Source organism: Pyrus communis, chromosome 9 (assembly GCF_963583255.1).
Source record: "Pyrus communis chromosome 9, drPyrComm1.1, whole genome shotgun sequence".
Classification (NCBI taxonomy): Eukaryota; Viridiplantae; Streptophyta; class Magnoliopsida; order Rosales; family Rosaceae; genus Pyrus; species Pyrus communis.
In genome coordinates this window covers 25,601,265-25,719,951 of record NC_084811.1, presented here as the reverse complement: position 1 = coordinate 25,719,951, position 118,687 = coordinate 25,601,265, and the positions used below count along the sequence as shown (strand labels likewise).

Below are 118,687 nucleotides of genomic sequence, written 5' to 3'. Positions count from 1 at the left end.
ATATATTTGTAGGGTTTGATGAAGGGGATTTGGATCTAGTGACTATTTCTCGATTTGGCCTTTTTGGTGACGAAATCTGGTTGTGGTGTGCTTTTGGTTGCAGGTTTGTAAGTTTTATGTTTCAATATCTTGGTCGAATTGACCACTCTAGTGTTGCTACTTTGGTGGTTACTAGCAAGACGTTTATGACACCGACGATGGCTGCTCCTTATGTTCTGAAGATTGGAATTAGGGCTTTATTTTTTGTTTGAGTGCTTATTGGGCTAAGCTTTTATGTATTTGAATTCCCCCAATATGTTTTGGGTTATTTTGCTTTCTTGTGGATTAGCCTGTAACGTTTTTCTATTTAATGAATGTTACTTTTCGACAAAAAAAAAGAAAGTTCAATTTCTTAGACAAAAATCATACTTTGTAGCTTATAGATTCTTTTTGCTCAATCAAAGAGCGTGCTCAATTCTTACTAAAAATAGACCAAATTGCAGATGCCAAACCATTAAGGTACAAAGTATGAGGTACCCTAATATTATCATTTGAGATTTTACATAGTACAGTTATAATGATATGAAAAATCGTTTCATTTCAGAAAACTAAGAAGCTTTATAAGGATTTACAAGAGTTTCGCCATTCCCTCAATTGCCAATTAATTTTCCAATTAAACCTTAATTATTATTATTATTATTATTATTTTATATAATGAGAGCATACTAGTTTATATGACAAAATCGCCAAACCTTTAAAAAAATAGAACTTTAACGAAAAGCTCACAATATTGTTCACTTTAATGAAAAACTACATTTTTACACTAAAAATCAATTATGGTACTATTCACTTTACCCTTTATTTTGTCATTATCGTTAAAATTCAAAATTTTCAAATAATTTTTATTAGTTTTTCTTTAAAAAAACACTTCTTGACCAAAAAACAAAAAATCATCCTAAAATAAGAAAAAAGAAAAACATGTGGTCCCACTTATGATGAGATCTGTGGTAGGTCCTGTAAAAATCAAACATATAGAATTAGTTTTCCTTTTGTCATTTCTTTGCCTCAAATTAAACAACTTTTCTTCAACAGTGGTTGTTAGTTTAGAGATTATTCTAAGCAAGGAGCAATTAAAACTATGATTCATAGAATCAATTTTGAATTTAAATAGTGAGTAGAGATTACAAAGAGAGATGAAACTATGTTCAATAACAATTTAACGACTTTGTTATTGCATGATTCAACGAGTTTTTTACTAAATCACATGGTAGAAGAGAAATGATCACTTTTAAAAAATAATTTCAGAACAATTTTTTGCACCCATCTTATTAATTGTGACAAATGTTTATTTTTATTTGCTCAATTATATGGTTGAAAAGAAATGAGAGTATGTCGAATGTGAAAAAATGTAACGAGTAACAAATAAATGAGAGTTTGTAAGATGTTGCTAGATAGGATTTTAGTTAATATGCATGTTTTGCAGTCATAGTAACGAATAACAAATTTATACTTTGAGACCTGAACAACGTGTTCAACTTAGGCTTCACGAGTCTATCAACCTCTGCAGCGTTAGAGCCTACAACTATATAACCATAGAAAGAAGAAGGAAAAATTTAGCAAAATTGGAAATATAAGAGGAAACCAAGGGATTTCTAAGTTGGAACTTGAAGGATTCCCTGCAGCTATAAGTTAAAAGAGCCAGTATGTGGGAAAAGAGGGAAAAAAACAAGGAGGATGAACTAGGGCACGAACGCACCATGCAGAGCAAGCTACCTCTAAGTTCTGGAAACTCCAGATCTTGAGCTTTAAACTTTGCCTTCATCCTGAGCTTTCCCATAAGTTTCCCTAGTCCCTTCAAGACTACTAAGGCATTAGAAACCTACATTAACCGGCTCCAAACCATGCAAGCAAGTATATACTCTCTTTCACACCAAACTAGCAGACTTCTAGCTTCCACGCCACTCTTCATTTTGACAAGTTACAATTTATTGTAATTACTCAATCATTGTTATATTGGAGTAATTGATTCATTTGGTATGTTTCATGAAACAAAACACGCTAATTATTTCGAAATATTTCAGGATTTGGTGTCGAAAACGAATCAAGTGACCAAAACTGAGTGCCGACGCTCAAATTCAACTCGATCAAACAGTCCCAACAACTGTCATATCAGCACTCTAACTAGTAACAATGCAGTTACATTATACGTTACGATTGCCTATATATGCTCCATAGAAGAGGATAAATTAGACGGTAATTTTCCAATGGCTGACTGTATATCAGATAGAGGTACGAGCACATACACTCAACACCTTTTACAAAACAAAAGGCCAAAAAAAAAAAAAAAACAAAGAAATGTAAAATGAACCTCGAGAATATAAGTCACGTGAGGCCTCGCGTGCCGGCGTGCCCTGCTTTATCCTACAGAAAATGTTGAAAAGCCTGGGACCCACGTGAGCAGCTGTCTCCGAAGCTTTTTCTTCTGACTTTTCGTGTCAGTGACGTATGCCTCCCCAGACATGTGAACACAAATATTGTTTTACATTTTTACATTAATTAATTCGGCTTTTTTAATAATATCCCGGATGAAGACGAAGTAGGTGACGTGGATAGCTCAGGTGGGCCCCCGCTAGATCCGTACGTGCAGTGGATCCAAGAGGTCTTTTGGCCAGTGGGGCAATGGGTGGTCTCGTGGAAAAGTGTGGTGTGGGTTGACAAATGTGCCCCTTGAAACCTTCAAAATTCCCAAACAAAACCGGTTTTTGGGTTTTTCGGGTCCAATACCCGATGCCCACATGAAAGCCAACGCTCCACCTCAATTTCCGTTATCCGTGTTTGCCCTACAATTTAAAGACTATTTTTTGTGTTTTTTTTTTAAAATTTTTTTAAAGGATATAGAATAAAAACGTTTTCATAACATGGTTGGTTAATCCTGATCATGTCCTAAATGAAACACAATTTTAGATAATGTGATTAGGTAAGGAGTTTCGAACCCGAGATTTATGGATAAAAACCCGACACTTTATTCCTAAGATATTGAATCACCTGCAAAAATCTTTACTGATTAACTTGTCTTACCACTTAACTTGTCACTAATGCATGTTTTGCTAGAAAAGTTTAAATGCATAATTTACTTAACCTTTGAGATAGTTAAGTTCTCTCTCTTTGTTGGGACAATATGCCTACAACATGTTGTGCACATAAAACATTATCCTATTCACACCTTTTACGTGGAAGTTACAAGAAAAAAAGATTGAACACAATTTTTTTCAACATGTTGTTGAAAAAGTTAATTGATTAGCAATTTTGTTTAGGGAAATGATTTCTACATATACATTGGCATTTTTTGAACACCTTATTCCTTATTTTATTTTGTCCAACGATTAAAAAATACAAATTATGTGTATAAAAATGGGGTATAAAAATCATTTTCATTTTGTTATATTGTTTATGGGTATCATTGTAATTATGTCTTAAGAGTTTTTATTGTAAGATGAAGATTCGGTTGCCTCGCCAAATAGAGGTAGGTTGGTTCTTTGTAAATATAATATTAGTACGGGTAAATTACACTTTACCATCTCAGGTTTGGGGTCGATTTCAATTCCTTATAACATCTTTAAAACATTTCATTTTTATACCTCAAGTACTATTTTATTTCAATATAATACATCCGTTACATTTTCCATGTGGTAAAAAAATAATTTTTTATTCATTCAAAATATGATAATAATTTACCCTTAAAAAAAAACAAATAAAAAAAAACACACACATACACACACACACAAACTAAAACCCACCTCCCCGCAACCCCCTACCTACACAAACAAACCCAGAAACCTCCCACACCCCCCCCCCCCACCCCGACCCACCTCCCTTTCTTCCACTTTCTTCACCTCCCCTCCCATCCAAAAACCCACCCCACCTCTTCGGAGAAGACGCATAACGACAGCGGCAGTGGGTCCATCTCCGCTCCCTGTCACATCCCGACCCGGGCCCCCCACCACATCCCGGGCCCGCTTCACTACCGTAGCACGATATTGTCCGCTTTGGGCCCCAACTACGCCATCACGGTTTTGTTTTTGTAAACCCAGACAAGAACTTCCCAGTGGGTCACCCATCATGGGATTGCTCTCGCGCGAACTCGCTTAACTTCGGAGTTCCTACGAAACCTGAAGTCAGTGAGCTCCCAAAAGACCTCGTGCTAGGTAGAGATGGGAATATACACATAAGGCTTACAAGATCCACTCCCTTGAGCGATGTAGGATGTCACACTCCCTTTCTGCCACGATCTCCTCTCTACCGGGTCCTCCCTCTTTGCCACAATATCCTCTCCACCGATCCCTCCAGCTCCCACCTCTTCCTCATCGTCGGTGAATGCTAAGGCCGCATCAGCCTCCTTGACCTCCGCCTGAAATCATGATCCTTTGGTTGCTGGGTTTTAAAGCTTGAAGCTTGCAGATGTGGTTTTTTTTTTTTTTTCTAATTTGTGCTCAAATTTTGGGGTTCTGGTTGTTAAATTTGTTCTTTCGATGGTTCTGTGAACTGGGTAGTAGGCATTGGATTTTGCTTGGAAATTTTGAATTAGGGTTTTCTAATATTTAATTTGGGATTGTATTTTTGTAATGTAGTGTTAGTGGGGGAGGTGGGGGTGGGGTGGGATGGGATGGGTTTTTGGATGGGAGGGGAGGTGAAGAGAGTGGAGGAGAGGGAGGTGGGTCGGGGGGGGGGCCAGAGGTTTCTGGGTTTGTTTGCGAGGGTGGGGGCTGCGGGAAGGTGGGTTTCAGTTTGTTTTTTTTTTTTTAAGGGTTAATTATTATAATATTTTAAATGAATAAAAAATTATTTTTTTTGCCACGTGGCACAATTTTGCTAGTCACGTGATACAAATGTGGCCGCCACGTCAGCACTTAATGGATCAATGAATAGAAAATGTAACGGATGTATTATATTGAAATAAAACAATACTATCGACCCAAAACCTGAGGTGGTAAAGTCTAGCAATGTGTAGTCTATTTGATTTAGAGAAATGCTAAGGAGACTCTTTTAAAAATGGAACTCTCTATAGAGTATATGTTACATCGTGTTTTTGATACAATCTTTTATAATGTGTGTTCGAAAATTGACGTTAAATTGTCAGGTAACAGAGAGTTTATAAATAATCGTACTTTGAGAAAGTCTTCTTAACGTGACGTACTCTAATTTTCAATTGTCGCAGAAGACTCATAATGTTCATCATCACCATTCATTCAACAATGGCTCCCATCGTTCTGACTGGCACAATATCAACCAAATTACCTAATAGAGAAATGGCATAGAGAGAGAATTTCCAAAAAAATGAGACTTTTTATGAACTTTTTAGCAGCTCATGATTTTAGCATAATATTTTATTATGCTGACATGAAATAGATGTTAAATTATGAAGTGACAAAAAGTTCACAAAAATTAAATTTTTTAAAACTCATTGTTAACCATGATTAATCTAGCTAAGTTTAAATTAGCAATGAACAAAAAGCATGCTTTGATTTGATAGCAAAGAATAGTAATCGACACTGAAAGACTGGAGAATTAGAAAACACATGCATTAAAGTAGTGAGCTCGATCGAAGTTGACCTTCGTTCGTCTGTACAAGAATACATATGTAACTGTATACACAAGTTTGGTTCAGTTGTACAGATACTGTAGATGCAGGCAATGCCTCTGACCTCTCTGAAAATTTGAATAATTGAAAACAGAAAAAAGACAGATGTTCATGATACTTTCTGCCAGTTCAAACGTCTGGAAAATTTCCTAATGTGACAAATGGACGATTTGGGAAGACAATAAGGTCATCTCCTGTAACGAAGGGCCGATGGTAAATTATTATTTAGTCTTTTGAAAATTAATAATATTGTAGGTTTAAAATTTTCATCTCCAATCATGCAGTGTTAAATTTATTTTATTTTGGTTTATGATGTACATGTTGGGGCTTGCCGAGGCGTATGAAGGATATGTACCTAACTTTTGACCAAATTTAATTATGATTCTTTTTAATAGATTCATTTTCGCCTTTGGCTAGAGATGGCCTAACAAAAATTATAAGTTTAGAGGATTTCAAGACGAGATAGAAAGTTCAGAGATCAAACTAGAACGTCAAAATTTTGGGGAGCATTGTTGTAGAAAGTATTCACGAAATAAAGGAATATGTAAAATTTGCTAGCGTAAGTGAAGCAAGGAAACTCTCTTGTGACGGAAGACATTATTTTAACAAGTATTTGACGAGTGATGTATCTTTAAACATGTAAAAAAAAAATCCATTAATTGGACAATGTACGTAAAATTAATCAAGGTCACAAAATTTAACAAGAACCATATATAAGTTTTTGGGGGTTGAAAACAAAATTGAAAGTTCATATATCAAAGTAAAATCCAAACTTCTAGGAGCGTTGATGTAAAAGTATTAACGAAATAATAGAATATATAGAATTTGGTTGCGAAAGTAAAAGAAAAAAACCCTCTTGTAACTAAACATATCGTATAGAACAAGTATATAATAAACGCATGATAAACATCTATTGGTAGAATATTATAACTAGAATTAGCATTAGTTGATAGTTGAAACGAAGACCGAAAGTAGGTAGGCTGGAATATAATGCAGGCATTGGGCAAGGTGGAAAATTTTGTCAAAGAACTAGGAGAGTAGGTGCCGATGGCGATGTGTTGGAATTGAGTTGTCATGTCGACATAGTTGTAAATAGTAAGTTGGTCAAATCAGTCCAACGCATTAAAAAGTAACACAGAAGAAAAAGAAGAAGAAAGAAAGAGGAGCAGGAAGACAGCTTGGAAAGAGAAGGCACCTCCCCACCCCCATCCCACCCCACAACCGACCACCTTCTAGTTATACCACTTTTGCTTGCTCCCCTCTTGTTTACTTGTTTCACTTTACGGATTAATTCTACGGAGTTAGTTTAGTGGAAAGCGATCAACAGTTTAGGATTCTCAATTTGACTTTGTTCCACAGATGGATTTTTTGAGGTCATCTGCTATTCTTTGGCATACCATTTGACACAGAAATTATAGATACGAAATTATCTCATATGGTATTGGAGCTGCAGAAATAAGAAGATAGTCTGCTTGTGCAGTGAGATACTTTTTTACTTCAATTGTTTTTGGGGCTTCAAGACATAAGCTTTATGTTTAAAAGCCCTTTTTACTCCAGTAAGATGATTTCCAGACTATAACCTGAAAAGTTTTCTACATCTAAAAAAGTTCATTTATTTTAATACATCATGACATGTCACTTAGACGTTAGAACAATACAATATATTATATTACTATTCACAAGAATGTCATCTTTATTGTGTCCAAAACGTAAGCTCCACCGTCAAAGTTTTAGAAACGGAATCATAGATTCATTATCACCCATAAATGTATCTTCCATCTTCATTGTCCACATGAATGCCATCATTATTCTCTATAACATACCTTTTTTTTTTCTGTTCTTGATATTTATTCAAATTTTGAACATTGTATAACCATAATGACATTGTGTGGGGAATGCACTAATTTACGTCTAAAAATTGTCTTAGCCAGACATGATTACTTTACCATGCATACCATGCGGTTGTTGAAAGACATAGTGGGGAATTTGCATTAACAAACGATATTAAAACCACGAAAAGGAGAACAAGTGTGTTTAGCCTCGTAATGAGTTAGCAATAATGTGGTTTAATGTTGCATTTGGCGAGAATCAAACTTAGGACATCTCATGACTAACTTGTAATACTAAGTGGTAGGATTGAATTTGCATTGTTTGGTTCTATATACAATTAGGTTCAGTTGATTCAATACATTGGGTAAGTTGTATAGTTTAGATCCGATAGATTTGGTATGATCAATTTGGTCTGGTTTTATTTTTTATGTTTTAGTTCGTTAGGATTTCAACACTTTTGATTCGTAGGTTCATACATTAGTTATGATTTGTAAAATCTAATGCTTTTCAATTTTTTTTCGTGTTTGATCCATATAACAATTTTACCTAAGAGTAATATAGGCAAACTATAAACAAAATAAATTTATAAAAAAATAATAAAATCTGACTTTAGATACAAGCGTGGACACTAGTCAAAGAACTATTTTTAACTTTTAATCTTGCATACAATATTATTAAAAAAATTATATTTTTTAGAGCTTAAAATAAGTTTTCCTATTTTTTTCTTCAGAAATTTGGACATGCATGCGTGCTATTAAATTTGTTCAAATGGTCTCAAACGAAAAGACAAAATTGTAGTTCTTCTTTTTGAACAATTGAGATCTCTTCATCTGTTAAAAGCAATAAAATCTATTTATTTTTTTTAGTAAAAAGAGCAATAGATATTAATTCACCACAAAAGTAATAGAATCTAATTATAGAAAAAGGACAAATGAGAGTATAGTATAAAATGAGTATTTGTGGGGTTTTCAATTTCTCTCCTCAATTAGTCTAAAGAAGTAAGAGGTTCAAAATTTAAACTAATCGATGCGTTGAATCGGTCATAACTAAATAATAATTATACAATTCTGAAAATATAACATAAAGTTTTATCTACAAATAAAATGAATGCTAATAAATCGCAATGTTACACATAAATTATATTTCCCAAATAAGATGTTCATACATTGTTCCCAACTGGAACTATGAAGAAAAAATATTAACTTTGAAAGCTGAGTGATAAAGGCTGAAGATGTAACTGCAATCTCTCTCTCTCTCTCTCTCTCTCTCTCTCTCTCTCTCTCTCTCTCATTATATCAGGCAGATGGATCTTTGGGTCTTGGGTTAGAAATCAAGCCTAATAAAAACACCCTTCTGCTATTTCCAAAGCAGTTGCAGTGAGGCAGAAATACTGCAGGTTCTTCCTCTCTCTCTCTCTCTCTCTCTCTCTCTCTCTCTCTCTCTCTCTCTACTCTCGAACTCTAGCTATCCATGTTCTTCCAAATTTTTAATTAATTTTAAAATTCTTTTCTGGGTTATACTTTACTAATATTTTATCTCTCATCTGTCTTGTCTGACTGTCTTTTCTCAAGTGCCTCAGGCTTCTGCACTACCTTTAAACAAAACTTTGCAGGCTTTTTCTGTCAGAACCTCTGCCAAAAGCCTTAAAAAAACAATCTCCACACCCAACAAACCCAACATATTAATCTCACCCAGTAAACCACTAAATCACCACAACAGAAAAACAGACCAAGCTTGAACCCCACCCCATCTCTCTCTCTCTCTCTCTCTCTCTCTGTCTTTCTCTCTCTAGATGGACTTCCACCTTGAGCAATGGAGAACCCAGCAGCATGAGTCCGAGGAACAACATTCTGCAAAGATACCAAAACTTGACCTTGATCCGCTTCAAAACGCAGAGCTTCCATCTGCTGCTGGGTATGCTCTCCCTCTGTTTGTTCCTGAACCCAACACCAAAATCCTGTCAGCAGCATTTTCTGAATCCTCACCTGCCACTTCCAGATTTCCCAGTAAGATTTTATCTTCTTCCTGAACCTTTCCCTTTTCTTTCTCCTGTCACACACACATACATCCAACCCACAAGAAAAAGTTTGATTCTTTGAATAGAAAAGTTGATGTTCTTGTTTGTTCTCCAAGTTTTATTTTTAAAAGCTCTAATCTTTTAATTTAATTATTGTTTTCTGTGGTAGAAATGGGAAGCTATTTCAGCTTGTCACAGTGGCAGGAGCTGGAGCTGCAGGCTTTGATATTCAGGTACATGGTGGCCGGTGCGGCTGTTCCTCCGGAGCTTCTTCAGCCAATCAAGAAAAGCCTCCTCCATTCTGCTCCTTATTTCCTCCACCACCCTCTCCAACAGTTCCCTCACTTTCAACCTGCTCGTAAGTCTACTTTTAACTCCAAACTTTAATTAAACCAAATATTATTATTCAGATTTGTTTCAAATAAGAATCAGTTTAAAATGCCAATTTGATTTGCAGACGCGGTTTATGTTAGTTAGTTAGAGTAGCGTCTCTTGCCCCTAAGCTCGAATCTCATTTCATAAATTAGAGTAGTTTAGAATATCGTTTTTCAAAGAAAACAATGCCCTTTTAGTGGATTAATATTCTAATCTAAGCTAAATTACGGGAAGGAAGATTTGAACTTGGGTCTATGACTTGCTCTAGTCAACTTGCTAAGCCCAGTTTTGCTGAGATTTGAGTGAGTTGAGCATGAAGATTAATGAAAAATCATTATGTGTATTGTCTATCAGTGTTGCAATCAGGTTATTGGGGAAGAGCTGCCATGGATCCGGAGCCAACGAGGTGCAGGAGGACAGATGGGAAGAAATGGCGGTGCTCGAGAGATGTGGTGGCGGGTCAGAAGTATTGTGAACGCCATGTGCACCGTGGCAGAAACCGTTCAAGAAAGCCTGTGGAAGTTGCCACCACAACCACCGCCGCCACCACCACCGCTGGTGGCGGAGGGAGTGGCACTAGTCTTAATAATGTTACCACCATCACCAATACATCAGCTAGCGGGACCCATTTTGCTCTTTCTGGGTCTTCATCGTCCCCATCGATTGATCTTCTTCATCTCAACCAAAGGTAGTAAACAACCACCACCAAAGCTATTATTTTTTGTTTAATTTAATTTGAACTAAATTAATGTCACTAACATTAACCGATGTCACTTGTCGAATTAAATTAATGTAGTCCTCGACAAGTGACAACGGCTAATGTTAGTATGAAACACTTCACGAATCAAACACACAAGAAAAATAAAACACACTAATCGTCATTGCACAATAGGTGGTGGCGGGTTTTGTTTCCTTTTGTGTGCTTCTTTTTAAGTGTTTCTCGCTAACATTGACGAGAGGGCACGCTAATAAAGTAGGTAGTTTAATTATAGAATCTCATGGGCCCCTAAAAGTACATGATGCTCTATTTATATGCTCTAAAACTCTTTTTTACTTTGATTTCTTGCCCTTAATTGCTAGTGTTTCATGTCAACTTTAGTTCTTCAGAGGCCAAACCTGAGAACAGGAGCCTCTTCGAGCCCCGCGGTGAGGTCTCCGCGAGTGCAAAATCTGACAGCCATGTGTTGAGGCCCTTTTTTGATGACTGGCCAGGGAAGCTTCAAGAACTCGACAATGCAAGGAGCAATGCTAGCTCAATGAACTCGGCCACCAGCCTCTCCATTTCGATACGTGGAACTACCTCATCGGATGTGTCGTTGAAATTGTCCACTGGCAATGGGGTCGAGCCAGGCCACCAGGACAACCATGCCGAGCGTGGGCAGCCACAGTTGAATTGGCCAGCCGGGTGGGCAACAAACCAAATGGCTTCCATGGGAGGACCACTTGCAGAGGCCCTGCGGTCCTCTTCCAACTCCAATTCGTCGCCAACCAGCGTCTTACATCGGTTGCCCCGCGGCCCTGCCTCCGAAGCTAGCTTCATCAGCACTTGAATTATCATCCGTATCGGACAGTTCCAGCAAGCTTCTTATAATTGCTTGTGTAAATCGCCCTCGTTATTTTACTTTTAACTGGACGAGTTCTGTGCATGTTTTAACCAAAACAAATTTATCACTCATATCTCGCAGAGGTGCAATTGCTATTCACTTTTCAAGTTAAGGTGGTTCTCCCTTGTGAGCTAGACCATTTGGTAAAGATATAGTTCCGCTCTCATGCACTCAAGTTTAAATTCTTTTCCCCGTTATGTAAGTACATCGTTTGAAAGAAAAAACAACCATCGAAGCACGTTCGATAACAAAACTTGGCGAGCCCAAATGTTTGCCAACTTATGTAACCACCACGATCAGCTACATGCTCCATCTGTACATTAGAAAATCTCTAGCTTGGAAAACAAACTGCCATGTTAGTCTACTTTCTCATAGGCCTATGAAAGACACTGGTCTCCTAAACTTCTGCTCAAATTCTCTCACCTTAGCAGTTTTAAGTTCTGGTTTTACTTTGTTATCCTCGTTCTTCCGACTTTGGCGTAGCATAACTGCCGAAGGTGGCAGCGGAATTCCACGTTGACGGCACTTTTATTAGCTAATGTACAGCGCGTCTGGTTTTAGGAGTGCGGGAGGATGTAGACATTTTGAGCACCGGAATTGAATTAGAGTTGGATATCAGCCTTTTTAGGTCCCTCTACGAAGGCGTAGACCACTGCTGTTCTACAAGGTGCATACAGTAGGAAAGAATGAGGCCGCTCATCGAACCACCCATCCTGCAGATCACAATGAGGGTTAGTAATATTTTACAGCCGGGAAGTACTCACCCGAAGTCTACACATGATAGCACTAGAGAAGATCCAAAGGAAAATTTTCTTACAGTAGTGAAGTATTCAGCACTGTGATCAATCCTATCGAAGCCTCCAAATAACTTTTCATCCGAATCCAAGACAATCTGGAAGAAGGAACACAGCGTTATCATATGAAAAGAATATGCGTAGAGGAGTTCTACGACATGCACTTAACCAATATAGATCAATTCTAGAAAGAAAATGCGAAAGCGCGGAACGATAGTATATTAGGCTATGAGGGCTTCATAGAAATTTTTTGAGGAAATACCTTATACTTTCCTGGCTTTAAGCAGCCAACTCGATAGTCTGAATAGCTGTTACTCCAATGAAAATTGAAGACAAAAACCAGGTCTCCCCTTTCAAAGACGATAATTTTGTCTCCTTCATCCTTGTGTGATATGTATTGATGCTCAGAAGTCATGAACTGCATCAGCAGTTGACCAATTTTTCATATTATAATCTAACAGATATGGCACACCTTTGCCCTAAATAATTAAGCACATGTACGCGTTTGACTGAACTTACACCATAGGTTTCTTCAAGATGTTGCATCGCTCGATCAAATTCTTGCATTCCATGATATCTTAGATACTCTGCATCCCCCTGGCCAAGCATAATCAACAATGCAGAAAACATACGATGTAATCAGAAGCGACAAAGGTTATGCACAATTTATTTTCTGTAAGGCCAATATACCCTTAAAAGAACCAGGAATATGGGAATGGATATGCAAAGTTCAACAAGGAGATAGTACTTCAAGAATTTCATGTGCAAACATAAAAGGGATTGCTCAACAGAGAGATTCTATAGTTTAGTAATTTGCTAGTAGCAGCACTGTCAATATCAATATATCTTGATGTTTATATCACGAGTACGCTATTAGGTTACCAATCAACTTGACCTCGGTTGGTAATTTTCTACTGCCTTTACAAGTAACATTTAGTTGTATTATGTCATCATGGTCTTCAGTTTTTCAGCACAACTGAAAAATCTCTTAGGAATCATGCATTGCTTCAATTAGCCACCATCCAAACTAAACACAAATTCTTGTTACATAATTACCAAACTGTTGATGCACAAAAGTGATATAAACTAATAGGCATGCTTCATGGATGGTAAGAACTTACAAGATCAAATCTACGTCGGCATTTGTCAAAACTGTTATTGTTCCCAGGGACTATTTTTCCGTTTGGAAGATGTTGAACGCCTCTTGGAAAATCAATCCACTCTGAAGAGAAAAATGAACGCAAATATGAAAATGAATGGCAGCTCGACAGAATGATGATGTACAATATCACATTTTGGCCTAATCTTACCAGGATGTCCAAATTCATTTCCCATGAAATTCAGATATCCTTCTCCGCCTAATCCCATGGTAATAAGCCTAATCATTTTATGTAATGCTATTCCACGATCTATAAGGGGAGTTGATGGTCTATCCACAGCCATGAAATCATACATATCCTGAAGGAATCATAGAATATTAGACAAATAATTCTAATACAAGAAACCAAAGTATACACATCCTTCAAGTTACAAGATATGCAAAATGCAACGAAAACTTGTATAACCTTGTCCATCAGCCAAAATGCAATTGTTTTGTCACCAACAAGAGCTTGGTCATGACTTTCGGCATAAGCAACACAATTCTCCCCCCACCTTCTGTTGTTGAGTGTGAAAACAATATCACCCATTTGCCACTCTTCATCCATTTTCCTACATCAAATTTCATGCGACAATGTCAACCAAAGCTGATTAGTTTTTTTTTTTCTTCCACAAATGCCTCCTACATCAGAGATAAAAGACTTTCTAACTTTAAAAATGGAGCAGATATGTTTTTGTATAGCAACTTACTGGAGGAGCTCAATCCATTTATCAGCAATAGCCATATGCAGGCGATAATCAAATCCAACACCACCATCTTTAACAGGAACACAGAATGTTGGCATTCCACTAACCTGTAATGGTAGACATATGCATAACCAGTATAACAGCCTATAAAAGTAACATTTTCATCATATTTTAAACCAATTGAACCGGAAAAAGAAGATTTGACTTGTTAAATCAGCTAATGAGTGATGAATCAATGCTCAAAATATTTATGGCTATTGTTTCTAAATATAACAATAAGCTCCTCTATAAAACCTTCCTCAAACTCGACAGGTCAATTTGATTGAAACTCAAACCTGGCTGTATTTTCATTTCTAATGAGAAACATTGAAATGTTATCAACTCCAAACAAGCTGAATTAAATACTCATCTGAATAGAAATAGTTGTAAAACTACATGAACTTCCACGTCTTAAGGATTGGGGGAAAGAGGATGAGATAAAAATTAAAATAGAAAAAAAAAAAAAAAAAAAACTAAAAAAAATGTAGAACTTATATAACAGAGGTAATATTTTATTTTTCTTATTTCAAGTTACCAAACCTTGTAAACAGTTTATTTCAGTTCAGTCCAGTATGAAATCTAAATTCATTACTTGGGAGATAACTGCAACAAAGGATGCTCAACTTAACTTATGAAAGGGAATAGAACATACATCTTCACCAATGGTAACAGCTTCAGGGTAGAGCCCATGAATCAAATCGTTAACCAGCATCAGGTAAGTAACAGCATCTACATCGGTTGCTAACCCAAAGTACTCACTGTAATTTCCAGTAAATGCTACCTAAAGCAAGCTCAACCAATAAACAAATATAAGAACCTGTCATTGGATATTTAAAAGTAAACTCGTATTGTGGTAGCATATGTAGCAACAGAGGTACCAATGGGAATACCGAAACTGATATTGGACATCAGAATCAACAAAAAATTATGCTGACAATTAGATTTTTTTGGGGTCAAATATGCTGTGAGGATAGATAAGCATGGAAGTTTTCCATCAAAAATTGTAGGACCTTAAAGGAGAATAAAATAAAACATAACCAAAACAAAACGTATGCATAACATTTACTATTTCAGTGAAACTTAAGATTGAATAGCATATGAGTCATTCAGATACCCTTATTAGAAGACAAAGTAAAATCTAAAAAGGTACCTCCAATCCATGGTGAGTGTACATCATTGAAGTCACACCATCAAATCTGAACCCATCGAACTTGTATTCTTCCAGCCACCACCTTGCATTCGAAAGAAGATACCTCAAAACCTACATGAAAAGTTAAAACCAGTACCTCATAAACATAGGATAAAGCAAAAGATTAAGGCGAAATTTCTCACAGTGCACTATTTAAAGAAAAGAATGCACAAAAGCACATACCTCCCAGCTTCCATAATTAAACAAGCGGGAATCCCACATCCAATGATATCCTCGAGACCCAGAGTGGAAGTAATGACTATCGGTTCCATCAAACATGTTCAAACCATCCAATGTGTTATTTGATGCATGGCTGTAGTGTTACATATTTAGCAGTTAGATATTTAGACAAATAAGTTCATAGTAATTAACAAATAATTATTAGGTCTAGAAGTATGATTCATGCAAACTATTTGAATAGGATACAGAGTGAAAAAAGAATTTGACATCGTCAATCCCAATACAAATAGGTCATACATCAAACAGACTAAAGTTAGTACAATAAGTATAAAAAGAAATTTATGGAAACTTAATCAGTATTTCCTCTAAGCATGTGAAAAATGTTGAATATGATTAACCTATAGATGTGTCCAGGAACCTAAGTCCTATCTGCTGCGAACAATTAGTTATTACCTGTGAACAATATCCATGAGTACAAGCAGACCAAGCTCATGAGCTTTATCTATTAGAGACTTTAGATCGTCAGGGGTTCCACAGCGGCTGCTAGGAGCAAAAAAATTGGTGACATGGTACCTGCACCACAAACAGAAAAAATTTCAATTTTATTTTTAGAGAACATCAACCGCTCACAAGCAAGTACCACATGTAGCACTGCCTACCAATCCATTTGTTTCAACAGAAATATATTTTCCCAAAAGATAAAACGGAGTACATACAATTGGAGCATATGTTAGAAGGACAATACCCAAAGCTAGCATAGTAGGAGTGCTCTTGAATAGCCATGAGTTGAACAGCATTGTAACCAAGCTTTTTAATGCGTGGAAGCACATCATCTCTGAATTCAGCATATGTGTTAATTTTGGGCTCCTGCAACTCAAAAGTTAATGGTACTGTGAGGAAATAAAATTTAGTAAGTGAAAAGAAACCAAAAGGAAGAAGAGATCTAAGACAGCTCTGTGGCATAGTAATCCCCTTGAACTTTGGATGATTTCATGTGGATAGATTTAAATACAAAAAAAATGCCATTGATGCTGTTAGAACTATAGATGACAGACATAAAAAGAAGATGTTTCAGGCATTTGTTAAATAGACCAGCCCCCTCCCTTTTCCTAACTTCTGTCCAGAAACAATGAAAAAGAAAAGTGCCGAATCATCTCTAACACATATAATATATTCCAATTTTATTCTTGTCTAACATGTTAAAACATGGGTCATAAAATTTCGGCCACAACTAGAGCATTCATTTGTGAGGCGCATGCCAAACTGAACTCCCAAGTCAAGGATCTTAAGTTATGACCACCTGCACTAAAATAAAGAACTTTAAAAGCTGATTCTAAAAATAAAATCGTACTGTTCTACAGCACACCTAAGGTGAGGCTTATCAAAAAGAAGAATTAAAAATTAATGTGCAAGAACATAATAATTAGCTGAATAAGCTAGAAGGTAACAATGCACACCGTGCTACTCATTCCAACATGTGCCTCATAAATGCGAAGTGATTTTGGTCTACTCGGCTGAGAATGTTGAAATACATACTTTTCCTGAAAAGAAGTGCATGCGAGTATCATTAACCCATTGAAGAGTTGAACAATAATAGGAAACGTGAACATGTAAATGAAGCAGATTAACCTATTTACTGCCTTAACTATTTCATAAAAATTAATGAAGTGATGTTGGAGAGGGAATGATTCCCAACTGCAACCTATGATAAATCAATGAACTGGTATAAGAATCCTAAGAATCATTAATGACTTGGGAATCATTCCCTCTCCAATATCACAAACATTTGCTCAATTTTGATTCAATCCTATGGTTTAATTTCTACCTTACTGCAGCCTTTCTTCTACCCAGAGGCCCGGCATCCCTACCACTATCTATCAAGCATAACTGAATTTTTTTTTTTTTTTTTTCCTAAGAACGTACCTCTTCTGGTGGATCATAGTATATGCTGTTGTATGGGATTTCACCTGGAGCCTGTATGGAAAACTTGATCCAAGCAGGAATCGAGTCTTTGATGCCTGAAGGAGTATCCATACGGATCTGCGATTTCACATAACATACTGAATTAACTACACAAATTTATCTTATGGCAATAACATGAGATGGGCAAAACTTGCAATTGTAGTATGCCTTGAAACTATTGTCTCATTCTCCACGTAAATTTTAGAAGAGAACAAATTAAAAAAAGTGTATAACCAAGCTCTTTTTTGAAATTATCACCACAGGCAAGTCAACAGATGAATTAGTTAAGCATTACTTAGATGAAAATAAGTCCTTTTTTATTCGCTGGATTATGAAGCATTACAGTAATAGAGAAGGAGCACCAGCATACAATTATCCACAGCAAGTATTACCTTCACTCGAGAACCATGTGGAATTGGAGGTGAGCCATCTGCATTGTTTGGCAAAAAGATCTCCCAGACTCCGAAGTCATTCTGTTCACATATGGTACATGAGCAATGTTGTTGTACAAAAAATATTAATCATGTGGCTTGATGTAATTCATTTGTTCACTATCTTGGAAATCCCACTGCTAAAGTTCCAAAAACATACCCGAGTCATCACATCTGCATTCGTGTTCCAATTGTTGAAATCTCCAATCAGCGATGCTGACTGAAAAGGACAACAAGAAATGGCAACCATGGGATTATTAAGGCACCTAAACTGGTCTAATAAAACCTTCCATCAAATGACAAGATAATCCTCACAACAAAATAAGGGGAAAGGATCTTAGTAAGCACATTGTGTCCATGTTTGTTGGTCTCAATAAGTCACCCTTATACAGAGAGTAACTAACAGCAAAAGGTAAAATCCTTAAAACACCAGTCAAGAAAAATGAACCTTTGCTCCAGGTGCCCACTCCCTATAAGTGATACCTTCGGCACTGAAAAACCAGTAGAGATAATAATCAGCATTAAAGATTTGACAAATTATAATTTAGTTTTAAACCAAAAACTATGAAAATTACTATGGGAAATTGAAAGGAACCCTAAAAGAAAAATAACAAAAGATATTACCCACAGAATAAATACAAAGATGTAAACAAGGACGATAATTAGCCAAGAAGGTGATAAGGGGCACTACCACAATAAGGTGGATGAGAGCATGAAATTGCTAATCGTAACACAATAATATAACACCAGTATGCAGTTCAAAACAGTCAAATTGCAGAACTTTTCTCTCGTCTGCTCTATGATCTATCTGACCTTGTACATCGACGCCCTATTAGCATATTTATTAATTTCTATTCCATATCAAAATAAAAAAACAACTAAAAATGTGGTATGCATTCAATGTTGTAAACTACTAAAAAACATGGAAAATACGTGGACTCCAGAAGATAAAGGCCAATTATAATACCTGCGTGTGAAGCCAAACTTCTCATAGCCACGAGAAAACACCTCTAAACCACCTTCGTACTTGTCAATCTCCTCACGCAGCCTTTTGTATTGTCCATAACTGACCATAGTTAAACCAAATTACTTAAAGCCTTATTAACCTAATTTGGACATAAAGCAAAGCATAAGGATTTGTAACTGGAAATAAGAAAAAGAAAGAAACATAGTTCAGTGCACTAAAGGAGCAAAAATAAACTTGCACTTGTTACACTAACCAGCTAGCCGCCATGTACCCTTTTGCTTGAAAGGGGTAGCGACATTGCCATTAATCAATTTATTTAATCTTTTTTTCAATTTTAGGCCATCATCCATTCACGTTGTATATGTATTATTATCATAAACTAAAATATGAAGGGGCATCCTACCGGTAATCAAGGTGATCGCGGTGACCCACCAAAAGTGAATCTATTTCATATATCTTTTGCCCATTGCCAGGCGGTGGAATTGTCTTTCCTGTAGCTTTGTTTGCAGCAGTACCTGCTTTCACTTCTAAGGGATGAGGTGTGTCCTCAACCTTGGCTTCAGCCTCATCAACATTGTCCACAACTATTGAAGGGGCATCCTCAAGCTTCTCTTCATCTTCCTTTGCTACATTATCTACATCCTGAATCACCTAAACAAAAATTATACATACACAGTTCAACGATATGTTATTCGGGATCCTCCAAGATGTCACACGGAAATTGACTATGCTATGGCATTCTGCACACCCAATAAAACCTTCGAATTGAAAGCATAATATTTTTATTGATACCACAGAACATAACTGGTATGCATATAGATGGGTATCATAAACCTGAGGATCCTCTGGAACTGTACTCGCAGCTCCTGACTGCTCCTTCTTCAAAGACGAAGAGCCATCACTCTGGCTGTCAGGAACAAGCATTTTCTTCGATGCAGCAACCGCTAAAGATGGCAAATTAGAGTCATACGAAGGCTTTGCAACAAAGATCTTCCCTACAAACACGCATAAATTTAGCTTAACACACACACACCACAAACATCGAACAAAAAGTATGAAATAATAATAAAAGAAATCATTTTTAAGCTAATAAATTCATCTCTTAAGCACAAAATCGACTTCAAACAATACCTTTTTTTCTAAAATTTTAATTCTTTTCAACAAAAATTAAATTCAAAATTGCTATCGGGCACAAAAAAAGCATAGGCATTGCGTCCATATAATCCGTAATCGAAATCCATATGCTTTTTTGTCCTCTTCAAAAGCATAAGTCTCCATTACTGTTCCAAGCTTCCAAAAAAGCTCACGGCATATCCAAGAAAGCTCCATCTCTAAGAGGGTGACCACTAACAATCAATCTACGCATAACTTCAAAAACTAAAATTAAAAACAATAATAATACTAATTATATAACATAAAAAAAAATTAATTACTGAAAAATAAACAGAAAATCCAAGCAGCCGATTGAAACAGAGAAATCGAACTCGAATATCAATTTTTTCGAAACGAAAAAAGAAACGGAGAGAGAGGGAATACGAGAGAAGGAGGTGTTGGAGAGGAAGAGAGAGAGGCCGGAGGTCCTCCGATCGCCATTGAAGCTGGAATGCGAGGTGTGGGCGGAAGGTAGGAGAGGGAAGCGAATCCCCGAGAGAGTCGAGACCATTTCTTCTTCCTCCTTTCGTTATCAGATCGACCGAAGCGCGCGAGAAGGATCGATCGATCTCGAAGCAGCAGCAGCAGCCGTTTCGTTTTGCGGAGTTTCGAAACTCGCCTCCCGGGAGAAACGTTGAGTGAGTGATCCAACAGAGAAATCGGGGGGAGAGAGAGAGAGAGAGAGAGAGAGAGAGAGAGAGGGAGGAGTGAGAGAGTAACTAAGTATTTTGTTGTAGACCGCTGGATGCCACGTGTACAGTTGAGAGTTGCATGGGATGTGTGGGTGGGACCCAGTCTGCTTCTCCACTAAATTTTCGGTCGTCCATGGAATTTAGATTTTTATTTATTTAGTATACATTTGGTAATTTAAAAATTAAACAATAAAATAATGGGGGGTATGTTGGAGGAGGATGAGGAACGAAAGGCTGTGGGGGGAGAGAAGGGATATTTTTGAGATTTTGTTGCCCGTTTGTTGCCATTTCTTGTTATTTTCACATAGGTTACATTCTTATTGGAATCAAATGAATTTTTGTATTTCCTTCTGGAATTTTAATAAAAATTTAACTAGTTTTGATTGAATTTTTTTTTATAAAAGTGATTAGTTGATAGTGTCGTCATGACAGTTTACCATTTCAAGAGCCGGAAAGACTTACATAAGCATTTTAATCTCACTGACCACTATTGTGTAATTCATCATGAATTGAATTCAGCACGTGCCGTATAAAATACAAACTTGAAATTCGTCTCCAATTACTAAGTCATCCCGTGATAAGTGAAAAGTTTTATTTTCAATTTTCATCAAAGATAAATTTGAACCAATTTATAATTATAAGATGATAAAATAATTTCACGGATTGAAAGTAAAAAATCACAGACGCAAAGTAACACGTACATCTTTTTCAGTCCAGTCATTTATAGCCTATCTGTGACTCTGTCTCTCTCTCTCTCCTATCTTTCTCTCTCTAACAAAATTCACTCTCATGAGTCATGACCTTTGTTTTCAGTTAACCTTAAAAAATGGACAGAAGTGAATGATCCTCACAAAATGAAATATACCTTCTTCATTCGTCGACCTGTCGAATAATTGAAGCGCCAAATTGACAATGAGTCATTCAATTGTAAATTCATGTATCATATGCGTTGTCATTGTCTTTTAATTGAATTATGTTCACCAGTTAAATTCATTAAATTCTTGAACATCATTCAACCGTTAAATAATATAAAATATATCTAATGCACTCTAAAATTTCCAATTGACAAGGCGATTGTCATGCCAAGCTTAAATGTTCGTTGCTTGCACAGGCGATTTCCAATCATTGACCAAATGTGGGTCCCACAGTGATCCGCAGTTAGAAATCACCCGCACACGCAATTGACAACTACAAGTGTATAACATTACTTTCTAAGAGTGCTATTTAAGCAACAAAGTTTCTAGTTTACAAACTTGACATGTGCAGACGCACAGATAGTAACGAAAACAGCTTTAAACCTATGCTTATGAATTGTAACACGGTTTCTAGTTTGTCAATGCGTCTGTATCGCGGACTATTTTCATGGAGGGGAGCACAACTGCAGCCACTGGTCTTTCCGCCATGCCACCGCCTTCATCGATGATCAGTCTGAGGCCTTCAATGTAAAGTTTCCCATGATGACCGCTTACGACAACAGTTGGTTTCTCTGTCAGTTCCTATCAGGACCAAAACACCGTTGATTTCAGTTGCATTTTATTGTATGAGGTTGTCTATCATATCTCAGTTGACCGACAAAAGAGAAAATCTTTATCAAGAACTAACGAACGTAAGAAATACAAAAATCATCGGACAATAAACAGCGAATGTTTCAGTAAAAAGATTGCTGATATTAAGAGGTAGAAAGCCATTACCTTTGGTATATCCCATACATTCTTCCTCCCACTCAGAGCCTCTATCTTAGGCACCCGGGTGTCTCTGGCTTTCAAAAACGCCAACTGCTGTTTGACATCTTTATCTTTCATTAAACCAGCATGGACAGCAATCAATCTACAATGTTTGATTCCATCCGCAGTCTCTACGCAAACATCATCCTGGAAAAAAATGCACATCATCAAGACCGACTAAGTTCAGCATCTGGTCCTACAGTTCTCGACTACTGCATTCTGCTCCACGACACACAAAAGGAATCGGAAAGTGAACCAATTGAAATTTTAAGGTTTTTTCTCACATTTTAGTATCTTACACAACGACTCTAGTGTTCATCGAAAAAAAAGATAGCAAATAGAACAGGCCTCACCTCTTCATGGACCCAAACCATATCAGCAAGAAACTTCTTGTGTTCATCGGGAACTGCCTTAACCAAATCTGCCCATAACAATCATTCTTTCAACACACAAAACTACAGAACAAAGCCACGGCATTGAATTTACAAATAAAGCACACAAACCAGTTCGATAGACACAGCTGGATTGTAAATATATGACACTAAGTCACCAAATCACCGAGTACTAACAAGTTCTTTATTGACAAGACCATATTCTAAACTATTCTAATCTACGGGAAGGAGGATTCACATTTGGATGCAAGGGGCGGGAACATTGCCCTAGCAAACTGCCCTAATCCACGTTTGCGAATACTAATAAGTCAATAACACAACAGTACATCCATAACTTAACAAACAAAGTTTAGCATTTGTCAATTGATAGTGAACAGAACTGGAATGCAAATGATTTTTAGGCCTGTTTTGGATTGCTTGTGGAAGGGTGCATTCCGACAACCAAAAGTTTTTCTGTCTACGTTTTGAGAGAAAAAAAATTTGAAGCGATTCTGAGATGGAAGAGCTTTCTGGAGAGGCAGCTGCTAGGCGCTGAAGCAATTTCAAGTCCTCACTGCTTTTCCATGAGGTTTTTTTTTTTAACAAAAGCTTTGATATGTTATCATAAAATCACTTCTATCAGAAGCTCTTTTGAGCAGGAGTCTTTCCAACATAAACAGTCCCAACCGACAAAACAACTTAACAATTAACAGAAACATCAATTGGCACCAAATGGATCAAATCAAGAAACAGAGAATCCAATCAAACAAAACAAAACAAAAGAAACCCAAATCACCAAACAAAAAAACCATGAATCTCACACAAATCCAGAAAAACTCGAAACACATACCAGCAGAACCATGTGGGACCCCATAGGATTCAAATGTAGGCCCGGCATCATAAATTGACCCTTTGTACTCTGTCCCCTTAGCCGCATTAAACTTAGCCTTGATCTTCCCACCCCATCTCCTCCCCTGCAAGTGCATCCTCTCGTACCCATCTCCCTTAAACCACCCTTCTCTATCCTCGCTATCCGCATACTCCTTCCACCCCTCGGAAAACTCCGAACCGTCGGGAGGCGGCGGCAGGACGCTCACGAAGGCGGCGAAGGCCAGGTCGTGGTTGCCGGTGAGGAAGATGTGCTTCTGATTCGGGTACCTGGAGGGCAGGGAGACGAGAAAGTCGATGACTTTTTTGGTGTCCGGGCCGCGGTCGCAGTAATCGCCAAGGAAAATGATGAGGGCGGTGGAGAAATCTGATGGGTCGATGGCGGATTGGAGATTGGACCAGAGGTTTTGGAGCTTGGTGTGGAAGCCATGGGTGTCGCCGATGCAGCACACTATTCTTGGCTTTGCTTTTGGGTCTGACATTGAGTTTGTGTACAGATTTGTGTGGTTAGGTTGAGTCTTTGAGGCTGATGGTGGTTGCGTTGGGCGATCTGGGGAGGTTGAAATTTGTGTTTAGTGGCTGTCATTTTACTGGCGGTTTTGAAACTTTTTGGTGCGACTATTACGGTGTGATAAAATCTATTCAATACGGTCGATATTTTTATTATAAATATCGATATTGATATTTAATATCTCTAGATTTGTATATTAATATTTTAAACATAGGTTAGACGTGAATTGATAATACTATTTTGACTTGTCACCGTGGGAGATTTATTTGTTCACGACCGCATTATTCACATATCAAGTTGTAAAGTCAATAAATATGATACAAGTAACGTTATTTGTTATTGGCACAAGTTGCAGGGTTGTTTACTTTGACAGTTGTACAAGTAAGCCATAAAATAATATAATCGGATGAGTAAAAAAGATACACGTGAAGTCTAGTTGCTTGCTACAAAGAGAGCTGTATATAACGTTTCATGTGACATAGTCGTAGCTTCGTAGGGTCATATACTTTGATAGTTATACAAGTAAGTCATAGAATAATATAATCGGAAGAGTCGAAAAGATACACATATAAGTCTAATCGCTTGCTACAAAGAAAACTATATATGTAATAGTAACTTCACATGACATGTTATACAAGTAAGCCATAAAATAATATCATCTTGTCATTCAAATACATTAGTCATGAATAGCGAATTGATAGTACTGTTTGACGTGATCGATGTATATCAAATAGCCGAGTGGATGGAGGAAGACAAAAGAACGCAACATGAATTTACAGATTTGGCGTCTGAGCTTTGCTTTAGACGCCCTCTTTGAAAAGAACGCGACGTCCCAGTTCAAACTTTCTGCTTTGCTATAATACATGATGAATTTTAACCATCTAAGTTCGTTTAGATTTCCAAAACCGCATTTTAATGTTTGTAATAAAAATCAAACTTTTCAAATTCCATCCAATTTATATCATTTTAATTCCCTAAGACACGTGAGCTTCGTAGGGATGGATTTAAGTCTATTTTAGCATTTTGGCTCCTATTACAATCATCATTCAAGAATTATTCAAATAAACGCAATAATATACCAAACGGACCTCAGTTTTCTAACAATTATAACACGTGAATTAGTTGTACGACATTATTTAATATCAGAAACTCAGCTTCAGCTATGTTTTTAGTACAAAAACAACACTCTTACAAAAGAATACAATAATACACGATAAATAGGGGAAAAAGGGAAAACAATTTTGGTTGGTTTTCCTCCATTACTTACAAAATGCTAATCTTAACACTCTCCAAGACTCTCTGAGTCGATTTGCAATAGTATGTAAACTTGGTTCATTCTTTATCTCCTTTGGAAGTTGAGGAACTTGATGCCATAGGCAAACACAAAGCAGAAAAGGAGAACCCAGCCGACGTGTGCGGCAGCCACGGCGGGAAGGAAATCATACTCAAAAGCGAAGGCGTCTTTGAGGAACATCTTCAATGGCATAGTGCCATATCCAGGGAGGACAATGTCAGCATTCTTGTCACCCAGTTGGGACATCACAAGGCCATAAAGTGTCCAGGCCACAGGGGAAGCCCAGTAGTACCACCTCCACCAGATTGGTATTTGCTGCAACACAGATAGACATTCAAACTTAATGTGGATTTTTGAAGCTATGAACTTTCATATAGTGTGGTTAAACAGAAGCAATGAGCATCGATTGCGTATTTAGGGATTGATTTCGCAAAAAGCAATTTTACTTAAAAAAGATTTTGTCATAAGTGCTTCTTAAAGAAGCATATGGCAGACGTTTCTCTACAAACCACTTCTATGGTAGGCGTTTTAGCCATCCTAGAAGTAATCCCGAATAGGCCTTTAATTTTGATATCACATACCGGTCTTGGAATGAGGAAGCCGGCAAACAAGTTCCAGAAAATGAGGAAGAAGGACATGACAATGGCAGCAATCTGATGGCCTGGAGTCAGTGCAACGACCATCATGCCGTACATGGTGAAGTAAATGAAGCACATTAGGATATAGTAGTAAAACCACAAAAATTTGCTGATTTTCCATTCGAATCCAATCATGGAGTATAGGAGAAGTGTATATATGAATGTTTGGATTGCAACATAGATTGTCTCTATAGCCACCTGCAAAAAAAGAAGATAACTTGTCAATCAAGTAATATGATGTGTGCAACAGGGTCTCTAAGCAATTTGTCAATTTTATATATTACCTGAGAAAATGCATAAGGCAGTTCAGAATACATCACGGCAGCTCTTTCGCGGTAGAAAACTGTTCTTTCAATGGCAACAACAGATTGGACCGTAGTAGCATTCGTGGCTCCAAGGAAAAGCACAGCAGAAAACAAGGCTCCCAAAAGGTTCATCAGATCTTGTTGTTGGGCTCTGTTACAAGAAAACTTTCATTTATATTAAATAAAGATGCTAATAACATGATTTCGTCAATTATGCAGTTAAAAAACTAGATCTTACGTCTGCTGTCCTTTCTGCCAGAAGATAATACCGAATAAGACACCGATGACAATGGTTATGAAGAATCGGATGGCATTGTACTGAGGGTTTCTCCAATAAGACCAATACATTTTCCAGAAACAAGCTTTGCACTGAATAGAGAAAGGTTGGGAGTATTTGGTTGGAAAGTAGAGATCTTTGGACCCGGGAGCCGGTGTACTAAGCTCTTTTATAAGCTCTTGGTTTCTCCTAAAAGAATATCAAGATGAAGAGTGAGAATCTTAAAACTAGAAATCATAGATTACCCGATCGAGAAAGATATTACGACACTTACTTGTAAAGCAAGGAGTTTACGTAAATGTCTGCAAAGTCCACATCAAGTTGAGCCTCAACGGCAGGAGCAGTGGCCTCCAGCATCCATGTAGCAGGATTACAACCATCCTTGATCTTGGTCACACCCGGAATGGCCTGTTGAAGGTTAAATATACTAGTCAAGACTGCATTAAAATCACAGGAAATGACTTCCCCACATGCACTGGTGTGCAAGAGAGACAATGCACGTGCGGAAACCACTTCTCTAAAATCACTAGTGAAGGACGTATAAGATATAAGAACCGAAAGGAAAACTCACTTCAAAATGCTCTACAAGCTTATGAGAATGGCGGCCGAGGGGTCCACCATAAATGACTTGCCCTCCAAGTTTCATCAAAAGTAACTCGTCGAAAGTTTCAAAAATATCAATGCTTGGCTGGTGAATTGTGCAGACAACAGTTCTGCCTGTGTCCACCGTGTTTCTCACAGTACGCATGACGATAGCAGCAGCCCTGGCATCGAGTCCAGATGTCGGTTCATCCATAAAAATGATAGAGGGGTTAACAACCAGCTCCACAGCTATGGTTAGTCTCTTCCTTTGTTCTGTTGAAAGACCATCTATTCCCGGGAGGCCAACAAGAGAATCCCGTAGTGGATTAAGCTCAACCAAAGCCATGACTTCTTCAACAAACATCTGTATCACCATTAAGGAAGAAACTTTTGGTACTCGAGAAGGTTGAAAATAGGATTTCATGAAGAAAGGAAATATTCCAGTGCAACATACCTTTCTTGTTTGTGTATTCACATCAGAAGTAAGACGGAGCCAGGCTGAATACAGGAGAGATTCATAGACAGTAACATGTGGAGAATGGATGTCATTCTGTTCACAATAACCGCTGACACGAGCAAATGTTTCTTGGTTCTTTGGATAACCAGATATGTTAATGGTCCCTTCGATATACCCACCAGTCTTTCTACCTGCCAAGACATCCATAAGAGTTGTCTTTCCAGCACCACTAACACCTACAAGGGCTGTCAATATTCCGGGTCTAAAAGCACCACAGACATCTCGTAGCAATTGAAGGCGATCTTCTTCAACTCCATGAGTCTTCATTTCCTGGAATCAGTAATCGATAAAAGTATATTTGTTGATCAAAATAAGTATGTAAAGCATCCGGAATAAAATGTTTAAAATGAATAACTTACAGATGGCATATCCACGAAGTAGTTCACATGGTTAAACACAAGTGAAAGGGGTTGAAAGGGCAAAGTCATTCCTTTCTTTGGTGCATGATCTGAATCACCAACAATTTTTGAAGAACTTTTCACTGTCATTTCTTCACTTAACGACTTCTTTCTCTTTCCTTCACTTTCTTCATCAGATACAATAGCTTTTGCATCCCCGAGAGCTAATTTTGGTTTTACAAAAAAAAGAACAGGAGGCTGTGTCAGCTCCGGAACTTCATTCCGTTAAGAAAAGAGAGTAAAGCTTCAAAATGAGATGAACTTACGGTTCAGAAAAGTCAATGCTGCAATAAATAAGATGTTGAAGAGGAGAGAAAAACCAAATAGTGCTCCGATACATATCCAAAACCAGTATTCATCTGTGAAGAATCCTCTAGACTTGAGGAGGACTTCCCCGACTGTAGTTGCATTAATTCTTGGATCTGTATTTGGCTGCAAAAGAAGATAAGAATTGATTAGATGAAGGTGTTTTTATGGAACGAAAAATCATGAACTGAAGACTATCAAACCACAGAGAGATCTAACTGCACTCCATCTTTTGTCAAGGAATTCATTCATGACGATCGCATTCTGTCCATACATCATAGGGAAAATGTAGTAGCCCCAGAGCACCCAAGGCTCAAGGTCGTCTACAAAGAAAAATAGCTTAGAAACTGAACAATCATAAAGAATTGGAAATTTTCAAGAAAATTGGAACAAATTAAAGCATGTTAACAACTTGCTTTAACTACATTAACACGGTAAAGGTAGATATAAGATTGATTACTTACTTTTGGAAACAATAAATCCTCCCAGAACGAATACCATTAGCAAGGTAAAAGCACCAAGCGTGCTAGCAACAACTTGTGTTCTTCCAAGTGCAGCAATGAACCTAAAGAGGGATAGAGCCATCTGATGTATGCCAAAGAATGCCAGGAACTGTTTGAAAAATCTGGAGTAGTGAAGAAAAAATCATGTGAATTGGTAATCCGGAAGGATATAAATTTATAAGATGGAAACTGAACACTGTGAACATTACTATTTACCTGCTAGCAGCTGGAGCAAATCCAATGGTGTAATAGGTAAGAATGATCCAAATCCCAGATTCCATGAATGAAAGCGGGATCCTGAGGACCCAAATTGGTAATCCAAAAGCCCACGCAGGATAAAACAAGAAATCCCTCTGCTTATAGAAAACAGGAAGTCTGAAAACAGTCATTGCTAGTTCTGCCATACCATTAAACATCACATTGATCAGACTGAAGAACAGTGCTCCAAAAAATTTCCCTCCATCTTGTACTGTCCTCACAGGCATTTCTGTTCTAAGGAACACAGTCAAGGCGATCAATGACACTATCGTTATCTGCGTGGTCTTAAATATGTACACGAATGAATTGCGCTTCATTAGCAGCCACTCCCTCGAAAAACATGCCTTGAACAATTCCCAGTTTGAAATGCCATATTTCTTTGTGACCAATGCAGCCGGATGAGCTCTGGACTTTTCGTAAGGAACTCCGAGATCAGCTGCAAGCTGTTGGCCAATCTGAAAAGAGTTGAAGGCCTTCACGAACTCAGGAACCGAAATATATCTGTAAGGTTGACTTTTTTTGAACCAATACTGCTCTTGGTCTTTCCTGGATGTCACTTCTTGCAAAAAATCAACAACTCCTTTCCTCTCTGGGCACTTGAATCCCATGTGTTCGAAGAACTCAAGGACACTCTCGCGCAGACCTTGGTACACGATCTGCCCTTCCGAAAGCAGGATTAGGTCATCAAAGAGCTCAAATGTCTCCGGCGCAGGTTGCAGAAGAGAGATGACCATGGTAACATCCATTATGTGAACCAATTGCCTCATGTATCTGCATATCTGAAAAGTTGTGGAACTATCTAACCCTGTTGATATTTCATCCATTAGAAGAACCTTTGCTGGTCCTACCAACATCTCCCCTACACATTGTTCAATCAATTAGTCCCCAAACCATAATTATAAGAAGATTTGATGAACAAAATTAATAACATGGTGCGAAAAAAATGTACCGGTGGTCACGCGTTTTTTCTGGCCACCGGAAATACCCCTCCTCATATCATCACCAACCAAGATATCAGCACAGGTATCCAATCCAAGTATCTGTAAAAACTTATAAACTAATTAGTCAGATTTTCCAAAAATCATAATCCAGTAGAGATATAAGGGACATAAATAAAAAGAGGTGTGCGGAAATCGTTTGTGTTAAAAAATGAAGTCAATCACAAACCTTGAGAACATAATCTGTGACCAAACTAGTCTTCTGGCCTGAGACTGAGGTGGCTTTCATGAATGCATCAATCTCGGGGTCCGGCTTGATTCCGGCTTCTTTCTCTCTTCTTGAGAGTTCAGCCAGCAGTTGGTATCGAGTTCCGACACCCAAACAACGTCCCGAGAAATCTAACGTCTCTCTCACTGTCATTTCTCCAGAGTGTAGATCATGCTGGCTAATGTAAGCACATGTTCTTCTAGGAACAAACTCATGCAGTTCATGGCCACAATATGTGACTCTCCCAGAAACCTGCTCACCATTTTCCGAGTAATATCAATAACAAAGCTTAATTATGCACACTAATTAAAAAATTTAGAGAGAAAAAAAATCTCACTCTTAGATCATCATCAAGCTTTCCTGCAAGTGCTAGTAACAAGGTTGTTTTGCCTGCACCTGGAGGACCCAAAAGTAGGGTCATCCTGGGAAATTATCAAATCAGTTAACTGTTGAGAGCATTAGCCTATGCACCCAATGTTCCGAGTTCGAACCCCATCCCCAACACAAAACTAAACAGCTGATGTAAATTCATACCTGGAAGGTCTGACTATTCCACTGACATCTTTAAGTATTTGGATCTTTCTCTTTTTTGATGGAGCAAGCTTAATTAATCCCAGGACACTCTGTAGCTCAAAAAACTAATAGCTTGAAAAAATAATAATTTAAAGAAATTTAAAAAGTTAAGCAAGAGAAATAAGTTTTTCATAAAATTAGTTAAACCAAGAGAAATCAAACCTCAATGGTGTTCAAGGTAGCATTAAGTAGAGTAGGCAGTGCTCTGCTCCCAACATATACATCCCCATCCATAGACAAGTTCTCATATCGGACTTCAATCTTCGGAATTTCGATCCCCACACTACAAAAAGAGTGGTGTTATACCCACCCAATGTTTTATTTCCCCACCCATCTTATGTTCACACTCATCATAAATAGACAAAACACACATAAACTCTTTCCCCACCCACCATTATTCCCAAAATAACCCTATATATCTCTTCTCCCAAGTTTCCTTGCTTTAAAAAATTTATTATAATTTAACAAAAAAGAAAATTATCATTAAACAAATATACCTAACGACTCCAACAACAAATATCACAGTAGTCCCCTCCCCAAGAAATTCCCAGAACCTTCTCTATCAACACACCCAAACCTCAGCCCAATCAACCCCCCCCCCCCCCCCAAAAAAAAAAAAAACCACCCAGCGCCCCTCCTTGCCCAAAATCCTCGGTCGGCCTCAACGATGTGTTTTTGGAATCGGGAGATGGTTCTCGAGTCCCCATTTGATCGAGTCGTTGAAGGATCGCAGAGGAGATCAATGGACGAGATAGGCTTGCCGTTTGAGCACAACCTCGACTAGTTTGGTGAAGGTCTTAGCCATGGCAAGCGAGACGATTGGTGAGAAAGTCAGTGCATAAGAGAGAGTGAGAGGAGAAAGAGAGGGAAAGAGGAAGAAGTAGTAGTGTTTGGGGTTGAAGCAGTGAGGTAGGAAATTAAAATGGGGTGAAGTTGTGGAGGCTGAGGTCGGGGAGTGTGGTGGTTATGGGGTTCTTCAAGTTATTTATTTATAATTTCATTTTTATGTTAAATAAGTTTTAAGTCCAGCTGTATAATAATTGTATATGAGTTAAATTTTGAGTGGAAGTTATTTATTGATGTGGTAATACTAAATTATCTAATGATTTATCTTAATTGTGGAGGAGAAGGGGCTTGTTTTAAGATATGATTGGTTGGTTTTTAAGTCTTTGAAGGTCATTTTATACAAGGACAATTTTGTTAATAAAAGTATTATTTTAAAATGGGTAAAGTGATAAAACATTGGGGTGGGGCTCCTACAAAAATCACAAAAATTAACAAAACCCAAAACATAAAAACATTACAAAAATCCTAAAAAAAGCCAAAAAAAAAAAAAAAGGCTGTGTTTGGTATTTTTTTTTTCATACCAAAAGTTGCTTTACTTTAAAGTTAAGTAGTAAAAATGTATTGGTAAAAATAAAATATTTTGTTTATTTTAAAATCAATAGTCTCCAAATAACGACTTATAAAAGCAATTTTCATGTTGCTTTCATAAAAAATGGGGTTGAGTTTTTAATGAATAATTTCAATTCTTGTAATATCCTCATTAGTTATTTAAAAATGATATTATTTGTCTTTCTACACACATTTTATCACTTGAAGAATAAAGTGACTGGTAAAACTGCCACCACGACCACAAACGGCATCACCACCGCTACCGTCTCCCCTAGCACAATTGTTAACTCTCCACTCCAACCACCGCACCCCACAATTGGTATCACCACTATCATACCCCCAACATTGCTGTCACCATCACCACCACCACCGCCAATGCCGCTGCCACCACTATTGCCTCTACCACCGCTCCGCCAACACCACCCCTACTCCCATGTTCATTTTTACCGTTATATACAATTATATATTTTTATATTAAAATTTACCAAATGTTCAAAAAAAAAAAGCAATCCCAAACTGACTCTTAATTTCCTAGTTTTTAAGAAAGCAAATATATGATTTTCAAGACAAAGTTTTGTAGATTAGACCAGTTAACTAGGACAGTCTGTGACCGCCCATACACTCGAATTTGAATCCTCTGTAAATTTGAATAGTTCATAATAAGAAAGAAAGAGTTTCAAACCTATCAGTTCTGTCCCTAAGTCTTCTCAAGAACCTTTCGTTATCATCTTCCACAACCTTCAATATACTCTCCATCAATTGCTTCCTGTCCTGCATTCCCAGCTTCGTCACGTCCACCTCATCAGTCACCACCCTCCCGTTGTCCAGCACCTGCCTCAGCATCCCTCTTTTCAACCTGTCATACGTTGGCAGCCGCTCGATCGCTGCCCACCGCAGCTCCTCCTCCTCATCCTGCCGCCCGCTCCTGTTGAACACATCCGGCGGCGCCTGCCACACTTCCCTGAAACTTGTGGACGCCCAGCTCCTGTTGCTTCCCAACCCCAAGCTTCTCCGGCTGCTGGTCGACTGGGCCAGATCGTCGCTCACCAAAGCCGTCGCCATTTTTGATCTAATTCAACACAGCTTTTGCTTGTGTCCAACTTATGGATTATTTACCACGTTGCATGCTCATAAAATCGTTGTAAAAGGAAGCAACGACAACTGAGAGTTCGTTATATTAACTGAACTGTGCCGGTGCTTTGGATATTATAGCAAACGCAGGTGCTTATCTTTGACCTAAATTAACTCAGGGTCTTATAGAAATGGTGGGGGGTGGTGGGACTTAATCATCGTCGAGGAAGCGGCGTGCCACGGTGGTCCACTGGCTGCAATAAAAGAGAGTAAGTGTGAGTGGTTGGGGAGATTTTTGGTGAGGGTTTGAATTAATAGCTGACACTTGTCAAGTACTTAGTGAATGGGTTAGTTATTGAATTAGTTGGAAGTGTTGTGAGAAGAAGACGTAGTTAAGGGATATTTTGTAATAATAAAGAATGTTGAAATACTATATAGTCTGAAATGTAATGCTTTTGTATTGACTTACATTTCATTGTAAAAACAATATAGTTGAACGATATTAATTCTCTCTCTCTTGTTGGAGAACAATTTAGAAATAATAAAATAACAGAAATACAGAATCGAAATACTTATATTTTATTATTTAAAAATACTTGCAATACAGAATGCAATTACACAATAATTACAAAAAATTAAAATGATACTAACTTAAATGAATTGAAGGTAGAGGCTAGCGCAAACGCTATGTCATTCGAACAGTATTTCTGTCCCACTCGTGTGCTTATGGTTCTACAACGTTTGCTTGACTAGTGATAGAGATTTTACCACACACGCAAACGGGTTAAAAACTCCTATATTACTTGCAAGAATGACAAGGTTGTAGTATAAACGGTTCTCGCAAGGTCGTTCTCCACAGGGATTATTAAATAATTCGAAACAAACCAAATTTCAATTAATTACTGTAAAGCAGAAAGTTGAGATGATTGGTTTTATAACCTACCTAAATTAAAACGAATTTAATTAATAAAAATAAACTAATATGCAATATTAAAGATGAAAGGAAAATAAAACTGTTTTGGAAAAATCAAATTAAGAAAACACTAGGGTTTCACCATCACCTAGCAATCATATGTATTTTTATCAATTACTTATGATCTATACATGCCACTTTGAAGGTTAGGTTTTCCTAATTTATATTCTACTTGGAACCTCCAACATAGAACGTATATCTAACATGCAACCCGTCCGGACGTTCGGATCAAATCTGAACATGAGAGACTCATTATGCTTTATGAAAACCCTTTGAAAAACCATGCAACCCTTAAGATGTGGTGTTCATCTTAAGTGAAATTACAATTATTAATCACAAGAAGCCAACATCAATTTCAGGGAACCTTCCGACCAAAATTGCATCAAATTACTTTTCTAAAGATCCTAATGGTGATCAGGCATTAAGACAATTAGATAGTTTTAATTACGGTGATCAATAATTCAAGGTATGCATGCAATCAATCATAAGCAATTAAATAAAAATCACATATTCCTGCTAAGGTTTACGGCTTCACCCTAGCAAAAGGAATTAGTTACGCATATTCATAATTGAAATCATAGAACATATTATTAAGAATAAAAGGAATGAAAACACCTTAAAGTAGAAAATCTCCAAGAACCCTAGTCAAGTTCTCTGTATCCCCAAAGTTGCATAAAAGAAAAACCCCCAGATTAAGAACGGCCAAGCCTTTTAATATCTCCCTAAAGCTAACACACAAACCCTAACCCTCAAGTATTTTATTCCCACTAAGAAACTAAATAATAATAAAATAAAATAGAAAATAAATTCCTAATTAACCTAGGAAAAACTGCACAGAAACTGTTCAGCCACGTTTTAGCCTCAAATCTCTTCCAAATCCGGCCCAAGATAGCTTGTTTTAAAGATAAGAACATTCTGAACACATCTCCAGAAGGCCACAAACCCATCCGAGGTCATCTTGGGTTCCAAAAATGCAATTCAAGCCCAACACGTCACTATTCCAGCACTGCGCATGGCTCCTTTATTTTATTGCCAGAAAATCATCGCTTGGTAGAAAAAACTGATATTTTGACAGGATCAAGCTAAGTGACTCATGAACGTCCTCCAATTGAAATTACTCCAAAATTCGTCAATTTGACCATGTTTTGCTCCAGAGGAAGTCGAAAATCCTGTATTGGAAATATAATTCAAAGTATCAAAATTCTTCCAAATTATTAACCAAAATATACTAAGAATAGGGTTAAATATATAATATAAAATATACTCATCAACTAGGATACAACTACTTAATTCTACAACCCGCATTGGATTATAGAACTCTAGCGAATTGCTTTGTGTGTTTACTCTCTGAAAATTTTGTACGGAAGACAACGAGGAAGAAAAGATGATCTTTGATGGAACTGAGGACTCCAGTTATATAGGCTCTTTCATACCTCTTCTAACACCTTTTGGATGTATCTGAAGCTATACAACTCTTTCCAAAGAGATACAACTCTTTCCAAAGAGTTGTGTCTATTAATCAAAACGTTTTTAATTAATTTAATTAAAAACTTAATTTGAAATTAAAACTAATTGATCATATTAATTTTAATTCCTTGGCCCCAAGTGCCCCAAGGCCCAAGGCTCTTGTCTTGATTAATTAATATTAATATTATAGTATAATCATCAAGTCTAATCCACACAATTAATGGCCCAAACCTCAATCCTCATTTCAAATGGTCCAAGTTCTAATTACTAAGAAGAAGGAATAATCCACACAATTAGTGGCCCAAACCACTGTTGCCCGATGTGGGACAAGAGTGGTCTCAAAACTCCTACAATACCCCATATTTGAGACAACTCTTTGGTCCTAGAAACACTAAGATACGAGAGTAAACAATAGATGTGACATACATCATGAGAGGTGTCTTTTGGACTTGAACCTACCTTAGTATATACTTATCAGATTTACTAGATGACGTAGTGAATATAAAATCTTGAACTGTTCATCTCCGCAGTAAACCAAGACAATAAGCAAAACATATGTCACACCAACACATTGCAAATTCATACGTTTGTGTTCATTTTGGTCATGAACAAATCTTGGATTCATGAGAGCTTTAGAGAATGTAGCCATGTAATTCTCATAAATGCAACCCCACATTTACTCTCATATAGGTGATATTGATTAAGAATAGGATGCTACTATTCCACCTGATTTACAAGTATCAATATCATTAAACTAATGTATCCTACACCATCAGCAGTCACCACACTTCTTCCATCATAGGAATGGGTATGTAAGTGTGTTTCTTCTTGAATCTAGCCAAACCAGTTTGAATCTAGCCAAACCAGTTTGCCTATTGAACCTAGACCATGGAATCTCCAATCAACTAGGTTAGGTTTCCGTTTGGCAATTTCATTGTACTCTATTAGCTTTAAACCCATTCCCCTCGATGTATGCTTAACTTGCTCTCTAGACAAACCTTTAGTAAGCGGATCTGCAATATTATCTTTTGACTTAACATAGTCAATAGAAATTAAACCACTAGAGAGCCATTGCTTTATAGTATTATGCCTTCGTCTAATTTGTCTAGACTTCCCATTGTATACACTATTTTTAGCTCGATATTGTGCAGCTAAACTATCACAGTGTATACATATTGCTGTTACAGGTTTAGGCCATATGGGAACATCTTCCAAAAAATCTCTTAGCCACTTAGCTTCTCCTCCAGCCATATCGAGAGCTATAAATTCCGATTCCATAGTTGATCGGGCTATGCATGTTTGTTTAGAAGATTTCTAAGATATTGCTGCTCATCCCAAAGTAAATATATATCCACTTGTGGATTTTGTATCATTACTATCCGATATCCAATTCGTATCAGTAAATCCTTCAAGCACATGAGGATACCTTGTATAATGCAATCCATAATTCATTGTATGCTTTAAGTATCTCAATACTCGAATTAAAGCTTCCCAATGATCATGCCCAGGATTGCATGTATATCTACTCAGTCTACTCTTTGAGTATGCTATATCAGGCCTTGTACAGTTTATTATGTACATAAGGCTTCCAATAAATTGTGAGTATTCTCGTTGAGATATAGCATCTCCTATATTCTTCTTAAGTTTGCTATTGGCATCAAAAGGAGTAATTGCATCTTTACTTTCCAAATGACCATATTTTCTAAGTGTAGCTTATATATAATGGGACTGTGGAAGAATATATCCTTCTTGGTTTCTTTTTATTTTTACACCAAGAATCACATCAGCTAATCCAAGATCTTTCATATCGAAACTTGATTTCAATATCTTCTTGGTCCAATTTATTATCTCTTTGTTAGTTCTCATTATAAGCATATCATCTACATATAAACACAACATAACGCAAGCATTACTTTGAGTTTTTGTGTAGACACACTTATCACACTCATTTATCTTAAAACCGTGTGTGATCATAATATGGTCAAAATTTTCATGCCATTGCTTTAGAGCTTGTTTAAACCCGTATAGCGATTTCACACGTTTACAAACTTTGTGTTCTTGACCTTTAACCACAAACCCCTCGGGTTGTTCCATATATATTTCCTCATCTAAGTCTCCATTTAAGAATGCAGTCTTACATCCATTTGATGTATTTCCATGTTATGGAGTGCAGCTATAGCAATCAACAGTCTTATTGACGTAATTCTCGTTACATGCGAGTATGTATCAAAGAAATCCAAATAATGTTTTTGACGGTATCCTTTAGTTACCGAACGAGCCTTATATTTGTCGATTGTACCATCAAGTTTTAATTTCTTCTTAAAGATCCATTTGTACCCAATTGGTTTATTGCCAGGGGCAAATCGACTAATTCCCATGTATGATTTTGTATAATGGAATCTATCTCACTGTTAACTGCATCCTTCCAAAATGGAGCTTCAGGAATGGACATGGCCTCCTTGAATGATTGAGGTTTTGTCTCGGTTAATAAGGTCACAAAATCAGGCCCAAATTCCTTTAGAATTTTTGTCCTTTTACTCCTTCTAGGTTCAAGTTCTTTTTCTTCTTGAACTTTAGACGAGGATGAACCATCATCATGTTCTCCAGGTTCGTCATTAACCTCAAATACATCATCATGTAATCTCTTTTTCAATAAATTAGACTTGCCTATTTTGTATGGAAATATATCCTCAAAAAATATTGCATTTATAGATTCTATAATAATATTGACATGTATATCACTTACTTTGGAATGAAAAACTAAGAATCTATAAGCTGAACTATTAGATACAAAACCAATAAAAACACAATCTATAGTTTTAGACCCTAATTTTGTTCTCTTTGGCAATGAGACTTGTACTTTTGCCAGGCAACCCCACACTTTAAGCAATTTAAACGTTGGGGTTCTTCCTTTCCATAATTCATATGGTGACTCCTTTCTCGTTTTAGGTGGAATTTGATTCAAAATTTTATTTGCAGTAAGTAAAGCTTCACCCCACAAATTGTGTGGAAGCCCAGAGCTATTCAACATAGAATTGATCATGTCTTTAAAAGTACTATTTTTCCGTTCGGCAACACCGTTTTGTTGTGGTGTATAAGGGGCTGTTGTTTGATGAATTATGCCATGTGTGGCACACAATTCAGCAAAGGCATGAGACTCATATTCTCCTCCCCTCTCGGACCTTAAGACTTTAATCTTCTTGTTAAGTTGATTCTCAACTTCTGCCTTATATGTCTTAACATATCTAAGGTCTCATCTTTACTATGAAGTAAATAAACATAACAATACTTACTGAAATCATCTATAAATGTTACATAATAGTTCTTTCCACCACGAGTTGGATATGATCTAAAATCACACAAGTTACTATGAATTAAATCTAACAAATCATTGGATTTTTCATGCACTGATTTAAAGCTTTGACTTGCAAATTTCGATTCTGTACAAGTTTCACATTTAACATTATCTAGATAATCAATTTTGGGCAGCAAACCTAAATTATGCATTCTAAAAAGTGAACGAAAATTTACATGTCCTAACCTAGAGTGCCATAAATTAGACGAATCAACAATATAAGCAGAAGCATTATTTATTTCATTCATAGCATTAGCAAGTACATTTAGTTTGAATAATCCATCAGCAAGGTAACCCTTCCCTACAAACATTCCCCCTTTAGTTAGTATAAACTTATTGGACTCAAAAACTAGTTTGAATCCTCTATTACTAAGGATAGGGCCAGAAACAAGATTCTTCCTTATATCGGGGACATGCAGCACATCAAGGAGGGTTAATTCATTTCCAGAATTGAATTTCAGAACACATTTCCCTATTCCAACCACAACAGATGTAGATGCATTTCCCATAAACAGCTGCTCGTTTCCCTCGATTTTCTGGTATGAAGAGAACATATTTCTGTCACCACACACATGGCGAGTTGCACTAGTATCTATCCACCAATCAGCGTGGTCAGACACAAGGTTGATTTCAGAAATCATTGCAGCCAAGGCATCCATATTGTTTTTAATTAGGTTCGCGCGGTTGTTGTTGCCTTGATTTCCAGGTCCTTGATCCTTTCGATGGCGACATTCTTGAGCCTTATGGCCTTGCTTTCCACAAACCCAGCAACTTCCCTTGATTTTCTTGAAGTCTTTGCCTTTCGCACCAGGGACAAAGTGTTTTTCCTTCTTCGTAGTTTTCTGGAACTTCGGCCTTTGCTTTGATGAACTTCCTTCAACAACATTAGCCTTGGCTTCCATTCTCGAAACTAGGCTCTTCTCATTTTTCTTGTTATCTTCCTCAATTCTCAGCTTTACAATGAGATCCTCAAGGGTCATCTCCTTACGTTTGTGGTTGAGATAATTCTTGAACTCTCTCCAAGAAGGTGGCAGTTTTTCTATAAAGGACGCCACTTGGAAAGACTCATTGATCACCATCCCTTCAACATGAATGTCATGGATGATTTTCTGGAGATCTTCAGTTTGAGAGACAACGGACTTGAAATCCACCATTTTGTAGTCCAAAAATTTGCCCACGACAAATTTCTTTGAACCAGCATCCTCGGTTTTATATTTTTTCTCAAGTGATTCCCAAAGTTCCTTGGCTGTTTTGCATACCACATAGACATCATACAACGAATCATCTAATGCATTGAGAATATAGTTTCTGCAGAGGAAAGCATTATGATTCCAGGCATCTATGGCCGTCAAAGTTTCTGTAGAAAAAATATTTTCTCCATTTGCAGTAGGCACTGTCTTGCTCAAAACATTAGCCAAATTCAGTGTTGCCAAATAAAACAACATCTTCTGTTGCCATCTTTTGAAGTATCCGCCCTTAAATTTCTTAGGTTTCTCATAATGAGGTTTAGTTTCTGATTGTTCCATACTGTTCGAAGATTGTTGGAGAACAATTTAGAAACAATAAAATAACAGAAATACAGAACCGAAATACTTATACTTTATTATTAAAAAATACTTGCAATACAGAATGCAATTACACAATAATTACAAAAAATTAAAATAATACTAACTTGAATGAATTAAAGGTAGAGACTAGCACAAACGCTATGTCATTCGAACAGTATTTCCGTCCCATTTGTGTGCTTGTGGTTCTACAACGTCTGCTCGACTAGGGTACAACTACCTAATTCTACAACCTGCACTGGATTATAGAACTTTAGCGAATTGCTTTGTGTGTTTACTTTCTGGAAATTTTGTACGGAAGACAACGAGGAAGAAAATATATGATCTTTGATGGGACTGAAGACTCCAGTTATATAAGCTCTTTCATACCTCTTCTAACACTTTTTGGATGTATCTGAAGTTATACAACTCTTTCCAAAAGGTTATGTCTATTAATCAAAACGTTTTTAATTAATTTAATTAAAAAATTAATTTGAAATTAAAACTAATTGATTAGGGCCTAATCCACATAATTAGTGGCCTAAACCTCAATCCTCATTTCAAATGGTCCAAGTTCTAATTACTAAGAAGAATGAATAAGCCTATATAAAAACTAGTGAAAAACATTGTTGACCGATGTGGGACAAGATCTCAAAACTCCTACATCTCTCTCTTCGTTCCTTTTCCTCTCAATTTCTTAGCCTTCATCTCTATTATCAACTCATTCTTCTCAGACCTTTAATATGGTATCATTGCCGGCATCTGGCTTGCTGCCGTGATCGGTCTTGAAGATTCTTCCGCTGCATTCGTGAAATCATCGGCGCCTTTGTCAAACGATTTGTGGGTTGTGTTCTTTTCTACTGAGGTCGTTGATGAGTCGTTGATGCATCTGGGTTTTTTAGGTGATATCCAATTTGTTTCTGTCGATTGAAATTCTGGTGAAATCATGTGATAGGTGTATGAATGATTAATTTCTTGGCGAAGTATGATATGATTGGGGATGATTATGTTTGTGATAAAGATTGGGGATTTTGTTTTCTCTTACTGGATGCAATTTTTTGTTCTCGATACCTATTAAGTTCATAAGATTGTTGCTTATTGTGTGCTCCAGAAAGTATCAGTCTTTCTTGGTAGAAATTGGGTGATTTCAAGAAAGTATCAGTCTTTCTTGGTAGAAATTGGGTGATTTCAAGGAAGTGTCAGTTTTTCTTGATCAAGAAGAAAGTATCAGTCTTTCTTTCTTGTTGCTAGTTTTTTACAGAGTGTCAATCTCTTGTTGAAAGAACATTTTATTTTGTGTAGAAGGAAGTGTGAATTTGCAGCTAGGTTGTTAATCATGACTACACTAAAAGTTGATAGTCTTCTTGGTATGCTAACCATCAAACTGAAAGATGACAATTTTGCAAAGTGGTCATTTCAATTCATGTCAGTGATTAAGGGTTACAAGCTATTTGGTCATTTTGATGGCACAAATGTCTATCCACCTAAGTTTGTCATCCAAACAGATTTAGGTGTGACTAAGGAAGTTACACAGGCCTTTATAGACTGGGAATCAACTAATATGGCCTTATTTAGTCTTCTGCTAGCTACTTTATCTGATGAAGCCATGGAATATGTGCTTGGTTGTAAGAATGTTGCTGATGCTTGGAATAATTTGGTAGATAGATTTGCATCTGTGTCAAAGTCAAGGGTGAATCACCTGAAAACCGAGTTGCATACTATTCAAAAAAGGGCAGACTCAATTGATAAGTTCTTGCTAAGGTTGAAAAACATTAGAGATCAACTTAATGCTGCAGGGGAATTCATTTCAGATAATGATGTTATTATTGGTGGATTAGCTGGTTTACCTAAGGAGTATGCTATTATTCGAACAGTTATTTTAGCAAGGGAATCTTCCATTTCACTGAAAGAATTTCGTGTTCAATTACTTGGTGCTGAAAAAGAGATTGAAGGAGATACTAGTTTGTTGTCTCAGAATATGTCTGCTTTGTATATGAATGGTGTTGCTTCTAGCTTAAGTTCTGGAACTTATAGTTCATCTGTTTATGGTTTTACTTCAAATCCTCAGAATCACGGTCATATTCCAGCTACAACAATAGGTGTTGTTACTCAAGTTCCATACTTAGCTCCACACCAACCGGAATCTCCCATATCACCTCAGTTTTATCCTATGCCTCAGCAACCAGCACCATTCTATCAATTACCATTTGGTTATGGCTTTGCTGGTAACATGGGTGATCTTTCATCATCTGGTTCTAATTCACAGCAGTCTAATATGAATGCAATTAAGTATGGTCCTAGGAACTTTAATGGGTCAAAAGGGCAGAGTAATTACAAAATCAAGGATGGATATAAAGGCAAGAATTTCAGGCACAATGGTAACTCTAGCTGGTCTAGAAACATAGATACAAGAACTAATATTGTCATGGAGTGTCAAATTTGCAATAAGAAATGGCACACTGCAGTGAATTGCTATCATAGGAATAACAATAATCCTTCTACAACTGGATTTCTAGTTGAATGTCAAATTTGTGGTAAGAGGGGTTACTCGGCTCTTGAGTGTTTTCATATAGGGAACTATGCCTTTCAAGGAAATCCTCCACACCATCTTTTAATGCCATGAATGCTCAACAGACACCTCAATATGTACCTACATATTCTTGGATTGTTGATTCCGGGGCTTCTCATCATATGACAGCAGATATTATTGGGTTATCACAGGTTATGCCATTTGAAGGATCTGAGAAGATTACAATTGGTAATGGTACTAATTTGCATATTAAGAGTAGTGGTACCACTACTATAAACACTGATACTCACTCTCTGGTTCTTAAACATGTTCTTCATGTTCCTCAGATTGCTAGAAGTCTCCTATCTATAAAGCAACTTTTTGATGATAACAAGTCTTGGTTTATATGTGATGAAACTAATTTTTTTGTGCAGGACACGAGGACAAAGGAGATATTGCACCAAGGAAAGAGTAGGCCAAGAGAGTTGTTTCATATTCTAGTTTTCCAGAAGCATAAGGGTTTACAGTCTGTAGTTGCATTTCCAGAAGCCTTGGTTGGTCAAGTAGTGAAGTCTCAGCTTTGGCACCAGAGGTTGGGTCATCCTACCAATGACATATTGGCTTCTATGTTACAACAATCTAAGATTCCAACTAGAATAGATCATAATCATAGTATCTGTGTATCTTGTATTCAGGGAAAGATGTCAAAATTACCTTTTTCATCTAGAGCTAAGCAATGTACCTCAACATTTGAAAAAAAATTCACAGTAATGTGTGGGGTCCTTCACCTGTAAAGTCTCTAGATGGTTACAAATATTATGTACTGTTTGTCGATGAATATACAAGATATGTTTGGATATTTCCATTAGTGAATAAATCAGACTTGTTCTCTGTGTTTGTCAAGTTTTATGCATTTATATTAAATCAGTTTGGAGTATCTATTAAATGCTTGCAAACTGATGGAGGAGAAGAGTACATCAGTAATCAGTTCAAAGATTTTTTTGCTATAAAAGGTGTAATGCATATGTTGTCATGTCCCTACACACCTCAGCAAAATGGAATTGATGAGAGGAAACATAGACATGTTATAGAGACTGGAATTACTTTGCTTAATCATTCAGTTTTTCTTATCAATACAATGTCTTGTAAGACACTAAGTATGGCATCTCCATATTATCTACTGTATAAGAAACATCCTGACATACAGAGGTTGAAAATTTTGGTTGTGTAGTTTATCTATGGTTTAGGCCTTATACTGCAAACAAGCTTCAACCTAGATTTGTGATGTGTGTTTTCTTGGGATACTCAGTAGGATACAAGGGAGTTATATGCTTTCATTTACAGACTAGAAAATGCATAATTTCAAGGCATGTGTTTCATGATGAGAGTACTTTTCCTTGTAAACAAGTTCATCAAGGCATACCACACTTGGCAAATAAGTCAAATAAAGTTGGGATCTCTTCTGTGATTATCCCAATACTTGTATCTACAACTGTGATTCATTCTCCAAATCAACAACATGTTAGTACATCTGTGAGGTCTCTAGTGGGTTCCCAACAGTTATCTTATGTGAGGGAATACAATAGTGATAGTGTACAACATATTAATGAAGACATACAAGAAGGGGGTAATTATGATGTTCACACAGAAAGAAACTCAACTCACTCAAGCAACTCAACATCATCAAGTCCTACTTTTTCCTCTCCAAATGCTACTCCTTATTTGTTCTCTGTCCTAGATCCTGCACAACTTCAGGTAATCTTACCTATCTCTCCATCATCACATAATTCTGGTGTACATGTGTTACCTAGAAATACTGGAATACAAACTAGACTGCAAACTGAAGCAATTTCTAGGAAGAATTATGCTGCATACTATGTTGAATTACCTGAGTTGCATTCTCTTAACATGGATGATGATTTCTCTAGAGGGTTTTCATTCCTAGCTGATATAATAGACACTGAGGAACCTAAAACCTTCAAGCAAGCTTGTACTAAACAACAATGGCAGTTAGCCATGCAAGAGGAATTTGTTGCTTTAAAGGCACAGGGAACTTGGAACCTGGTACCACCTTCAAGTGATAGAGGAGTTATTGGAAGCAAATGGGTGTTCAAGGTTAAAAAGAATCTTGATGGGATTGTGTCTCGGTATAAAGCTCGGTTGGTGGCACAAGGTTTCACTCAAGAACTAGGCTTGGATTACTCAAGAGACTTTCAACCCTGTGGTTAGGCATACAACTGTTAGGTTAATTCTTGCTCTAACTACGCAATTTGGATGGCCTTTGAGACAATTGGATGTTAAAAATGCGTTTTTGCATGGTGATCTTGAAGAAAGGGTACATACGAAGCAACCTCAAGGGTTTATTGATTCAAAATATCCAAGTTATGTCTGCAAATTGGTTAAATCGTTGTATGGTCTTAAACAAGCTCCAAGAGCTTGGAACTCAAAATTTACCAGCTATTTACCATCTCTGGGATTCAAAGCTTCTCTTTCAGATACAAGTTTGTTTGTAAGAACTGAGGGTGAGAATGTGGTTATACTTTTATTATATGTGGATGACATTGTCTTAACTGGTTCAAGTGAGTCAATAATTCAACAAGCGGTACATGATCTTGCAGAAGTGTTTGATCTGAAGGATATGGGCATACTAACTTACTTCTTAGGATTGCATATACAATATCAAGAAGATGGTTCTTTGTTTGTTAATCAGTCTAAGTATGTAATGGATTTATTGCATAAAGCTGGAATGGATAATTGTAAACCCACATCCACACCATCCAAACACATACTCAGCTACTTACTACAGAAGGAGTACCTATGAAGGATCATACTCAATACAAAAGCATAGTAGGTGCACTGCAATACTTGACTTTCACTAGACCTGACATAGCTCATTCTGTCAATTTGGTGTGCCAATATATGACAAATCCTACTGAACTACATTTTCATTGAGTCAAAAAAATCTTAAGGTATTTTCAATTTTTTCATCTTAAGTTTACCCATTCATATAATTTTTAAATTTTTTAATCTTAAATGTACCCATTGTTAAATATCCAAATTTTTTATATGTAAACTATACCATTTTAATGTAAATTGTACCCAATTTTTATATAAAATCCATTCAATTTTTTTAATCCATTTTTAAACTTATATTACATTCTTTTTTCGTTTATTTGAGAATATATCTATGTCAAGTTTAATTGAAGAAATTTACTAATATTATTAAGCCTTATTTTTTTGTTTTTTTTGTTTTTTTCACACTCTGACCGGAGTCGAGGCATGATAGCCGTCACCCTAAGGTGACGTAACCAAAAGTGTAAGTAATGCAAAAATGTGAATAAATTAAAACCAAAACTAGAACTAATTTAAACTAATAAAGTGAGTGCGCAATAATGGGTAGAGAACCCATAGAATACAAATATTCAGTGCATAGATGACAAAGAGTGTGCAGTCGAAACTAGTTAGGTACTTAGTACACAACGGGATAAGTTCCTACACTTAAACAGGGATAGGTCAGAATCGTCAACTAATCCTCGTACGTCACAGAGTAATTCTGCTATCTAGGACCTGGAATGGTGAAAAACAGAAGGGTGAGTGGGCAAAAATAAAAGTTTATAAAACACATTTATTTTTCAGAACATACTAACCCCTCGTTGTAAAATATGTATAGTTTTCATAAAATCATACTAAGCATAAGTATGAAAACAACTGTAATTAAACAATAATGCCAGACTATGCCAAACTACAATATTTCAACAACAGCATAATGAAAACAGGTTGCTCATCAATCTACGCTAGCACACGAGTTCATGCAGATAGTTTTTGACATGAACATGACTGGGGTGTAATATATATAAGTACGCTCTAGTGCTACAATCATGTGAAGACTAGCGATAATCATGGTCACCTACGAGTCGGAGTTGCGTAATGCAACTTATACGACAGGACTGGCACCTACTTGGATCCAAGGCAAGTGTGCGGTGCAGAGGTGAATATACACGTGAAAGACTAGCCTTGGCCCCGGGCGAGCACTAACACCGGGGTGCAGCAATGATGAGCAGACAACATGCATAAATATAAACTTGCCATAACCATTCAATCATTCTAATCAACATAATAAACGTAGATGTGGATCCTGTAGGATTATTTTGGCATTTCACAATAATATAATATTTTTTATAACATATTTAATCATGGCATAATAGGCGTAATATCAATCTAAAAACAATAATCACATGATATGCATAATTCGATTCAAAAGCATTTGTGGAAACTATAAAGTTTATATATATAGGAAAACAAATGCCCATTCACTGATACGTGGTCGGATCGTAGCCTCCTAGCTTTGCTTGACCTCATTCATCCTAGGGATAATTTTCACCTATATGTGAAATAACTAGACTAATAAATTAAATAGGACATATTCAAAAAGGCTATGTAAATCTCCCATACTTTGCTCAAACGGAAGGTTTGAATATACGAAAATGATCTATACGAAGTCACAAATCCATACGTGTTAAGCACTCACCGGCCGATGGCCGGACGCGCCCTCAAGCGCCACCTAGCCCATGGCCACGCGCGCCTCTATGTGTAGGCCAGTGACTGACAAAGACTGATGGACATTAGGAAAATTCCGTCAGAATTGATGAAATATTCCGTTAAATAGTAATGGTGTTACCTGACGCCAGTAGAATATTCCGTCAACTTTGACGGAATATTCTTTGTCTTCTCCATTGAGCCTCGCCATTCGCCGCCCTCGTCCGGTTCACTGGTTTCTAGGAAAAATTTCAAAATTTCAAAATTGCATAACTTGCTCATTTCTCAACCATTTTCAACGATCTTTATATGGAAATGAAGCCCATGACGAGGACAACAAGATTTCATGTTCCAAAAGTCCAAAAATGGATGGGAAAGGAGAGGATAAAAAGAATAGAAAAGAGTGGAGAAAAAAAATAAAAAAATTGCGCGACGAAGAGTTTTGTCGCGCAAGAACACTTCGCAAGATGAATAATTGCTGGCGTCGCGTAAAGTGAGCAATAAAAAGCAGGCTAATTTTGTTTAGCGCAAAAAACTTGCGCGATGGAAAGGAGAATTTGGGCGAACAATAATTTGTAGTGCAAGTTCCTGTCAGTTTTGACTATTTACTGCAGGTGAATCCGAGGAATTAATACCGCATTTAATGTAGGTGTTTGCACGACAAAGGCTTCGTCGCGTAAAGGTCCTAACCTACCTATAATATTCGTTTCTGCTGTCCTAATTCTTCACAATTCTATTATCCTTATTCTTCAAAATTATGTTCGTGCTAAGATGGCGGATAAGAATAAGGGTGAGAGTGTACGCGATGCCAACCCGCATGATTTAAGGGATCATTTTGAGTTTGTGCATGCAATTGCTGTAGCCATGAGGAATAATTGTCCCACTACTAAGTGGCGTTCTTGGGAAGATGTGCATGAGAATGTGAAGAAGGCTGTGATGGATGAAGTATTATAAGTATATTATTCTTGATGGATTAATAATTAAGGTTGTCAAAATTTTTAGTTATATGTTGAAATTAATTATTTGCCTATATGTGTAATAGTGTAAGTATACTCTTGATGATGATACAAACCGAATATTTGATGAAGTTGATGGATAATGCATTGGAGGGAGGTTACAATCGATAGCGTTATGAAGTCTTGCGGAATGGACTAGGATCATCCAAATAGTAGTTTTAAATTTATGTTTTGTATGACAATATTTAAATTTAAGGTGTTTTTTTTTATATGTTATGTATTCAGACTTAATTTTGTTTCAATTATGTATTTGGACTTAATTAGGTTTTAATTCATGTTGGTTTTTTTATTGAAACCTAACGTAAGCACCCTATCCTTGGTTTATATGTGTTTACAATCTTCAATGAATATTGTACTTATGCTGAAAATAATTGTATGGATTAAGTAATTAATTATATATAGACTAAATATTTGAGGCATTAATTATTTATAGAATAATATTTCAGGTATTAATTATTTATAGAATAAATATTTAAAGTATTAATTATTTTTAGAATAAATATTTAATGACACACCCCGACCGAAATCAAGGCGTGCTGGCCGTCATGTGAGAGTGACGTAACCATGTGCACAGTGCGGAAGCAAAAGATAATAATAAAAGTACGAATAAATAAAAATCAAACTACTAAATAAATTAGTGCTAGACTAAGTGTGATAAACATAATCAGAGCACAAAAAGCCTAAGTGCAGTCCAGAAGAATGAATACTAAATACACAACACCCAAATGTGATCCTACATTTGTGATGTTCTATCAGAACCACCGTCAAGCCCTTGTGAACCACCAAAGCTGCCTAACTAGAACCTGGAGGGGTGCAAAACAGAAAGTGTGAGTGGGCAAAAACAAAGCTTTTCAAAATCATTTCATTATCAAAAGTTCTAACCCCTCACCGTAAAACCTGTAAAGTTTCCCAGAAAATAGAATATACATATATATAGAAAACATGTTCAAAAGTATGCCATGTCGAATGCCTCCACATAAAATGTAAGTAACCCAGGTAATGTCAATCAATGCAAGTAACATGTCAGCTGGAGTCACCTAACGTGACCCGTACATCTGAATCTAGAGCTCAAATCCCCAACTTACTAACTATACTTGCACACGAGTCAGAACCACCTAAAGTGGTCTGTACGACAGGACTGGGTGTAAATAAATACGCTCAAGTGCTACGATCACGTGAAGACTGGGCGAATAATTGCGGGTCACCTATAAGTCGGAACCACCTAAAGTGGTCTGTACAACCGGATTGTGCACCTAACTTGGATCCAAGATGAGCGTGTGGTGCGGGAGGTGAACACCATGTGAAGGACTGTGCCCTACTCTGGGCGGGAGCACTAACACCGGGGGTGCAGGTTATGAGCTCTCTATGCATCTCACATAACCACTAACTCATAATCATAAACCATAAACTTACCTGGCACTTACCTGTGCGTCTGCAGCACTAAACATACATATATGCAACTACTAATGCATAAATAAATAGGCAAACGCTATGCATGACATTTAAAACATATAAACATTCCATATCATTTTCTGGGAAAAACCACAAGTATATAGGTATATACGAAAAACCAAAAGCCCACTCACTGATATGTGGAAGGGTTGTAACCCCCTTGTCTCGAGTGACTGTGCTCGTCCTCAGGATGGGTCTCACCTATATGCGAAACAACTATAAAAACGTCAATTTAAAGCACATAACCAAAACTAGGTAATAACTTCTCATACAATGCTTAAATGGGGTGTGTGAATACACCAACGTGATCTACTCAATCTCATAAACAACCCCATATTTTTAAAATAATTTTCTTACCTCCCACGTGCTGCCATGCGCCGGCCACACGCGGGCACGTGCCTGGCACACGTGTGGTAACCCTAATGGCGTTAGGGAATATTTCGTCCAAAAATGGAATATACCGTTATATATACCTGACGCCGTTAGTAACACCGTTAGTATATTCCGTCAAAATTGACGGAATATTCCTTGTCTTCTCCGGTGAGTCTCGCCAGCCGTCGCCGTCGGCCGCCGTCTACAACTCAAATTCTCACCGAAAACTGGAAAATTTTCAAGACTTCATATCTTCTTCAATTCTCAACCAAATTCCATGAAATTGGTACCAAAATGAAGCTTACAACAAGTAGAACAAAACCTTACCACTTCAAGCCCTGAAATTCACGGAATCTCACCGGAGAAACCCCGCAAAATCCGGCCAACCTTAGAACTTGCTATCTCGACGTCCAAAATCCTTCAAACTTGTTCCCCAAGCTTCGTGAGAGTATTCTAAAGCTCCCTAAGACCTTAAAATCCACTGAAACCTTCACAATGATTAGTGCATGAACAGTGCATGAAAATAGGGTTCTCGAGTTCTAGGGTTTTCGAGGGTTTCAAGTTCTAAAAATGGTATGGATGAACTCAGGAGCTTGCAAGGAGTTCGAATTTTACCTTTTAGACGTCGATCTATGTGTGAAAGTTTGGTTTTGAAGTTCGTTCGTACACTTGCAAAGGAAATGGAAGAAATCCGAGAGAAATAAGAGAGAGGGAGTCACGGGAGTGTAGAGTATAGGTGTATGTGTGTGCTTTGTAGAGTTAACCACCAAAAACAACAAAACACACCAAAATGGAAAATATCCACCAAGGGCATTATTGCCATTTCAGACCTACGGTACAAATAATTCGGGACGGGCTGTCACATTTAGGGTATTAAATATAATACCTTAAATATTTATTCTATAAATAATTAATATTTTATTCGACGAGCAATATATTGAGCGACGATAACTTCGTCGCGTAAGGAATCTTTGCGCGACGAATACATGTGTTTGTCGTCAAAGCACGATCAACTTGCGTTCAAACCTTCCAATTAATTGCACATTGATGATGCATTTTGCGCGACGAACTTGAAATTTTCTTGACAAATATGTTCGTTGCGCAAAGGTGTCCTAGTGCTATATAAACACAGTTTCAAAGCCCTAGTTTTCAAAAAAAATTTGTTTAAAAAAGAATGGCCGATTATGGAGAAGGTTCTGGCAAAAAAAAACTTGTAGTGCAAATAGAGAGGTATCGATGGAAGCAAGTGCCGTACTTTAAAGGCAAAAATTTGGCTGAGGCGTACGTCGAATTTAAGTATGACATTGGGAATTTGGTGCGGAGGGATTGTTCTGCCGAGTTTGAGTCTTGGAAAAAGGTCCCTGAGAAGTTTAAGAAGTCCATGCTGGGAAAGTTATCGATAAGTTTGTGGTAAATAATGAACAATTATTTTTGTTAAAACGTAATATTTTTTAAATTACTAATTTGTTGTTACTAGCATTAATGTAGGTTCGTTGGGATGTTGATGAAACTGATGAGAAGCAACGGATTTAGGTGGATGGGCTTTTCAAGCAGAGTTTTCGGCAGTGGAAGTTTGATGTGTTGCGGGGGGAGGATTGAAGTTAATGGGGTTTTTTTTTTTTTTTTTTTTTTTAAAAAAAAAAAAAGATTTTGTGGACTTTATATTTAATTTAATGAATAATTATATGTTATGTGGATGAGTATTAATATTTGCATTAATTATAATTTATATTTGGGATAGTAAATTAGTTTTGTTAATTAATTTAATGTTTAATTAGGTTTGAGATAAAAATTTACAATACATACAAATAAATAACAAAAATAGAAACAAAATTAATAAATATGCATTGCGCGATGATACATTCATGTGTTGAAAAGAATAAATTGTAAAGCAAAAGGACATAAAATTAAAAAAAAAAGGGTAAACTTGCGCGACGAATGCTTCTTTTTTCGTTGCGCAAATGTCATTTGCGTGACAAATACCATATTCGTCGCTCAATGGGTGTTTACGCGACGAAGACGTTTTTCGTCGCGCAAAATTGTTCGTCCAAAAGTGAACTTTTTAATCTGGATTCAGCCATGTGCAGAGGCAAATTACAAGAAAAATTGAAGATTGTGCCTCTGCACTCATCCCTTTGATTTTGCTCAATCCGTCATCCGTCATTTGCATTTTCTCTCAATTTCATCATCTAATACTCCCTCTATCTTCTTCTCTAGGTTGATCGAGCTATCTCGGTGTGTCTGGTAAAGTATTGATGTAAATTCATACTAACGCCCTTAATTTCGTTGTCTATAGGGATCTTGTGTGTGATTAGCAATTGGTGGAGAACGATTGAGAAGGTATTTTCTTCATTTTATTTTTTAAACATATAAAACTAATCAAATTATGTTGAACTTAGTTTGTTATGTTTATATTGTGTTGTGAAATTATATTTATATTATGTTGTTAAATTTGTACGTGACGTACAAATATGTGTTGTGATGTAAAGAGTTAATTGAAATTAACTTCGTACTTGTTTTTTTATTTTTAGTAAAACTTAGTTTCCCGTTCGAGGATTAGTTGGATTTCGCGTATGGATGAGAAAGCATGATTGCGGTCTAATTAATTCTTGAATTGTCCCATTATTTGGACAGTTTGTGAATGCACAGTTATGACACGTAGTTTATGGTTGAAGGATTAGGTTTCGATTGTGGAGATTTTGGTGTCATCTCTGTACGTTCTTCAGGTTGTACACCTGAAGAATTGTATCGAGATGCTGCCGAAATTCATCCACGTCGAAATCTAATCTGATGTAGCCGTAAATTACACGACATGACTATGTATTCCCGAATGGGATATGGCCCTTACCGGAGGCATAAGGTGACATTATCATTTTGTATGAAGTTGTTGTGATCGTTGTACTATTATTGTGGTTCCAGGAATTGTGGACAAGACGTGGATACAAAACCCAAATAGATGCGCGAACGAATATGTGGATGCAATCAAGGATTTTATTGACTTTGCACGTACACACAACCCGGGTGCAACTAGAATCCGGTATCCTTGTAGGAGGTGAAACAACACGTTAAGGGAGACAATTGAAAATGTTCGATTTCATTTAGTAAGGAATGGAATGATTTAGACATATAATACTTGGAACCATCATGGGGAACAATTAGACAATGCTTCGTCTTCAAACGCCACAAGAGTGGATAATGTTGAACCTATTGTGGATCCTAATGAACAAGTCATGGATGTTATAAATGATGCTTTTCCATTTGCATCGATAAACACTCAGGAAAGGGAAGATGACGTGTCTACACTAATAGACAGTGCAGAGTTCGAATAATATGAAAAACAATTTTAAAATGCCAACCACGAGTTATACCCGGGGTGCGAGAGCTTTTTCGTTCTCACGGCCATTGTGGAACTAATGCATGGAAAAATAAAGTATCGTATGTTGAACCGGTGTTTCGATTACTTTTTGGGGGTTTTCAAGAGAATACTTCCAAAGGACAATTGTTTGCCGAAAGACCATAAACACACGCAAAAGGTGTTGAATGGTCTTGGATTGGGTTATGAAAAAAATCACGTTTGCTAAAACAATTGTATTTTATTCTTGCCTGGTATGCAATTAGTTGAGGTTCAAAATGACATCTTAGAATAGAACGACTAATATCCCACAAAAAGTTATGCGCTATCTGCCCCTGAAACCTAGGTTACAGCAATTGTATATGTCGATGCATATTGCCACAAACATGAGATGGCATAAGGAAAAACGGGTAGACGATGATGTGATATGGCATCCTATAGGTAGGGAGGCATGGAAAGAGTTCGATCGAACGTTCCCCGAGTTTGCTGCTAATTCTTGTAACTTTAGATTGGGACTTGCCAGTGACGAATTTAATCCGTTTGGGGTTTTAAACCAACACCACAGTACTTGGCTGATTTTTCGTATTTCCGTATAATTTGCCGCCATGGAAATGTATGAAAAAAGAATACATGATGATGACTCTATTGATAACTGAGGATCCTGGTAGGTCAATCAATGTATACTTACGGCCTTTGGTGGATGAGCTAAAAGATTTATGGACACACGGTGTGCGCATATACGATAAATGTACTAGCATGATGTTTACTTTGCGGGCTGCAGTGATGTGGACTGTGAACGATTTCCCCTCATATGCAATAGTTTCCGGGTGGAACACTAGGGGTTATATGGCATGCCCTGTATGCAAGGAAGATGTAACATCTAGTTGGCATGCCGGAAAAGTTTGTTACCTTGGTCATCGAAGATGGTTGCCTTGGGACCACGAGTGGGGAGAAAGAGCATCGCCTCAGACCTAGAGAATGGTCCGGTGCTCAGATTTTGGAACAACTTAATCATTTGGATTTTGTTCATTTCGAGACCAATGTCAGTAGGACAAGACCTTTTACACATATGAACTGGAAACATAAGTCTATGTTTTTTGAGCTCTCGTATTGGTCCAAACTAAAATTGAGACACAAACTCAATGTTATGCATGTTGAGAAAAATGTATTTGACACATTGGTCTGCACATTTCTAGATATTGAGGGCAAGACAAAGGACACGATCAAAGCTCATCTTGATTTGGAACGAATGGGAATACGACGAGGTTTATGGATGAATAGGGACAATGATAAAGCTACAAGGGATCTTGCATTTTTTTCAATGAAACCGAATGACAAGAAAGAAGTTTTAAAGTTTTTATCATCTGTAAAGTTGCCTGATGGGTATGCTTTAAATATCGCGCGTTGTGTGAACATTGACGGGGGTAAATTAGCTAGCCTAAAGAGTCATGATTGCCATGTGGTTCTGCAACGCCTACTTCCTGTGGGTATTCGATATCTCTTGCCAGTAGATGCAGTGAAACCAATCATGTTGTTGTCCATTTTTTTTCCGCAATTGACGTCAAGAACGTAGCGAAAAACAGACGTTAATTAGTTGCACCATGACATTGTGCAAGTTCTATGCAAGTTTGAGATGATATTTCCTCCAGCTTTCTTCACAAATATGATACACGTGATGGTTCACTTACCAGATGAGACATTGCTTGCTGGACCAGTCAACTTTCGATGGATGTATCTAATAGAAAGGTATATATTCCTCGTCTTTTTTTATTAATCAATATTAAATACATTATGATTAGTAATATGTGTATCGTATCGTTTTCTTTTGGTAGGCTTCTCAGAGACTTGAAGAAAAGTGTACGAAACAAAGCAAAGCCCAAATGATCCATTATACAAGCTTGGGTGGCATATGAGGCGCTTATATTTTGTGGAATGTATTTAAAGGATGTTGAGACAACTTTCAATTGTCCTCCTTGCAATAATGACGGGGGTGTGAGAAATGAGAAACTTTCAGTTTTTGCCCAAATCGATCGACCATTCAGAGATCTGATTTGTGGCAAGTCATTTTCCAAGAAGGACATGGAGGTAGCATATTGGTTCGTACTCAACAATTGTGACGAGACACTATCATACCTAGACGAGCATGAAAATATGATGAAGTAGGCATATCCTTCACATTTGTATGCCAAGAAACACCGTGAATTGTTTCTGCAGTGGTTTGTCGAATATGTAAGTTTGAAGTGTCTTGTATTGGACATATATATTGTACCAATTAGGTTGTTCGAACTAACAGATTTAAATGTTTGTCTAATATTAGGTGAATCAATTGAAAGCATCGAATTCCCCTGCGTACAGTGAAAAGTTATATAACTTGGCGTTCAGACCAATTCACATTGAATTGTACTCGGGTTGCCATGTCAACGGCGTCAAGTTCTTAACGGGTGCACGAGATGACAAGTTGTGCACACAAAACAGCGGTGTTCATGTCCCTGGGGGAGTCAAAAGTACAGACATTGAATTCTATGGTAAACTAACAAGTGTCGTGCAATTACTTTACAAAGACCGGTGCCAAGTGATCCTATTTAAGTGTCGATGGTTTGATACAAACCTAAATAGGCATAGAAGTGTGAAAAGAGATCATGGATTACTATCAATGAACACTACCAAAACTTGGTACGATTACGACCCTTACATCTTAGCAACCATGGCAAAACAAATTTTGTATATAGATGACCCTAAAGCCGGGAGAGGTTGGAAAGTTGTTTAGACGATAGATCATAGGAACGTGTATGCTATACCAGAACAAGACCGTATTGACAACAACATCGAAAATGTTGCTGACCAACGTCTTGAATCTTTGATGGAAAGTGGTGCGGAAACACTCCGAGATACTAATCTTATCCAAGAACCATTTCAGATAGAAGGAGTATCTTCAATCAAAATAGAGTGACAGAAAAAATGGTATGAATGATTCCCATTTTATATGTGAATTACTTCGTAAATAAATTTGTTATGTTTGTATTTTATAATAAATTGTAAACAAAATAAAAAAAATTTAAAAAACCATTTTAAAACATAATTGCGCGACGCATAACAATTTTTGGTCGCACAAGCTAGGCCTAGTAATTCCATCTTTCTCTCCGTCCCTTTCTCCGGTCGTCGCTACTTCATCTCCAAGAGGTAATTTCCTCTATAGTTTTTATTTTCAATTTTCTTTATTTACAAATTGGGGGTTAAAATTAGGGTTTTTTTTGTTTTTTTTTTCTTTTTCAAATTGGGGGTTAGAATTAGGGCAGTCGAGTTAGATTTAGGGTTCGTAAATTGGGGGTTACATTTAGGTTCTTAGATTAGAGTTTTTAGGGTTCTTAATAGGGGTTGGATTTAGGTCTTAAATTAGGGGAACGATTTTGGGTAATGAGGTTAGATTAGGTTTTCTTAAATTGGGGGTTAGATTTAGGGTTCTTAAATTGGTGGCAATTGTCATACTGTAATCAAGTTTATGTCCAAGTGCTCAGGAAGGGTTATCATAGTGAGGGATAACAATAGGTTTCATAGGTTTGAGGATGGAAAGTGCACATGTGGAGATTAGTTCTGTAAACTTCCATGTGCTTCCTTTTGTTTTTGTTTTCTTTGTGATTGCACGTTGCTCTCTTCATAAAATATGCAGACATGAACACATCTAGAACATGGGTTGAGCGAGTTGGCATTTTTCATATTTCAAAATTTCATTTTTTGGAGAAAGGGTTCAGCAATTTGGGATTTTTTTTCATCCAAATTTGTGTTTCCTGGAGAATGATATCGTGTTGTAAGTTCTTATATTCTAGATGGGTATTTATTTGCTCTCTTGAAGAAATTTGTTTATCTTTTTTGGTTATCGGGTGAGGGTTTTTGTCAACGAATACTTTCATTGCTAATAATGTCATTCTTTAACGAAAATACTTTCATATGATAAGATTGTATCCCTGGTTATTGTTGAATATGTGCCATACTTTTTTGTTTCCATCCATTCACTTGGGTGCATGTTCTTGGTTTTTGCCTACCCTCGAGGAGCCAAATTACTAGCTTGTGGCTTATTTGTCACTTGAATTCCCTGACACACATAGAGCACGTACATACAGATTTTGCCTCCAACTACTCCTTTATGCTAGTTTCTTCTTATAAGTTATAATTGCTGGGTCTATATCCTATCCGAATTGATTAGTTTGTGTATAGTATATCAGTTTTAAGTTTTGTTTCTGCCAAACTTGAATTGGGTTTAGAATTAGCGTTTTTAAATTTAAGTTGAAATTATTAGCATGTGTACGGTAAGTTAAATCTTTGTATACAAAACAAATTGATTTCCAATTTTGTAGATGTCACACCTCATTAGAACTCGGAGGTAAATGACTTATACACCTAGTCTGACGGCTACACCTAGTCCGACAACTACACCTACTACTACCGCCACTGCTTCGGTAGAGATGGACCATAGGCCGGTCAATTCGGTTAACCCAGTTGGTCCTCTAGTTACACAGGCGTATGCATCGTCGACTTCTTTAGTGGCATTGCCTGTTAGCTCCTGACGTACTCATCGGCGCCCCCGCACTATGGACCAGATGTCGCCATCAGGATCCACAACCGATGCCTCGGGTACACGGCTAGGTATACAATCCTAATTCACTCCCTCATTCTCATGTTAACTGAATTTTGTTATTTTAGGTTCAAATTGTTATGTCATGTCATGTAAGAATTAAAAAGTTTCCATTGTTTTCTCTTCTTTTGTTCGCAATTTCTTCGCTTTCAGAAATGGGTTTTGTCATGAAATCGAAATTGTGTGTATTCCGTAATTCATGTTTGTTAATTTTTATGTTTTTGCAATTTTTTTGTTAATTTATGTGTCATTTCTTAGTTACTGAAATGTGTTTCTCACGGAATTGAAACGGTAGTGCTATGGAAGAGATTTGATGCTGAGGAAATGGCAAAAATGTTTAACTGGGAAATGAAAACCTTGGTAATTATCATGAAGCAAAGTATTTAGAGTCGTAGAAGTTTTGGTTGTGACTGTCAGATTCTTACAAATATCAATGTGGATGAGGTTATATGGAATTGTTTGCTACGGTAGCCTAGAATTCGTTACCAAGCTTGTTTCCAGCAATGTCGAGAGCCTGTGTATACAAGCTCGAAAATTGGTCGTCTTGGATGGCAATTGTCGCCATTTTTAGAAGTTTGTTGTGGTATTTGAAAATGCTTGAATTGGAAATATGTTCTAATTAGGAGAAAGGAAATAGTGGCCTCAAACAAAGAAGTAGTTGTGATGCTCAATAAGTAACTTTCAGGAGAAATAGAGGAAGAAAATGTATGTGAATGTTAACTGATCAATTTTGTTATTTTAGGTTCAATTTGTTAAGTTATGTCATGTAAGGATTAAAAAGTTGTCATCCTTCCGAACCTTTTATTAAACTGTTGTGATCATTGTGTTGGATGCATATATTGTTTATGTTATTTTCAGGGTTTTGGGAAATGTTTTAATTATAGGGGAGGTTATGCCGAAATTTTAGTAGGATTAATTATTAGTTTTGGGTTAATGATTTTTTTCTTCATCTCTTTGTAGAGAAGAAAAACACCCAGGGACCTTGTCGGCAATTGAAGACGACGAAGATCACCTGGGTGACCAACGGTCGTATCCCAATAGGATACGATGAGCGACATCGGGCAGCACCAACAGCGGAGCAGGCCCACGACATTGGGCATATCGTGCGGACCTTTTGCCCTATGCGGTGGAAATCTTGGAAGGCGATGCCGAAGGAGACAAAGAACACAGTGCGCAACCAATTGTTCGTAAGTAACATTGCCTTTTTAATGCTTTTCATGTAAAATTTATATATTTATATTTATTACTAATACTTTCAAAATATTTGTTACATTGCAGACAAACTACAATTTGGAGGACATGGACGAGGACATGTTCGCGTACCTCAATCGGCTCTTCTCCGAATGCTACAAGCAGTGGAAGAGTGACCTGCACCAATGTTTCCAGCAATTTGATGATTCGCATGTCGCTCTTGAGGAGGGTTGTCCGAAGGAGTTGGAGGATCGACAAGATAGTTGGGGTTGGCTTTACGGTCATTTTCAGGAGCCGGGCTATGTGGTGCGTTTTTAATTACGACTTCTTTCATTTTACTTTTTTTAATTTATACTAAAGTTTATTATTATTTTTTTTAATTTTCTTTAAGTATTACAACTAATACGTTTAATTTTTTTTTTATAATAGAAGAAGGCGAAGGCAAACAAGATCAATAAGGAAAAGAAGATTCTTCTCCACCATTCGGGTTCGAGGCCTTTCTCCTATAGGATGGAGGCGTGACGGAAGGTAAATATTACATTTTTATTTCCAATTTTAAAATGTCGCTAATAATTTTTTTTTTCTTACTAACATTTTCCTTATCTTTTTCGATTTCAGAAGGGTTCAAAATTTCCCAGAGATCGACGTCTTTGCTGACATTTATGTTCGGCCTGGAGATTGAGTCCCTTCATGTAAGTAATTTCTTATGCATTCAACATTTATATTAATTATTTCAAATTTTTTTCTATTAATAATCCATGTTTTTTTTTTTCACAAGCGACTATGGTGGAGAAGAGTCAGTTGGTGCTTCAAGAGTCTGCCTCCCAACTTCCCTTGGACACGCCGATTGAGTCTGTGGATCCCCTTGAGGATGCAGGGTTTCGCATCATGACAGAGACGTTGGACCAGACTTTCGGTCGGAGGCCAGGGACTTATTGTCGGGGATGGGAAATGCTAGGCGGCGGGAAAGTAGAGCCTCATCATCCTCGCAGTCAAAGGGCCAGGTTACGGCTTTGACGTAAGAAGTCGCTGGCCTAAGGAGTGAGTTGGCATCGTACAAGTCTCAAATGTCAAATGTCTATGCTTGTACAAGCCCTCAATTCCTCTGGAATACATCTCCCCTGTTTTTCTGCACCATCGCCCTCATAGCCTTTCCACATCGAGCAAGCACAACAATCAGGCCCGTCAACCTCTGACCCTATCCCCAACCAGCAGCAAGATCCTTCGAACAACATTCCTATAGATTTTTCCGCTTTTTTTTCATAGTTTTGTTCCTACTTTCTTTTAAAACTTTATATTTGTACGTACATTTTTATTTATATTATAAATAAAAATTGTTTTTTTATTCATTATTATTACTATTATTATTTTTTGTCATTAGTATGAAATCTTTTTTTTTTTTTAATTTTCCTTTTATTCTATTTATTTATTTTTAATAAAAATTATACTTGCGCGATGCCGACCAGTCGTTGCGCAAAATTAAGCGCGTCTTATAACTTCGTCGCACAAACTTTTCGAGACGAACTAGTCACAAAGCGCACTTGTACCCCTTTATATCGTACGACGAAAACCTTCGTCCGTATAACTTTAGCTCAACGAGTAGTAAAGCGTCACGCCATTTTTTTTTGCGCGACGAGTTTGAAATTGTTCATCCCACAATGTCTTTTTTCACGACCTTTGCACGACAAAATACGCACGACGATTTTCTGATCGCCTTGTTTTTGTGCGACCCTCGTCGCGCAAACTGTTTAATTTAGTAGTGAAATTCCTCAAAAGGTTTGGCCTAAACTTTGACTCCTCGAACTCATTTGTTTTGATGTCAACTCGACTCCGAACTTAGTCTAGGGACCCTAGGGGAGTTGTGTAGAAGCTTCCCCTCGTCCTAAAACCTTGTAACTCAGCCTGAAACTTGTTGGAGCAAAACCCACCAAGTCAGACCTTCTGAGTTGACGGATCAAAACTTGGTCATTTCAGCATCAGCAGCTACGGTTGGGTTTGTGAGGATGAGAGGATCACGATGATGGTGGTTTTATGCTCGATCTGTGAGGTTTTGATGATGATCCTTGGTGTTGCAGAGAAGAGAGAGTCTCGGGATAGAGAAAGAAGGAGAATATGAGAGAGAGTGAGACAATGTTTTCTGATTGGTGGAAAAAGGAAGAGAGAGGGTAAGTCTGATTGGTAGAGAGATGTGAAGGATGGATTTGATTGGTGGGTGAACAACAAGTCACGGTTCCAATTTTAAAGAAGAAAAAGGATAGGATTGTGTACAAATGAAGTCAGACGAAATATAACGTACCTTATCGAAAACAGTGTTTCCAACACTGGAATATTAGTACACACGTGTACAAATTTACTCGTTGTTATAACACACTTTAATGTAACATAACTTTTTTGTTACAAGTCTAATTCGAGCCTAACTCGCACCCAAGCGTTCATAACAACAAGTACTATTTAATTACGATAACGAGAAAAAAAAATTAAAGTCGAAAAACCATGTCCACGTCACTTTGCCAATAAGGGCACAAATGTCAAATTACATACTCGGGGATAAAATTACATGGAAAATTAGGGGCGGGTCATCACAATATATATATATAATATTGGAGAGTATAATTTATATTTTAATATTTTAATCTTACAAATTATGGGTTTTATTTAAAATCTCATTAATATAAACAATTATAATGTTTAATTTTTAATTTAAAAAATATAGTAACCTACATAGAAATATATTATTACATTAATGTTAGGGACTTTAATAAAAAACTGAAAATCAACAAGATTTCAGTAAAAGAACATTGATAGCTATGGACCGCATCCAAAGTCTCAATTTCATAAATAACTAGCTACTCTCCTTAATTTTCTTGTGGAGATGGAGAGAAAGGAGATGGGCAAGGTTGCCAACTAACTCAATAACTTCTACCAAGTAGACCAAACATGAGAAGTTTCTTTATATTCATTTGCCAACCAAACAGATAGAAACCCACCAAATTAAGCCAAAATTAAACCCTAATAAGTGAGACAGTTACAGAAAAGAACTTTAATGATTGAGCAGTGACTGTGCCTGCTCTCTCAAATAGCAATTCCCAGTTGCTGTTTAGCGGATCCAGTTTCTGAGATTGAATGTTTACATAAATTGGATGTAATATGAATTGAATTTGTTGACAATGCATGGAGGCGTACGTACGTAGTAGAAAATGATGGCACGTCTATCTAACCCTAAATCCCTTATTTATTAGGTTAAGTATACTTCACTGCCGAGTGTTGGTGCTTCTAGAACACTTGGCAGTACGCCGTATATTATTATACTAGTGGATAAATTTTTTTTTCAAGTGTCCCTTCACTTATACAAAAACATATGACGTATGTGTTCGTGTTTCGAGCCCCTGCAATAACAGATGATGCTTTGCAGCTTGCTTGATAGATATAAGTCCTTCCATGGAAAATTAATAAAATAAAAGTTACTCTAATTAAATACATTATATATTGATATGTCAATGATTAGTAAAATGCTCTCCTGTTAAACTATTACCTGATTATGATTTACAGATCTCATGTGAAGTTATGTTTATTTTATAAAACCGTAAATTAAAACGAAGTACACTGCAAAAATCAACTTGATTAATATTCAAATTCACATTATGCAAGACATTTTGGTATAGAGACGCTTTCATTAGGGTTTTGAGATGTAAACCCTCGTTTTATCAATGACGGAGCCACATGGAGGCCAGTATAAGTCCAGACCCGTCCGTCCTAAAACTTTTATAATTTATATTTGTTTTTCATAAACTCAGCTATATTACTACCCTCCACCAATTTGCTACCGCTTGTCAATATATTATTATATTGCATGAATATAATGTAACGTCACTTTATAACAATTTCTTTTTTTATCATATAAAAACTAATTCCTTTTTTGGTTCAATTCATATTCTATATATACTAAAATCCAAATTCGGGTGGCACTGTTTTAGGGTAGTGTGCTTCCCTTTTTGCCCCTGCTTGATTTGTTTAATTGCATTTGTGCCATGTTTCACACGTGTTGGTCATCGTGCTCCCTTCTTTTTGTTTTTACTCTTCCGGACTCTTCTGGTGTATTTTAACCTGGTGTCCAATAGAAGTCTCTCGACTTCTTCCTCAAAAATCGCAGAAATCCAAAAAGGAAAAAACTGTGCTCTGCAACCGATTAGCGATTTCGATTTCGCTTCGTGAGATCTGTTCGATCTTTACTTCCTCGTCTGTTCAATCTCTTCGCCGCGCCATCGTGCTCCCAATTTAGCCTTTGATAGGTAATTAAATCTCACTTCTTCTCAACTACCCAAAACCCAAATATTTGATTTTATTTTTTTTTATTTTTTTATTTTTTTTTGTGCTTTGTTACTTCTTTGTTGAAATTTGGTGGTGAAATGTCTTCCATTTTGTTCCGTCTCTTTTCCTTTTCATTTGCTCTCTCCATCTCTTCGTCTGTCTCTCCGTTTCGATTTTGATTCCGTCGTCTAGAAAGGCATTTTGGAATTTTTTTGGCTGTTTTCCAGAAACCAATCGCGCCGTTTTGGGTGTGTTGCTTCATCCGCATCTTATTTTCTGTTTGGTTAGCAAGAAATTTTTTTTTAATTGATTAGTGTAAAATTCAAGTCTTGCCGTTTTGTGCTGAGCGTTTTCTTAATTTTTTTCGTACTTTGTGTGTGGATGTTTGATCTGATTTCGTTTTTTGTTGCAGGAAACATTGGTCTTTGAATTTTAAGGTTTTATTGTACAAGCTTGCAAGCCCTTTCTGGGTGAGGTATATAATTTATATTTTTGTTCTTAAATCTTTTTCCAACAGAATTTTTAATTTTTTTTTGGTCCCGCTTCGTTTTTGGTGGGATGATTAATTATTGGGGTTTCCTTTGTCTGTTTGGGTTTTTAGTATGGGTTGTGATTTGGTTGTTTTTTATTTCCATGGAGAAGTGTTCATGGTTTATGAGTTTGGATTTTTAGTGTGGGTGTATGATTTGGTTGTTTTTTTATTTCAGGAAACGTTGCCGTTAGAATTTTATGGTTTTTGTATAGAAGTTTGCAGGCCCCTTCTGATTAAGGTATATAATTTATGTTCCTCCTCTTATATCTTTTGTTGAACAAAATTTAAAATTTTTTTGGGTCGTGTTTAGTTTGCGGATCTATTTTCTGTAAAAAAAAAATGGTGATAATTAATTTTGGTACAGAAAATTGGTGATAATTAATTTTGAGGTTGTGTTGTATATGGATTTTCAGTGTGGGTATATGATTTGGTTTTTTTATTTTCAGGAAGCAGTGGCCATCGTTTTTGCCGCTTTTGTATGTACGGTTCCAGATGCTTGAGGTATAGAATATTCAAATTGCTCACCTTAAGTAGACAGCGGCGTGCATATGTAGTTTATCATTGAATAATCAACCTCTCATCACTAAATTATCGTTTAAGTTTGTTTTTAATTTAGTTCACAAATGAATCAACCAAGTTTTCATGTCATATTGATACGAAATTATAAAGCAATGTCGACCATATTTTGTTTGTTTTTTTTTATTTCATTCTTTTGAGATCTATTATTCATATATATCATAGATGAAGAAGAATAAAAGAAATTAAATGCCGCTTTGGATGATAAGTTGATGTTGATGACAAGTACAATTGATGATACCCACCGTTTCTCATCTGTTCTAATGCTGCAGGTATGTATATTATGTAACAAGTTCTCTATCAGTTTGTTAATATCCATAACCAATACAGGTTTTCAAACACTTACACAGGTTTGTATTTCAATGAAAAAATTCTAGGAAAAACAAAAGGAGGTTGAGGCTACATAGGGAGTCGAAAGAAAAATTAAACTCAAAACTAGAGAATGAGAATGCGTCTGATGAAAAATAGGAAATGAACACATATAAGGTAATGTCACAAGGTGAGATTTCAGTATGAAATTTTCATTGTCATACTGATTAATGCTTTTAAACCAATTGGTATAGATTCTATTTTTAGTTTCTTTTGCTTGATCAATTTACATTACTTTTTTGAACCAAATGCAAGTTCCAATATTGAATTGATAACAAAATAAATTAATTGAAATTGAAGTTCTTTTTGATTGAGAAATCTCTTTTTGTTTAAATAGTGTTACAAGTTTTGTCTTTATTATTTTGCCAATAGGTGGACTTAAAAAGGATCAAGTATGCAGGGGAATGGTAGGATCAACATATCAAAGGTAGAGATTGACTCTTTCTCTCATGTTAAACTTATACTGTGATGTTTATTATTATTAAATTTTGGAAAAATAATTGCTTATCATAACCTTATCACAATACTAAATAACAGGGAGAGATGAAAAATAAAGAGGAATCTATTTGATTGTATGTTTACTTTGGAGATTTTGGATAACAGTCATGAATTATGGTCTTAGTGCATCTCTATTTTTTTTCTTCACGTTTTTGCATACTGTTTATAGCTAAATGATTTTTATTTGGGTCTTCCAAATTTTTAACTATTACTCTGAATCTCTGATGAAGTTTTATTAATTTTTTATTCATTGGTTTCAAGTATGGTCGTTGACTATGTGAATTTTAAGTTTTGCACAGTTAAAGAGACTAGATGGTAATGTTTCATTTCTCTCTTTTCTCCCTTCTTATTTTCTCAGCCACGAGTCCTAATGAGATACGACTGACTAAGAATTTGTTAATCATTTTAACACGTATGACATAAGATATTTACTTTTTATGATACATTTCTAATTTTTGCAAATTACTTACTTGATTTACTATTGTTATATGGTTGGCAGAATTTTATGTTAAGTGTGTCACTATATTGTTGTAATAGTTAAATTGGATGTAATATGAAGTGTTGACATAAAACTAGGCACAACTAATTATCTTTCACTTCTTGAGATACAATCATTGTTTGATTTAGCCTATAACTAATAAATCTTTAATTATAATTGGTTTTTTTAGTTTACTTGGATCAGAACTGATAACCATATAAAAAGGCAGTAAAAATTAAAGTCTACTTGTTCTGATGACAACTGATAAATATACAGGTCTGCGCGTATACTGGTTGATGAAAAGGTGAGCAATCATTACTTAATGATCTTAAGTAATAAACACTTAGTATTGCTCATTGAAAATTTGTTAATTGTTTCAATGCATATGATCTAACGTTTCTGCTTTCCGTAATAAACACTATCTAGGATCTTTATTTTTTGGGTCAAAAGCACTATTTGGGATCTTTTTGTCATCTTCAGACATTGCTTGATTTTGTATTGTCAAATGATATATATTTTCATAATCATTGTGTCTGTATATTATATGGATTTATTTTTTATAATATTCAGTGTTCTATTCTTTGTATTAGATCTTTTTATACTTAAAACGTCTTTTTTAAAGTGTTAATTAAAATGGTTAATTGATAGTTAGTGTTTGCCTATGCATATTATTGCGTAGTATTTACTATGCACATGCATATTCATGTTATGCTATATGTAATGTTCACTGTTATTCACTTATTCACATGATATTTAACAACATTTTTTTCTTGCATTTTTTCCCATGCTGAATTGTCAAGCGACAATCAATATAAACATATGAATTTTGTTTCTTTATTGTTAATCTATTGATGCTAGGGATAATTTAAGCTTCTACATTCTTAACATTTTTCATATTTGACTTGCAGGATTAGTGTCAATGTACACCTTTCCGCAACTATTTGTTTTGTCTTTTTCCCTCACTCTGTATAATTTTAGTCAAATTGAACTACTCTTTAAAACTTGAGATTTAACTGAAGTGCCAAGAACTTAGTTAAATGAAAGTTAACTTTGGTTTGATGACATTTACATGATTATTAGGTCCACAATCATTGGATGCATTATCTTTTGTATGTTTTAATCATAATTTGTCATAAAATTTTCAATTCCGCAGCAACACGCAAGTGACACTTCCCGCAGAAACGCGCGGGTCACACTTTCTAGTAAAAGCTAATTCCCCATATGATCAAGCAATTCGAATGTCTAGCCTGATCCATCTGTAATATTTGCTCAGGGTTTCAAGAGTACTAAAAGTATTCTAAATGCTCAGAAAGAAAGAAAGAAAGAAATAATAATACTTCAGTATTATAATTTATTGGTATTTCTCTTCATTTAAATGGGAGAGGTTTTAAATTTGATTCTCGTCAAATGCAAATATGAACTACATTATTATTAGCTCATTGTAAGACTTAACTACTCCACCATCCCTTAATGTGGATAATATCATTTTATTCAAAAAAAATATAACCTGAACTAGTCCAATTTTGTCCTTAAAATAATTCATAGTATGGGTTGGCATATTAACATATTTTTCATGGAATAATCATAATGATTTACAGTGGATATACTTAGAGATCACTTCTCAGATACCAAAATGAGGATGTCAATCTAAAGGACCATTGGCTTCAAGAGCCAATAAAATATATACTTGATTCCAATATATACTTGTATAATTGGCATCCATGCATGTGTGTAGTACGTGCTACAATAACAACAGAGTCTTATTTACTAAATGGGGTTGGTTGTATAAATCTTGGAACGTCACTGCGCTCGGTTTTGCATTAAATCTTCTGTTAGCTCCAAACTCTATGTCTTTTCTTAAGGTCTCTTCCCAAGTCTCTTTCTGTTAGCTCCAACAACAACAACAGAGTCTTATACCACTGGTTGATGATTTCTTTTCTCTTACTTCGGCTTTGAGCTATCATTGAAGACATCTAATGGCCTGTAACTTCTTTCTCTACCATAACCTGGAATCATGTTTATAGTGAAGCCAATTTCTTTGCGGATACTTGTTTAGGCTAAAAATAGTATGTGACTTATAACTATGGGCCTTTATTTTTACAAAATATGAACAGTGAAACCAACTCAAAAATATATACCAAGTCCTTGACTTACAACACAAGAAACGAATCAAGAACGAGTCAGTGTCCCACTCATGACACAATCTTTTGATTAGAAGTTAAAATAACTTGTGATGCAAGACTGGAGGGAATACGATGATTCGGTGAAGTAGCGGTAACTTATGTAATAAATAATTATTTTTTACAGATGAGACTACTTTTTTTCTTTCCATGCATTATAGAATTAGTTACTTTAGGTTTAAATTAGTAGCACTTTCCACATCACCATCACTTTATGGCTTGGTCACCTTCTGGGTGACGGCCATCACAACTCAGTCGAGGTTTCCATGTAGATATTCTGGCTCAGAGTGTGTTAGTTTGGTATTAGAGCCAACAGCGGCATGCCTAGCATTCCAACACACAACTTGGGACTTTCATCCAGTCTCTAATTGCCATTGGCTCAAACCTTTGAGAGAAAGGAACTCTCAACAATGCCATTACTAGCAATGGGTTTTCTATTCAAGATCCTCACATTTGCGAACTTTGCTACTCAATTGCTATCTCCCTCGATGCTTTTAGGCCTTTCCATTAAGTTATACTTTTAACCGGTGTTACAGTATACACCGATTCGATCCCTGGCTGTTAAATCTTTGACCACAAATCCAGCCCTCTACCCTCTATCGGTTGCTCGCAATCTGAAAATATATCCATAAAAGATCACTGCTGAAGGAGCCTATCCTCCTTGCGCATCCAAGAATAAAGAACGAGTTCAAGAGGAGGTAGGCAAAAATTTAAATTTACATCTCCCTCGGAAGCAAAAACCATATTTAAACGTGATTTTACATCTAAAATTTGAATCTCTCTGTTGGAGATTTGCTCCGATGTATATTGGGAGAAGTTTCTTACACCACATTTAAGTAATCGTCAATCTTATCAAAAGAAAACACGATCCATGTGCAATCGGAATTCATAATCATTCATCAAGAGCAAAGTTTCCGAAACAACAAACCGGTTAGGAACACTTCAAACTCATCCATAGCAAGATACATGAAGATTACGATCAGCTACATGTTACAAATTCCCCACAACTCATGGTACCTCTTGAATTTTTAGTTTCAACTATTTGTGTATTTCATCATGTGAAGTAAAGTACAAGAGAGAAGCTCTTATAGAGAGCTCGAGAGTTACTTAAAGGCCAGTGGACAAGGGCTGGTAACAGACCACATAAAGAACCAAAGAATAAACTAGCTAACCCTAATTACAAGTTTAAAGGAGAGCTAATCCTAGTTACAAGTTACAATGAAACACAAACCCAGCAATTAAGGAGCAAATTAAGGAACAAGTAGAAAAGTGGCGGCTGCAACTCACACATGTGATTGTGAGTTGAAGAAGCAACTTGAGCCTGTACATCATATCCAGTACATCACTTCCAGTACTCCTCCTCAAGATGGATCAAAAGGGTTAATGGATCCAAGCTTGCACAACAACCGTTGAAACTATGTAGAGTCTAGAGCTTTCGTGAAAAGATCATCAAGTTAATCATGGCTTCGAGTGTACACAGTGTTGATGACATTGGTTTGAACTTGTGTACGAATGTAATGACAATCAACTTCAATGTGCTTCGTCCTTTCATGAAATACAAGATTAGAAGCAATATGCATGGCGGCCTGGTTGGCACAAAACAACGACATTGGTTCTTTGCTGGTGAAGCCAAGATCAAATAGAAGACTCTTCAACCATATGAGTTCGCAAGCTGCTGCTGTCATGGCTCTATATTCAGCTTCAGCACTATATCTTGCAACCACGGTCTGTTTCTTACTCTTCCAGGTAACAAGGTTACCTCCAACAAAAGTACAAAACCCAGTGGTGGACTTCCGATCAAGAGCATTCCCCGCCCAATCAGTATCAGTGTATGCCATGATGTGATTGGACCCATTTTTCTTCAGGAGTATGCCTCTACCGACTGAACCTTTGAGATATCTAAGTATTCTCTTGACAATCTCCCAATGAACTGATGTGGGGGAGTACCTAAACTGACTGACAAGGCTCACTGAGTAAGCAATGTCAGGCCGAGTAATCGTGAGGTAAATAAGTTTTCCAACCAAGCGCTGATAAACAGCAGGATTGGAGAGAAGCTCACCTTTGTCATCCAACTGAAGTTTGCTAGCAACGGGAGTGCGAGCTGGTTTACACTCAAGCATGTGTGTTTCATCAAGAAGATCAACTACATACTTCCTTTGATTTAAGAATAACCCCTTGGAAGAAGTGGCCATCTCAATGCCAAGGAAGTATTTCAAGACTCCTAAGTCTTTAATGGCAAATTCTTGATGTAGTGAGCACTTAAGAGCCTGGATTTCATTCACATTGTCCCCCGTAAGTATAAGATCATCAACATATATAATCACAACAAGCTTGCCTAGGACACCACTGTGAACAAATAGGGAGGAGTCAGCATGACTTTGTTTGAACCTTGCAGCTTCAAGAACTGAGCTCAGTTTGGAATACCAAGCTCAAGAAGATTGTTTGAGTCCATATATAGCCTTATGGAGCTTGCAAACTTTGTGAGGTTCACCTTCTCGTGGATGTCCATGAGGTAGCTTCATGTACACCTCTTCTTCAAGGTCACTATGGAGGAAAGCATTTTTTACATCCATTTGAAACAAGGGCCACTCATGATTGACTGCCACTGATAGCAACATCCTCACTGTGTTCATTTTGGCAACCAGGGCAAAAGTCTCCTTGTAATCAATGCCATAGGTTTGTGTGAAACCACGGGCTACCAATCGAGCCTTGTGTCTCTCAATGGTACGATTGGAATTGAATTTGGTCTTGTATATCCATCTACTCCCTACAGCCTTCTTACCTGTGGGAAGATCAACCACACTCCAAGTTTGATTTTTAGCCAATGCTTTGAGCTCTTCATGCATGGCCTTTTGCCACACAGTTGTACACACAGCTTCTTGAAAACTTCTTGGCTCAAGATTGTTTGACAATTGGTTGAGAAATAATGCATGTGATGCTGACAATTTTTGGTAAGTAATAGCTTCAAAGATAGGGTAACTTGCGGAGTGTGTAAGTACTCTTGTAACCTTAATGGAGGATGTCGATCTCTAGCAGGGTTCCTTCTTGGAGCTACCACAAATTGTGGAGTTACAGCTTGAGGTGCTGGAGCACTAGGTACTTCCTCACTGACCACCTCATCAATGTAGGAATTTGTGATAAAGTTTGGGGGGTTTGCATGAAGTTCTCCAGGAGTAGGCAGTGGAAAAGTGTCCATTAGACTCTCCCCCTGAGGATAATTCTCAGAATCCTTGTGAAAGAAAAGAGTGAGTTCATTAAACCGAATATCCCTAGAGACAATAAGCTTCCTAGTGTGTGAGTTATAACATTTGTATCCCTTTTGAGAACTAGAGTACCCCATAAACGCACATTTGACAGCTCTAGGTTCTAGTTTGTCACGATGAGTAGCTTGGATGTGAACATAACAAGTACATCCAAAGAGCCTGAGATGCGTCAAATCCACGGTTCTTCCTTTCATGACTTCAAAAGGTGACTTGGCATTCAACACACAAGTTGGAAGTCTATTAATGATGTAGGTTGCAGTGAGAAGTGCTTGGGACCAAAATCTCTTGGGAACTTACATCTGAAACATAAGAGACCTTGTTTTCTCCAACACATCCCTATTCTTTCTCTCATCTACACCGTTTTGTTATGGTGTACCAACACAGCTAGTTTGATGCAAGATACCATGATTGCTTAAGTAATTGGACATGTTATTGGATGTATACTCGGTGCCATTATTTGACCTTAAGGTATGTAGTTTTGAGGATAATTGATTTGTTATTAATTTGTGAAAGTCTTTGAAAGCTTCAAAAAGATCACTTTTAAACTTTAAAAGATACACCCAGGTAACCCTAGAATAGTCATCAATAAATGTGGCATAATATTTATACCCATCGAATGACTCAACACGAGAAGGTCCCCAAATATCTGAGTGTACAACTTCAAAAAGCTTGTTGGTTCTAGACTGAGATGGTACAAAAGGCAGCCTAGTGGATTTTGACAATTGACAGATCTCACACTCATGTGTGTTTTCACAAAAATTTGGAAATAACTTAAACATCACTGATTCTGAAGGATGAGCAAGACGTTGGTGCCAAATTTGGTACTCCTGGGCATGACTTAGGTTGGCAATGGGTTCCTTAACAAGATTGAACTTCATTGAGAGGTAGTATAAACCATTTAAGAAGTACCCTTCACCAATTTTCTTCTGAGTGACTCGATCTTGAAACACAACGTTATGAGGAGAAAATATGGCAAGACAGTCCAAAGTTTGCGTGATTTTTCCTATGGACAAAAACTGGAAAGGAAATGAAGGTACGTAAAGTGTAGTAGACTCTACATCATTACCCATCAACCTAATTTTTCCTTTTCCTATAACAGGTTCCCCTTTACCATTAGCTACAGATACATGAGTAAGATTAGTTAATTTTTGAAACTCATGTAGACAGGATGTTTTATTTGTTATATGATCAGTGGCACCTGAGTCTACAATCCAAAAATCATGTGTAAGATGTACATTGAGAGCAGTGGATAGTGCACTGATAATACCTGGGATATTGTTGTGTGTTATGGTATCTAAACCTGACAAAAAACCAGCAAATTTTCCAAGCATGGCCGTGGGGTTTTCCGTGATCATCTTTTCATTCTCAGTGGTCCCGTTCTTTCTTTGAAAAGGCAGCAAATTCATTAATCAAGGAAATTGGATTTGACGTGAAGTTTGCCATCTCATCAGCTGAACAACTAGTTGCATAGAGGGCTTTTGGAGCAAACCCTTTCCCATCTTTGATCATTTTCCCTTCCTTGTCAAACTTAGGTTTTAACTCAGGGTGTAAGATCCAACATTTTTCCCGTAGGTGCTCCTTAGTGTTACAATATGTGCACTTCCAGTCAGCCTTCTTCCCATTGAAAAATCTTTCACCAGAGATTTTGTGGTTGCTAGTGAAAGCCCTAGCCTCAGAACTAGACTTGGGCTCAATATGCATTACCTTTCTTCGAGTTTCTTCCCTTTGAATTGCATGACACACGCTGATGAATGATGGTAACTCTGAAGTCATTAGCAAATGACTATGAAGATCTTTATACTCAGCTCCCAAGCTTGCCAATAGTTGAAACACTTTATCTTCATCAGCCCTCTTCAAGAGCACAACGAATTCGGTTGTGTGTGGACGATATAGATCCAGCTCATTCCACATAGACTTCATGCTTCCAAGATGTTGAACGAATGATTGGTCAGCTTGCTTTAGGTCAGCGAGGCTCTTCTTCAATTCAAATACACGAGCAGCATTGTTTTGGCTTCCATACATTTCCTTGACATATTCCCATAGTAGGTGTGAAGATCCTGAGTAGCTGAAGAGGTCCAAAAATTTGGGCTCCATCGAGTTAAGAATCCAAGACATTACGAGCTGATCATTTGAGTGCCATGCATCAAAAGAGAGTGAGGTGGATTCTAGAGGATTGATGGTTCCATTTATGTACCCTAGCTTCAATCTTCCTCCTAGGGTAAGAGAGACGGCTCACGACCAAGGCAAATAATTGAACTCGTTTAACAATACTGAGCACAGCCGTTGGTTTGGATTGATCTCCCCGTGAATCATGTTGGTTGGTATTGAGGTTGAGGAACTTGTAGCCTCAGAACCGAATGGATTGCCTTTTGCCATCTCAACAAATGATGAACAGAAAGAAAAATGAGCGGAAAGGAAAGCAACAGATGCATGGTCCTATTGTTCCTGCTCTGATACCATCTTGAATTTTTAGTTTCAACTATTTGTGTATTTCATCATGTGAAGTAAAGTACAAGAAAGAAGCTCTTATAGAGAGCTCGAGAGTAACTTAAAGGCCAGTGGACAAAGCCTGGTAACAGGCCACATAAAGAACCAAAGAATAAACTAGCTAACCCTAATTACAAGTTTCAAGGAGAGCTAATCCTAGTTACAAGTTACAATGAAACACAAACCCAGCAATTAAGGAGTAAATTAAGGAACAAGTAGAAAAGTGGCGGCTGCAACTCACACATGTGATTGTGAGTTGAAGAAGCAACTTGAGCCTGTACATCACGTCCAGTACATCACTTCCAATAGTACCGAGGATAACCCGGTTCAAGCATCATTAGAATTACATTTTGAAGAACAGACCCGACCATTATTCAATCTCCGCTGGCACAGCCCCTACAGCCACAATGCACACACTCGATAACCTTCTCCTCCCTCAGATGCTTGGGAACTCGGCAAACGCATATGGTGGCAAAGTTATAGTCTCGGGGCTGCATTCATCTTAAACAGAAGAGTCGTTCGTAACCAGGCTGCATTTCAAACACAAACTATATGTCATCACATGTTGTTAGATAATAGACTTCAGATAGAATACACAAGCTATATGAGCATGCAATATTTTCCTTTCAATATCCGAATTAGAGTAACTGTTATCCAACAGTTTTACATACGACCTGCAAATATAATACGACCTTATTTAATATCAGACACTCAGCTTCAGCTATGTTTTTAGTACAAGTAACACTCGTACAAAAGAATACAATAAGGAAAACAGTTTTGGTTGGTTTTCCTCCATTACTTACAAAATGATAATCTTAACACTCTCCAAGACTTTCTGAGTCGATTTGCAGTAGTATGTAAATTTGGTTCTTTCTTTATCTCCTTTGGAAGTTAAGGAACTTGATGCCATAGGCAAACACAAAGCAGAAAAGGAGAACCCAACCGACGTGTGCGGCGGCGACGGCGGGAAGGAAATCATACTCAAAACCGAAAGCATCTTTGAGGAACATCTTCAATGGCATGGTGCCATATCCAGGAAGGACAATGTCAGCATTCTTGTCACCCAGTTGGGACATCACAAGGCCATAAAGTGTCCAGGCCACAGGGGAAGCCCAGTAGTACCACCTCCACCAGATTGGTATTTGCTGCAACACAGATAGACATTCAAAGTTAATGTGGATTTTTTAAACTATGGACTTTCATATAGTGTGGTTAAACGGAAACAATGAGCATTGATCGCGTATTTAGGGTTATTTAGGGATTGATTTGGCAAAAAGCAATTTTACTTATAAAAGATTTTGTCATAAGCTTCTTAAAGAAGCATATGGCAGGTGTTTCTCTAAAAACCATTTCTATGGTAGACGTTTCATCCATCCCAGAGGCAATCCCGAATAGGCCCTTAATTTTGATATCACGTACCGGTCTTGGAATGAGGAAGCCAGAAAACAAGTTCCAGATAATGAGGAAGAATGACATGACAATGGCAGCAATCTGATGGCCTGGAGTCAGTGCAACGACCATCATGCCGTACATAGTGAAGTAGATGAAGCACATTAGGATATAGTAGTAAAACCATAAGAATTTGCCGATTTTCCACTCAAATCCAATCATGGAGTAGAGGAGAAGTGTATATATGAATGTTTGGATTGCAACATAGATTGTCTCAATAGCCACCTGCAAAAAAAGAAAACTTGTCAATCAAGTAATATGATGTGTGCAACAAGTCTCTGAGGAATTTGCCAATTTTATATATTACCTGAGAAAATGCATAAGGCAGTTCAGAATACATTCCGGCAGCTCTTTCACGGTAGAAAACTGTTCTTTCAATGGCAACAACAGATTGGACCGCAGAAGCATTCGTGGCTCCAAGGAAAAGCACAGCAGCAAACAAGGCTCCCAAAAGGTTCATCAAATCTTGTTGTTGGGCTCTGTTACAAGAAAACTTTCATTTATATTAAATAGAGATGCTAATAACATGATTTCGTCAATTATGCAGTTAACAAACCAGATCTTACGTCTGTTGTCCCTTCTGCCAGAAGATAATACCAAATAAGACACCGATGACAATGGTTATGAAGAATCGGATGGCATTGTACTGAGGGTTTCTCCAATAAGACCAATACATTTTCCAGAAACAAGCTTTGCACTGAATAGAGAAAGGTTGGGAGTATTTTGTTGGAAAGTAGAGATCTTTGGACCCTGGAGCCGGTGTACTAAGCTCTTTTATAAGCTCCTCGTTTCTCCTAAAAGAACATCAAGAGGAAGAGTGAGAATCTTAAAACTAGAAATCATAGAATACCCGATTGAGAAAGATATTGCGACACTTACTTGTAAAGCAAGGAGTTTGCGTAAATGTCTGCAAAGTCCACATCAAGTTGAGCTTCAACGCCAGGAGCAGTGACATCCAGCATCCATGTAGCAGGATTACAACCATCCTTGATCTTGGTCACACCCGGGATGGCCTGTAGAAGGTTAAATATACGAGTCGAGACTGCATTAAAATCACAGGAAATGACTTCCCCACATGCATTTTCTTCTTCTGCACACCTCGTTTATTTTTGTCACTTGATTCTCCTTTGATTTACTCAATGTAAAGACTACAAATAAACAGGGGTGTGCAAGAGAGAAAATGCACGTGCGGAAACCATTTCTTTAAAATCACTAGTGAAAGACGTAAAAGAAATAAGAACTGAAGGGAAAACTCACTTCAAAATGCTCTACAAGCTTGTAAGAATGGCGGCCAAGGGGTCCACCATAAATGATTTGCCCTCCACGTTTCATCAGAAGTAACTCATCGAAAGCTTCAAAAATATCAATGCTTGGCTGGTGAATTGTGCAGACAACAGTTCTGCCTGTGTCCACCGTGTTTCTCACAGTACGCATGACGATAGCAGCAGCCCTAGCATCAAGACCAGATGTCGGTTCATCCATAAAAATGATAGAGGGGTTAACAACCAGCTCCACAGCTATGGTTAGTCTCTTCCTTTGTTCTGTTGAAAGACCATCTATTCCCGGGAGGCCAACAAGAGAATCCCTTAGTGGATTAAGCTCAACCAAAGCCATGACTTCTTCAACAAACATCTATATCACCATTAAGGAAGAAACTTTTGGTACTCGACAAGATTGAAAATAGGATTTCATGAAGAAAGGAAAGATTCCAGTGCAACATACCTTTCGTGTTTGTGTATTTACATCAGAAGCAAGACGGAGCCAGGCTGAATACAAGAGAGATTCATAGACAGTAACATGTGGAGAATGGATGTCATTCTGTTCACAATAACCGCTGACACGAGCAAATGTTTCCTGGTTCTTTGGATAACCAGATATGTTAATGGTCCCTTCGATATACCCACCAGTTTTTCTACCTGCCAAGACGTCCATAAGAGTTGTTTTTCCAGCTCCACTAACACCTACAAGGGCTGTCAATATTCCGGGTCTAAAAGCACCACAGACATCTCGTAGTAATTGAAGGCGATCTTCTTCAACTCCATGAGTCTTCATTTCCTGGAATCAGTAATCGATAGAAGTGTATTTGTTGATCAAAATGAGTATGTAAAGCATCCGAAATAAAATGTCTAAAATGAATAACTTACAGAGGGCATATCCACGAAGTAGTTCACATGGTTAAACACAAGCGAAAGGGGTTGGAAGGGCAAAGCCATTCCTTTTTTTGGTGCATGATCTGAATCACCAACAATTTCTGAAGAACTTTTCACTGTCATTTCTTCACTTAACGACTTCTTTCTCTTTCCTCCACTTTCTTCATCAGATACGACAGCTTTTGCATCCCCGAGAGCTGCTTATGGTTTTCCAAAAAAGAAAAGGAGGGTGTGTCAGCTCCGGAACTTCATTCCGTTAAGAAAAGAGAGTAAAGCTTCAAAATGAGATGAACTTACGGTTCAGAAAAGTCAATGCTGCAATGAACAAAATGTTGAAGAGGAGAGAAAAACCAAATAGTGCTCCAATACATATCCAAAACCAGTATTCATCTGTGAAGAATCCTTTAGACTTGAGGAGGACTTCCCCGACTGTAGTTGCGTTAATTCTTGGATCTGTATTTGGCTGCAAAAGAAGATAAGAATCGATTAGATGAAGGTGTTTTTATGGAACGAAAAATCATGAACTGAAGACTATCAAACCACGGTGAGATTTAACTGCGCTCCATCTTTTGTCAAGGAATTCATTCATGACGATCGCATTTTGTCCATACATCATAGGGAAAATGTAGCAGCCCCATAGCACCCAAGGCTCAAGGTCATCTGCAAAGAAAAATAGCTTAGAAACTGAACAATCATAAAGAATTGGAAATTTTCAAGAAATTTGGAACAAATTTAAGCATGCTAACAACTTGCTTTAACTACATTAACATGGTAAAGTTAGATATAAGATCGATTACTTACTTTTGGAAACAATAAATCCTCCCAGAACGAATACCATTAGCAAGGTAAAAACACCAAGCGTGTTGGCAACAACTTGTGTTCTTCCAAGTGCAGCAATGAACCGAAAGAGGGATAGAGCCATCTGATGTATGCCAAAGAATGCCAATAACTGTTTGAAAAATCTGGAGCAGTGAAGAAAAAATCATGTGAGTTGTTAATCCGGAAGGATATAAATTTATAAGATGGAAACTGAAAACTGTGAACATTACTATTTACCTGCTAGCTGCTGGCGCAAATCCAATGGTGTAATAGGTAAGAATGATCCAAATCCCAGATTCCATGAACGAAAGCGGGATCCTAAGGACCCAAATTGGTAATCCGAAAGCCCATGCAGGATAAAACAAGAAATCCCTCTGCTTATAGAAAACAGGAAGTCTGAAAACAGTCATTGCCAGTTCTGCCATACCATTAAACATCACATTGATCAGACTGAAGAACAGTGCTCCGAAAAATTTTCCTCCATCTTTTACTGTCCCCACAGGCATTTCTGTTCTAAGGAACACAGTCAAGGCGATCAATGACATTATAGTTATCTGCGTGGTCTTAAATATGTACACGAACGAATTGCGCTTCATTAGCAGCCACTCCCTCGAAAAACATGCCTTGAACAATTCCCAGTTTGAAATGCCATACTTCTTTGTGACCAATGCAGCCGGATGAGCTCTGGACTTCTCGTAAGGAACTTCAAGATCAGCTACAAGCTGTTGGCCAATTCGAAAAGAGTTGAAGGCCTCCACGAACTCAGGAATCGAAATATATCTGTAAGGTTGACCTTTTTTTAACCAATACTGCTCTTGGTCCTTCCTGGATGTCACTTCTTGCAAAAAATCAACAACTCCTTTCCTCTCCGGGCACTTGAATCCCATGCGTTCGAAGAACTCAAGGACACTCTCGCGCAGACCTTGGTACACGATTTGCCCTTCCGAAAGCAGGATTAGGTCATCAAAGAGCTCAAATGTCTCCGGCGCAGGCTGCAGAAGAGAGATGACCATGGTAACATCCATTATGTGAACCAATTGCCTCATGTATCTGCATATCTGAAAAGTTGTGGAACTGTCTAACCCTGTTGATATTTCATCCATCAGAAGAACCTTTGCTGGTCCTACCAACATCTCCCCTACACATTGTTCAATCAATTAGTCCCTAAACCATAATTATAAGAAGATTTGATAAACAAAATTAATAACATGGTGCGAAAAAATGTACCCGTGGTCAGGCGTTTTTTCTGGCCACCAGAAATACCCCTCCTCATATCATCACCAACCAAGATATCAGCACAGGTATCCAATCCAAGTATCTGTAAAAAATTATATACTAATTAGTCAGATTTTCCAAAAATCATAATCCAGTAGAGATTTAAGGGATAGGAATAAACAGAGGTGTGCGAAAATCGTTTGTCTTAAAAAATGAAGGCAGTCACAAACCTTGAGAACATAATCTGTGACCAAACTAGTCTTCTGGCCTGAGACTGAGGTAGCTTTCATGAATGCATCAATCTCGGGGTCTGGCTTGATTCCGGCTTCTTTCTCTCTTCTTGAGAGTTCAACCAGCATTTGGTATCGAGTTCCGACACCTAAACAACGTCCCGAGAAATCCAACGTCTCTCTCACTGTCATTTCTCCACAGTGAAGATCATGCTGACTAATGTAAGCACATGTTCTTCTAGGAACAAACTCATGCAGTTCTTGGCCACAATATGTGACTTTCCCAGAAACCTGCTCATCATTTTCGAAGTAATATCAATAACAAAGCTTAATTATGCACACTAATTAAAAAATTTAGAGTGAAAAAAATCTCACTCTTAGATCATCATCAAGCTTTCCTGCAAGTGCTAGTAACAAGGTAGTTTTGCCTGCACTTGGAGGACCCAAAAGTAGGGTCATCCTGGGAAATTATCAAATCAGTTAACTGTTGAGAGCATTCACTTATGCACCCAAGGTTCCGAGTTCGAACCCCATCCCCAACACAAAACTAAACAACTGATGTAATTTCATACCTGGAAGGTCTGACGATTCCACTGACATCTTTAAGTATCTGGATCTTTCTCTTTTTTGATGGAGCAAGCTTAATTAATCCCAGAACACTCTGCAGCTCAAAAAACTAATATCTTGAAAAGATAATAATTTAAAGAAATTTAAAAAGTTAAGCAAGAAAAATAAGTTTTGCATAAAATTAGTTAAACCAAGAGAAATCAAACCTCAATGGTGTTCAAGGTAGCATTAAGTAGAGTAGGCAATGCTCTGCTCCCAACATACACATCCCCATCTATAGACAAGTTCTCATATCGGACTTCAATCTTCGGAATTTCGATCCCCACACTACAAAAATTAACAAAACCCAAAACATTAAAACATTAAAAAAATCCTAAAAAAAACCAAAAAAATATTAGCTCGGTTTGGTTTTTCTTTTCTTTTTTTTTATACCAAAAGTTGTTTTTTTTTTTTTTTTTTTTTTTTTGAAAAGATACCAAAAGTTGCTTTACTTTAAAGTCAAGTAGTAAAAATGTAATGGTAAAAATTAAATATTTTGTTTATTTTAAAATCAATAGTCTCCAAACAACAACTTATAAAAGCAATCTTCATGTTGCTTTCATAAAAAGTGGAGTTGAGTTTTTAATGAATAATTTCAATTCTTGTAATATTCTCATTAGTTATTTTAAAATGATATTATTTATCTTTCTACACACATTTTATCCCTTGAAGAATAAAGTGACCGCCACAACTGCCACCACGACCACAAACGGCATCACCACCGCTACGGTCTTCCCTAGCACAATTGTTACCTCTACACTCCAACCGCCACACCCCACAATTGGCACCACCACTATCATACCCCCAACATTGATGTCACCATCACCACCACCACCGCCAACGCCACTGCCACCACCACCCCTACTCCCATGTTCATTTTTGCCGCTATATACAATTATATATTTTCCTATTAAAATTTACCAAATGTTTAAAAAAAAAAAAAAAACAAAAACAAAACAAAAGCAATCCCAAACTGACTCTTAATTTCCTAGTTTTTAAGAAAGCAAATATATGATTTTCAAGACAAAGTTTCGTAGATTAGACCAGTTCACTAGGACAGTCCGTGACCGCCCATACACTCAAATTTGAATCCTCTGTAAATTTGAGTAGTTCATAATATCGCTTTCTACTAAAAAAGAAAAGAAAGAAAGAGTTTCAAACCTATCAGTTCTGTCCCTAAGGCTTCTCAAGAACCTTTCGTTATCATCTCCCACAACCTTCAATATACTCTCCATCAACTGCTTCCTCTCCTGCACTCCCAGCTTCGTCACGTCCACCTCATCAGTCACCACCCTCCCATTGTCCAGCACCCGCCTCAGCATCCCTCTTTTCAACCTGTCATACGTCGGCAGCCGCTCGATCGCCGCCCACCGCAGCTCCTCCTCCTCATCCTGCCGCCCACTCCTGTTGAACACATCCGGCGGCGCCTGCCACACTTCACCGAAACTTGTGGACGCCCAGCTCCTCTTGCTTCCCAACCCCAAGCTTCTCCGGCTGCTGGTCGACTGGGCCAGATCGTCGCTCACCGAAGTGGCCGCCATTTTTTATCTAATTCAACACAGCTTTTGCTTGTGTCCAACTTATCGATTATTTGCCACGTTGCTCATAAAATCGTGGTAAAAGGAAGCAACGACAACTGAGAGTTCGTTATATTAACTGAACTGTGCCGGTGCTTTGGATATTATAGCAAACTCAGGTGCTTATCTTTGATCTAAATTAACTCAGGGTCTTATAGAAATGGTGGGGGGTGGTGGGGCTTAATCATCGTCGAGGAAACGGCGTGCCACGGTGGTCCACTGGTGGTAATAAAAGAGAGTGAGTGTGAGTGGTTTGGGAGATTTTTGGTGAGGGTTTCAATTTCATATGTACCGGCAGGGGATGCAATGCAGGTTTTGAATTTAAGAAGCTTCCCATGTGTGCTGATGTTGAGTGCTTATATTTAGGGAGACTTTGGATGTGGTCATTAGCTATCAATATTCTTTAATTGAAACCTTGTTAGTTTGTAATTTTTTATCGAGGTCCCTGAAATTAATGTGATAATTTATTTCTTTGTACGTTACTATATTTTTTTAATTAAAAATTAGAAATTTTAGTTGTTTATATAAATGAAATTTTAAATAAAAATCCATAATTTGTGGGATTAAAAATATTAAAATATAAATATACTATTGTGTGTGTGCATATATATATATAAACATGGGTAAATTCATCAAAATTAACCAAAAGACTTATTGTATCAAAACATGGGTACATTCTTCAAAATCACAAAAAAATAAAGATATTAGGCTCAATAACATTAGTAAATTTTTTCGACTAAACTTGATATGGATACATTTTAAAATCAAAGAAAAAAGAATGTACCCATATAAGTTTAAAAATGGATTAGAAAAAAAAATTGAATAGATTTTATATAAAAAAAAAATGCTACATTTTACATATAACAAATTGGTATATTTAAGAATGAGTACATTTTAAGATTAAAAAGTTTTACATGAATGGGTGCATATAATTAGCATGGGTACATTTAGCACAATAAAAAGTACAAATAAAAAAAAATATGGGTATAAATACAAATAAACTTTAAAAAATATAGGCGCAAAAAAGAAATTAATATATAGGTACAAATTAAAATTGAAAAGAAAATTGGTACAAATTAAAAAAAAAATTACAAATTAAAAATGGGTACAAACTAAAACTAAAAATATATGATAAAAAATTTAGTCATAAATATAAATATATTAATTGTAACATTTTTTAATATATTTAGAAATAAAAAAAATCTTTTATTATTGAAATAATTAATGATGTTATTAATACCCAAGGACCTTATTCAAAAATTGAAAATGAATAGGATTTTAATCAATGGAGTAGCAAAATGAAGGATGAGAAACTAATTTCTCCTTATATTTATTTCTGATCTTAAACAAAGCGAATGCATAATCTTGAGTGTCATACTACAATATAATGCTTTTTAATGAATTGAGTTACAAGTTATTCCATGACTTTGAGTGTTTTTAGTTGAATATATGTGGGTTCTTGTAACTTTTAACTCATTGCTCACAAATTGATACTTACTCGCTAGCTGCAATGGTCTTGTTCATTTTCTTAGATTAAAAGATATCTGAAATAGTCATTATGTGCAACTGATTTTCAAATTAATAACAATACGAAATTGACTTTTAGAGCACAAAACAAGTAAACAAATTACTTGTATTACACACACAAAATTAAATGTTGGAGAGATAAACTCTCGTTTTATCAATGAAGAAACCACATGGAGGCCAGGATAAGTCCAGATCCTTACTAAAAGTTTTATAATTTATATTTCTTATCTACTACTTTTTACAATAAAGAAAATGCAGTTCATTAAGTAGTGAGTAGAATTTGACAATTACATCATGCCATGATTCAGAAACTTATGGCTGCCAACGACCCTTCGTTTTTCATAAACTCAGCTTTATTACAACCCTTCTACCAATTTGCTACCGCTTGACAATATATTATTATATTGCATGAATAATTGAATATAATGTAACGTCACTTTTAACATTTTTCTTTTTTTTTACCATAAAAAAACTAATTCCTTTTTTGGTTCAATTCATATAAAAACTAATTCCCCATATGATCAAGCAATTCGAATGTCTAGCCTGATCCATCTGTAATATTTGCTTAGGGTTTCAAGAGTACTGAAAGTATTCTAAATGCTCCTTACAAGAAAGAAAGAAAGAAATAATAATACTTCAGTATTATAATCTATTAGTATTTCTCTTCATTTGAAAGTGAGAGGTTTTAAATTTGATTCTTGCCAAATGTGAATTTGAACCACATAATTACTAGCCCATTGCGAGACTTAACTGCTCCACCACCCCTTAGTGTAGATAATATTGTTTTATTCAAAAAAATAATAACAAATAAATAAATAAATAACTAAACTAGTCTGATTTTGTCCTTAAAATAATTCATAGTATGCGTTGGCATATTGACATATTTTTCATGGAATGATCATAATGATTTCCAATGGACAAACTCAGAGATCACTTCTTAGAGACCAAAATGAGGATGCCAATCTGAAGGACCAATGGCTTCAAGAGCCAATAAAATATATACTTGTATAATTGGCATCCATGCATGTGTGTAGTACGTGCTGCAATAACAGAGAGTGAGTGTAAGTGGTTTGGGAGATTTTTGGTGAGGGTTTCAATTTCATATGTACCGGCAGGGGATGCAATGCAGGTTTGAATTTAAGAAGCTTCCCTTTTTTGGCGCTGATGTGTGCTGATGTTGAGTGTTTATATTTATTTCTTATCTTAAACAAAGCGAATGCATAATCTCGAGTATCATACTACAATATAATGCTTTTCATGAATTGAGTTACAAGTTATTCCATGACTTTGAGTGTTTTTAGTTGAATATATGTGGGTTCTTGTAACCTTTAACTCCTTGCTCACAAATTGATACTTACTCGCTAGCTGCAAGTGGTCTTGTTCATTTTCTTAGATTAAAAGATATCTGAAATAGTCATTACGTGCAAATGATTCTAAAATTAATAACAATACGAAATTGACTTTTTGAGCTCTAAAATTAATGAGGATCCTCTCCAGATTTTCTTTGTGAGGATTTTGGGAATCCTGAAATCGTGTCCGTTCATCATACTGTTGAGGAAAAACTTAGAGTACACAATTCTAACATAAGTGTTGGAGAGACAAAACAAGTAAACAAATTACTTGTATTACACACACAAAATATTACAACACACAAACTCTCAAGGACACTCTTTAAAAGCTATGACACTCACTCTTTCTAGAGACACACTCTAAACCACTCACACTCTTCGCAAGACTACTCACTTACAAGACTTCTTACCCTCTTACTTAGCTCTGTCTTCTTGGCTACTTTCTTCTTTGATTACAAGCTTAGCTTACTTGGTTGATTGGTTGATTACATAGCAATACACACACTTCACCTATTTATAGGTGAGGTTTGTTGACATTGGACATTGCTAGATCATTCTAGCTACTAATCATGCATGCCACCGACATATGGCTAATGGCCATACAATATTACAGGTTGCTAGAACATTCTAGCTTAATATGCATGCACACCCACTTAACAACTTGCTAAAATTATCTAGCATTTTATTTTAACTAGCCTTCATGCACACGCGTACTAAAATTATCTAGCATTTTATCTTAAATTAGCCTTCGTGCACGCATTCACGCACGTGCATAAGACATTTTTTAAATTACGACGTGCTATTTCGTGCACACATTCACGCACGTGCATAAGGCATTTTTTAAATTACGACGTGCTGCGCGCGACTTACATGTTTTAAATGTATTTATATGCGAAAATTGACAAAAGGAAAGTCAAATATTTGAAATAAATGAATCATTTTAGATCATGCTAGAAGTAACCTCTCATAAACCAATTAAAACAGCTGAATTCACATAATAAAATTGGTCTCTATAGAATTTACATTATGAATAGAGAAAATAATATTTAATAAACAATTGATTGAATCACATTATTGCTAGTCATTGTGAGACCAAGCTCACCTCCTTCCCTTTAGTGTAGATAATATCATTTGTTTAAAAATAAAAATAAAAACAATCATTTGACAATTAATTTAATCACATTATTATTCGCATGTGAAAGACCTTTTATATAACCGGAATTACACGCTTCTTAAGATGTTTTGAATGTGTTTAAAAATAGAGAAAATAACATTTAATAAACAACCGATCGGATCACATTATTGCTAACTCATTGTTAGGTTAAGCCTACCCCCTCTCCTTAGTGTAGATAATATCGTTTGTTACAAAAAAAAAAAAAAATTATTTGACAACTTATTTAATCACATTATTATCTGCGTGTGAAAGACCTTTTTTTATAATGGGCATTACACGCCTCTTAAAATGTTTTGAATGTGTTTAAAAATAGAGAAATTGAATCACATTATTACTAGCCTATTGTGAGGTACTAATTAAAAAAAAATTAATAGCACCAAAAAATTAATTATTAAAAAAATATTGTTAAAATGACGAAAATGCCTCTGCCTTATTTGATGCATTATTTTGAGATGCCTTTGAATTTTTTTTGTCTTTGGGGCATTTTTGTCCAAATATTTTTGTTCAAGCTTGGTGACACCAACGTGACTTACACGTTTTAAATGTAAGAAGTAACCTCTCATAAACCAATTAAAGCAGCTGAATTCACATAATAAAATCGGTCTCTATAGAATTTACATTAAGAATAGAGAAAATAATATTTAATAAATAAATGATTGAACCACATTATTGCTGGCTATTGTGAGGCCAAGCTCACCCCCTCCCCTTAGTGTAAATAATATCGTTTGTTAAAAAAAATATTTATTTGACAATTCATTTAATCACATTATTATCCGCATGCAAAATATATTTTTTATAACCAGCATTACACGCTTCTTACAATGTTTTGAATGTGTTTAAAAATAGAGAAAATAATATTTAATAAACAACTGATCGAATCACATTATCGTTAGCCCATTGTGAGGTTAAGCTCACCCCCTCCCTTTAGTGTAGATAATATAGTTTGTTACATATAAAAAAAAACAATCATTTGACAACTTATTCAATCACATTATTATCTGCGTGTGAAAAACTTTTTTAAAGACTTTTTTTACATCATGTGGGCACCATTAACTTTGTCATTTGTTTATTATTTTCTCTTTTCCCTTTCATTTTTTTATTCTTTACACATGAGATGAAAACTTTGGTATCACCCACTTTGACAAAAAGTAATTGGACCAAAATGCCCCTCAGCCAAAAAATTCAAAACCTACCCAAAATCATATTTCAAATTATGCAAGAGTAAATTGGTAATTTTGTTACCAAAAATCTGATATCCACTGTGTTGCATTGTTCATCACACCTCCGACTTTATATATAATAAATATACATGCACCTTTTATAATGCACCACCGACTATTCAACTTGCTAGAATCCTCTAGTACAATCCTATGCATGATTGAACTAGAACAATCTAGTTCCCTTATACCGAGTAATCTTAATGGGCTGGTGTTAATCTTTAACAGGTACACAGTAAAAAATTATTTTAAATACTTCTATTTAAAATTAAATATGAATAGTACTTGATAAAAACTGACCGTACGATATACGATGAACGGACACGATTTAAAAATCTCTAAAATCCTCACAAAGATGATCAAAAAAGGATCCTCATTCCTCTAAAATAGTCGTCATGCATGCCTTTCTCTATATTTTACGTCTGACACAAAAAGTTCACTATAAATCTATTTCTAGGTCACTTTTAGAGATATATTTCTCAACTCCTAGGAGAACGAGTGTTACAGATATTTAAATGCAAAAATTTGTAGGATATTGCTCATTTTATAAGGGAAAATTAGTATCCAATTCTTAGTTATTCATATCCATAGATTGAGACTTTATTAGTTTTCAGATTTTAATTGAAGTCTTTAGTATTAATGTAATAATGAATTTATAGATTAGCTACATAGCTTTTTAAAATAAAAATTAGTAAGTGATTAGAGTTTTAATACTCACACCTTTATTAAACTCCTAATTAATTTTCAATTCAAACATTTCCAAAATAAAATTAGAATAAGTTTTTTTATTTATTTTTTTTTTTTAACAGACGATATTATCTACACTAAGAGGAAAGGGGTGGACTTACCCTCATAATAGGCTAGCAATAATGTGGTTCAAATTCGCCTTGGCAAGAATTGAACGTGAAGAGGAATATCACTAAACCGTCCGTAATACTAAGTGGCAAAATTAGAATAAGTATGTACCCATTAGATTTTTATAAAAAAGATTTTCAATTTTTTAATCTTAAGTTTACCCATTCATATAATTTTTAAATTTTTTTAATCTTAAATGTACCCATTGTTAAATATACGAATTTTTTATATGTAAACTATACCATTTTAATGTAAATTGTACCCAATTTTTTATATAAAATCCATTCAATTTTTTTAATCCATTTTAAAACTTATATCGGTACATTATTTTTCGTTTATTTGAGAATATATATATGTCAATTTTTTATATTAAGCCTTTTTTTTTTTTTGGTGGTTTTGAAGAATGTACCCATGTTTTGTTACAATAATCTTTTTGTTTTTTTTTTTTGTCAAACAAATCATTTTGTTAATTTTGATGAATGTAGCCAGGTGTTTGTATATATATACACACAAACCCCGACCAGAGTCTAGGCATGTTGGCCGTCACCCTAAGGTGACGTAACCAAAAGTGTAAGTGATGCAAAAATGTGAATAAATTAAAATCAAAACTAGAACTAATTTAAACTAATAAAGTGAGTGCGTAGTAGTGGGTAGAACCCATAAAATACAAATATTCAGAGCATAGATGACAAAGAGTGTGTAGAGTGCACAACAGGATAAGTTCCTACACTTAAATAGGGATATGTCAGAATCGCCGACTAATCCTCGCATGCCACAGAGTAATTCTGCAATCTAGGACTTGGAGGGGGCAAAAAACAAAAGGGTGAGTGGGCAAAAACAAAAGTTTATAAAACAGATTTATTTTCAGAACATACTAATCCCTTGTTGTAAAACATGTATAGTTTCCATAAAATCATAATGCGTATAAGTATGAAACAACTGTAATTAAACAATAATGCCAGACAATGCCAAACTACAATATTTCAACAATAGCATAATGAAAATAGATTGCTCATCAATCTACGCTAGCACACGAGTTCATGCTGATAGTTTCTGACATGAACAGGAGTGGGGTGTAATATATAAGTACGCTCTAATGCTACAATCACATGAAGATTAGCGATAATCGTGGTCACCTACGAGTCGGAGTTGCCTAATGCAACCTGTATGACAGGACTAGTACCTACTTGGATCCAAGGTGAGCGTGCGATACAGAGGTGAACATACACGTGAAAGACTAGTCTTGGCCCCGGATGAGCACTAACATCGGGGTGCAGCAATGATGAGCAAACTACATGCATAAATATAAACTTGCCATAACCATTCAATAATTATAATCAACATAATAAACGCACATGTGCATCCCGTAGGATTATTTTGGCATTTCACAGCAATAAAACATTTCTTATAACATATTTAATCATGGCATAATAGGCGTAATATCAATCTAAAAACAATAATGGCATGATATGCATAATTCGATTCAAAAGCATTTGTGGAAACTATAAAGTTTATATATATATATAGACACACGCACACGAAAACAAATGCTCACTCACTGATACGTGGTCGGATCATAGCCTCCTAGCTTTGCTTGACCTCGTACATCCTCAGGATAATTTTCACCTATATGTGAAATAACTAGACTAATAAATTAAATAGGACATATTCAAAAAGGCTATGTAAATCTCCCATACTTTGCTCAAATGGAAGGTTTGAATATACGAAAATAATCTATACGAAGTCACGAATCCGTATGTGTCAAGCACTCGCCGGCCGGTGGCCGGACGCACCCTCGCGCGCTAGCTAGCCCAAGCCACAAGCACCCCCACGCGCAGGTCAGTGACTGACAAAGACTGACGGATGTTAGGAATATTCTGTTAAATAGTAACAGTGTTACCTGACACCATTAGAATATTCCGTCAACTTTGACGAAATATTCTTCGTCTTCTCCGGTGAGCCTCGCCATCCAGTTCGTCAGTTTCTGGGAAAATTTTCAAAATCGCATAACTTGCTCATTTCTCAATCATTTTCAACGATCTTTATATGGAAATGAAGCCCATGATGAGGAGAACAAGACTTTACCTTCCAAATGTCCAAAAATGGACAGGAAATGGCCTGAAAAATCCTCGAAATGTTCGGCCTAAACTTTGACTCCTCGAACTCACTTGTTTCGATGCCAACTCGACTCCGAACTTAGTCTAGGGACCCTATGGAGCTGTGTAAAAGTTTTCCCATGTCCTAAAACCTTATAACTCGGCCTGAAACTCATTGGAGCAAAACCCACCAAGTCGGACCTTCCAAGTTGACGGGTTAAAACTCGGTCATTTCACCATCGGCTAGTACGCCTGGGTTCGTAAGGATGAGAGAATCACGATGATGGTGGTTTTATGCTCGATCTGTGAGGTTTTGATGATGATCCTTGGTGTTGTAGAGAAGAGAGAGAATGAGAAGATGAGAGAAAGTGAGATGATGTTTTCTGATTGGTGGAAAAAGGAAGAGAGATGGTAAGTCTGATTGGTAGAGAGATGTGAAGGATAGATTTGATTGGTGGGTGAACAACAAGTCACGGTTCCAATTTTAAGGAAGAAAAAGGATAGGATTTTGTACAAATGCAGTCAAACTAAATCTAACGTACGCTATCGAAAACAGTGTTTCTAACACTGGAATATTAGTACACACATGTGCAAATTTACCCGTTGTTAACACACTTTAACGTAATGTAACTTTTTTGTTACAAGTCTGATTCGAGCCTAACTCACGCCCAAGCGTTCGTAACAACAAGTACTATTTAATTTCGATAACGAAAAAATAATTTAAAGCTGAAAAACCACGTCCACGTCACTTTGCCAATAAGGGCACAAATGTCAAATTACATATTCGAGGATAAAATTACATGAAAAATTAGGATTGGTCATCACAATATATATATATATATATATATTGGAGAGTATAATTTACATTTTAATATTTTTAATCTTACAAATTATGGGTTTTATTTAAAATCTCGTTAATATAAACAATTATAATGTTTAATTTTTAATTTTAAAAATATAGTAACCTACATAGAAATATATTATTACATTAATGTCATGGACTTTAATAAAAAAAATTGAAAATCAACAAGATTTCAGTAAAAGAACATTGATAGCTATGGACCGCATCTAAAATCTCTGTTTCATAAATAACTAGCTACTCGCCTTAATTTTCTTGTGGAGATGGAGAGAGAGGGGATGGGCAGGGTTACCAATTAACTCAATAACTTCTACCAAGTAGACCAAACATGAGAAGTTTTTTTATATTCACTTGCCAACCAAACAGATAGAAACCCACCAAATTAAGCCAAAATTAAACCCTAATAAGTGAGACAGTTACAGAAAATAACTTTAATGATTGAGCAGTGACTGTGCCTGCTCTCTCAAATGGCAATTCCCAGTTGCTGTTTAGTGGATCCAGTTTCTGAGATTGAATGTTTACATAAATTGGATGTAATATGAATTGAATTTGTTGACAATGCATGGAGGTGTACGTACGTAGTAGAAAATGATGGCACGTCTATCTAACCCTAAATCCCTTATTTATTAGGTTACGTATACTTCACTGCCGAGTGTTGGTGCTTCTAGCCTTTTCAAAATGTCAAGAACACTGGGCAGTACGCTGTATATTATTATACTAGTGGATAATTTTTTTGTTTTTTTAAATGTTCCTTCACTTATACAAAAACATATGGCTTATGTGTTCGTGTTTCGAGCACTTGCAGCTTGCTTGATAGATATAAGTCCTTTCATGGAAAATTAATAAAATAAAAGTTACTCTAATTAAATACATTATATATTGATATGTCAATGATTAGTAAAATGCTCCCCTGTTAAACTATAACCAGATTATGATTTACAGATCTAATGTGAAGTTGTGTTTATTTTATAAAACTATAAATTAAAACGAAGTACACTGCAAAAATCAACTTGAATAATATTCAAATTCACATTATGCAAGACATTTTGGTATAGAGATGCCTTCATTAGGGTTTTGATATGTAAATTCTTGTTTTATCAATGACGGAGCCACATGGAGGTCAGGATAAGTCCAGACCCGTCCTAAAACTTTTATAATTTATATTTGTTATCTGCTACTTTTTACAGTAGAGAAAATGCAGTTCATTAAGTAGTGAGTAGAATTTGATAATTACATCATGCCATGATTCCGAAACTTATGGTTGCCAACGACCCTTCGTTTTTCACAAACTCAGCTTTATTACTACCCTTCCACCAATTTGCTACCGCTTGACAATATATTATTATATTGCATGAATATAATGTAACGTCACTTTATAACTTTTTTTTTTTTTTACCATATAAAAACTAATTCCTTTTTTGGTTCAATTCATATAAAAACTAATTCCTTTTTTGGTTCAATTCATATAAAAACTAATTCCTTTTTTGGTTCAATTCATATAAAAACTAATTCCCCATATGATCAAGCAATTCGAATGTCTAGCCTGATCCATCTGTAATATTTGCTTAGGGTTTCAAGAGTACTGAAAGTATTCTAAATGCTCGTTACGAGAAAGAAAGAAAGAAAGAAATAATAATACTTCAGTATTATAATCTATTGGTATTTTTCTTCATTTGAAAATGAGAGGTTTTAAATTGGATTCTTGCCAAATGCGAATTTGAACCACATAATTACTAGCCCATTGCGAGACTTAACTACTCCACCACCCCTTAGTGTAGATAATATTGTTTTATTCAAAAAAAAAAAAAAAAAAAAAAAAAAAAAAAAAAAAACTGAACGAGTCCGATTTTGTCCTTAAAATAATTCATAGTATGGGTTGGCATATTGACATATTTTTCATGGAATGATCATAATGATTTCCAGTGGACAAACTCAAAGATCACTTCTCAGAGACCAAAATGAGGATGCCAATCTAAAGGACCAATGGCTTCAAGAGCCAATAAAATATATATACTTGATTCCAATATATACTTGTATAATTGGCATCCATGCATGTGTGTAGTACATGCTATAATAACAACAAAGTCTTATTTACTAAATGGGGCCAGTTTTATAAATCTTGGAACGTCACTGCGCTCGGTTTTGCACTAAATCTTTCGTTAGCTCCAAAGTCCAAACTCCATGTCTTTTCTTAAGGTCTCTTTCCAAGTCTCTTTTTATTAGCTCCAACAACAACAACAACAGAGTCTTATACCACTAATTGATGATTTCTTTTCTCTTACTTTGGCTTTGAGCTGTCATTGAAGACATCTAATGGCTTGTAACTTCTTTCTCTACCATAACCTGGAATCATATTTATAGTGAAGCCAATTTCTTTGCGGATACTTGTTTAGGCTAAAAATAGTATGTGACTTAAAACTATGGTCCTCTATTTTTACAAAAATATGAACAGTGAAACCAACTCAAAAATATATACCAAGTCCTTTACAACACAAGAAATGAATCAAGGACGAGTCAGTGTCCCACTCATGACCCAATTCTTTGATTAGAAGTTAAATAACTTGTGATGCAAGACTGGAGGGAATACGAGGATTCAATGGAAGTAGCTGACTGTTCTTCAATCAAAGTAGGTAACTTATGTAATAAATAATTATTTTTTACGGATGAGACTACTTTTTTCTTTCTATGCATTATAGAATTATTTACTTAGGTTTAAATTAGTAGCACTTTCCACATCACCATCACTTTATGGCTTGGTCACCTTCCAGATGACGGCCAACACAACTCGGTTTAGGTGTCTAGGTAGACATTCCGACTCGGAGTATGTCAGTTTCATATTAGAGCCAACAGCAGCATGCCTAGCATTCCAACACACAACTTGGGACTTTTATCCAGTCTCTAATTGCCATTGGCTCAAACCTTTGAGAGAAAGGAACTCTCAACAATGCCATTACTAGCAATGGGTTTTCTATTCAAGATCCTCACATTTGCGAACTTTTGCGACTCAATTGCTATCTCCCTTAACGATGCTTTTAGGCCTTTCGATTAAGTTATACTTTTAACCGGTGTTACAGTACACACTAATACGATCCTTGGCTGTAAAATCTTTGATCACAAATCCAGCCCTCTACCCTCTATCGGTTGCTCACAATCTGAAAATATATCCATAAAAGATCACTGCTGAAGGAGCCTATCCTCCTTGCGCATCCAAGAATAAAGAACAAGTTCAAGAGGAGGTAGGCAAAAATTTAAATTTACATCTCCCTCGGAAGCAAAAACCATATTTAAACGTGATTTCACATCTAAAATTTGAATCTCTCTGTTGGAGATTTGCTCCGATGTACGTTGGGAGAAGTTTCTTACAGCACATTTAAGTAATCATCAATCTTATCATAAGAAAACACGATCCATGTGCAATCGGAATTCATAATCGTTCATCAAGAGCAAAGTTTCCGAAACAACAAACCGGTTAGGAACACTTTAAACTCATCCATAGCAAGATACATGAAGATTACGATCAGCTACATGTTACAAATTCCCCACAATTCATGGTACCGAGGATAACCTGGTTCAAGCATCATTAGAATTACATTTTGAAGAACAGACCCGACCACTATTCAATCTCCGCTGGCACAGCCCCTACAGCCACAATGCACACACTCGATAACCTTCTCCTCCCTCAGATGCTTGGGAACTCGGCAAACGCATGTGGTGGCAAAGTTATGGTCCCGGGGCTGCATGCATCTTAAACAGCAGAGCCGTTCGTAACCAGGCTGCATTTCAAACACAAACCATATGTCATCACATGTCGTTAGATAATAGACTTTAGATAAAAGACACAAACTACATGAGCATGCAATATTTTCCTTTCAATATCCTAATTAGAGTAACTGTTATCCAACAGTTTTACATACGACCTGCAAATATAATACAGAAGTTCCTTCAACGTACTCAGAGCTGAAGATGCAATGCCAATACGGCAATACATGTAGCAGGAGAATTTCAAACTGTGAGTTCAAGCAATGTTGTATTAGTCCGTTGATCTTTGCCATCATAGTCGACAACTCAATGTCGTAACTACCCATGTCCCGTGTCTATGTTTACTTCAATTTTCTTATATTACATATTCATGGTTATGTTCTGTTAATCTTATTTACCGGTTTTTCATGATTAATAACTAATCTCCAATTCAAAGTGCGATATATCATGCAATCAACTCCAAATAAAAATAAATAAAGCACTTGTTTCAAATTGAGATAGAAGAGATCCGAGACAAACCTTTTTCCACTTTGCAATTAGATTGCGATCAGCATAGCCTTGGTCCAGACAAAACTCATATAACTCCTTGGAAATTTCTTTTCTCCGGTGGTAAAGGTCGAAAATGTAGCGGCTCTTTTGATGTGCTATTTTGAAAATAGGCCACAAGGTCTCACATTTTCTCTTACCATCATGAGTATCATTCTCAGCTGCCAAAAAGTTAAAAACCGAATACACATCAGAATCCTTCCGCGCTGAACAAAGTAATAAAAACATGGAAAATTTCATACCTTCTCTCATCTTAGCTTGCAGTTCGCGAAGCGTAGGCTCAATTAGTTCCCAACCTTCTGGGTATTTGACTCTGTTAGTCTTTACCTTCGGCATTTTATACCTGTCATCCGTCGCAACACATAACCAATTACTAGTCTGGAAATTCCAAAGCCATAATCAACAATTAAAACCAAAAACCTAAAATTCATCAAAATCGTACGATGAATTTTTGACCTGCTAAGCAATAAATTTCATGGAAAAAAGAAAGAACAACCTGTGAAAAAAAACTACATATCGTGCATACAACGATTAAACTGCAAAACCCAAAATCCCAAAAAACTAAAAATAAAAAGAAAAATAAGGGAAAAACAAAAGGGTTAAAAAATTTCTCCGAATCGCACACTAACAAGCAAAAGTTTCACTCTTTAATTAATCAACGATTTATTTCGCATTAAGATACTTTAGCAATTCGAACAAACCTAAAAGAGAAAAATTGCAAATTCAAAAATACACATCGCTGAAAAAATTAGATATAGAAACATTTACGTTGGTTACCTGATGAAGAGAAGAGAAGGTTGCGGTGGCGGTGGCGGTGGCGGTGGCGGGAAGCGAGGCGGAGCAGAGCGAAAGGGGGGTTTAGGGATTTGGAAATTTATATCTGCGTGCTCCCTTTTACTACGAGTCTCCAACAACAAAAAGAAAAACAATTTGTTTTGCTTCAAAACAGAAAAAGTGCAAAGACACGACAACGTTAGAGACGACATGTCGTTCGTGGCCCAATTTTTTTTTTTTAAACAAACGATATTATCTAGAAGAGGGGATAGGCTTAACCTCACAATGGATTAGTAATAATATGTTTCAAATTCGCTTTAGAGAAAATCAAACATAAGACCTCTCACTTACAAATGAAGACTAGACCGTAATACTAAGTGGCCATGACCCAACATTTTAAAAGGCCAAATTTTTGGGGATGGGGGCGCTAACCTCGCACCTCTTTCAACATTCCGTCGTTGGATATAATGAATTAAAAAAGAATCATAAGTACAAAAATTAAAATGAAATATGTGAAAGGTAAAAATGTGTTTATAACACTACCCAAATTTTAAAGTTCAACCGGAGGATGAGAAAGGACTTGAATGGAAGAGGCACTTGACAGCAGGCGAGTTTAATTTCATAATTATTAAAGTTGCTTAATTAACTATCGAGACTTTCAAGGAAGAATAATATTGATTTCGTATAAGTTGTCTACTAATTCAGGAGTCTATGTCTTCCAAAATCAAAATTTTTAGAGTTAATCAAGCAAAAAATGTTCATACAAGAGGTTTGTAATAATTATATATATATATATATGTTTTAGGCTAATCCCAAGTAATGGTCCAAGGTGCTGCATTAAGACGACAAGCTTCTGAGGCAGTCCATCAATGCATCTGTGTGTTGAGGCTTCCCAACAGATACGCGAACATAACCCTTCAGCTCTTTGTTGTTGTAGTGACGAATCATCACTCCCATTTTCGCAAGGTCCTCCTGTATCAATCAAAATTGAAACCTCGCTCGCTATAGAATGAATGTTCAAAAGAAATAAAGGGATGGATCTACACGTATGTTATTTAAGTTTCGGTGTTCAAAAGCACGTCGAAAATTATGAATTGGTGGATTGCGTAAATTGGATGACATAACGCTATGTTGAGGAGGAAAGGATGAAAAAATACCTTCAGCTTCTTAGCATCCATTCCCGGTGCAACCTCACAAAGAATGAAATTGGAATAGCTTGGATACGGGTTGAGAAACGGCAGCTCCTTTAGAAGGTTGAAAAGCCTCTCCCTCTCTTGTAGCAAAGCTTCTTTCACCGTCTGGTATATGTTGTGACCGATATTAGAAATACACTTCAATTGTTAAGAGTCACAGGAAGCATGGGGACAAATCTGAAGAATCCTAACCTCAAGATAGGTGGGATTCTGCAATGCTGCACAAGCAGAAACTTCAGCAGTAACAGACACATTATATGGTTGCTTAGCTCTCCACAGGTATTCAATTATGCTCAGCGGAAATGCTCCATATCCTACACGGAGTCCAGCTAAGCCTGCACCATTGCGCATCGCCAAAGAAACAAACCATTTACATAAAGGTTGAAACTAGAAAGTTTAAATTGACAAACAAAAGAGAACCAAAGTTTGTATATCGAAAATCTTGTTACTGGAAGTCATTAGAAGTGCCAATAGTACAAAAGCAGAAGATTTCATTATTCAATAGTACCATAACGGAATTATATAAAGCAATGTTCACAAGTAATGACTTCTCAAGACAAAACAAAGAATACCAGCTCGTTTGCTAAATGTTCGCAGAACAATTAAATTCTCATGCTTTTTCACCCATTGCATCTTTGATTCGAGTCCTGAAAACTCAATATATGCTTCATCCAGCACCACCAATATGGGAAGCTCAAGAATTTTCAAGAGAATCTCATCACTGATTATACTGTCATCAAATAAGTAGAACATGAAAATACAAAGTCTTAGAGTGACACTCAGATTATAGAAACCATGCATCTTATCTTATGATAAGACAGTATGTGGGGTCATTAAGTCGGAATAAACCATCTCAAATCTAAGTAGGCTAAAGCATATATGACTGTTCATTGTGATAAAGAATATAAGAATCAGGAACAATTGTATCAAAGTTTTCATAACTGAAGATGCAATTCCGAATATCAGGCATATGTACAGAAAGAGACAATTTTCAGTTACCTCCCATCTGGATTGTTGGGAGAAGTTAGGAATATGCATTTTGGTTTTTCCTGTAAAACAACATCTGAAATGACGTCTACATCCAAGCTAAAATCCGTCTTCCTTGGCACTGCACAGTTCCACCGAAACACGTAGGATTATGCACACATAATGTACATCTAAGTATATGAGCTGAGGTCTTTTGTATTTGGGGAGAGGGCAGATAAGCTAACAGTTTCGCATATATGCAAGGATAAGCTTTCTTGAAATATTCTAAAATTATATTTTCCATGGAAAATTAAGCAGGAAGTTAACTTTACCTTTGATGACAGAAGCTGCGTTTACTGCAGCATCAAATTCATACATTGTGAACGTTGGTGGACAATCAACAATCTTGTCACCAGGATCAAGCACACATCTTCAGCAATATTTTAATAACGGACAAATGAAATAGAAGATCAGGGAGTGATAGACAAAAGTAACAATAATAATCATAAAGGATAGCATTGTTAGAATCTTATACAAACATAATAATCAGTTCTGACCTCATAATCAAATCAATGAGCTCATCAGCACCACACCCAACGAGAATATAATCAGATTCAAGGCCCGAATCCTTTGCCAGGGCAGCACGTAATCGACGGCTTTCAGGATCAGGATAAATATATGGGAATTTCAATGCACCCAAAGCTTCAATAACCTACAAATAACATGAAATTTCAGTAAGAACATAAAACGGTACAAAAAGCTTGGAATGATGGCGCTTAAAACTAACTCCATAAAACCATATGTAGAATCAAAATTTGTTTTGCTATGAAACCAAGTGAGGTGGCACGTATGACTTACCTCCGGAGGAGGACCATATGGGTTTTCATTTGCATCTAACTTGATGATGTCCTCAGGCTTCCTTCCAAGTCTGGTTGACAAAACCTATAGCAAAAGAAACTTATTCGTTGGTTTGGATAGAAATTTACTAGCAGAAAAAGTTAATGAAACAATGGAACGGATTGAACATAATCCAGTAACAACCAACTAAGAGATATCGAATTCAACCTAAAAAAAATCCATTACAATGATGTATACACAGCAACCAAAATCCCAAGAAACAAAAGGAAAGCATAGATAAACAATTTCTTTAACACAACGACCATCATCCTCACCCGGACAATCTCATCCCTGGGAAAGACCTCATCATCCTCCCCTGGAGAATCTCATCCCAGGCAAAGACCTAATCTTTACAAGTTCAAATAACAATTAAGATGAATCAAGATGGTATAAACTCAAAGGTTCATTAAAAGCATGCTGCTCCAGCTCGATTTTGTCAACACTAGAACCATATCATCATACATTCGCGATAATAGCACGAAAATATCAGTTCCAAGATAAACTGAGAAAAATAGTGATAACCTAAAATTGAAATGCATTATACAGCTGACTAAATCAACACAAACAAAAAGAAACTGAGAAAAATAGTGATAACCTAAGTAACTTCATACCAACCAGAGGAAGAAAAATCAAAATCTTTTGGATTTGAAATTACCTCGAATGGTAAAATGGGCTGATAAGGAGACAAGTTCCTCAAATGGGGTCGAATGAATGAGTCGCCAGTCAAACGCTGTTGACCGTCGTTGACTTCTTTCTGCTGCACAGGGATTGTGGACGCCATAGCCACCACCCTCCTACTTCTGCTCCCTTCGATTCCACAGCTGGGCCTGCGGGTGGTGGTTAATCGGAGCGAGGAAACGTTGTATATATCAATGACACCCATCAACCTCTACGAATTGATGGCGGCGACGGAGGGTGAGAGCTCGGAGTGGAGGTAGGTAATGGCAGCGACAACCTGTGCTCGTGGCGGCGGCAGAGAGAAAAACCCAGTATCCCAGTTTCCCAGTGTTCAAAAGAGCTTGGTGTTGAATACTAATCCGACTCTTCTGCCAGGCGCCGGCGATTGTTTTCGTACTACGACTTTTAAACCCTATTCCACAACGACCGTTTGAGAACCGTTCGTTTTCAGTTCACTTTTCATTTTACTTTTACTTTTTCTTTTTTTCTTTTTTAAATACTCGTTCGGTTTTAAAAGTTCAAATCCAATTTGAATAAGTCATTTCGTATTACGATCTATTGGTAAGGTTATCAGTTTGATTCTCGTCAAAAACAAATTTGAATCATGTTATTACTAGCTCATTGTGAGGCTACGCCTGCCTTTTCTCCTTTTAATGTAATACTATCAGTTGTTCAAAAAAAAAAAAAAAATCCAATTTATGTAACACTTATAAGAGGTTAGAGTTTCAAACATTCCTGCAGAGCGGTGGAGCTAAAAATTTGTTGTAATGGGAGAGAACTCTACTGAGGCATTTCATCGAACACGTTCTTTCTTCATTTTAAAAACTACTCACTATTTGGGTCAAATTATATCATAACCCCAAAATTACTCACTTCTGGCTTCAATATCTCCAGTAAGTGTAAAGAAAAAAGAAAAAAGAGAGCGTGAGATTGTTCGCCACTGTTGTTAATTAGAGCCTTTCTTTCACCACTGTCCTGGCGACGGTGCTGCTGTTCCATACCAGTACAAGGGTTTCTTTGTGCACCCGCCTCCTACGAGCCTCGAGAAACACAACGTTCCGGCCACACTTCTCGGTCTTGCATCTTGCAATCTTGACAGTACTTAAGAAATACCTATCTGCATACTACAGCAAACAACGTAGATCCCTTTAGGTTGTTTTGAAGGAAACACTTAACGCTTGAGTGAAAAAGGTCATGCGCTTGTACGCGTGAGAGAGAGAGATTAACTTACATTCGGAATGTCAAAATCACCTTCACTGGCATCACACAAGTCTAACGATACTTTCCTAAGCATTGGAAACTGAACTCAACACAAAAGACACGCGATTGTATTAACTTATTAACCGTTAAACTTGATACCTCTAATTGAATACAAGAACTGAGGTATTACCTTTGAAGCGGCGTCAAAAATAAAGCTTCTCTGTATCCCAGGGCCCTGTATAAAGAGAGTTTGGTATTATCGGAAGGTATACGATGTTCCAATTGCAATATATGTAGTAGCAGCACAACAATATTTACCAGATGTGAATGCAAGATGAAAAGAAACAGTCACTCAAATCTCACATTATGACGCAGCAGGAGATCTTCAAGAGCTTTACATCTAAAAAGAGAAGAAACCCCCTTCGCTGTCACTTGTCCACACTCCTAAACATCAAAATCGATCACATTTGTCATACATGGCACACTGACAAATATGGTAAAAGTAGTGCAGGGGACCTCCAAAAACACAAGAAGAACAGAATTTTAAAATCACACGTCGAACTGATAATTATGTGTCAAGTGAACCAGTCATTGACACATATAAGTATCATGGCTAGAAAACAAGCAGCACTTGAAAACGGCAAACCTCAAGATGGACTGAAACCAAGCCTGGCCATCCATGCGAAATTATCCGTTGAGACTCTGCAAACAAGAAAGAACGGCAAGTTAAAGTGGCATATCAATTACCTCAAAAAGAGTAGCTACTATTTTCAATTTGCTTTAGAGGTACACTCGCACATAGATAACACAACAAAAGGATATTCCTGTAATGGAATAGAAAGAAACCAAGAACAGGTTACCCACTGAAGCACTTGTTATTGGGAAATAGAATCATGAATTAGATATGACTAAGGAAATGTCTACATGCTGTGTCAATTGAAGGCAAGCTCAAATGATACCCTTTGAAACAAATAGCTCCTAACCTGAATTCAGAAGTGTACACCCTAGCAGCGAAAGCTCAACCAGATTTGTACAGCTTTGAGTAAGAATAACCAAATCATTGTTGGTCATCCAAGGGGTCACCCGCTCAAGTTTCAACGTCCTCAGGTTTGGCATGGAAAACTTAAAGCTTAAAATAGATATATCACCAAGACAGTGATACAAAGCAAAAACTACCAAGTTCTTCAGATTTTCCATGATGCTCATAATGGTACCATCAGATATTACCTGTAAAAGTATCAAAATCATTGTACAAACAAACAATGACTGTATATTTCATATTCAAATGTAGGTTTTGATGCAAGAGAAACATATATTTTGAAATCGAAAGAAGAAGAAAAAGAAGTGTGTCTTTCGCCAAAACTAATATCACCAAAACTGCATGAATATACCTAAGGAGACATCAGTTAACTCATGCTGATCTGATCAATAAGAATTTATCTGATAGGTGAACTAAACCAGCAAATAGGGGAAGTGTCTCTCTCACAAAATTCAATATTTAAAACTAATTGTCCCTGAGTACTTTTAGTATTGATTATGTTACAGCTAATGCATGTATAACAGCATAAGCCACAAGGGATGTTTCAGGTATTGCCTACAATTGTCTCAAAATCCACAAACAAGTTACCTGAAAATAAAGAATAATTGACTCCAGCATAGGAGAAATAGTTGGTAGTTTTCTCAGTCCATCTTCACCTAATGATCCACCTAAGCCCACAGTTATTTTCCTCAGTGATGTGACTGCGGGTTTCAGAGCTTCCAAAGAGGAGTAAGAAAATCCCCATCCAAGTGCAATTTCTTCCAGTACGCAAGTTCTTCCTATTTCATTATGCAGTTCTCTGCAAGAGTAGGAGGAAGCAAATGCTCGCTTCTGAGCCTCACTTTCCTGTTGAGACAAATTCCTGCATCCTCTCGCCTTCAAACACTTTAAACCTGGATTTCCACTGATGAGATGAGCTAAAGCAGCTTTTGAAACCTGAAATTTACAAGCACATAATTACCATGGTTACATGATAATAGGAACACAGATGGGTTTTACAGGATGTCTTATATCCATTACCAAATTGAACTTTTCGAAGAGTTTTACATCAGCTTCCTTCTGTTGATTCCCCAATTATATAAACCAGATTTATGCAAGAAACAGTGTGTTGTCTATGTTAATACTCACAAGGGTTTATGTGCAAGGCCAATTGACTTCATAGATGCATAGGAACCTTAAGAGCATACTAGGATGTAGTTGCAGGATTAACTTAACCGCTAAGGGAGTATAGCCATGTAACTAACTTATTTCTCACAATCACATGCATATGTGTGTATAATCACTAAATTTGATGACTCACCCCAGTATTAGAAACATCAAGCATCTCCAAGGAAGAACTTCTGAAACTATATAGAGCACCATCAGAAAGGTAAGTATCACTTAAGCAAAGAGTCTTCAGCTTTTGCATTTGAGACATAAGCTTTACAAGAGATGCTTCATCAACACCTGAGAAACAAAAACAATTGACCATACAGCATACATGTCATCCAGTGAACTTTAGGCATTTCCTTGGTCCATTTTTACGTAATCTAGACCCGGAAATGAAATTAACGCAGCTTATCTGAACTGGTTGGATTTGTTACAGCCACCATTTCAAAACTTTTTAGGTCCTAGATCATCTCAAATCATCAGTAAATACAAGAAAATGACAGAAATTGTGTTAACGGTCAATGATGAGAAAGAATTTCATATAATAGAAGATTATAGGACCAACATATATCAGAAAGACAAAGAAAGGCCTTACTACTAACCTCAAGTACCCAATAGCAAGTACAGTTAAGCTAAATCTTAGTCAAGCAAATTCTCAAAGACTTCTCAGTTAGAAATTGTTACTTCCCTCGGGTTTTATATTTTTATTTTTTGTATATGGAAGCACTGGTCAAAGACAGAGAAGCTATACACTACACTTTCTGTGAACTATATGGATAAATGGTGCCTTATACCAAGTATCTCAATTCTCAAAAACGAAAATAATAAAAAATAAAAATGAAATCCTAGAGTTTCTGCCTGTAGAGAATGAGGATGGTGATGGACATAAGTCTTCAAAGTTCAAGTCATAAACTCCCAAAGCAAAAGTAACAAGGGAATTGACACTCACACTTGCAGCTTCCCATGTGAAGTGTTTGAAGATTATGTGCCAGGGAATCCAATTGCTCGTTTTCAATTTGTTGGACAGCAATATGATTGGAAGAGCTAGAACAAAGAGCTAAAACTGAATTAACCCCGAAAGAGGTGTCACATACTAAAACGGAGTGCAGCTTAATACATCTGTGTAGAACACTTGCTATGCCAACATCAGTTAATGAAATACACCCTTTGAGGTTTAGGTATTGCAAGCAGACACAGAATCTGGAGATGTACTGAAGATCTGAATCTGGCATAAATGTTGAAAGGATATGTTAGTGGGGTGAACAATGATGCAAAATCAGGCGCCACCAATAAAAAGGAAAAACAAGTATAGTGCATTATGGGCTTCATGTGTGTGCAACTGCGCATTCACAATATTGAACCTTTCCTGGGCTAATTAAATTACAAGGAAACATACTTCAAAAAAGAAATCCAATATTTCCACCATTGCAGCATTCAAATGTCAGAGTTGAACATTTCAAAATCCCTGGCCCAACATTATTAATAAATGAGTATCATATGCTTTCATCAATAGCATGCTACAGATAGGCCCAAATTTCCACTTTATGGACTTTACGATGATATCATGCCTTATATGCAATAGAATGGTACGCATTTTTCCACTAACTTTGTCCACAAGTTTAACAAAGACAACTGTCAATGATATCAGTATGCCAAACTATCTTTTGGAGGTACGAAACATTAACGACTTTATCCACAGAAAATCTGGAACTATTGAAAAATATCTCACCATAGAGATCGCTTCGGCCCTCCAACGTGAGTTTTGCAAGAGATGGTCCAGAGTAAAAAGAAGTCATATCCCGACAATTTAAGGGCAAATTTGATATTTGCGGTGTTATATCTGGACTTGAGGATACAACAGACACTTGTGATGATATAATTGGAGTAGTGTCAATAGTCAAGTCAACTTCACAGACCATGGGGCATTTCAGCAGTTTGCGCAAAGTGCTTATCTTGAAGTTCAATAAAAAAGCTGCCTTCAGTGTTCTTAAAGATGGAAACGATTTGCAGAAGCATTCAATGGCAGTTTCAAGATGTAACCTTGGACACTTGGAAATATCCACCTCTTGTACCGCTTCAAAAGACAAAGTTGGCAACGACTTCAGTAGTGCAGAAGATTCTCGTTCAAGATGTTTAAGGTTAAATGGTGACTGTTCAATACTCCTTAGAGTGTATTCCATACTGTTTGAAAAAGGAAGCAAAGAAAAAAGTAGCACGACTGATGTCATCTGAGGGCAACTTGAAAGGTTTACTTTCTGCACAAAGAAAAAGACTAAGTTATATACTAATGAACATTAACTGTCCGCCAAATGTTTGATGTTTCAGATACTCAGAAACTATATACCACGAATCTATGATATCAATAGTTTGACAGCATGCACATAAATATCTCCATCCTTTTTCCTAATAAATTTCAAAATTTGCTTAGTCTCTCTATTACGGGATGGATCTTGATTCTCGATGCACCCATATAACCTCCCTTAATTACTCTTTGCAAAGACCTTGGCAGTTGGCACTACCGTCTACATATGAACAGTAACTCTAACCCTTAAGAAGAGTTTATCTGATAGACCTTTGTATAACTTCCAAAAAAAACAGATTAGCATCTACTGGAAACGGATATAAAACTTCCTAAAAGGAAAAAAATAGATAAATAAATCCTAAAAAAAACCTCCCATTTGTTACTTTCCCCCTCCACCTTCAAGAAAGTATATGATGCATATGCACATGATAGGACAGAGAAAACACTGAAATGCTATTCTTTCATTGCATGTATGATGTACCTTGAGTCATATAAACCCTCAAACTACACCGACAACTAAGCCTTATCCCACTAAGATACCTCAACTGAAAAAACAAAATAAAACCTTTTCCAAAGGGAGTTCTGAGGTCCTTAGTGACAGGAATACCTTAGAAAATTTTGTCAGCCGAATACGTAAGTCATGCAAATGACCATTGGCCAAGGCTTCTATTGAGCTAGTGGATGGAATTCTAAGTAGTCTGAAAATTGAATCAACGCTCTGATCAGCAAACTTAGAAAAATGACAAGAACTTCTTTTCTCTGAAAAAAGAACCCGATCAGTTTGTGTAAGAATAGGAAAAAAATGAGTATGTATTGGTGCCCTTTATCTACTATCAGAAAATTAAGCATACCTGCAGCAAACCACAATGGCAAAAGGCGCACACGGATCTGTTCAACAGCAACCAATAGATGATTTAATACAAAGATTGCAGTTTACTAAAGATTTTGGCAGATAAATACTGAATGGTAGTATTTCAGGTTTCGGCTTTATGAATACCTAAACTCAGAAAATTCAGATTTAATGCTACTGAATGACTAAGGAGAACTAAATCACTATTTTACTAAGTTTTATACTTATCATATAAACTTCAAAAAAATATATATATACAGAAAATATACAAAGACAAAGACAGATGATGTAAAATTTACGCTTAACTACATCAAGGGCAATTACAACACTGCTAAAATCCCCTACATATTTATTTTCAAGAATATGAGGGATCAATTGGTAGCACAAGTAATGAACTTTTATAACACGACATATCACAACTCACAAAGTAAATAATCCCTCTACATGGTTCAATAATTTCTAATTACAGACCTGTAATTACCCTTCTTGTCTTTAGATCTATAGTTTACCCTTATCGTACCTATTTCCACAAACTTGTGAACATAACATTATGCCACATTGTCCCCATTATATTATGAGGCATATTGGGAAGAGTTTCGTCCAAGTAACAATTAGTGCTAAACTGCCTTTAAATGAAACTGAAAGTTTGCTCGATGGGGCAATTTGTTATGATTATTAGGTAACTCACTCTTTGGTGACTTTCATCAGAAAGTTACGACATTTCCTTCCTATTATCCAGTTAAAACTATGCAGGCTATGGATTGGCTGTCAAGTTTATTGTACCTAACATGTTGATGTTTTTCAAAAACTGATATGGAGTCACATTCATGGTTGAAGATAATTGCTTATGATATAACTCGCAGCAGTAGTAGATCCTAGGTAAACAAGCTACTTTCCAAGGCTATATATCATTTTGGTCCTCAACATATACATGAAACATTGTTGATCTGTACCTCTTTCAAAATGCCAGTGTGGACATCTTCATTTCTGCTCAAGCCATCCATCCTTTCTGTGTTAGCATCAAGCCAAACTAAAAGTGCATTGGAAAGATACATCTCGCTGTGACAGACAAATAAGAGTAAGATATCAGCGTGCCAATATGTCTAACAGAAAATTAAGCAAGGCTATTCAAAGGATAACTAACCTGTCGACTGTCAAATCCATGTGCTTTACACAAGATAGTAATAAGTCGTAAGGAATATCTACAAAATAATCCATGCACATGGCCCACATCTGGAAAACCAAAGCATAATCTGTCAGTTTCAATTAGTGAATAGGTTGGGCACAGTGAACAAATATTGCACAAAACACAGAAATCATAAGCCTGTTAACATACGAATCCCTAGGATCTGATGCCACTTAAGTGAAAACAATCTCCTCCCATTCAACTATTAGTAACGACCTGATCGTGAAGAAATATACCAAAGCATCTTTTTCAGATTAAACAAGAGTAGTAGCCATATATCCGTGAGTTCATGAGCACATCATCAATAAAGTGCCACATGCTCAGAATGATAGGAGACTATTAGATCAACGTCATGGTGTTTTTAGTAAGGGAAATTTTATTTGAACCCATGTAACATCTTTCTACACCCAACTTATTCTCTACACTCATATTATTTTTAATTAAAGAATTAATATCTCTTTAAACCCAAGTTTATTACCTAAACTACCCTTTCAAACCCAAATCAAAATGTGAAGTTATCTTTACACCCATTTATAAAATAAAATCCCAAATTGAATTGGACTTAACAGAAGAAAAAAAAAATATCCCCTCATAGCTAACTAGCTTGAATTTGGGTACATAAGAAAATGTTCTATATGTTATTTGCTTATTGAACGTTAATAATTTGAAGAACTGATCAGTTTAATTTTTCAATTGAAGGTATATCTGTATATCTATTTATACATCATGTCCACATGAACCCTAAAATTATAGTTATGATGATCGGGACTTGGTTGAACTTTATTTAACATCGATCTAAAGTGTTGGTTTTGAATTCTATACGTACATTTACTGATTCATGAGTGATTGACTCGCCAAATGCATTTTTGCCAAATACAGTTACATCGCTATTTAACATAAGCAGTGTTGTAAACCCTCTTAATGGTGCATAAATTGAGAATGCCCAAGAGCTCGTTGTAGCTAGTGCATATAGGGGTCTTAAACTGACTCATTGCAAACCCATTTTTTTTATGAATTGTTCCCAAATTTTCTTGAAAGTTCTCTTCTCCACAATTCAAAGCTCAAGAGGCCGGATCGAATTGCTTCTCCTCGAGACCACATAGCAATGATCCAAAAACGATGCATCCATTTCTCTACAACATTCACTAAGAACTCTCTCTTCAACTTCCCCATGATCTCCCAGTATATTATGTAGTGGCCTGGTTGGGACTTGCTCAGTAGTTGATCAGCTCAGCTTTCGACTTCTTAGTAGTTGATCAGACCCTTTCTGGGCCACGATTTGAAGGTCATTTTCAGTGTTTTTGTCAATGTTTACTGTCAGTATTGATAGTGTTATGTAAAAATGGTGATTTTGTATGGTAGGGTTTGAATATTAGGTGTGGGTCTATTGATAAATTTTAGTTTTAGGGTTAATTTTGTCTTGTACTTGATGGTAATTACGTGATAGGGTAAAAAAGATAATTTTCATTTACAATTTAAATTGGGTGTAGAGAGAGATTACATGGGTTGAAATAAAATTTCCCTTTCAGTAATCATATTAATTCTCTTCGTCTCTCCCCATCTCCCTTTTGGGCTCCCTTCAACTCTTATATCCTCCTCATATCATAGCCATCTCAAACAGAACCGTCTCTTTTATTTTAGACCCTGTACGATGAATATTAAGACTAAACCAAACCAATCTAAAGAGAGATTATTCAACTGAAATGTTACCTCACAATTAACCATAATTTTCTACTCATCAGTCATCACATCAATATAAATCCACAACCCATCACTAGCCACTTCAGTAAAAATTCCATTTCAAAAAGATGTATGAGTTAATACTGAAGCATGATTGAATTTTCAAAGGGTTGTGCTATCCACACAGCCTTTTTTACTTCTAACACACCTTCTCAATTTTTGAAAGTCCGATCGTATGAATTGAAGAAGATCAATGGACAAACATTAACAAGGGTGTGTGGGAAGTAAAAAGGGTGTGTGTGCATAGCACAAAGCTTTTCAAAACATAATGATTGTGCACAGAAGTTCAATATAAGTTGAGAACATACAAAATTTCTGGCAAGATAGCTCGCACACAATTCTGGAAGAGAATCAAGGGCTGCAATGTATTCCATTTCATCCATTAGACTGGAGAACATAACAATGCTAAATTCAAACATGAGTTTTTCAAAAAATTAAATTTTCATGTTCAAATCATTCTCACCGTGCTCTACACCGAAGCTCCAAATAGAAGTCAAATCATCCAATTGTATTTGTGGTTGAACCTCCGCCGACACTACCTCAGAAAACCAAGTTTTACATCTCACGAGAAGCATCTCCACTCCAAAATAGAGTGCACCCTGCAACGCAAACGCAACGCAGTATTTTCAAAAGAATAATATTAACTTCACAAAACACTGGATGTGATTTGAAAGGTGGAAATAATAAACATTCAACCTTCAAGTCATGAAATGCAATTTTTCTTCAACAATGTCGAACAGTTTGAACAATTTTAAGATCAAGCAAAAACAAATAACCAAATGAATAAAAGATAAGAACACCATTGGATCAAAACTAGCACATAGTAAAAAGTTAAATTTATTTACCTCAAAAAGAAGGAGGAAATTATCAGATGTAACTTCCAATCGCAATGGGGAGTCATATAAACAATTGAGAATGCTTAGAAATATTTCCAGGTTCCACTCAATTTCTATACATTCCCGGCCCGATTCGCTAAAAAAAAATTCAAATTTTTTAACCGGAAGCAATCAAATTCAAGAAATTAAAGAGCTTTTTAATTAAAAAAAAAAATCAAAATTTACAGTCAAAGTTCTAAGCTCGGATTCAGTTTTCGGATAAGGAAATCGATTAACCTAAAGCTGCCGCTTAGGAGTCCATGGAAGTACGAAGAGTGTTGGATAAGCCTGCAAGCACAGATGGAATTCAAAAACTCAAAATCAAAATTAATTTTGCCGCATTTAATTTTATCGGGAAACAAACGGAAAATGAGTGAGAAAATGAGAACCCAGGCAGCACCTGTTCCGATGTGCTTGAACTCTGACAGTTTGGTGACGGAGAATGGCTGGCAAATCCCAGGATAGGATATTCTCGACAGAAATTAGAACTTCTTTATCCGGGGTGGTGCTTAGTTGGATTGGACTGGGGTCTGTGCATACGACGGTGATGAAGTCGTCGTCGGAGGTCGAAGCCATGCTTTCTGGTTTTCCGATGCCGAAAAGCTTTGGTGATCTCTCTCTCTCTCTCTGTAGAAAATGGAAGCAGAGTGTCCTTTCCGTAATGAAGGTGGCTTCTGGTCACACTAGTTCCGCAAACACCACCGCTGAAAACTTGAATAATTCGGCAGCGGCAGTCCCCACCGAACAATTCAAAAGGTTTCGGTGAGTTAGTACCGAAATAAACGTCTGTTTTAGGCCGGCCAGGTTCGAACTCTTTTAGCTAGCGGATGGTAATTTCTTTCCACCGAAACAATGATTAGGGGAAGAATTGCAATTCGATACGATTCAATGATTTGCGTTTCGATCAGTATATATAATTCGGTTTGCGTTGAACTGAGATTTTATTCGGGGTTCACTTGGTTGGTCGGATGACGATTCAGCCTAGACTCTGCCTTTCTAGTAGAAAACCGTATTAAAATGACAAATTTTTGCGCATGGACGATTGTTGCTAGCATCCGTCATGCGCGGACCATCCTAGCCGTGATACACCATCCGACCATCGATATTTCAAAATGTACAAAATTTCGGAATGTGATATATGCGCCATTACTGAAAGCTTAAAAAAGTATATACATAAGCTAGATTTATGAGTTATATATTGGAAAGGAGGAGGTCTTTCAAGAGATAATAATACATACACAAAGTAGAAAGCTTCTTCTCCTAAAACTTGTGATTTTCCTCTAAAATAACTCAAACTCTAGGTGCTCTCCCGTCGCTGTTAACTCCAAATACTTGGTATTCTCCTGAGCAGCAGGCATGTCGGGAATTTCAAAATCGCAAAACTCGGGCAGTTCTGGCGGAATGGCACATCGTATCAGTGCCCAATTGAGGCCCTCAAAGAACGGATGCTGCTTGATCTCACCGGCCCCTTTCTCTGATCCCAACCGATTCTCTGGCTCCTTTACCAACAGACCTCTGATGAGATCTCGAGCCTGGAAACTAACAAGGGGGCCCTCTGGGAACCTTAGGCTCTGCAACACCACATTGGCCAATGTTTCCTCGTTGTTAATACCTTTGAATGGTGTTCTGCCATATAGAAGCTCGTAAAGGAAGATACCAAACGTCCACCAATCAACTGCAGCTCCATGACCCTCTCCTTTGATGATCTCCGGAGCCAAGTACTCATGGGTCCCGACAAAGGAATTGGACCGAGCATCAGTAGGCTCTGCCACAAGCTGCGGCAATGATCTAACATGGGATGCAGGGTCATTTTTGGACCTCTTTGTTTTTGCAGCAGCTGGTAAAAACCTAGGGGTGAAGCATGAGACTTGACAGGAGGGTTCAATGCAGAACGGCTCAGCGCAGCTAGATTGTGTACACGGACCAGACAATCTTGCACGATCACCATCGCATGAAGGTGATTTCAATAGAGTTGGACTGACAGTGCACCTGAGAGACAGGTCAAAATCTGTGAGCATGATGTGACCATCTTCGCGGACTAGAATGTTTTCTGGTTTCAAATCCCGATAAACTACCCCAAGCATGTGTAAATACTCCAAAGCAAGGAGAACTTCCGCAACATAGAACCTGAAAGTACAAAGATTTAAATTAGTTTTGTAATGGTAAAATTCCAGCAACTATTTAATACACGAAAAAGTACTAGATCAGAGGACATGAATCTAACGGTCAGTTACTCCACTGAATTAGATAATGAAGTTCTTTAGAGATGACCCATAAAATTAAGGACAAAAAACAATTCATGATGTCATGTAGCAATTTCTCTCAGAGAAGAGAAGGCATCCCTTACGGTGATAGCTGACTGGGAAAAACACATTAAATAAAATATACGTAGTTGGGGTGGTGAGTGTTGGTGAAGGTGGAGGTTACAAAGGTGTATATTTTTATTTTCTTAGACTATTATCTTGTAACTAATGCTTGACTGCAGATAATGTCTAATAGCATCCAAAACGAAATGTAAAAGTCCGATATAGGTGTTAATTCAAATATTTCTACCTTGTTGCCTCTTCAGAAAAACACCTTCCAATTTGCTTCTGCCGGAGGACATGAAGATCTCCACCTGGGCAATACTCCATAACTAAGCATGACAAATTATCTGATGTAAATTGGGTATACAGTGTAGGGAGAAAAGGATGATCAAGCATCCTCAGTATTTCGCTTTCGGTCTGCGCCCTAGGCATCTTCTTCCTTCTAGCCAAGAACTCATTGTCCATTACCTTTATGGCAAAAAGGCAATTCGTACTAATGAGCTCAGCAAGATATACAGTACCTATGTCTCCACAACCAAGCTTCTTCAAAAGATTGAAGTGTCTCAAGCCCAGGGATCCATGCTGCAACCGAACATGACGGATGGCCTCCCATCTCACATCCTTCGACATGTGAGGCTTATTGCTGCAACTAGATCCACTGACATTGCTCTCGTCACTCAAACTCGTACTACTACTATGATCACCTTGGCTACTTTTTGAGCTTTGGGAGAATTCCCCCTTTTCTTTTGATTTGGGGTTCTTTTTTGCTTTCATAATGTCATCTCCCCCTTTATTGCCAGTATTACTGCTGTCGAAAGTGAAGCCTGGTTTACCTGGAATGCTGTGCACATTATTTGAGTTTACCTCAGCAGTAAGACCGTTAAACTGGGGTGCCAAAGAACCTTGATTGGATTGTTGTCCAGCACCTTGTATTGCACATTGACATCTCTCGCAGACCAGCTGACTGGTACAAGGATCAAAATCAGCATCAACTTCATTATAATTACTAGAGTTGCAGGCCACAGAACTTGACTCTTGCCTTGTCTTCTTCTTTACGATATTCCTATTCCTGCTGGCTGCTTTTACAGAGCGGAGGGCATTTCTGGATACTTTGCTTGCCAGATTTCGATTCACCGAACTCGATGAAGAAGGTACTACATGCAACTTGACTTTCCGCCCTGGTTTTGCTGCTGATAGCTTATTAGCTAACTTGGTTTTGGCAGGAACATTTTGAACAAGTACTGATGTAATGCCACTTGTAGATTTAAGTTTCTCTTTCTTCACCAGCTCTGTCTTAGTTTTTGTCTGTAACATGGTCCTGGAAGGAACATTTTCAGCAAGTTCTGAAATATGATCACTTTTAGATTTATTTTTTTTCTTCTGTCCCAGTTCCGCCTTCACTGTTTGCTCCCCTACTGTCCTTAACTTGCAACTGGAGGTACTTTCATTTTGCAATATTGTGCTCCCGGAGTTATTTTCTGCTTTCCCAATGGTAAATCGAGGAGAAGAATGTCCACTCTGGCTTGATGACTTCATCTTGGACATTTGAGGATGCTCAGACAACTCCTCACAAGAATTTGAAATGCTTTCTTCTGGCACCAGAGAGATTTCAACCATATTTCCCCTATCTTCACTTGAGGAGGCACCAGATTGACTGGGTTGAACAACAACTGCATTGTATAACGTCTTGATCCTCCCAGCTTCCGAGGGTCTTGCAGGACTTGTCAATTTTGATAATCGTTTCATAGCAGCCATTTCTGATGCCTTGGTAATAGAGAGCTCTCTTAACGCCTGCTTCAGTGTCGCCGGTTCTGAATTACCGATCCCTGGTGAGCGAGACACACCCACTGTAATTGGTTTCTTTAAGGCATTTCTATTTAAAGGGCTAGCGCCTACTTGCCTTGAATGATCTGAACCCTTGGATGGAGTTTTGATTGCCTCAAAGAGCTTATTAATATCATCTTCTAGAGAATCCTTGTATCCCAGTTTTAGAACAGGAGGAGGCTTCCAATCTTTGTCACCTTTACTAAATCCAGAATTCAGCTGATGTATTCCATGAGAATATTGACCTGTAGTCAGCTCATCTTTCGCTTCCACAATTTCAGATGTACCAGCAAATGAACCCATTTCTAGGGTTACTCAGTCTGGTCACGTAATCCAAACGGCGTACCAAAACGTGGAAGAGCTTACTCCAGCAACTTTACAATGATCAGTTCCTTGAGAAGCCTTTCAGGTAAAGATTCCGACAAGTCACGAGCTGTGAGTAAAACTGTTTTGTGCCCTTATAAACTAAACTGCCCACATCAAGCCATATGTCTTTTCACTTTGGAAAAGATAAAATGCATTCCCTGAAATATCAACAGAAGTATGAAGAACATCAGTCACCCAACAGCAGATGTAGTTTCCGTCAGTGCAAACGGAAGTAAGCAACTCGGTGACACACAATAGGAGTTCCTGAAAAGATTTCAAATTTCAAACCAACACAACATTGCAACACTACTCCACCAATTCGAAACTTGAAAAACTCCAATATGAAAAGGAAACGAACGCCTGACCTAGACTAATCCTAAATCCATTTCCCCGCCCGCCCTCACCACCCGGGCTAACCCCAAAAGCTTAGGCAAAGCATCATTTTCGTTACTTGGTTACAATGGAACATAATCGAACATTTGACCTAGCCTAATCCTAAATCCATTTCCCCACCCGCCCTCGCCACTCGGGCTAAACCCCATGAGCTTAGTCAAAGCAAACTTTCACCATCACACAAAAGTCATATCTTTCGACCATAGAACCGGCACGAAACAGATTTCCAATCAATTTAATGGAATGCAAATGATGCATTTTTTTTTCCCCTAATTTCATTTTCCTCTACTTAAACAAAAAATCATTAAACTACATGAAATCTACACCAAGTTTCCATCTTTCAATTCTCTTCAAGCTAAAGTTTAATCATTTTTTGCACATCACCAAGAAAAAAAAAATTCACCAACAAATTTATCCCACCAAACAAATCAAACCCAACAAAAAACCAAAAAATAATTCAAGAAGAAGTAAAATAAAATGAAAATGCCAAGCTTCTTAGAGCCCCAGAAGCTCAAATCTCGAGATACGAACACGCTCAAAAGCAAACCCAGATCGGAGAAACGCGAAGAACAATACCTGATTGAGCTTCCTCAACAGACGCATTGGGGCAAGATTCGGCGAGTAAAGTAAAACTCTGAGGAAATGGCGCGCTACAAACCCTAGAAACCTTTGGAGGTGCTGCGATGGCGAGAGAGGGGAAAGCGAGAAGAGGATTGATGGCGAGCTAACAAACAAAACACTGACTTCTCTTTCCGCTCTGGTTGCACTGATTATTTTGAGGGAATGTGGGTCCCGGTCCCACCGTATATGTAGGGTCCATCGAAAAATGTGAAAATTAATTTGAAATACTATCTTGGGATTGTCCATATCCCAATCGTTTTCTGAATTTTAGGGCGGTTCTTGGATTTTTGGGGTGAAAAATATGGGAAGGAGGGTAAATAAAAGGGAAAATGATACTTGTCAGATTCTTTTTTTGGGAATTCAGAATCTTGTAATTATGTTCGTTTATTGTATATTGTATAATCAATTTTTGTGAGATATTATTTATATTTAATTTTAAATTTTAAATTAATAATTTATGATTTCACAATATACGATGAACATATATGATTACAAGATTCCCGAATTCCCATGATCTTTTTCCAAATAAAAGATCAAATCTTCTTCGTTCAAAATTGGTGTCGCGTCGCCTTAACGAGTGACTGATACGTATTTATTATTATAATTTTTTTATGTTTTATTCTAAATTTAAAGTGTTGAGTATTTATTGGAACCACAGAAATGTCACACTTATTTTGAGTGCAAAAAATTTGATCCCGACAAATAAAGGCTCTCTTTTGTTTTTTTTTTTTTTTCTTTAAAAAAATGATATTATCTATATTAAAATAAAGAAGATCAACTAAGCTCAACATTGTAATAATGTAGTTCAAATTGTGAAAGTCGTAAAAACTCTTAAGAAAGAGAAATATCACTAAAAGTACCAAATGGCAATAAAGGCTTTTTATCGGTTTTCGTGTTTTTTACAGTGAGTTATTTTTGACTGTTTGTTGTTGTACATCAGTACTTGTCGGTTTAGCTACTTGTTTTGGATTCGTTTTAGAATATGTTAAGATGTAATCACATCACGTGTCATACATATTTGTTAGAAAAGTATGGATTTGAATATTACTTATCAAGATGACGGGAATTGGATCTGGATGATTAAAAGCGTTCACTCGTATGTAACGTTTTAAGATTAAATCATGCAAGTTTTTCTATCTAAATACTTGTCATTTTGAGAGCGGATTTATTCTTGTCATTTTAACTATTCATGTAAGCAAGTTTCAAACAAACAAACGTCTGTCATTTTGACTTTTTGATTAAACATGTTTATTAGGATTTAAACTCTCGACTCCAAAAAACTAGTTAAAAGCATTCACTCATATTTAAAGTCCTGAGATCAATTTACTTTCAAAGTCCCGTAAAAACAACGTTTTTTTTTCTCTAAATGCTTGTTATTTTGAAAGCGGATCTACTCTTATCATTTTAACTATTCAAGTAAGCGAGTTTCAAGCGAACAAATGCTTGTCATTCAAACTTTTTGATTAGACAATGTTTATTAGGCTCTAAACTCTCGACTCCAACAAGCTAGTTTAAAGCTTTCACTCATATTTAAAGTTATGAGATCAAATTATTTCCCAAGTACGATTAAAACGGATTTTTTCTATCTAAATACTAGTTAGCAGATATGCTCTTATCATTTTAACCATTCAAGTAAGCGAGTTTCAAGCGATAAAATGCATGACATCTGGACTTTTCGATTGAACATGTTTATTAGGCTCCATACTCTCATCTCCAACAAAACTTTCCAAGCTTGTTAGAGCTGTATTTTCATCCATTTTGTCGTTTACGTACGACACGTTATTAATGAAATATACACAATGACATGATTATTGAAGTAAACTAATTTGTTTGGAAGGAATGCTACAAGCATATAACACGTTACGCTTTTTTTATATTTCATATGACGTAGATGTTTGTTAAGGTTGGAAGGAAAATGGACAGATATAACACGTTACACATTTTTTTATTTGGTTGGAAGGAAAATGGACAGATATAACACGTTACACTTTTTTATATTTGTTTGGAGGGAAAATGGTCAGATATAAAAATGGCTACAAATACAATGTACAAATAAGTTAAGTATTTTCTTTAAATTGATGGATTTTTGTACGAACAGTACTTGGTTACTCAAATATGAGTAGGAATTCCTATTCAAAACCTTTAGTGTTTTAATCATAGAGTTTTATGTTTATGATAAAAACCGTTTATACTATGAATCATAATGTAAAGATCGTTTCTACAAAAAAAAAATTAAAACTAAGTTCATTTAGTCAATCTATTGTAGAAAATACATAGACGGTTCGTAATGCTTTTTCCAAT

At 36.7% G+C, this 118,687-nt stretch overlaps 10 protein-coding genes and 1 long non-coding RNA gene across 14 annotated transcripts; 3 read left to right on the top strand and 8 right to left on the bottom strand.

Annotated features, from left to right (window-relative positions):
* Positions 1-8,578: 8,578 nt before the first annotated feature.
* LOC137744951 (growth-regulating factor 3-like) lies at positions 8,579-11,478 on the top strand. Of its 2 annotated transcripts, XM_068484775.1 has the most exons (5): positions 8,579-8,843; positions 9,019-9,453; positions 9,634-9,822; positions 10,194-10,527; positions 10,939-11,478. In XM_068484775.1, exons 2-5 carry the CDS (start codon positions 9,240-9,242, stop codon positions 11,387-11,389), a joined length of 1,188 nt encoding a protein of 395 aa, XP_068340876.1. In that variant the 5' UTR covers positions 8,579-8,843; positions 9,019-9,239; the 3' UTR covers positions 11,390-11,478. The 2 variants fall into 2 exon arrangements, with proteins under 2 accessions (XP_068340876.1, XP_068340877.1); XM_068484776.1 differs by lacking the exon at positions 8,579-8,843 and having other exon boundaries at positions 8,984-9,453.
* Positions 11,479-11,614: 136 nt separating this feature from the next.
* Positions 11,615-20,642, bottom strand: LOC137744950 (1,4-alpha-glucan-branching enzyme 2-2, chloroplastic/amyloplastic-like). The gene is made up of 22 exons (XM_068484774.1): positions 20,387-20,642; positions 19,685-19,845; positions 19,254-19,501; positions 18,851-18,949; positions 18,332-18,374; positions 18,044-18,103; positions 17,845-17,925; positions 17,414-17,530; positions 16,948-17,031; positions 16,236-16,357; positions 15,944-16,063; positions 15,494-15,623; positions 15,272-15,382; positions 14,774-14,902; positions 14,086-14,189; positions 13,803-13,947; positions 13,548-13,695; positions 13,359-13,459; positions 12,757-12,834; positions 12,500-12,655; positions 12,261-12,335; positions 11,615-12,156 (listed from the first exon to the last, which is right to left on the bottom strand). The coding sequence occupies exons 1-22, from the start codon at positions 20,511-20,513 to the stop codon at positions 12,046-12,048; spliced, it is 2,550 nt and encodes an 849-aa protein (XP_068340875.1). The 5' UTR covers positions 20,514-20,642; the 3' UTR covers positions 11,615-12,045.
* Positions 20,643-21,768: 1,126 nt separating this feature from the next.
* LOC137745741 (tyrosine-protein phosphatase RLPH2-like) lies at positions 21,769-24,327 on the bottom strand. The gene is made up of 4 exons (XM_068485744.1): positions 23,640-24,327; positions 22,772-22,839; positions 22,386-22,565; positions 21,769-22,190 (listed from the first exon to the last, which is right to left on the bottom strand). Exons 1-4 carry the CDS (start codon positions 24,157-24,159, stop codon positions 22,020-22,022), a joined length of 939 nt encoding a protein of 312 aa, XP_068341845.1. The 5' UTR covers positions 24,160-24,327; the 3' UTR covers positions 21,769-22,019.
* A 991-nt stretch (positions 24,328-25,318) lies between these two features.
* LOC137745555 (ABC transporter G family member 34-like) lies at positions 25,319-33,806 on the bottom strand. Its single transcript, XM_068485516.1, has 18 exons — positions 33,123-33,806; positions 31,208-31,328; positions 31,007-31,095; positions 30,810-30,894; positions 30,434-30,724; positions 30,216-30,306; positions 29,225-30,125; positions 28,970-29,130; positions 28,725-28,828; positions 28,466-28,631; positions 28,161-28,363; positions 27,739-28,071; positions 27,274-27,648; positions 26,977-27,110; positions 26,664-26,891; positions 26,405-26,576; positions 26,064-26,318; positions 25,319-25,797 (listed from the first exon to the last, which is right to left on the bottom strand). The coding sequence occupies exons 1-18, from the start codon at positions 33,500-33,502 to the stop codon at positions 25,528-25,530; spliced, it is 4,359 nt and encodes a 1,452-aa protein (XP_068341617.1). The 5' UTR covers positions 33,503-33,806; the 3' UTR covers positions 25,319-25,527.
* Positions 33,807-43,469: 9,663 nt separating this feature from the next.
* On the top strand, positions 43,470-45,588 carry LOC137744589 (uncharacterized). The gene is made up of 2 exons (XM_068484366.1): positions 43,470-44,097; positions 45,098-45,588. Exons 1-2 carry the CDS (start codon positions 43,470-43,472, stop codon positions 45,586-45,588), a joined length of 1,119 nt encoding a protein of 372 aa, XP_068340467.1.
* Positions 45,589-64,625: 19,037 nt separating this feature from the next.
* Positions 64,626-66,446, top strand: LOC137744168 (uncharacterized). The gene is made up of 4 exons (XR_011069598.1): positions 64,626-64,691; positions 64,924-64,986; positions 65,195-65,249; positions 66,066-66,446. It is a non-coding gene; the product is annotated as an uncharacterized lncRNA (long non-coding RNA).
* Positions 66,447-75,204: 8,758 nt separating this feature from the next.
* Positions 75,205-82,943, bottom strand: LOC137745556 (ABC transporter G family member 34-like). The gene is made up of 18 exons (XM_068485517.1): positions 82,230-82,943; positions 81,236-81,356; positions 81,035-81,123; positions 80,838-80,922; positions 80,463-80,753; positions 80,245-80,335; positions 79,255-80,155; positions 79,000-79,160; positions 78,755-78,858; positions 78,496-78,661; positions 78,193-78,395; positions 77,771-78,103; positions 77,306-77,680; positions 76,928-77,061; positions 76,615-76,842; positions 76,356-76,527; positions 76,019-76,273; positions 75,205-75,744 (listed from the first exon to the last, which is right to left on the bottom strand). Exons 1-18 carry the CDS (start codon positions 82,607-82,609, stop codon positions 75,475-75,477), a joined length of 4,359 nt encoding a protein of 1,452 aa, XP_068341618.1. The 5' UTR covers positions 82,610-82,943; the 3' UTR covers positions 75,205-75,474.
* A 12,268-nt stretch (positions 82,944-95,211) lies between these two features.
* On the bottom strand, positions 95,212-97,013 carry LOC137745995 (protein BUD31 homolog 1-like). The gene is made up of 4 exons (XM_068486037.1): positions 96,805-97,013; positions 96,270-96,370; positions 96,001-96,188; positions 95,212-95,495 (listed from the first exon to the last, which is right to left on the bottom strand). Exons 1-4 carry the CDS (start codon positions 97,011-97,013, stop codon positions 95,340-95,342), a joined length of 654 nt encoding a protein of 217 aa, XP_068342138.1. The 3' UTR covers positions 95,212-95,339.
* A 451-nt stretch (positions 97,014-97,464) lies between these two features.
* LOC137745433 (histidinol-phosphate aminotransferase, chloroplastic-like) lies at positions 97,465-100,934 on the bottom strand. The gene is made up of 9 exons (XM_068485398.1): positions 100,513-100,934; positions 99,819-99,902; positions 99,518-99,672; positions 99,293-99,390; positions 98,994-99,102; positions 98,567-98,724; positions 98,187-98,329; positions 97,959-98,099; positions 97,465-97,773 (listed from the first exon to the last, which is right to left on the bottom strand). The coding sequence occupies exons 1-9, from the start codon at positions 100,738-100,740 to the stop codon at positions 97,639-97,641; spliced, it is 1,251 nt and encodes a 416-aa protein (XP_068341499.1). The 5' UTR covers positions 100,741-100,934; the 3' UTR covers positions 97,465-97,638.
* A 329-nt stretch (positions 100,935-101,263) lies between these two features.
* Positions 101,264-111,715, bottom strand: LOC137745844 (BTB/POZ domain-containing protein FBL11). Of its 3 annotated transcripts, XM_068485869.1 has the most exons (19): positions 111,277-111,715; positions 111,114-111,164; positions 110,847-110,973; positions 110,465-110,600; positions 110,310-110,359; positions 108,220-108,308; positions 108,029-108,134; positions 107,077-107,113; positions 106,833-106,984; positions 105,653-106,178; positions 104,873-105,148; positions 104,075-104,220; positions 103,363-103,710; positions 102,719-102,962; positions 102,382-102,437; positions 102,099-102,179; positions 101,926-101,970; positions 101,767-101,835; positions 101,264-101,659 (listed from the first exon to the last, which is right to left on the bottom strand). In XM_068485869.1, exons 1-19 carry the CDS (start codon positions 111,450-111,452, stop codon positions 101,486-101,488), a joined length of 2,889 nt encoding a protein of 962 aa, XP_068341970.1. In that variant the 5' UTR covers positions 111,453-111,715; the 3' UTR covers positions 101,264-101,485. The 3 variants fall into 3 exon arrangements, with proteins under 3 accessions (XP_068341970.1, XP_068341971.1, XP_068341972.1); XM_068485870.1 differs by lacking the exon at positions 110,847-110,973 and having other exon boundaries at positions 111,277-111,358; XM_068485871.1 differs by lacking the exons at positions 110,847-110,973; positions 111,114-111,164; positions 111,277-111,715 and having other exon boundaries at positions 110,310-110,388; positions 110,465-110,586.
* A 290-nt stretch (positions 111,716-112,005) lies between these two features.
* On the bottom strand, positions 112,006-116,483 carry LOC137744900 (serine/threonine-protein kinase D6PKL1-like). The gene is made up of 3 exons (XM_068484713.1): positions 116,342-116,483; positions 113,430-115,530; positions 112,006-113,003 (listed from the first exon to the last, which is right to left on the bottom strand). Exons 2-3 carry the CDS (start codon positions 115,307-115,309, stop codon positions 112,157-112,159), a joined length of 2,727 nt encoding a protein of 908 aa, XP_068340814.1. The 5' UTR covers positions 115,310-115,530; positions 116,342-116,483; the 3' UTR covers positions 112,006-112,156.
* Positions 116,484-118,687: the final 2,204 nt, after the last annotated feature.

Bases quoted from the DNA above. Each gene is read 5' to 3' on its own strand.
- LOC137744951 (XM_068484775.1), top strand. From the start codon at position 9,240: ATGGACTTCCACCTTGAGCAATGGAGAACCCAGCAGCATGAGTCCGAG. The intron at 9,454-9,633 runs GTAAGATTTTAT...TTTCTGTGGTAG, and splicing joins TGCCACTTCCAGATTTCCCA to AAATGGGAAGCTATTTCAGC. The intron at 10,528-10,938 runs GTAGTAAACAAC...TGTCAACTTTAG, and splicing joins CTTCTTCATCTCAACCAAAG to TTCTTCAGAGGCCAAACCTG.
- LOC137744950 (XM_068484774.1), bottom strand. From the start codon at position 20,513: ATGGTCTCGACTCTCTCGGGGATTCGCTTCCCTCTCCTACCTTCCGCC. The intron at 18,375-18,850 runs GTATTATAATTG...CTGGTTTTTCAG, and splicing joins AAGTTTGGCTTCACACGCAG to TGCCGAAGGTATCACTTATA. The intron at 12,835-13,358 runs GTAAGTTCTTAC...ATGCTTGGCCAG, and splicing joins GCCGACGTAGATTTGATCTT to GGGGATGCAGAGTATCTAAG.
- LOC137745741 (XM_068485744.1), bottom strand. From the start codon at position 24,159: ATGTCAGACCCAAAAGCAAAGCCAAGAATAGTGTGCTGCATCGGCGAC. The intron at 22,566-22,771 runs GTGAGGCCTGTT...ATTTTTTTCCAG, and splicing joins TGGTTTGGGTCCATGAAGAG to GATGATGTTTGCGTAGAGAC. The intron at 22,191-22,385 runs GTAATGGCTTTC...TGGTCCTGATAG, and splicing joins ATGTATGGGATATACCAAAG to GAACTGACAGAGAAACCAAC.
- LOC137745555 (XM_068485516.1), bottom strand. From the start codon at position 33,502: ATGGCGACGGCTTTGGTGAGCGACGATCTGGCCCAGTCGACCAGCAGC. The intron at 30,895-31,006 runs GTATGAATTTAC...ATAATTTCCCAG, and splicing joins GGAATAGTCAGACCTTCCAG to GATGACCCTACTTTTGGGTC. The intron at 29,131-29,224 runs GTAAATAGTAAT...TCACTACTCCAG, and splicing joins TTTGCTCCAGCTGCTAGCAG to ATTTTTCAAACAGTTCCTGG.
- LOC137744589 (XM_068484366.1), top strand. From the start codon at position 43,470: ATGAATGCTCAACAGACACCTCAATATGTACCTACATATTCTTGGATT. The intron at 44,098-45,097 runs GTACCTCAACAT...TCTCTGTCCTAG, and splicing joins TTCATCTAGAGCTAAGCAAT to ATCCTGCACAACTTCAGGTA.
- LOC137745556 (XM_068485517.1), bottom strand. From the start codon at position 82,609: ATGGCGGCCACTTCGGTGAGCGACGATCTGGCCCAGTCGACCAGCAGC. The intron at 80,754-80,837 runs GTGAGATTTTTT...AATGATGAGCAG, and splicing joins AGCTTGATGATGATCTAAGA to GTTTCTGGGAAAGTCACATA. The intron at 80,336-80,462 runs GTTTGTGACTGC...AATTTTTTACAG, and splicing joins TCACAGATTATGTTCTCAAG to ATACTTGGATTGGATACCTG.
- LOC137745995 (XM_068486037.1), bottom strand. From the start codon at position 97,013: ATGTCGTCTCTAACGTTGTCGTGTCTTTGCACTTTTTCTGTTTTGAAG. The intron at 96,189-96,269 runs GTATGAAATTTT...ACTTTTTGGCAG, and splicing joins GCAAGCTAAGATGAGAGAAG to CTGAGAATGATACTCATGAT. The intron at 95,496-96,000 runs GTTTGTCTCGGA...TTTGAAATGCAG, and splicing joins TAATTGCAAAGTGGAAAAAG to CCTGGTTACGAACGGCTCTG.
- LOC137745433 (XM_068485398.1), bottom strand. From the start codon at position 100,740: ATGGGTGTCATTGATATATACAACGTTTCCTCGCTCCGATTAACCACC. The intron at 98,100-98,186 runs GTTAGGATTCTT...AACATATACCAG, and splicing joins AGAATCCCACCTATCTTGAG to ACGGTGAAAGAAGCTTTGCT. The intron at 97,774-97,958 runs GTATTTTTTCAT...TGATTGATACAG, and splicing joins TGGATGCTAAGAAGCTGAAG to GAGGACCTTGCGAAAATGGG.
- LOC137745844 (XM_068485869.1), bottom strand. From the start codon at position 111,452: ATGGCTTCGACCTCCGACGACGACTTCATCACCGTCGTATGCACAGAC. The intron at 106,179-106,832 runs GTATTCCTGTCA...TTCTTTGTGCAG, and splicing joins GGCTGACAAAATTTTCTAAG to AAAGTAAACCTTTCAAGTTG. The intron at 102,963-103,362 runs GTAACTTGTTTG...ATACTTTTACAG, and splicing joins CAATTATTCTTTATTTTCAG to GTAATATCTGATGGTACCAT.
- LOC137744900 (XM_068484713.1), bottom strand. From the start codon at position 115,309: ATGGGTTCATTTGCTGGTACATCTGAAATTGTGGAAGCGAAAGATGAG. The intron at 113,004-113,429 runs GTAGAAATATTT...TTGTACTTTCAG, and splicing joins TTTTCTGAAGAGGCAACAAG to GTTCTATGTTGCGGAAGTTC.